Source organism: Peromyscus eremicus, chromosome 9 (assembly GCF_949786415.1).
Source record: "Peromyscus eremicus chromosome 9, PerEre_H2_v1, whole genome shotgun sequence".
In the NCBI taxonomy this organism is placed as follows: domain Eukaryota; kingdom Metazoa; phylum Chordata; class Mammalia; order Rodentia; family Cricetidae; genus Peromyscus; species Peromyscus eremicus.
In genome coordinates this window covers 64,161,487-64,305,665 of record NC_081425.1, presented here as the reverse complement: position 1 = coordinate 64,305,665, position 144,179 = coordinate 64,161,487, and the positions used below count along the sequence as shown (strand labels likewise).

At 43.2% G+C, this 144,179-nt stretch overlaps 4 protein-coding genes and 1 non-coding gene across 7 annotated transcripts; 2 read left to right on the top strand and 3 right to left on the bottom strand.

Moving 5' to 3' along the window:
- Nucleotides 1–46,071: 46,071 nt before the first annotated feature.
- On the top strand, nucleotides 46,072–52,638 carry Sap18 (Sin3A associated protein 18). The gene is made up of 4 exons (XM_059273560.1): nucleotides 46,072–46,233; nucleotides 46,370–46,479; nucleotides 51,437–51,559; nucleotides 52,235–52,638. Exons 1-4 carry the CDS (start codon nucleotides 46,105–46,107, stop codon nucleotides 52,386–52,388), a joined length of 516 nt encoding a protein of 171 aa, XP_059129543.1. The 5' UTR covers nucleotides 46,072–46,104; the 3' UTR covers nucleotides 52,389–52,638.
- Nucleotides 52,639–57,588: 4,950 nt separating this feature from the next.
- On the bottom strand, nucleotides 57,589–73,358 carry Ska3 (spindle and kinetochore associated complex subunit 3). The gene is made up of 9 exons (XM_059273557.1): nucleotides 73,153–73,358; nucleotides 70,291–70,352; nucleotides 69,520–69,685; nucleotides 67,688–68,099; nucleotides 66,518–66,624; nucleotides 62,337–62,422; nucleotides 60,469–60,660; nucleotides 58,162–58,338; nucleotides 57,589–57,732 (listed from the first exon to the last, which is right to left on the bottom strand). The coding sequence occupies exons 1-8, from the start codon at nucleotides 73,253–73,255 to the stop codon at nucleotides 58,213–58,215; spliced, it is 1,254 nt and encodes a 417-aa protein (XP_059129540.1). The 5' UTR covers nucleotides 73,256–73,358; the 3' UTR covers nucleotides 57,589–57,732; nucleotides 58,162–58,212.
- A 3-nt stretch (nucleotides 73,359–73,361) lies between these two features.
- Mrpl57 (mitochondrial ribosomal protein L57) lies at nucleotides 73,362–74,184 on the top strand. The gene is made up of 2 exons (XM_059273559.1): nucleotides 73,362–73,495; nucleotides 73,737–74,184. Exon 2 carries the CDS (start codon nucleotides 73,745–73,747, stop codon nucleotides 74,051–74,053), a length of 309 nt encoding a protein of 102 aa, XP_059129542.1. The 5' UTR covers nucleotides 73,362–73,495; nucleotides 73,737–73,744; the 3' UTR covers nucleotides 74,054–74,184.
- A 2,944-nt stretch (nucleotides 74,185–77,128) lies between these two features.
- LOC131920223 (U1 spliceosomal RNA) lies at nucleotides 77,129–77,294 on the bottom strand. Its single transcript, XR_009381570.1, has one exon. It is a non-coding gene; the product is annotated as a U1 spliceosomal RNA (small nuclear RNA).
- A 1,707-nt stretch (nucleotides 77,295–79,001) lies between these two features.
- On the bottom strand, nucleotides 79,002–143,075 carry Zdhhc20 (zinc finger DHHC-type palmitoyltransferase 20). Of its 3 annotated transcripts, XM_059273554.1 has the most exons (14): nucleotides 142,795–143,075; nucleotides 123,413–123,439; nucleotides 118,701–118,727; nucleotides 114,789–114,892; nucleotides 111,533–111,653; nucleotides 106,132–106,201; nucleotides 104,966–104,998; nucleotides 104,111–104,231; nucleotides 96,087–96,219; nucleotides 90,701–90,827; nucleotides 86,641–86,730; nucleotides 85,130–85,245; nucleotides 83,787–83,865; nucleotides 79,002–82,667 (listed from the first exon to the last, which is right to left on the bottom strand). In XM_059273554.1, the coding sequence occupies exons 1-13, from the start codon at nucleotides 142,910–142,912 to the stop codon at nucleotides 83,825–83,827; spliced, it is 1,128 nt and encodes a 375-aa protein (XP_059129537.1). In that variant the 5' UTR covers nucleotides 142,913–143,075; the 3' UTR covers nucleotides 79,002–82,667; nucleotides 83,787–83,824. The 3 variants fall into 3 exon arrangements, with proteins under 3 accessions (XP_059129537.1, XP_059129538.1, XP_059129539.1); XM_059273555.1 differs by lacking the exon at nucleotides 83,787–83,865; XM_059273556.1 differs by lacking the exons at nucleotides 79,002–82,667; nucleotides 83,787–83,865 and adding an exon at nucleotides 85,592–85,636 and having other exon boundaries at nucleotides 85,135–85,245.
- Between the last annotated feature and the right edge of the window lie 1,104 nt (nucleotides 143,076–144,179).

Below are 144,179 nucleotides of genomic sequence, written 5' to 3'. Positions count from 1 at the left end.
GAAGTTGGTTTGAATGCATTATTGTATTATGATATGGCTAAAAGCCTTTGAGGGCCAGGGAGTGGAATGTGATGGTTTGAAAGAAAATGTCCCCTAAAGGGAGTGGCACAATTAGGAGGTGTGGCCTTATTGAAGTAGGTGTGGTCTTGTTGGAGGAAGTGTGTCCCTGTAGAGGCAGGCTTTGAGGTCTCAAATATGCTCAAGCCACAACTAGTGAGACAGATCAGTTCCTGTTGCCTGCAAGACAAGATGGAGGACACTCGGTTACTTCTCCAGCATCATGTCTGCCTGCACGCCACCATGTTGCACCATGATGATAATGGACTGAACCTCTGGGACTGTGAGCAAGCCACTCCAATGAAATTTTTTTTTTTTTTAATTTATTAGGTATACAGCATGTATGACTGCAGGCCAGAAGAGGGCACCAGATCTCATTACAGATGGTTGTGAGCCACCATGTGGTTGCTGGGAATTGAACTCAGGACCTCTGGAAGAGCAGTCAGTGCTCTTAACCTCTGAGCCATCTCTCCAGCCCCCAATGAAATATTTTTCCTTTGTAAGAGTTGCCATGTCATAGTGTCTCTTCACAGCAACAGAAACCCTAACTTAGACAGTGGCACTATTGAGGAATGGTGGACTCTGTAGGAGGTAGAGACTAATAGAGATCCCTGAGATTGTGGGACCCTGACCTTTTTCTCTTTGCTTCCTGGCCCACAAGGTGTGAAGTTTTGCTGGCCACGGGCCTCTGGTCATCTCCATCCAGCACTCCCACCAGAGGCATGTGTTTTTCTGGTCTTGATTGGAACCCAACTGTGAGCCACACAAACCTTTTATCTAAGTTAATGACACCAATTTCATTATGTTGTTGGAAAACTGGCTGAGACCCCTAAGAATCAATTCTCTTCATCTTCTTCCCTTTTTTTTTTTTTTTCCTTCGAGACAGGGTTTCTCTGTGTAGCTTTGCGCCTTTCCTGGAACTCACTTAGTAGCCCAGGCTGGCCTTGAACTCACAGAGATCCGCCTGCCTCTGCCTCCCGAGTGCTGGGATTAAAGACGTGCGCCACCACCACCCGACCATCTTCTTCCTTAATAGGTTCAGGAGTCCAGGTGGCAGGAGAGACTTAATGAACTGAAACCTTTATGTTTAATAATTCCGTGAATGAATTAAGTAACTATTACCCTTGGTTGCTTTGTGGTGGTTTGGGGGGTTTTATTTTATTTTTTTAAATTAGATTTATTAATTTTACTTTATGTGAATGTTTTGCCTACCTGTATGTATGCATACCACATGTGCTTGTCACCCTCGAAGGTCAGAAGAGCGTATCAAAACCTCTGGAAATGGAGTTGTGGATGGATACAAGCCACCATGTGGGGACTGCGAACTGAACCTGGGTGTTTTGTAAGAGCAAAGAGTGCTCTTAAGTCCTGAGCCGTTTTTCCCACTCTTGTTTGTTCTTGTTGAGACAAGAGTCTCACTTTGTCACCCTGGATAACTAACTTGTAATTCCCTATGTCGACAAGACTGGCCTTGAACTTGTGGCAATCCTCCTGCCTCTGCCTCTTGAGTGCTGAGATTACTGGGGTGCACCAGAGTACCCAGTTTGACTGTGATTTTGAAATTTTTTATTTAATGTGTGTATGTGTGTGTCTGCAGAGGCCTGAAAAGGGCATCCGAATTGGAGTCACAGGTGAGCCATCATGTGGGTGCTGGGAACCAAATCCGGCTACCCTGCAAGAATGGTCAGTGTTTTTAACTACTGAGCCATCTCTCCAGTCCCTTGACTGTTTTTGAAATACCAGTGCTGGGGCTTCCTCCAAAGAAGCCCTAATTAAGTGGATCTGGGGTGAGGCCTAGACATTATTTGAGAGTTTCTCAGGTGAAAGTTATTGTTTAATGAGTTTCTGTTTATGATAATAAAAATTCCTGGAGAAGTACAGTAATGGTGATGACATAATATTGTCAATATACATGAGGCCACTGAACTGAAATAGCTAGATTGTCATCTTAATAGCTATACAGTACCACAACAAGACAGACCCTCCCCGTCCCAGGCAGCCACTCTCTACAAGCACAGGGGGGACCTGGTTGAGGTATATGCTCAGGATGCATGAAGTCCTGGGGTAAATTCCCTAAAGGGTTTTTCTCATAGCTTCAGTGACATCTTATGAAATGGCCCAGCTGTCATAAGGTATTTATTACTGTGATGAACACCAGGACCCAAAGCAACCTGTGAAGGAAAGGCTTTATTTCAGTTTATGCTTCCAGGTAACAGCTCATCACTGAGGGAAGTCAGGACAGGACCTGGAGGCAGGAGCTGATGCAGAGGTCATGGTAGAGACTGCTTTCTGGTTGGCTTCTCATGGCTTGCTCAGCCTGCTTTCTTATAATTCCTGGGACTACCAGCTCAGGGCGGGGGAGGGGGGGCCACCTACAATGGACTGGGCCATTCCATATCATTCACTAAATGTGAAAATGTACCACGGGCTTTCCTGTAGGCCAGTCTGGTGGGGACATCTTCTCAGTTGAGATTTCTTCTTCCCAAATGACTCTAGTTTGTGTTAATTTGACATAAAAGTAACCAGCACACTATCTGATATAAATTAAAATTAAATACAAAGTTGTTTTTTTTTTTAATTTTTTTTCTCGAGACAGGGTTTCTCTGTGTAACAGCCCTGTCTGTCCTGGAACTCTCTTTGTAATGGCTGACCTTGCAGTCACAATGATCCTCCTGCCTCTCAAAGCTATTTTTAAAGATTTATTTTTGTGCATGAATGTTTGCCTGCATATATGTATGTATGCCATGGGTGGGCCTGGTACCTTCAGAAGCCAAGGGGGGGCTTTGGATCTTCTGGAACTGGAGTTATAGATAGTTGTAAACTTTCATGTGGGTGCTGGGAACTGAACCCAGATCCTCTACAAGAGCAGTAACTACTCAAGGTATGACTCTAGCTCCAAGCACAAAGTGTTTGATTTGCCTAACGTCTCACAGGGAGTAAGTGGCAAAACCAGGTCCCAAACTCATATCTGACCCTCTTTCCCAGGTCATTACATTGAAATTAATCAGAACAACGATGTCAGCAAGATGGTGGAAAAGAAAGACCAGAACCCTTTCTCTCTGTGGACACACACATCCAATAACACTTAATACACATTTTCTCTTTGTGAGAAATTCAGAGACTGAGGTGAGAGACGCCTGCATCCTGAACAAGCACAGAACCACACATATCAAAAGTAGTAGGAAAAGTCAAGATATTCTGTGACCATAATCACCACCCTCAGTACAGCTCCGAAAAGCCAGAGACAGCAGTCCACAGATTCTTCCTGGGAAAGGAGGGAGTTGGACTTAATATTGATAACACGTCCATAGTCCCAATGGAATCAACGCAATCCATGTTAATGCCCCAATGGTAACTTTCAGTTATAAAAAGAACAACATCGAGATTCATTTGACATCATAAAGGGTCCCAAATAGACACAGGAATCTTGAAGAATTACAAATCTGGAGGCAGCGCAGTTGCTGGTTTCAACATCTATTTCAAAGCTCTGGTTATTAAAATCACAGGGCACTCTTATACTGCTATTGTTACTGATGTATAGATAAATGGGGCAGACTAGGGAGCCCAGAAACAAACTCATGCATATGTGATCAATCAGTTTCTAAAGAGAGCACCAAGAATGCACAATGGGGAAAGAATAGTTTTCAACAAATGATGCTGTGAGAACTTGCAGAACAATGGAGTTGATGCTGACATCCTTTACTTCTCTGTTACTGTAATAAACACTGACCAGTACCAACTTGGGGGAGAAGGGGCTTTATTTGGCTCACAGGTTACAGTTCACCTTTGAGGGAAGCTGAGGCAGGAACTGAAGCAGAGACCATGGAGGAATGATGCTTACTGACTTGCTTCCCTGGCTTGTTCAGTGACCTTACACAGCCCAGGATCACCTCCCCCATTAGGCTTGGCCCTTGTGCATCAATTAGCAATGAATACAATGACCCAAAGGAGGTGGAAAGATTTTAAGAGCCAGAGGCAGTGGATGACTCCAAAGAAACAGGATCTTCCAAACACAACAGGACTGATGAACATATGAACTCACAGAGAGGGAGAATACCCATCAGACCTGCACAGGGCAAACCAGACAAAATTCCAGCACTGAGAAGGAGAAGTGAACACAAAGTCCCACTCCTAACCAAGAAGCTATTGGCAAATTGATACCTGATGGGAGTAGGAACCAATCCAGTGGAGGGTCACTGGTCTATCAACCACCATCCAGGGCAGGCCTATGCTCAGGGGAAGCTGGCCAACACAAAGTAGATTCTGGTGGGTTTTTGTGGGCTTTTGTTTTATTTTGTTTTGGCACTTCCCTTATTGTTTTTTTTTTTAAATTTTGTCTTGCTTTTGTTGTTGTTGTTGATGTTTTGCTTTTTTTTAGAGAGACAAAGAAAGAGAATATGAAGTTGGATGGATAGAGAGGTGGAGAGGATCTGGAAGTTGGGGAAGGAAAAAGGATATTATCAAAATATGCTGTATAAAAAAACTAAACAAAAATAAAATTATTAACAGAGAGCAAGAAGAAAAACCTCACAAACAAGGTCACAGGTCAACCCAATGAGGGTGGTTCCTCAGCTGGGAGTCGTCATCCTAGATGTGTCAAGTGGATGACCGAAGCTAACTATGACAATCGCTTATCTTCCATCATACGGAAAAACTGACTCCAGGTAGATTCCAGACTTATACATGAGACCGGAAACTATAAAACCTGTAGAAGAAGATGCAGCAGGAAAGCTTCAAACATGGGTCCTGGTGATGCACAAAATACCTTCTACAAGTTCAATATCCCTTCATGATCAAAGCCCCGAAGAAATGAGGAGAAGGCGCATGACTCAGTGTAACAGAGGGCATATGTGAGGGACACGCAACTAATGGTGTTCGAATGGGGAAACATTTCCTCTAAAATATTGTATGAGTCATGGGTGCCCAATCTCCGCTCTTACTAATACAGTGTCCAAAGTCTTAGAGCAATTAGACAAGAGAAAGAATCAAAGGGATAGATTTAGGAAAGGGAGAAGTGAAATTATCCCTATTTGAAAATGACATGATCCTATACTTTAAAAACTCTACTGGAATACTCTTAGACCCAATGAACACTTCATCAAAGTGGCAGTGTGAAAAATAAACACACAACAGCTAGAGCCTTTCCTATACACCAGTAACAGACTCACCAAGAAGCCGGAGGAACAATCCCACCCACAACAGCTTCAAGAAAAAAGAGGAGAAGGAAAAGAATACTGTGAAAATATTATACTGCTGAAAGAGATTCCCATCATCAACCCAAATCCCACCAGAGTCCAATGACATTCTTTACAAAAACCATAAAAAAAAACCAACCACTGAAATTCATATAAAAGTACAAAGGCCCCAAAATAGCGAAAGCAATCATCCATAGGAAGATCAACGCTGGGCATGCCACAATACCTATCTCAATGTCTATTAAAGAGCTGTGGTACTGGAAGAAAAATACCCATAGATCAAAGAAATCTACCCAGCTACCAGCACCCGATGGTTGAAGAAAGTGTAAAAATATTTACTGGAGAAAGAGCTTCTGTAACAAGTGGTACTTGGGGAACTGGGACTCCAGCTGTAGACTCATGAGACTAGATCAGTGGTTCTCAACCTTCCTAATGCTGTGACCTTTTAATACAGGTCTTCATGTTGTGGTGACCCCAACCATAATCATAATGTAAATATCTGTGTTTTCCGATGGTCTTAGGCAAAACCCTGTGAAAGGGCCATTCAACCCCCAAGGGGCCACAACCCACAGGTTGAGAACCACTCAACTAGATCCATACTGCTTACGCTTACTCTTCATACAGATCAATTTAAAGTAGAGCAAAGACCTTGATATATGGTCTGAAACTTTGAAACTGCTGGAAGGAAACAGGGAAGACGTTTCAAGGTATGGGCATAAACAAAGCTTTTGAACAGGAAGTCAATAGCACAGTAAACAATCAGGAGAATTGACGTGGGGTCACAGGAAATGTAAAGGCTTCTGTAAAGTGAAGGAAGCGATCAGCAGGGTGAAGAGACAGCCTATAGAACAAGGGAAACTTTGCCCACTACACGTCAGATAGGGATAAATATGCAGGTTATATAAAGAAGTGCAAATATAAAACCAGTAGACAAGGTCCCCCAGTCAATAAATGGATAATGTAACGGCTTTAATTGCTTGCTATGTGTCACAAGTCTGAAAATGGAAAGGGGTTGAAAAATACTGAAAGCCGGGCGGTGGTGGCACATGCCATCCCAGCACTCGGGAGGCATAGGCAGGTGGATCTCTGTGAGTTTGAGGCCAGCCTGATTTACAAAGCAAGTTCCAGGACAGTCAGGGCTGTTACACAGAGAAACCCTGTCAAAAAAACAAAGAATTGACAAAAAAAAAAAAAGTATTGAAAATGTGGAATAGTAAATGACCAAGGTAAAGAAAGGGGACACGGACCAGGAATTAAAAAGAGGAGTGAGTGTAAACAGGTGAAAGGGGAAGATTTGGACAGGAGAAACCCTGGAAGAGAGCAGGAGAAAGCAGGAGAGTGGGGGAAATTCTCAGGAAAATGAAGCATTTCCAAACAGTTAAAAAAGTTATATTAAACCGGGCAGTGGTGGCGCACGCCTTTAATCCCAGCACTCGGGAGGCAGAGCCAGGCGGATCTCTGTGAGTTCGAGGCCAGCCTGGGCTACCAAGTGAGTTCCAGGAAAAGGCGCAAAGCTACACAGAGAAACCCTGTCTCGAAAAACAACAAACAAACAAACAAACAAAAAAGTTATATTAGCGGGCCAGTGGTGGCACACGCCTTTAATCTCAGCACTCAGGAGGCAGAGACAGGCTTTGAATTTGAGGTTAGCCTGGTCTACAGAGCAAGTTCCAGGACAATCCGGGCTACGAAGAGAAATCCTGTCTCAAACAAACAAACAAACAAAACAAAAAATGTTTTTAAAGCGTGAAAGAGAGCAAAAAATACAAATTGAAGGCTTTTTTTTTTTTTAACCCAATAAAGGAAACTCAAAATACTACTAAATTCATTTGGTGCCCACAGGAGAAAAAAAGAAAAAGTGAAAAACAGGGAAAATAAAAACCATTGGTTTAAAAAAAGCATTTAAATTAGGTGAATATATGGAAGAGAATAACAAATAAAGATATTTAAAAATGTTTAAAAAATACAACGTGGTAAAAATCCTGCTGAACGGTTGCAGGGGAGGAACCACAAAAAGAAGCCGCTTTGGATCCTCAAAACCTGGGGACGGGCCCCAAAAGGCCAGGCATAGTGACCGCACCCCTTCAATCGCAGCTCCTGCCGCCTAGGTTCCTTCCAACCCCTCCTGCTTTCCACAGCCACCTCTCTGGGCCTTGCCTCGCCCGTGGGCAACAACAGGTCAAGCTGAGGCTTTCTGATCTGTAGATACTTCCTGTGCTGAGGTGGCACGGTTTTTAACAACGGTCTCTCTCAGGATGGTGCCTGGCCACTGCCCTCAGACTCATCATATAACACGGCTGAATGGGATTTTTCTTCTCGGCAGAGCGGTCTGCTGGAGGAATCATTCATTGTCCTGCCAAAACCCCACCACAGGACTTGAGGTTTTTGAGGGCTGTGGGCTCTTCCAGAAGGCAGGACTGTCCCGGTTTCGGAAATGACTGCGGAGTCCCCTTCCCCACGTGGGGAACTGAGCGACTGAGGCTGAGTTCTGCTTGCTTCTCTGCATGGCGCGTCTTGGTTTCTGAACCCTTTCCTGGCACCTTTACTTTCTTTGTGGATTTCTTAATCTTTTCTCTACTTCTCTGGGATAAAGTCCTTTTTTTTTTTTTTTTTTTTTTTTCTGATTCAGATCCTTTCCTTCACCAGCTCTCACAGAGGAAGCCTCTAGTCTGCCATCTTATCTGGAAGCTGGGTCTTTTTAACAACTTATTCAGTTATACAAAGCAACTGGTACATGTGCTTTGTATTGCACTTACTCCTCTCCCTCTGCTAGTCCCTTCCCCTAGCCTAACAGTCACCTTCCTACTTTCATTGTTTTTTAAATCTACACTCTCCATATGAGTGTAGATATGGGTCTGGCTTATGTGACCAGAATTTTTTGTCTTTTTTTTTTTTTTTTTTTTTTTTTCCAGAGCTGAGGACCGAACCCAGGGCCTTGCGCTTGCTATGCAAGCGCTCTACCACTGAGCTAAATCCCCAACCCCCAGAATTTTTAAAAATCCCAATTCTTTAAAATTAGCATGTAAAGGGTTGGGGATTTAGCTCAGTGGTAGAGCGCTTGCCTAGCAAGTGCAAGGCCCCGGGTTCGGTCCTCAGCTCTAGAAAAAAAATTTAGCATGTAAAGTAATGGCTCTCATTATGACATTTTCATAAACTTTCGTTTCACTGATTCTCCCTCCTGCTTCTCTCCTCCTTCCCCTTAGTAGCCCTCTTTCCCTTCTCTGTGTCTGTAAGACCGCCTTCTCTCCCTCTCGTGTTCCCACTTTTAATTCCACAGTCTACAGCTCTGCAGTGGTTTGAATGAAAATGGCCCATACAGGCTCCTATGTTTGAATGCTTGGTCCTCAGTTAGTGGAACTGTTTGGGAAGGATTAGGGGTGGATCTCATCTTGTTGGAGTGGGTGTGTCATTGGGGTGGGCTTTTGATAAACCAGCCTGCCTCCATCTTGGGCTTGAAAGCTATCTTATAGTAAAGCCAAATTAGGTTTGTTCTTGTTTAGGATTAAATCTTTTTCTGCAGGATTGGGTTATGGCCACCTGTAACCTTAACTACAAATGGTTCTGTTCCGCCTTTCCCAGGAAATGACAACCAGGCCTTTGTTTCAAAAAGTTGTTATGACCACCTTGCAACCATGCCTTTGTTTTAGGAGGTTGATATAACCAACTTGTTAGGCTTATGTTCTACTTCTGTAACCCCTTCTATTTGCCTGCCAAACCCCCCATTTGGAAACCCCCTACTCTTGATCTCTAAAAACCTTTGTCTTCCTCCATGCCCAGTGCTTATCCCTTGAACCCTGCTCTAGCCCATGTACATTAATAAAAAAGCTTGCTTTAATTAATTTGGCCATGATTTGAGTGAGTGGTCTTTCTTCTCAAATCTACAGGATTAACACCTGTAGGCCCCAGCAAGATCAAGACCCCAAGCCAAATTCAGAAGCTGGACCCTTCCCTCCAACCCTCCAGGACTGGAGAGCTGTTCCCCAGGGGATGCCCACCTTGGAGACATTCCAAGGCCTGAGGGCATGCCTTCAGTTCAGTGGACTACCTAAGCAAATGGCCACTTCAAAAGAAAACAAGCAGCAAGCACCATTTACGGAACCCTCCTCTGGTAAGTCATAGATACTCTCTGTGACATCTGGTTCTGTGAGATCCTGATCTGGGGATGTGGGGGCATCTGATGAGATCCAGTATTTCCCTATCCAGGGCGACAAATGAGATATTGTATCGCCCACTGGTTGCTTGGGAGTTTGGCCAGAACCACCAATTCTTTTTCTGACCCACCTTAGGACCCCAGGGATGCTCTGGTGAGTCTGGGAGCTGAGCTGGAAATCAGAGGGGCCCAGCACTTGACTCCCACTGGCAGAGTTTCAATGCCTAGGTTGTGCAACAAAGCTGTGGAACCCCAAAGGCATTTGGCAATACTGGGAGCCAAGAGCTTCAACAGGCCCAGCTCAGGACATCAGGCATCACCTGGAACTGAGATAGAAATATCAGAGAGGCCTGCCCTAACTGACCAGGGAACTCCAACACTTAGGAAGCCTCTGGTTGCAGAGTGCCTGGGTTGTGGAGAGAGGCAGTTGAGAAAAAGCCTCCTAATTCTTTTCTTTCTTTCTTTCTTTCTTTCTTTTTTTTTTTTTTTTTTAACTTCTTTGGTCAAACTGGTGAGTCTCTGAATGACCCCAATTCTTGTTGTCATGGTCCCTGGTGTTAATTTCGCCCCATGTCTTGTCTTGTGTTTTACCTGTCTTTGTGTGTTCAGACTGAGGGTGACTGAAACAGATGAATGATATGGGTTATACTGCCGGTAAGCTGGCCAGTCCTCTAGCCTGTCTTCTGTGTTTCGTTTTTGCTGTCTCCATCCCTTGGATGTGTTTCTGTGCTCCATTAATCTTTTCCAGTCACAGGCAGACATGGGAGCTGGACTAAGCTCTAGCTGCTGCTACTCCCATGCCCTGGGCTGGGGCAATATGGACCCCCTCCTCCACAGCATGCCACTTGGGACAGCTTTGTGTACACTTGCCATGGCTACTTTGGTAACCAGGGCTCAAAATTTCTTTCTGATGGCCGGATTCAGTCTAACAGGGATTCAAATGTCTTTTGGGCATTGATAATTTTGAAATATTATTTTATGTTGTAAGTCTTTACTGAAAGGCTGGCTCCGGGATTGGAAAGTTTCTGTCCTATGTTAGAAGAGTCACATGACTGTGATGAAAGAGAGAGAGAGAGAGAGAGAGAGAGAGAGAGAGAGAGAGAGAGAGAGAGAGAGAGAGAAAACCCAAGGCAGAATGGCTAAAAAATTAAACTAATGGTTAAATGGTTTCATTTAACTGCCTAAAACTTTTGCTAAGTTATAAACCTTACCTCAAGATTTATACAACTATTATATGAACTTTCTATATCTCAGGATTTGCACATTTATTGGATATGGTTAAAAGTCTATAAAATGTGTAAAAAAAGTTTATTTAAAACTTATAACACAGGGTTAACAATTAGAAATTTATACGTAAGTAATATTACCATTCAAGCTGTAAAGCTCAGCATATAGACACCACCAGCCAAAATGAAATCAAAGACCTAATGCATCAAAGTCCATAGTTCTGGGAAAGTATCCAAATGCACTAATCTTGCTTTTTAATTCCTGAAGTTCTGCTAACTGTTCTTGTTAACTGAAATATGTCAACCTCCAACATGGTTTTTATGCTTAAAGGCTCACCCTGAGAAAGGCTCAAGGCTACACTAGAATCTCAAATACCCAGTGCAGTTACCAGCCAACTAAAGTTATGGTCACAACTACTAAACACCAGAAACTGGGATATTCCTATCTTATGATGCCTCAAGACATAAGCCATCTGAAAAAGAGCCTACAGAATGTCTCTCCTTACCTAGGGTCTACTCAGGCTAACAGAGACTGACTTAGGAATGTACGTCTAGCCTCCTTGTCTTTGCTAACCTTGTTAAGCTTTAGCTATTTAGATAAGCTGAGTCATATGAGAAATTGTGATATTCTGCAATGGTGCACTGTAAAAGGACCAGGAAAGTAAAGTTGCCAGTCTCCCTGTGGACTGTACTTATGGTTTCAAGTTTTTATTTTAATACTAAAAAACCTTCAATTCAAGAATTATAATTTTTTTAAGGCTAAACTTAACAGGGATAAAACTGTAGAATCCGGCTGGGCGGTGGTGGTGGTGGTGGTGGTGGTGGCGCACGCCTTTAATCCCAGCACTCGGGAGACAGAGGCAGGTGGATCTCTGTGAGTTCGAGGCCAGCCTGGTCTACAGAGCGAGATCCAGGAAAGGCACAAAACTACACAGAGAAACCCTGTCTCAAAAAAACAAAAACAAAAACAAAACACACACACACACACACACACAAAAACAAACAAACAAACAAACAAAAACCTGTAGAATCCTAGTCTGAAGCCTTAACTAATTATTATTTATTAATGAAAAATCAGGAGTCAGATATTGGTGTAAGAACCTGAAAGATCAGAGAAGCAGGTGAGCAGCCATCTGTGACTTCCTAATACTTCCTTCTTCCAAAAGGGCTAAGAGCCTCTCTCAGCCCCACCTTACTACTTCCTGTCTGTCTACAGTCCTCCAAACCTCTATGGTTAAATTTGGACAGCTTGTGGCTAGCTCTGCCCTTGACTCCAAACAAGCTTTATTTGTCAGAACACAATCAAAATATCGCACACCACTCATCTCATACAAGCTTGTGGTGGTGGTGGGGGAATCCCAGAGAGCATCGCATCTGGCTTGAATTCTGGAGTGTTAGCACCTGGGCTTTGAGCTGCCTTTTGTGATGCTACCTTTCGTTACTGATATCTTTTGTTATTGGTACCTTTTGTTTGTAGTATTTCATTATTATCTGAGTTCTTCCTGAAGGGTTCAAGGCCTTTGCAAAACTTGGTTATGAAAAGACTTGGAAAACCAAGAGGTCTTTTGACGGAATTGCTTTGGCATTTGGTTCCTTCAAATGACTCTAGATAAGAGGTTTTGGTATGTGGAAATTGACCTGCTAAGAGGTGTAAGTTGTATAACAATCTTTTTTTTTTTTTTTAAGGGCCTTTTGCGAAGCAAGGGGCAGTCAGTTCGCCAGAAGCTAGCTGCCCCGCTGCTCTGCTAAGCCAAACTTCATCCTAGAGTGACCCTAATTCTTCCAAGGACCCATGTAAAACACAAGACTGACAAAAGCTACTCACTTGTTGTAAACTGTTAAAGACATGCAAGTTAAGAGTCACTTATAAATGATCAAATTCCTTAATGTCTTCAAAACTATACTTGTGCCATGCTAAGTACAAACGTAATTTATTTACAGAAATAAGCTTTATTTAGCCTCTTGTATATGTTTTCAAGGTTGAACCTAGAACAAGTAACTAAAAACAAGTAAAGTTCATTTAAAATCAGGTATACTTAATAGATGACCTTCAAAATTTTTCAGAGAGATCTGATAAATGTGGCATTTAAAATTTTAAGTGGAAAAGGCTTCCTGTGGTAGACAAAAATACCAGATCCTTTAGGCAACCCTAAGGTCTCCAAAGAAGATGATGGGCACAGACAACTCTGTCTGGACTATGGTAATGCTAACCACTGGGGAAAAGTGTCCCGTGTCTCACCTGCTGCCAGGGCTCTTCTCATACTGAGGACACTGTTGGGGTGACTTCCTTACTCTGCCTTGTCACAGAAGGTCAGTTTTCCCAGGATCCTCCTCCACGGAAAAATTTCTCACACCTTCTGGGTCTCACAGCCAAAGGCCTATGCTGTCCTATGCATAGATTTTAAATTTCTTCTGGTTGTCTTATAAGTATAGACTTAAAGATGTTTCTCATCATGCTAAAAACATCTCTATCTAATTTATATATCTAGCCCTCTTGCTTTTTAACTCAAAGGCATAGCTTTTACTATGATGCAAAGGCATGAGTCTATTACAGCTATGTTACAAGATACCAGTTAGCTGCTTTTTCTACAATATGGATTTAAATACAGATTACAAACAATGGTAATAGACTAGAAGAACAGCTGAACATTTTAAGTGGGGTTTAATGGGCCACCCCTGTAGGGAGTTGGAAGACAGTAGTACTAAGAGCAATGTGGGACTATAGCTGTCCAGCTCAGAGGTTTCAGAGGGGAACAGTAGCAGCTGGGGTAGAGCCCATTCTTGGAACATTTTGGTAAAGAATGTGGCTCCTTTCTGTCCTTGTCCAAAAAGTCTGCCATAGGCTCAGTTGAAGAGTCTTGGACTAATACCACTGGCAGATTTTAAGACAACCTAGTATTGACTATGTCCCGTGGTTACTAGTGATCACTCTTATGCAGATTGACACAAAATGAAAAGGTACAAGCAAGGCAAAGAGAAATACAAAATGCAGAGTTTGAGGAGAAAAAGAGCACCTGGAAGTGTAATGGAGCTAAGTCCTGTATTCAAGGAGACCAGAAGCTAAAAACAAACAAACAAACAAACAAAAAAACCTGATGCTAAATGGAATAATGGGAGTGGTAAACTCAAGGCAAGACTCTCCTCAGCTAATCCTGCAACCTATAAAAGGAAAAGGCTGAAGGAATTTCCTAGGCCTAAACAACAACAGGAAGTTTACACAAATATAATTCAAGGAGCAGGCCAGGTTCTGGCCCTAGCAGAAAGCAAATGTTGGTGGCTTTGACCACAGGGTTCTGGTTTTATCAAGAAGGATACCAGAGTAAAAAGGTTGTAGAATCTTCCTCTGTGTTAAGGAAAGCTGCTGAGGCCAGGCACGTGTCAGGGGTGTCCTTCCTTGAAGTCTCAGAGAGGCCATTGTGTGACTCCATGAAGATGAATCCTGGATTGACTTGGAGACCTCCAGATATTGGAGAAGCCAGAGCCATGGATATTTGCCAAGGAGAGCAGCATATAGGGTATGGAACCACCATGCACACACGCGAGTGAGTGAGAGAGAGAGAAAGAGAGAGAGAGAGAGAGAGAGAGAGAGAGAGAGAGAGAGAGAGAGAGAGAGAAATGTGTTGCAGTCAGCAAAGCTGAAGGAGTTTGAGAAATGAAGAACCATCTAATAAGCCTTTTGACATCAGGCATAGAGATGTAGAATTTGGAATCTGCCCAGCTGGGTTTCAGTCTTGCTTTGGTCCAATATTTCCTCACTATGCTCCCTTTCCTCCCTTTTGAAATGGTAATGTATATTCTCTGCCATGGTATGGTGATGTGATCTGCTTTTCTAATTTTGTTTTTACAGGAGGTTACAATAAAAAGATTAGCTTGAGTCTCAGAAGAGACTTTGGACTTTAAGCAGTCTTGAGATTGTGAAAGATTATGGAGACTTTTGAAGTTGAACTGAATATATTTTGCATTATGACATTGTTACAAGACTATGGGGGCCATGTAGCTCGAGTTTTCCTGCCTGGCCCACAGTCAGGGCAAATCTCTCTCACCTGCCAGTCCCACAGCTGCTCAAACCCGACCAAGTAAACACAGAGACTTATATTGGTTACAAACTGTATGGCCGTGGCAGGCTTCTTGCTAACTGTTCTTACAGCTTAAATTAATCCATTTCTATAAATCTATACCTTGCCACGTGGCTCGTGGCTTACCGGCATCTTCACATGCTGTTTGTCATCATGGCTGCTGGCAGTGTCTCTGACTCAGCCTTCCACTTCCCAGGTTTATTCTCCTCCTTGTCGCGCCTATACTTCCTGCCTGGCCACTGGCCAATCAGTGATTGATTTGTTGACCAATCAGCAACACACTTGACATACAGACCATCCCACAGCAGGGCTAGGATGAAATGTGGTGGTTTGAATGACAATGGCCCCCATAGGCTTATATATTTGAATGCTTGGTTTGTTTGGAAGGGATTAGGAGGTATGGCCTTGTTGGAGAAGGTATGGTCTAGTTGGAGGAAGTGTGTCACTGGTGTTAGAGGTGGGCTTTGGGGTTTCAAAAGCCCACACTAGGCCCTGTCTCACTCTCTCAAACTGCAGCATACAGATCAGATGTAAGCTCCCAGCCATTGCCCCAGCACCACGCCTGCCTGCCTACCGCCATGCTCCCCATGATGATGTTCATGGACTAACCCTCTAAAACTGTGAACAAGCTCCCAATTGAATGCTTTATTTTTTAAGTTGCCTTGGTCATAGTGTCTATCTTACAGTGATAGTAACCATAACTATGACACCCTCACACATACAAATGCATATATACACACATATATAAAGTAAAACCCAAAATCCACACATGAGAGAGAACATGTGTTTGTTTTTCTGAGTCCATGTTTATTTTTTACACAATATAATAGTTTACAGAGCCATCCATTGAAACCAGGATCTTGAAGAAACATTTGTATTCCTATTTTAATTGCAGGAGTATTTACACAAGTCAAGTAAGGAAAGAACCAAAATATCCATTAATAAATCCATAAAGAGCCGGGGCGGTGGTGGCGCACGCCTTTAATCCCAGCACTCGGGAGGCAGAGGCAGGTGGATCTCTGTGAGTTCGAGGCCAGCCTGGGCTACCAAGTGAGTTCCAGGAAAGGCGCAAAGCTACACAGAGAAACCCTGTCTCGAAAAACCAAAAAAAAAAAAAAAAATCCATAAAGATAATGTGTAAGCTGAGCATGGTGGTGCACACCTTTAATCCTAGCAGAAGCAGGAGGATCTCTATGAGTACAAGGCCAGCCTCATCAATATAGTGAGCTCCAGGAGAGCCAGGAATACATAGAGAGACTCTATTCTTTTGCCCAGATCGCAGGGATGCACAAAAGACCACCACAGAGACTGAATCCCATATGTAAAAGCAAAGAGCCTTTATTTCAAGCTTGGAGCTTAGACTCTCTGTCCAATGCAGCAGTGAGAACAGAGAGTCCCGAGCCCAGGCAGGGTGGGGTTTTTATCATAGCAGAGGTTGAGGTGAGGGGATTTCCAGGGTTCAGGACCCTGATTGGCTGACATTTGTCTATGGGTGCTGGGAATGTTTGCAATGTCAGGTATTTCCCCTTAGATGCAGGCCCTTCCTGGGTGGGGTCAGCACATGGCTTCTTCTGGATCCAGGTGTTGCCTGCCAGTAGGCCTGTCACAGAAGCTGTGTCTGGGCCTCTAAGCCTGTCATTGCAGCTGTGTGGTCAAGCTGTTTTGGGACTCCCCACATTCACCCCACTTCACAAGTACCCATGATAGGACTCAATCATGAGTTCTATCTGCCCAGGGGTTCAAGGGTATTGGGACCTAAGAACCATTAGCTAACAGATTTTTCTAGGTCAGCGACATCTGTATCTATTGCCATTCTTAAGGCCCTGTAGTTCTGATCTTTGAGTAGAGCCAGATTATAATCTTGAATAATAATTTTTAAAGAACATATAGTATCTCTTTGGTTCTGCACAAAGAAGGTCAAATGTCTTATCTTATTGTAGAACCATTTTAGTTAATAAATTTATCAATTGACAAATCTGAACCTATTTTTCTGGTATGTCAATGGGCATTTTAGTTAGCCATTTTGTCCCCTATGCCAGGGAGTTTCCTTTTGACCCAGCATTTCAGCCTATTCTGGGCAGGGAGCATGGGATGATGTATTCTCTTCTGGAACTGCTTCAAGCTGACATTGGGGCATTGTTGTCAGGGTCCCAAAAAACATAAAAGGCTAGTCAAAGGTTGGGCAATGGGGCATCTGTCAGAAGCATGTGGCTATCGGACCCAGCTGTAGAGACAGGGAACAATCACATTGGCTGGGCTGGTCCATGTCAGTTTTTAGCAAGTCTAAAGTGCATAGTCATCTGAAGCAGTGTAGTCAGCAACTGAAGCTTTGAGGTGTCTGTTAGCCAAGTGGAAACCTGTTGAGACAAATTTAAACTAGGAACAGAAGTTAAAATTTATGAACTTGCCGGGCGGTGGTGGCGCACGCCTTTAATCTCAGCACTCGGGAGGCAGAGGCAGGCGGATCTCTGTGAGTTCGAGGCCAGCCTGGGCTACCAAGTGAGTCCCAGGAAAGGCGCAAAGCTACACAGAGAAACCCTGTCTCGAAAAACCAAAAAAAAAAAAAAAAAAAATTTATGAACTTACTTGGAACTTTTAGGCCCATAATCTTAGTAATTGGGAAGGGCAGGAGTCCCAAGACCAGGAGAGAGAAAAATACCATCCTTAGGAATAGACAAATTGGGAAAATTTAAACTGTACTTATATGGAGTCCTTCCAACCTCTGTGAAGTGGATCCAAGTTTTATGACTCTTTTAATCCTCTGAGGCCTATATGAATTATCTTAAAAATGACATAAAAGTTTTAGATACATTAGTAATACCAATCTGTACTGAAATTCATGTCATAGACAAAGCAGGTGATGGGTATATGTAAACCAGCAGAAATGGACTCAACACCTTGGAGTCCTAGTAAGAACTACAGATTTAGGTTAAAAGCATGTTCATTTTCCTTCTGTCTAGAGATTGAGGTATAAATTGGACAGAGATTTTTTTTTTGGCCTGATGAGAAGCATTTTTAAGTTTATACTTAGATGACAACTAAAATAAAACTACAATGTTGAGCCTGTGACTGTACAGTAAGTAGTCATTGTTCTACCAGCTTATCAGAATGCTATTAAATGTTAAACTCTAAACTGTTATATCATAGAATGGGAGAGCAATTTGAAACATTTTTTATAATTTATATCATTCATTTATATCTTCATAACTTTCTATTATGAATATGTTCAAGGAAATTAACGAGGAGATAAATAAACCCCTTATTAAAGTCTATGAAAATACAAACAGTGCAATGTAATAATGAAAATAGTACAAAATATTAAAGTAGAAATAGAATCACTAAAGAAAATCCAAACCAAGATAAAAACCAGAAATAAAAAATCTAGGAAGTCAAACAAAAACTTCAGAAGTAAGCTGTGGTGATATTTTGTGGATGCTGTAACAAATAAAGCTTGCCTGAAGATCAGAGGGCAAAGCCAGCCACTGGTTAGCCACAGAAGCCAGGCAGTGGTGGCACCCACCTTTAACCCAGCACTTGGGATCTCATGCCTTTGCTCCCAGCACTTGGGAGGCACACATGCCTTTAATACCAGCACTAGGGAGGTTGAGACAGGAAGTGATATAAATTGGCAGAGAAAAGGAATATAAGGTGGGAGGAGACAGGAGCATGCTCTCTTTCAGGCTGAGGAGCTGGCAAGTAAGAGGTGGTGGTTGTGGTTTGCTCTTTTTTCTCTCTGATCTTTCAGCATTTACCCCTATATCTGATTCTGGGTTTTTATTATTAAGACCAATTAGGATTTGTGATACAGTAAGCCTCACCAACAAAGCACAAGACATGGAGGTGAGAATCTCAGGCATTGAGGACAAGGTAGAAGAAATGGATATCTCAGTTAAATAAATTGTTAATTCTAAAAAAGTCCAGGCACAAAAACATCCAGGAAATCTGGGACACTCTAAAAGGACCAAATGTATGAATAAGAGGAATAGAAGAAGGAGAAACCCAGATCAAAGGCTCAGAAATTTTTTTTCAGCAAAATTATAGAAGAAAATTCCCCTAACCTAAAGAAGGGGGTGTCTATCAAGGTAAAAGAGGCATACAGAACATCAAATAGACTGGTTCAGAAAAGAAATTCCCCATGATGCATAATAAACAAAATATTAAATGTGCAGATCAGAGAAAGAATATTAAAAGCTGCAAGGAAAAAGGCCAAGTAATATATAGAAGCAGACCCATTAGAATAATGCCCAATTCCCAAGTGGAGATTCTAAAAGTCAGAAGGACCTGGAAATATGTTCTACAAATTCTAGGAGACCACAGATGCCAGCCCAGACTACTCTATCTAGCAAAACTATCAATCACAGTAGATGGAGAAAGAAAAACATTCTGCACTAAAACCAAGTTTACACAGCATTTATCTACAAATCAAGATCTATAGAAATCACAAGAAGGAAAATTACAATCTGAAGAGGTTAGCCATACCCTCCCCCAAAACAAGGAATAAATAATCCTAGACTAGTAAATCAAAAGAGAGTGAAAAAAACCCACACAATAACAACAAAATAACAGGAATAAAAAAAACCACTGCTCATGGATGAATCTCAATATTAATGGTCTCAATTCCCAATAAAAAGACACAGACTAACATACTGGATTAGAAGACTGGATTCATCTTTCTGCTGCATCCATGTAGCCATCAAAGATAAACATCAAAAAGATAGAAGAAGATATTCCAAGAAAACGGACCAAAGAAGAAGCTGGTGTAGCCTTTTTTTTTTTTTTTAAACTTCAAGACAGGGTTTCTCTGTGTAGCTCTGGCTGTCCTGGAACTTGCTCTGTGACCAGGCTTGAATTCACAGACATCCTCTTACCTCTGCTTCCCAAGTGCTGGGATTAAAGGCGTACACCACCACCTGACTTGTTGTAGCTATTTTGATATATGACAAAATAGACCTCGAACCAAAAGTAATCAGAAGAGATAGGAAGGATACTACATACCCACTGAAACTATATACTTGTTAACGAAAAATTCCACCAGGAGGATATTACAGTTCTAAACATTCATGGGCCCAAACACAAGGGCACCCAAGTTCATGACAGAAACACCATTACAGTTAAAATTACTTGTCAACTCTCACACGGTGATAGCGGGAGACTTTAATATCCTACTCTTACCAGTAGATGGGTCATCCAGGCAAAACTAAACAGAGAAATGCTGGAATTAAATAACATCATAAATTGAATGGATCTAGCAGATATTTACAGAATACATCACCCAAACACAAAGGTGTTTCTGCTGCTTCTCAGCAGCTCCTGAAACTTCCTTCAAAAATACTGGGATACAAAGTCCCAACAGATATAAGAAAATTGAAACAACACCCTGAATCATATCTGAATTAAAGTTGGATATCAACAAAAACAGAATGTATAAAACTCATGAAAATTGAACAACTTTCTACTGAGTAAAAAACGGATCAAGAAAGAAATTAAAAACTTTTTAGAATTGAATGAAAATGAAAGCACAATATACCCAAGCCTATGGGACACAATGAAAACCATCTAAGAAGCAAGTAGCACTAAATGCCTACATAAAAAACTTGGAGGGAGCTCGTATTAGCAATTTAGTGGTGCACCTGAAAGCTATAGAACAAAAAGAAGTAACACTGAAAAAGAGGAGATAGCATGAAATAATCAAACCTGGGGTTGAAATCAATAAAACAGAAACCAAGAAGTTTCAAAACTCAGTGAAACAAAGAGTTAGTTCTTTGAGAAAATCAGTAAGATTGATAAGCCCTTGGCCAAATTAACTAAAAGATGGAAGGGAAGATCCAAATTAATAAAAGTAGAGGCAAAAAGAAGGACACCACAACAAACACCAAGGAAATCCAGGGAATCATAAGGATATACTTTAAAACTGTGTATTCTACCAAACTGGAAAAACCTAAAAGAAATGGACAAATTTTTGATATATACGACCTTCCAAAGTTATATCAAGATCAGATGAGCAATTTAAACAGAACCATAACCTCTAGGGAAATAGAAGCAGTAACTAAATTTGTTCCAACCAAAAAAAGCCCAGGGCCGAATGGATTCAGAATTCTACGGGACCTTCAAAGAAGAATTGACACTAGTACTCCTCAAATTATTCTGCAAAATAGAAACAGAAGGAGCATTACCTATTTATTTTAACGAGGTTTGTCTTCTAAAGAGAAGAAAGCATGGAGTTAGATGGGTGGGGAGGTGGGGAGGACCTGGGAGGAAATAGGGGAGGGGAAACTGGGATCCAAATTTTTGGTATGAAAAACATTTATTTGCAATAAAAAAGGGGAAAAAAACAAGTTAACAACAAATTAAACAATTTTAACACTTTTTTAAGTAAAGGAAGAAAAACAAATAAACCATAGTCAGGACATGGCAACCGGAAATCACCTTTAATATAGTGCCAGTGACTTGAATGAGGTCATCAAGGATCCTACTTCCTCCTCCTCTTCCTCCTCTTCCTCCTCCTCTTCCTCCTCTTCCTCCTCCTCCTTTTGTTCCTCTTCCTTTCCCTCCTCCTCTCCTTCCTCCTTCTCTCCCTCCTCCTCCTCTTCCTCCTCTCTCTCCTCTTCCTCTTCCTCCTCTTTGTCCTCTTTCTCCTTCTCCTCCTCCTCCTCCTCCTCCTCCTCCTCCTCCTTCTTAAATTAAACACACTGCTCATCTTGAGCTTGGAACAGCTTCTACTTGGCTTTTCAGCAGCCAAACCAAGAGACATTTACCGTGACTTTCTATACAATGGGCCAAGATTGAGCTTCACTGAAAACTATGTAATACATTTGCAATAAATCTACTTTTGTTTTTATACCACTGAAAACACTGAGACTCATCTCAAAACCAAGGAATTTGAAGATTGTTTTTCATAGCAAAACATGTCAATGAAATATTAACAAGTCACCAGACCCAGATGGGAAGTTTGGGGGACACAGAGGAGGTGACAGAAGAGGACTGGGCCAGATGCCTCCTCTTCTGGCCTGACCTCCTCCAAGCTGTTCTCAGCAACCCCCTCCCCTCAGCCCCTTGACTTCAGAATAATGCAAAGTCTGACCGGCCAGGACCCAGGAGTGGCTTTCAGCATGTCCCTGCTCCTGACGAAACCTTAGGGGAGTCTCAGTCTGGACCCTTTTTTGCGCCATGAGCTCCTTTAACAGCCTGCAGAGCCTGGGGACTCTCCTCTCAGTGCTTTCCAAACGACACAGAATAGCAGTAGAGTGCTTGCCATGTGTGAAGTTGTAGGTTCAACCCCCAGCACTGAATAACAATAACATAGAACTAATAATAATAATAACATGAGAAAAGTTTTAGCCAGTGTGATGACACATACCTGTAATTTCAGCACTTGGGAAGCTGAGGCAAGAGAATGGCCACAAAAGGCCTGCCTGGGCTGCATATATTCCAATACTAGCCTAGGCTCTTATCAAAAAAAAAAGAAAGAAAGAAAGAAAAAAGGGAGAAAAGAAAAATTTAAATTAAATGAAAAAGGAGCCAGTTTTACTGAAAGACCATATGATCTGGTTATGCGAATGTGCGTGCACACAGGTACATGTACATGTATCAGGCTCTGAGGGCAGGCATGACATGTCTGGTGTTCTGCAGTAGCAACAGTTATCCATGGCATTCTAGGAATGATGGTGAGAGTTGTAATGTCATGTGAGACTCCCTAGAATTCCTATAGGCAGTACAGTCATTGGAACTGCCAGGGTTACCAAGATACACTCTATATTTACACCAGAAAGAAAGTCAATTTTAATGAGAAGTTAAGATAAAGTAAAGATGTAATTTTCACCAATTTGCAAACCCACTTGGGTTCTATCCACTTGAGAGGAAGACTCTCTCAGCTGGGCCTCTGTGTCTCCAGTGACTGAGAAAGAGTGTCTCTAGAGCCCAGAATTCAGAATCAGCTTCAGTAACACAATGAGACTTCCACATCAAAAGAGAATAAATAAATAAATAAATAAATAAATAAATAAATAAATAAATAAATAAATAAATAAATAATAAGGGGTGGAAGGGAGAAAAAAGACAAGGAAAGAAGGAAGGAAAGAAGGAAGAAAGGAAGGGAGGGAGGGAGGAAGGAAGGAAGGAAGGAAGGAAGGCTGGCAGAGTGGATGGGCAGTAGGGCAGGCAATAAAACAAATAACCTGGACTCGTGTTGACACTGTTTTAGTTTCTTTCCCTGTTGTGGTAAAATCCTCTGGCCAAAGCAACTTCAAGTCAGAAGGGTTTATTTTAGCTCACAGTTCCGGTTTACTGTCCACCACTGCAAGAAAGCAAAGACAGCAGCTTGAAGCAGCGGGCACACGATGTGAAATGTAAATCATTTGGTAGTGCTTGGCTAACGCTCTCTCTCTCTCTCTCTCTCTCTCTCTCTCTCTCTCTCTCTCTCTCTCTCTCTCTCTCTCCTCTTCCCTCTTTCAGGGTCTTACTATGTAGCTCTGGCTGGCCTGAAATCTGCTACGTAAAGCCAGCTGGTCTTGAACTCACAGAGGTCTGCCTACCTCAACCTCCCAAGAGCTCAGTGCTTGCTCCACTCTGATACAGTCCACAATCCCCTGCCCAGGGAATGAATGATTCTACCCACAGTGTATGAGTTGTTCCACTTCAATGAATGTTATCAAGATAATGACCCTTAGGCAAGTCCAGAGGCTCATCTCCTGGGTGATTGTAACCTCTGTCAAGTTGATAGTTAACAGCAACCTTGGCAGTTCCACACAGGGATAGCCTGGGCTAAGACAGTGTAGGGTCAGTACTTGTCAGGAGCACTCGCAATATGCACTAGGATGCTCCCTTTCCTTCCACAGGGAATGAACTTCTACCATAATCTGTAAACACTTTTCATAATCCAGTGAAAAGGAGATGCCTTGTGTGGTGGTATGAATGAGAACGGCCCCCACGGGCTTGTGTGTTTGAATGCTTGGCATCCCCAGTCAGTGGGGATGTTTGGGAAGGATTGGGAGGTGTGGCCTTTTTGGAGATGTTGTGCCACTGGGCTTTGGAGTTTCAAAATACCCTTAGCAATCCCAGTGTTCTCTCTCTGCCTCCTGCTTGTCAATCAAGATGGGATCTCTCCACTGTTCACTCTAAACCTCTGAAGCTCTAAGCTAGTGAAATACTTTCTTTTAGAAGTTGCCTTGGTCACCATGTTTTGTCACAGTGGAAAAGTGACTAAGGTAACAAAATCATCTATAAGGAATCCTAACCCGAAACCACAGGCCAAAAGCCTTGTGCTGCTCCAGAAAACACTTACCTAGGAATTTTGAAAGTAGAATTTTTGGTCAAATAACCACATGAATGTTCAAAAAATATCTGGGTGTGAAATAATCTGTTGCCCTGATGTTATGATTGACTGCAGAGAACTTGATCCATTCCATTCCCGGTTCATATTGGCAGGTAACGGGAGCTCCCAAAGAAAGAGTTTTGAAGTGTACATAATAAAAGGCCATCTTAGCACAACTTCAGATTCACACTGAGACTGAGATATTAAGTCTGTGTGTGTGTGTGTGTGTGTGTGTGTGTGTGTGTGTGTGTGCGCGCGCGCGCGTGCGCGCGCGCACGCTAGGAATGGAACCAAGAGTCTTGTGTATGTTAAGCATACACTCTACCATCAAGCTCCAAGCCCAGGCTTTATCAGTGGCTCTCAACCTTCCTAATGCTGTGAGCCTTTAATACACTTACGTTGTGGTGATCCCCAACCATAAAATTATTTTTGTTGCTACTTCATAACTGTAATTTTGCTACTATTATGAATAATACTGTGAATATCTGATATTCAGGATATCTGATATACATCCATGTGAAAGGATCATTTGACCCCCAGAGGGGTTGAGACCCACTGCTTTAGACAGATCTCTATTAGCAAAGCAAGCACAAATCAGTTGGTAAAGCCCGTTTTGTAGATCAGAGAAGTTCTAGCTCCCTGTCCTTAGAGTTGTTGTTCCCGTAACTTTGTGGCAGACACAACATTCCAGCAGATTTACCTCTGGACCAAGTGATCCTCCAGCCTCAAGCCAGACTCTAAATGCAAAGGCTGCAGGCTTCTGAAGTCTTGTTCTTGCAAACAAGGAAAATTTCTCATTGCTTTTGGAAAATTTCTCATTGCTTTTAGTCAGTTAATACTTAGAGATCTTTAATTTCCAGTGGGATCCCATTTCTGCAGTTTGTACCACCAAATAACGAGCTGCTATTCTACCAGATAAAAGCCCATTTGTGAAATTCTGTATGCTTATCAGAAACGTCTAGTTGCTCACAAGGACAGGGGCAATAGAAGGCCAGGCCATCATCACCCGTGGAAGGTTCTACTTCCTGACAGTGCCAGCTGACCACTCCTGGACTCGGTTCTCTGTGTGCCAGCATCTTAAGACAGTCAATCATCACAAGTTGGAAACATGAAACAATTGTATGATGAACACCCCTATGCCAGCAGACAACTGTTCAGTGCTGTCCATCATGAAAGTATGACAGTAGTTCTTTAATCTCGGCTAGAAACAGAATCACCCAGAGAAACTATTAAAACACAGGCTGTGCTGCTGCCCCAGAACGTCTGCCTCAAGGCTTCTAGCTGACAACAGACATCTGGAGGAGTTTCCAGTGATGCAGGCGTCACTCTGTGCCCACACATCAATTGGAGACAGTCACAGGCCACCTCACTGTGGGGACAAATTCCGAGAAATGCAGTATTGGATGAATTCCTCATTGTGCGAACTTCCTGGAGTCCCCTTGCACAAACCTAGAAGCACAGGCCAGCCACATCCGCCCCTAGATGTGACAGGAGATAGTAAATAAACACAAGACATCAAAAGTGCTGCTGGGGACATACTGTGTACAGGGACATGTGAGGGCCATGGCATTAACCAGCTACATTGTCACAAGTTGTCAGAAGTTCTTCAGTTCCCTTATAATGTCGTGGTCTCCCATTGTGTATATGGGCCATTGTTGTCTAAAATGTCATTATGTGGTACACAAATACTTATTTTATCACACACATCTATCTACTTAACCTTCCATCTGTCCATCCACCCATTTTATTAATGTTTGGATGTATTTTAAGTTGATTTGCAGACACCCTACTGTTGCCCCTGAATATTCCAATGTGCAAGCCATTAACTACTCACCAATATCTGTAGATGGATCCTTAAAGGTTAGTTTTAAAGAAAAGTGCCATTTGAAAAACTTTTCTAGATGGGCAGTGGTGGCGCACGCCTTTAATCCCAGCACTTAGGAGGCAAGGCACTCGGATCTCTGTGAGTTTGAGACCAGCCTGGTCTACAGAGTGAGATTCAGGACAGGCACCAAAACTACACAGAGACACCCTGTCTCGAAAAAAAGAAAAAGAAAGAAAGAAAGAAAGGAAGGAAGAAAGAAAGAAAGAAAGAAAGAAAGAAAGAGAGAAAGAAAGAAAGAAAAAGAAAAACTTTTCTAACTGGGAGGCTACTAGCCAGGCAGGCTCTCCTTAAGTTTACATGTAGGCAAACTGATGCCTAATGAAGAGAGAGAGAGAAACCTAAACATTCACTTAGTCAGAACCACCAGCTGAACTCTGTGTAGGGACTTCCCACTCTAACCAACCAGACTGATTTTTATTTTTCTCCACTTTCTGGAATCATATTAAGATTCCTCCCCTCACCCTCTCTGTGGAGTGCTAAGTGGCTTCATAAATCTTTCTATGTAATTCTTTCTTTTTGTTGTCCTTTTGTTTTTCAAAACAGGGTTTCTCTGTGTAACCCTAGCTGTCCTGGAACTTGCTCTGTTGACCAGGCTGGCCTCGAACTCACAGATATCCACTTGCCTCTGCCTCAGTGCTGGAATTAAAGGTGTGCGTCATCACCTCAGAGCTTTGGTTCTTTTTTCCTGTTTCCTTCCTTCCTTCCTTCCTTCTTTCCTTCCTTCCTTCCTTCCTCTCTTTCTTTCTTCAGTAAGATTTATTTCACTTTTACGTGTGTGTGTGTGTGTGTGTGTGTGTGTGTGTGTGTGTGTGTGTGTGCTGCCTGTGTGTGCCCTCTTTGGCCCGAGGCTGTGTGGAATCCGCTGGAACTGGAGTTACAGGAGGTTGTGACATGGATGCTGAAAACCAAACTCAGCTCCTCTGCAAACTGTTCCTAACCAGTGAGCTCTTACATCGCAGCCTTCCTGACTCCTAAGCCACACAGTGTCCAAACAAGCCCCGGTGTCTAAATAACTCCCATTTACCTCACAGTGGATTGTGTGCAGGAATGAGTTTTTAAAGGTTTTGAAAGATAATTTGCATATGGCAAAATTCACTCTTTTTAAGGTATAGTTCTGAGTTTTGACAAAAACTCATAGAGCTTGGGCCCACAGTGATGGTTACGCATCCCTCACCTTCCAGCTCCTGGCAATCACTGGCCCATCTTCCAACCCCACAGCTTTGCCTTTCCCAGGATGTCACAGGAATGAAATCACACCACCTTAGGGAGCTTTTCCACTCCTCCTCCTTTTCCTTAGCAGAATGGCATTTGAAACATGTAATTGTGAGGAACTGTAATTCATTCCTTTCATGCTGCAGACATGCTGGTAGCCAGACATTCTTAGAATTCACTTTGAAATTGATTGGCACACTTGCAGCATCATGCAAGCTGACTGCAGATTAAAAGTCAGTTACAGACATTTTTACATCTGCCCTTATGAGACGCCCATGTGTCCTCCTCTTCACCTCCCCGTGTCTCAGTATGTGTGTGACGAAATGGTACCCGGCACTTTGTCTCTTGGCTCTCCTGGTGGCTCTTGGGACAGTCATTCTCTGTGGTTTTGTGGTCAGCCCGTGGCTGGATCATTGGCATTCAGAAACACTCCTTACATGATAATGTTCTTCTCTCACACCAATTTCTCATTGTGGTCACTACATTCTTCTTTTTAACTCATGAAATTTGAATGCAAGTGTTTACCGGAAGGGTTTCAGGATGTGAAAGCCCTACCCAACAAATAGATGTATGAGGCAAATCAAACACCAGATTAAAGATTTCCATGCACCCATGTATTTTATCTTAATTTAGTTTTGGATGTTTTTCCATGGTAATTTCCAGAAAGCTCTAAACATTTGAATGTGCATATCGTTAATTAGCCAGCTTCCATCCAAGCCCTCCAAGGTCCTTATTTTTATCCTCATGGCTTTGAACGGAGAAAATCAAGGTGTTCTGCAGCATCAAAGTGCTTTGTGCAAAGATACTCAAGAGTGGGTGATACCTTCTGGCTCTCCCTGCCCTCGCTCCCATTAAGTAGAGACCTTATAATTGAGGTGTCAGTGAGGAGCACAGAAATCAGGGGTTTACCCCTCAGTCCTTTCCTAAAATGGCACCTCAGAGAGGAAATTCTTACCTGAGTTTGGTCCCCAGCAACCACGTGAGGCAGCCCACATAGCCTGTCATTCCAGCTCCAGGGGATCCAGTGCCTCTGTGATCCTCAGCACGTGCACTCATGGGCACACACCCACACACAGACACATATACGCATTAAAAAAAATTGCCAAGCAAGGCAGGCAGTCTGCAGCACAAGCCTGACAACCTGGGTTTGATCCCCAAAATCACAGTGGATGGAGAAAACTGGCTTTCATAAGTTACCTTTTGACCTCTCCATGAACTGTGGTATGTGTACACTTGTGCTCACACAATAACATACATACAACACAATAATAGTAATAATGATATATGTTAAAATTACCATGCAAATGTTGAAACATCAATCTATATTTACACAGCAATTATACAGCTATAAGTATATAGCCAAGCATGGTGACTCATGCATGTAATCCCAGCACCCAGGAGGCTGAGGCAGGAAGATTATTGTAAGTATGAGGCAAACCGAGATAGTGAGTTCCAGGCCAGCCTGGGTTACAGAGTAAGACCCTGTCTCAAAAAATCAATTAACCAGGCTGGGTGGTGGTGGCACACGCCTTTAATCCCAGAACTTGGGAGGCAGAGTCAGGCGGATCTCTGTGAGTTGGAGGCCAGCCTGGTCTACAGAGTGAGTTCTAGGACAGGCTCCAAAACTACACAAAGAAACCCTGTCTCAAACAAACAAACAAACAAACAAAAACAAAAACAACAACAACAACAAAAAACCATCCAACCAACCAACCAAACAACCAAACAAAACAACCCCCCCCCCCCAAAAAAAAACAAAAAAACAACCAACTAACCTAGCCAACTACCGAGGGCTAGTGAGGTCATAGATCTTGAAGGATCTTTATTAAGTTCACTAACCCAGCATAATTCCTAAGTGCATCTTAAATATCTATCCTTATACCCTCAGGTAAGTGTAGCTCTCAGCCCTCGCCAAAGAAACTTCTCTCTGCAACAGAGACCATGACAGGAAACTGTAACTGATCAAAATGCAGAGAACAAGTGACCATGGGGTTCCTGGCCCTAACTGATACATTTCCAACGAAACTACTGCACCAGACCCTCAAGGAACATCGAGGAAGAGGAAGCAGAAAGATTGTAAGAGCCAGAAAAACAGGACGTCTGCTGTGAGATTGCATCTCCTAGAAATGCTATGGAAGCTACAACCACGGAGTCTCCAAACCAGGATGACACCAGGAGACATGCTATTATGAAAGGGGGAAATCTCAGTGTCCCAGCCTTAGACAAAGAGTTACAAGCAAGTAAGGAATTCTGAGACTGGAAGAAATAGCCTTCCTGAGGGAAGGACCCTCCTATTTGTTATCGACTACATGTAGTCAGCCCTTGAAATCATACACCTACAAGTAACATTGTACAGACTACTCAGGTTACATTTATATATTTATGCATTAGCAATTAAAACAATAACAATGAAAGAAAAAGAGGCCATGGATTTGAGATAGAGCAAGGGGATATACATGGGAGGGGCGGGAGGGAGGAAAGGGAAGGAGAGAAATGATATAATTATAGTTTAACTTCAAAAAGTAAAAAAAAAATTTTTTTAAAACCATCAATTAATTGGATTTTAATTAACTGAAATGAAAAAATAAACATGAATTTATTTATATTTTTGTGTATCTATCAATCTTCATAAAATGAATGAAAAACACCAAAATGTTCTCAGTAGCTATAACAACCTAAAAATGTTGTGAACAACTTAAATTTTAATTCTATTATCTTGATTTTCTCACAGAATTTTGTATAGTAAATGTGCTCTTTTAATAAAAATGCAGGGAAAATTAATCTTATTTAACATAAGTACTATTATAAAATAATAATTGTCTGTTTAATAAGTAGGTGATAATAGGCTTTCTGCCCAACCCCATTAATAGGTTTTTCTGCTGACACAGTAAGCCAGAACAAGCTGAACTGAAAAAGTATGAAAATAGGTTTATTTGAGCAAAGCAAATCCTGGGTGGATTCTCCAGTCCCAGAGACAGAGGCCAGAGAAGCCACACGCCTGAACTAAAGCAGGGAGATTTTATACCCTGTAGGCGAAGGGTGATGATGTGTCCACCACAAACTGGGTTTGTGCCCAAGTAAGGTCAAAAGCTGAATGCTTAGGCGGGGACTTGGGCTGCTGCTGGCAACAGGGGAGGAAGCTGCAGTAGTCACCAGGAATTTGGAACTGGGCTTTTTGGTGCCTTTTCTTTGTTGGAGGCTCCCTGAGAGGGCAGGGTTTGAGGAGAGAGAGACAGGAATGGGGCTTTCCAGATCATGCAGGGTGAGCTGGAGGTTCCAACAAAACAGGTGAGTGCACCCTACAATTTTCTGTATGATGGATATGTTACTAAATGTATTATGTTAATATGCATATACTGACAATTTAAAGGTGGATATTTCAGTCTGTGTGATTATGGTGTGTGTGTGTGTGTGTGTGTGTGTGTGTCTGTGTGTGTCTGTGTGTGTCTGTGTCTGTGTGTCTGTGTGTCTATGTGTGTGTACATGGAAGTCTCTCCAATAGCCACAATTTCACCTACTGAAGCTTCAGTGACCCATTATTTACCATGGTCCAAAGATATTAAAGGGGCAATTTCAGGACTAACCACATTAACACAACTACAGCATGGGCCATCCATTTGGCAATCATATCCACACTGTATACACTACCTATCTGTTAATCCCTCAGGAGTCATCTGTTTTATCAGATTGATTGTGATAGAGTCATGGTGCTAGTATTCAAATGGCCTTTTTATTATTTAATAATGTATCCAATCATCATAGTAGTAATAATGACAATTATGATATAAGAAATAAATCTTAAGGCCAGGTGGTGGTGGTGGTGCATGCCTTTAATCCCAGCACTTGGGAGGCAGAAGTAAGTGATTCTCTCTGTGAGTTTGAGGCCAGCCTCATCTACACAGTGAATTCTAGGACAGCCAGAGGTATTACACAGGGAAACCTTGTCTCAAAAAAAAAAAAAAAAAAAAAAAAAAAGGAGAGAGAGAGAGAGAGAGAGAGAAATTTTATAGGAGTTGAGGGGGAAAGAATATGGTAAATATACTATATGAAATTCTTAAAGACTAAAACCTAATTTCCTTCCTTTCTTGTTCTCTGGACATCTTGGCAGCTGCTCTTGGTTGGGGCAGGAAGATTGTGGCTGCAAAGAGGATGGAAAAATCTCCGGAGTTATGAAAAATGCAAAGTACATGCTGCGGTATGAACGGACTTGAAGATGATCAGACAGGGCCAAGCCAAGCTGGTCATCCTCACTAACAACTGCCCAGCTTTGAGGAAATGTGAACTAGGACATTAGCCAAAATGCTGTCCGTCACTACAGTGACAATCATACTGAACTGGGTGCAGCAGGCAGAAGCACTACAGATTGCATGCTGGCCCTCACTGGCCCTCGCTGGCCCTCGCTGGCCCTGGGATGCTGGCGTTAATACACACATGCCGGGACAGACTGGTGCCAAGTAAACCAGAAAAGCTTTTCTTTAATAAAACATGCCAGAGCTTGTTTAAAAACAAATACATTTATATATTTGTAATTGACTCTGTTTTGTGATTGTATCGTCCATCTCTTTTGGAACCTAACATAAAATAAGCACTCACAGAGGGATAAGAGAAAACAGGGTTCCATGCTACCCGTGTCTTCAGGCATCTGCTGGAGTTTCAGGCTGTACTGCTGTTGACAGAGGGGACTCCTGTAGATATTTTCTTGAAAACGAAAGGCTTTTAAAGGCAAAGCATAGCTTTTAAAGGGCAACCCATCTGACTTCTATCAAGTTCAAACAACTTCAGCCAGGCAACTCTTCCCTCCAGAGCCTCCCTGGCCACCTGCTGGACCAACCCTCCTAAAATACCAGGAGGAGGCTGTGTTAGGAGTGTGTTTCAGTTCGGCTGTGTTTGAATTTGTGATCTTTAAAACTTATTTGTGTGCTGTGGGATGTCTTTCTGTACACTGTGAATATGTTTTGCTCGGATTGGTTGATAAATAAAATGCTGATTGGCCAGTAGCCAGGCAGGAAGTATAGGCAGGCGAGCAGATGAGGAGAATTCTGGGAAGAGGAAGGACAGAATCAGGAGTCACCACCCAGACACAGAGGAAGCAAGATGACAAGGCAGAACTGAGAAAAGGTACCAATCCATGTGGCTAAACACAGATAAGAATTATGGTTTAATTTAAATGTAAGAGCTAATCAGTAATAAGCCTAAGGTAATGACTGAGCAGTTATAATTAATATAAGCCTCTGTGTGCTTACTTGGGGGACTCAAGTGGGAGAGATTTGTCCTGACTGCCAGCTGGGTGGGACACAGGAAAACTTCCAACTACATTTTTGTTTTGTTTTGTTTTTTTGTTTTGTTTTGTGTGTGTGTGTGTGTGTGTGTGTGTGTGTGTGTGTGTGTGTGCTTGCCATGGTACTGTGGCCTCCCACACAATTCCCTACTTAACCTCCCTGCTCCCTTCTCTCAACGAAACCTTGTGTGTTTATTTTGTGACTTCCCAGCAGGTTTTCCCTTCTACTCCCAATTTTAGATCTTTCTCTATATATTTTTCCATCACCTCCCACCTCCTTGACAAGAGTCTCTTAAAACTGTATTGTTGAAACTATACCCCTGTTGGTAAGTAGTGTGGAAATGTCCACAGTGTGTGAATGGCAAAGACTGTGGAGAACCGCAGCCTGTGATCAACCTTAGAGAGCCCTGGGAATCCAGGTATGGAATTCCTCAGGACAAACAATGTGAAACACATTTAAAAATAATGGTGAGGAGGCTCTGTCAGTGGTTGCATAATAGTCAGAAACATTCTAGATTTTCTGATGAAAAATAAAATAATTATCCCTTCCATTCTTCACAGAGGAAATGTGGTAGTTTGAATGTAATTGGCTCCCATAATCTTGTAAGAAGTGGTACTATAAGGAGGTGTGGCTTTGTTGGAGTGGGTATGGCCTTGTTGGAGGAAGTGTGTCACTGTGGAGGTGGGCTTTGAGGTTTCCTGTGCTCAGGATACTACCCAATGTCTCAGATGACTTCCTGTTGCCTATAAAATGTAGGACTCTCAGCTACTTTTCTAGCACCAAGTCTGCCTGCATGCCACCATGCTCCCCATCATGATGATAATGGACTGAACCTTTGAAGCTGTAAGCAAGCCACCCCAATCAAATGCTTTCTTTATAACGTAAATGGTCATGGTAGACAATAGAAACCCTAACCAAGACAGGAAGGCTGTTTTGTTTAACAACAGTAGACAAAAATAATCTCTAAGAAGGCTGGCAAGACAGCTGAGCAGGTAAAGAGTCACTTGCCTCTAAGCCTGGTGTGGTGGCTTCAATGAGATGTCTCCCAGTGTCTTGCATATTTAAATACTTGAGCCAAAGTTGATGGTAATGTGTGTGAAGGCTTAGGAGATGTCTTGTTGGAGGAAGTGTGTCATTGCAGCTAAGCTTTGAGAGTTTGAGGACTCAAGGTCATTTTGAGTTCCTTCTTTCTGCTTCTTTCTTGTGGTTCAAGATGTGAGCCCTCAGCTGCTTCTCCTGCCTCCATGCTACCATGTTTCCCTGCCATGATGGGAACCCTGGAACCTGTCTGGAACCATAACCCCAAATCAACTCTTTCTTCTAGAAGTTGCCTTGGTTATGGTGTTTTATCACAGTAATAGAAAAGTAATACACCTGTTGATTTGAGTTTGACCCCCAGAACTGATAGAAGGCAAAAACTCTAACTCTCTCTCTCTCTCTCTCTCTCTCTCTCTCTCTCTCTCTCTCTTTCTCTGTCTTTCTCCGTAAAGCTGTTCTCTGACTTCCACGTGCACACCACGGCACACACAAGCATGCACTGATGCACACATGGACATAAATAAATACGGGGGGGGGGGCATTAACAACAACAAAATACTCTGGGAAAAACAAAAGCAAAACAATAATGTGGGCCAGCAGACCTTCCAGAGGCAGCCTCTGAGTATGATGGTAAAGGGCGAAGGTGGCTGCTGAGCTTTTCCAGCTCCTCAGAGGTGTCAATGTCCCCTTCCATGGCAGAGGAGGGCCCCCACGGGAGGTGAGCTGCTGGCTGGGCTCCTCTTGGGGAAAGAGACTGTGTCTCTAGTACCAGGGAGCTTCCATGGAGGATAACTAAGGTGAACAGAGATGTTCTCTGTCAGCACGCTGTCCTCAGTTTGTGACCCAAATCTTCTCAGGCAGCCTAGAGGTTAATGAAAGTTTTGCTGTTCTGAGAGCAAGGTGAGGAACGGCAGCACACATCTGGAACCCCAGCATCTGGGAGGTGAGGCTGAAGCTACACAGCAAGACCTGTCTCAAAAACAACAGAACCTAAAGCGTTCATGTGCCCAGGCAAGGTGGAGGCAAAGGCAAGAAAATCTGTGTAAATTCCTGGCCAGCCAGGAATACATAGTGAGAAGCTGTCTCAAAAAAAAAAAAAAAAAAAAAAAAAAAAAGAAAAGAAAAAAACAACACAAAATTAAAAGAAAACCTAAATGACAGCAAAAACTCAAAAAAAAAAAAAAAAAACCTCATGAATTGTTTCAGATGATGCAATGACATTTCAATATTGTTTTATCTAGAACAATGGTATAGAAGTAATTTGGGAGCAGTTGATAGCATGTGGACCCATGGAAGTTCACTGTCAATTCTGGGTACTCTATACTTTTATGTAGTGTAAATACTTTTCTTCTGGAGCCAAAAGCAGAAAAGCATTTCTAAAAATGTCCTAAGACAGTTTTCAATCCTTTTTCCTGATTGTCAAGTGAAGCCTTAGACAAAATAACTGCCAAGGAACAAGACCAGGCCTGGGTTGTGTACCCTGGATGGTACGCATTCTTCTCATGGTTTGTCCTGGTGTGTGTGTAACTGTGTGTTTGGTCATATATATGTCATTCATTAAATGAAAAATTTAAAAAAAATCTAACTTCTTAATTTCTAAATTAGATTTTAGAAATTTAGAAATTCTCAATTTGTAAACAGTCCCTCAAGTGCTAGAATTGTAGGCAGGCGCCACTTGTCCAGCCAAAGCTCATGCTTTTGGCTTTAAATTAAACTTTCATCATTGCCCTGTACAACCTGCTTCTGATAGATGTGTTGGTACTGCAGATTATTTTTCTTTTAATAATGAAAGTATAAATTTATTAAGCGTGAGAATAAAAGTCTAGCATATACTAAGTAGAGTGGGAGTGGATTCCAGCAAACATGCAGCTTAACACAGCAAATTCTTGAGAAAGGAGTGTCTTTTTAAGGGATATTTTTTAGTTATTTTCAATGATTTACATTTTACCTTATGTGTATGCTGAATGTATATGGGTGACTTTAAGGCTAGAAGAGAATGTTCAATTCTCTCAAACTAGAGCGACAAGTAGGTGTGAGCTACCTGATGTGGGTGCTGGGTACCAGGCCCTCTGCAAGAGCAGCAAGTGTTCTTAACCTCTGTGCTTTTGTTCCAGCCCCCAGGAGTGTAAAACTGAATCAACCAAATGCTTAAAGGTGGGGAGGGAGTGAGAGACTTCCGATTCTTTGAACAGGCTTTATTCTGTTCCTTTAGGTTAACATCTACTGCAAAAGAGATTGTTACCGGACACATTGTTGCAAAAGGATCTCACAACAACCTGAGAAGCTGTGTGGAGAAATGGGTTTCCAAAGTCCACGCCCAAACGGGCAGAGGCAGGAGGATCTGCAGTTCAAGGACAGCTTCACTGAGTTTGAAGCAGCCTGAGGAGCCTTTGAAACTGTGGCTCAAAAAAGAATCTAGGAAGTGCTCTTCAGAGGACATGACTTTTGTCCCAGGGTGAATGCAGGCTGTAGATGGGGCAGGAACCTGGGGGAGACTGCTTCAGACTGAGGAGGCAGCAGGGGTGATTGTCTTGGACTGAGGGGAAGACCTAGGGGGATGGCAGGGGCAGTAGGACCTTAGCATGGAAACTGGCTCTTTATTCTAAATTGCAATAGTGTATTACCCAGGGTTCTCTGGAGTAACAGAACTTATAGGATGAATAGCTCTATAAATACATACAGAAAGGGGGTTTATTAGAGTGGCTTGCAGGCTGTGGTCCAGCTAATCCAACAACGGCTGCCTATGAATGGGAATGGGAGGTCCAAGGATCCAGCAGTCGTTCAGTCCAGGAGGACAGATATCTCAGCTGGTCTTCAGCATGACAGAACCCTGAAGAAAGAGGCTCTAATGCCAGTGAAGAAATAGACTGGATAGCCAGGCGAGAGCAAGCAGGCAAAGAGAGCAAGCTTCCTTCTTCCATGTCCTGATACAGGCTTCCAGCAGAAGGTGTGGCCCAGAACAGAGGTGGATCTTCCCACCTCAAAGATCTGGATTAGAAATGGATGATCCTACTTCAAAAGATTAAGCAAAAATTCCTCACAGAGCTGGGCAGTGGTGGCCCATGACTTTAGTCCCAGCACTTGGAAGGCAGAAGCAGGTGGATCTCTGTAGTTCAAGGTCAGCCTGGTCTACAAGTTCCAGGACAGCCAAGGAAGGAAAAAAAGCCCCTCACGGTTGTGCCTATCTGCTTTTGGGTTTTAGATAATTCCAAATGTGGTCAAGCTGACAACCAAGAGTAGTCACCACAAATGGAATGCTTCAAAGTTTTTTGATGGAGGACTTTGGATTTAAAAACCCTACCTTTCTATTGTAGGGCCTGTGAGAGTAGCTCGGCAAGGCCATTAGGAGCATCAGGATGGGTTGTGGCAGCATCACTCACAGATCTAATGCGGCGACCATTTAATACAGTTTCTCATGTTGTGCTGACTATAAACCATAAAATTATTATTATTATTATTATTTGGTTTTTTTGAGACAGGGTTTCTCTGTGTAGTTTTGGTGCCTGTCCTGGATCTCGCTCCATAGATCAGGCTGGCCTTGAACTCACAGAGATGCGCCTGGCTCTGCCTCCCCGAGCGCTGGGATTAAAGGTGTGCACCACCACCATTGCCTGGCTCATAAAATTATTTTTGTTGCTACTTAATAACTACAAGTTTGCTACCGTCATAAATCATAATGTAAATATTTGATATGCAGAATATATGACGTGTGATCCCTGTGAAAAGGTCTTTCAACCCCAAAGGGTCATGACCCACAGGTTGAGAACCAATGCTCTGGAGGAAAGAAATGTGCTTTTTTTCCCCTCTTGGCAACAGGCAGGTGCTCTGCTGAAGTTGCTCACCTGTGCCTCTTTGAGACGGAATCCCACAACGCTGTGCTTTTATGAACTCTGCACATTCTGTCCCCCACATTTGTACCTGGAAGAGTGTCATTTTTAGAACTTGAGAAGCTTCCAATAATCCCCCAGGGAGATGCAAAGGCATAACCCCAAACTTTTCTAAATCAGAACCTCTATGGATAATGCATTTCATTCATCTCTACAGAAACACGTTCTGCCTCGTGTTCATAGAGCCTTGCTCTCTGTTATCAGAAAACATCCATTCTTTTAAATCTTAACAGTATGAAACTGCAGTGGCTGGCTGTGGGGTACTGGAGAAACCTCCCACTGTGCATGCTGATTTTAATTAGGATAATCTGCCTTTTCCTCATTCATGCTACTGAGGGCATGTAAAAAAAGGGGTGGGGCGCAAAAAGGAAGTACAGAGTTTGATGAGTTATATTCATGTAACTCTGATGTTCCCTTTCTAAGTTAAAAATTATGATAAAGTTTCTATAAAATTCACTTTATTATTTTAACCCTTTTGAGGTATGTCATTCAGTGTCATCAAGTAGATTCACAGTGTGGTACATCCAATACTACAATCCATATCCAGAGGTTTTCGTCATCTCAAACGCAAACTCTGTACTCATTAAGCAATAATGCCCCACTGGACCCAACCCTAGCCCTTGTAACCTTTATTCTACTCTCTGTATTATGAATCTGACTATTCTAAGTGCCTATGTGAGTAAAATCCTGTTTATCCTATGTCCTGCTTGCTTCACTTACCATGTTTTCAGAGCTCATCAGTGATAGCAAGTACCAGGATACTGTTCCCTTTAAAAACTAAATACCCTGCAGTGTGTCTTTTCTTCCTTCCTTTTTATTATTTATTTCTTTGGGCAGGGTTTCTCTGTGTAGTCCTGGGTGTCCTGTAACTAGCTCTGTAGACCAGGTTGGCCACAAACTGAGAGATCTTCCTGCCTCTGCTTCCTGGGATTAAAGTGCCACCATGCCCAGCCTGTGTGTCTTTTCCTCTGTGAATGTGCCTTATTGGGACTTTCCAGATTGACTCTTGTGGCCAACGCTGCTGTGCACACTGATGAAGTGTCTGTTGGAGCCCCTGCTTTAGTTCTTTTGAATACATATCCAGGAGCATTAATACTTGCTTGTATAAACTCTAAATAAACAAATAATACAGAGAAAGCATGCATCACCTAAAGATTTTTGTGTTTAGAGCTGCTCCTACAAGGCTGAGGAGTGGATTGGAGGATGCTGACAAGTGATCCTAGTTTTCTTTAAAGTAGTTTGTTGTATGTGCGCATGCTCACATGTGTGTGGAGGTCAGGGGACAACTTGGGGCGTTCCATCCTCTTTTTTTCCACTGTGGGTCTCAGGTATTGAATTCAAGTCACCAAGCTTGCTCAGCAGCACCTTTACAGACTGATCCCAATTTCCTGAAGAACAGCTGCAGATTTACTGCCTCATGGTATTAGGAAATGCCATTTTGGTGAGCACTGGGTTATTTGGAAAAGTACCCCAAAGAAAACTGGCGTCTAGGAAGTGAACTCTCCCCCATATCACCACCAAAGGCTTTGAGTGTCTTCATGTCCATAGCTACAGAGTTTTCCTTTTTAACTGATTGGTAACAGTGCCCTCGTGTGTCTGCAGGTTTCCATTATGAACATTTCAGAAAAGACTTATTATTAGAATCATATGACAGGGGAGGGAATTCAAATACCATTCTAAAAATCAACACTGCCTGCCTGCTGGATCTTACTTTAAGCACATTTAAAAAACAAAACAAAACAAAATTCTGACAGTGATCCGAATCACAGAGACTGATGGAAACCCACACCCTTGTCTAACATGCAGAGCACATTCTAGCACTGTGGAAGCCCAGCCGGCCCGCACAAGCGGTACAGTTGAACTCACCCCCAGACAACACTACTCTGAACACCATCGTTTTCTTGCTTTCCCCAAGCAATGTCAGATGAGATCTCCTAGTCTGGAGATCTACATAAGTTGACCCTCCTCTATCTATCCCATACTTGCTTTCCTCTATCTCTTGAAAGAGTAAAGTGTTTCTCATTTACTTTCATCTTTGATGTTATTCCAGTTTAAGAATATTTTCCTAAACCGGGCGGTGGGTGGCGCACACCTTTAATCCCAGTGGCTTTGGGGGCAGAGGCATGCAGATCTCTGAGAGTTTGAGGCCAGCCTGGTCTACAGAGCGAGTCCCAGTGTCACGAGCCACAAGGATATGAAATAGAAAGTCCAGCTGTATATAATAAGCTATACTTTGACCGGCCAAGGGTCTGTCAAATGGGAAGCCATTTATCACGGAATATTTGGTGTTATACAGTTTTAATATTCAGCTGTGTCTTGCTATGAATTCCTTGTGCTCATAATTCTCTGTCCGTCTGTGTGTGTGTGTGTGTGTGTGTGTGTGTGTGTGTGTGTGTGTGTGTACCTCCCTCTCGGGCACAGACACTCAAAGTATTCGGATAAAGTCACATAGGTAGAACTTTCTGGCTCTGAGCTCTTGACTCCTTTTTTAGCGTGTGAATTGGGTATCTGCCTTTTGCAAATATTTCCTTTAAGCCACATCCAAAGATAGGGCCAAGCCCAAACAAAGCATTAAAAGACAAGAGGGGAACAGAACAGCTACCAGACCACCTGCTAGGCGCCGGAAGGCCCTGAACCTGGCTCCCAGGCCCAGTGCCTGGCCCCCTAGATGCATAGCTTTGCTTCTTGTACAAATCAAGTTCATATCTGCCCCCTTTTTCCACTGCCCCAGAGCAACTTCTTAGATCAAAGGGGTTTCCTCTCACCAGGTACTTCAAGCTCTGAGGCTGATTGATTAGCTATCAGTACTCCTCCCCTGCCCTGTCAGGAAACTGGAGAAAAACAGTGGCAGTTTTATTTTTAGTGACTTACAGATTTCTTTACCCTATCATCGTAAGTCTGTAGTTTGAGCACATTATGACAGACTCGTAATGTTTTCACCTCACCACAGTAGGGATATACTCCTAGCACGTAAATTCCTTCTCCCATTTATTCCAGCGACTATCTGACTCCACCCTTATTCTCTCCCCTCTTTGGGGGCTGCAAATGAAGTTGCCAGGAAGCTTCTGGTGGGGACCTTGCAATTCTTATGTTGTATTGTAAACATGAAGGTGCTGCTGTCTTGGGAAAGATACAGACGGGTCTGAGAGAACCGGGCAGAATGATGGTGGCAGACGATTAAACGGGCTGGACGAAAGAGCTCCGTGTATCTCCATTCATTTCTGCGCCCTTGGTAGCGTCTCTTCTGGGCACCCTGGGAAGAATGTTATTAAGGCTGGTCCTATAATAATATACGAAATCCCAGTGCAGCCAAGGGTACACCGAGAAACCCTGTCTCCAAAAAAACAAAAAGGAAAAAAGAATATACTCCTAAAACAGCTTCCAATTATCACACAAGAGATGTTAGAACACTAGCCAAGATGCCACCCTAAATTCATGGTGAGTTTCTTCTGGGGTAAACATAAGGATGGAATAGTGGGGTCTTAGGGTGTATATATGACTAGTTTTTCTACAGTCAACTTTCCAAATTGGATGAGCACTGTCTGTAAGAACCCCCTTGTCCGTAGCCTTGACACAGGGCCTGCCCATCAGACGTTCACATTCTGGCCAGCCTAGCAGGGCGAAATGTGACCTTGTGGTGGTTTGAGCTTGCATAGCTGCTGCATGGTGGTGTGCACCTGCAGACTTTCAGATGGTCACTCAGATGGTGGTTCTAGGCCACCTGGGGTTGGGGATTTAGCTCAGTGGTAGAACGCTTGCCTAGCAAGCACAAGGCCCTGGGTTCGGTCCTCTGCTCTGAAAAAAAAAAAAAAAAAGTTCTAGGCCACCTGAGGTGACATGGAAACACCTTGTTTCAAAACATACAAAAGTCCCCCGGGGCAGTGGTGGCGCATACTTTTAATCCCAGTGCTGGGGAAGCAGAGCCAGGTTGATCTCTGTGAGTTCGAGGCCAGCCTGGTCTACAGAGTGAGTTCCAGGACAGCCAAGGAAGGGCTAAGCCGTTGGGTGTCTTCACCTGTTGTTCACATTTAGTAAGGTCATTTGGCTGTTGTCCCTTGGAACAGTCAGTCCTTCCTCCCTTCTGTATTCTGAGGCAGTGGCTCATGTATCCCAGGCTAGCCTCAAATTCACCATGTAGTCCAAGATGACTTGAACTCTCGATCTTCCTCCTCCACTTCCCAGTGCTGAGAATGAAAGCAGCAAAGCACACGCCGCTCTGTCCAGGGCCTTGAGCATGCTCCGTGAGCACTCGACAACTGAGCAAGGCACACGCAGCTGTGTCCAGGGCCTTGCGCATGCTCCGTGAGCACTCGACAACTGAGCAAGGCACAGGCAGCTCTGTCCAGGGCCTTGCGCATGCTCCGTGAGCACTCGACAACTGAGCAAGGCACAGGCAGCTCTGTCCAGGGCCTTGAGCATGCTCCGTGAGCACTCGACAACGGAGCGGTATCCTAGCCTTTGGCTGCTTTTTTCTTTCGATCAATTCACAGGTGTGTTGTTGTTGTTGTTGGGTTTTTTTTTCAGTGTTTTTCATTTTCATTCACTCTTTCCCCACCTCCACCCCCGCAAGACAGGGTTTCTCTGTGTAGCCCTGGCTGTCTTGGAACTCACTCTGTAGACCAGGCTGGCCTCAAACTCAGAGAGACCCTCCTGCCTCTGCCTCCTGAGTGCTGGGATTAAAGGCGTGTGCCACCCCACCATGCCCTGCTTTCATAGGTCTTTTCTATTGTTTGTGAACTATTTTGTTAATAGCATAGTGTTTGATACAGAAAGGTGTAAACAATACAAACATGCTTTTATTCCCTTTTTTTTCCAATTACATTTATTGTCTGTGTGTGTGTGTGTGTGTGTGTGTGTGTGTGTGTGTGTGTACAACTTGTGGGAGCTAATTCTCTTGGGGGATGATTTTGAACTTAGGTTGGCAGACTTGCTTGCAGGTGCCTTCACTCACTGAGCTGGCCACCACTCCTCCTCCTCTTTGGACAGGGTCACTCTTAGCTCAGGCTGGCCTTAAACTCACTATGTAGTCTAGGCTGGCCTTAAACTCATAGCAATCTTTCTTCATTAGCCTCCTAACTGCTGGTATTATAGGTGTGTGCCACTACTCACAGCTTAAATATACCGTTAAAACAATAATCTTAAATCATACATGGTGGTGCACACCTTAATCTTGGCACTTGGGAGGTAGAGGCAGGTGGATCTCTGTGAGTTCAAGGCTAACCTGGTCTACACAGTGAGTTCCAGGACAGCCAGGGCTACATAGAGAAACCCTATCTCAAATAAGCAAGCAAGCAAACAAATAAACAAACAAAAACAACAAACAAAACAAAAACAAACAAACAAAAGAAATAAACTTTCATCAAATGAAAAAATGTTACAAAATAAGTGGTGTTGTGGTTTAGATTGTAAATGTCCCTCAAAAAGTACAAGTATTCAGTCAGGTGGTGGTGGCACACACCTTTAATCCCAGCATTTGGGAGGCAGAGAGAGAGAGATTGATTGACTGATTGACTGATTGATTCATTTATTCAATCTATAAGTTCTGTGACTCCAGAGAGCCCTGACTAGTACAGTGCTGGTGCTGGGTTTGAACTCAGGGCCTCCTAGGTGCTAGAGGTGCTTGGTGAGCACTCTGCCACTACACTACCTCCCAGTCCAGTGGTTTTTATTTTTGAGACAGTATCCCTGTGTATAGTTTGGCCTGGCTTTGACCTGGCTGTGTAGCTCAGGCTAGCTCTGAATTTACAATCCTCCTGCTTCAGACTTTTAGTGCTGGCATTACGGGCTTGTTCCCCTATGCTTTGTTTAAACATTTTTTTATAGAATATGGTGTACGGTAGTCGTGGCCGAGTGGTTAAGATGATGGACTAGAATATAGTGTGTAATAATTCAATGAATTACTATCCTATAGATAGACATAGACTGTTCCTGCTGGTTTTATGTAGTCCAGGCTGGCCTCAAACTCACTAAGCTAAAGACAACGTTGAACTCCTAATTATCCTTCAGTCTCTGTCTCCCAAGTGCTGGAATTACAGGCAGTGCCACCGTGTGTGTGTGTGTGTGTGTGTGTGTGTGTGTGTGTGTGTATCTCATTTAGTTCAGTGTGGCCTTGAATTTTCAAAGGTGTCCTTGAACTCCTGATCTTCCTGTCTCTACTTCTCAAGAGAACTGGGAGTACCTCATAAAGTGCTGGGGATGTCTTTCTGTATGCTGTAAATGTGTTGCTCTGATTGATTGATAAATAAAATGCTGATTGGCTAGTAGCCAGGCAGGAAATATAGTATAGGTGGGATAAGAAGAGAGGAGAATTCTGGGAAGTGGAAGGCTGAGTGAGGAGACGCTGCCAGGCGCTGCCATGAGAAGCAAGGTGTAAAGTATCAGTAAGCCATGAGCCACACGGCAACTTATAGATTAATAAAAATGGGTCAATTTAAGATATAAAAACTAGATAACAACAAGCCTGAGCCATTAGTCCAAACAGTTTAAATAATATAAGCATCTGTATGTTTATTTGGGTCTGAGTGGCTGTGGCCCGGCGGGACTGGAAATAACTCAAGCTATACTCCTGATCTTCCTGCCTCTACTTCCCAAGAGAACTGGGACTACCTCATAAAGCTGCTTTTCATTAAGTCATCTGGTGTATCAGAGGTAGCAGTTCTCTGTGTATTTCAGGGCCAGCCTGGTCTACATAGTGATATATTATCAAAAATAAGCAAACAAAAACAAAAAACCCAATCCCTCACACAAAGCCCCCTATGGCTAACGTTTTACATAATGAAAACTGTTTCCAGATTTGATGGAGAGACGAGGCGTCCTGAGATGGATTTTAGGTGATCATGTCCTTTCATAAAACTGGCCACTCACAGCGGAGGAAGCTGGAATATGGTGGGGATCCTGCAATCAACCCAGAACCAAGGAAAGTTCTTCTATTAGAGATGTCTCTACGAGGGGAATGGTCTCTGAATTTAGCAGATTAGTGAAGGTACTAGATGGGGAAATTAGGCTGAGATTTAGCAAGTTAATCCTATTGTCCCACTCTGCCTTGGGTCTGTTAACCGCTAGGAACTCATCAGATTGGGAAGGAGGTCCTACATAGAGATGTAATACCTGGCTGATGCTCTCTACTGGAGCAGTGTCTGCCTGAAGTTAAGAACATTCTACATCCTTTTTAAAGATGTATTTTTATTTTATGTGTATGGGCGTTTTGACGGCCTGTATGTCTGTGTACCACATGCATGTAGTGCCTGAGGAAGCCAGCAGAGGGTATCAGATCCTCTGGAACTGGAGTTACAGATGGCCATGTGGGTGCTGGGAACCTATCTGCTCCTCTGTAAGAACAGCAAGTGAAGAGCACTCTTACAATGTCTCTGGATACACTCAGGCAAATATTTTCTCTAGAGTCTGAACCAAGAAGGGTTTGTTAGGACGAATGATGACCACCAAATAACCCTGACTAATCCAAACCAGCTGCCTTCCCACCTCAGTGTAGAAGTGCCCAGTCCAACAGCTCTATTGTTAGTTTCTAACTTTTGCCAATATAGCACATCCAATTTGTTTTAAAAGCCAGTCTATTAAAAGCGGCCGCTACAGCTTTAACAAACGCTCTGGATTAATAATGAGCTTCAGAACCGAATATGCTTGCTGTCACATTAGATTTCATTTTCAAAGCAACTGCCCAGCTTTTTCTAAAACTCATTTTTCAGTGGGGTTCAGTTTGTTCGGCTCCTTCATACTCACGATAGTGGCTGTCACGATCATATAGCTCACAAATAACCTCTGGTGCTATGTGGTTTGTATTTTTCTCTGTATAGCATATCGTGAAGTTTTTATCAATTCATCTTTCCCGGCCGGTCACAGATCCAGAAGATAGTCTAGGTTATCCCCCACAAAAGCTCCTGGTTTTGCACTTCATTTAAGTCTTTGATTCACTGTTTTGTTTTTGGGTTTTTTTGTTTTGTTGTCTTGAGACATGGTCTCTCTACAGAGCTGTCCTGGTGCTCACTGTACAGGTCAGGCTGACCTCGAACCCACAGAGATTCACCTGCCTCTGCCTCTCGTGTGCTGGGGTTAAAGGCGACCCCTGGGCATGCGCCACCACCCCCGACCCGGTCTGGTTCACTTGAATTCTATGTGACATGAGAAGAGCCCAATTCGTTCACTTCCCTAGTACAGAGAGTTTCACCACCTCCTACAGAAAAGGCGTCATATTCGGCTGGCTTTGCAGTACCTGTCTACTTTAGGGGTCCCTTCCCCCTTTATCACCAATATCACTACCTCGCTCATATTCTTTATATATCACCTGAAAGTTCTTAAGCTTCTCGTGTTCGCTACACATTTTCATCATTACGTATGAAAACGCCACGTGAAGCTTCCCTGGGCTGCCGGGCTGGGGTGGTGCACGCCTTTAATCCCAGCACTCGGGAGGCAGAGGCAGGTGGATCTTTGTGAGTTCGAGGCCAGCCTGGTCTACAGAGCGAGCTCCAGGACAGGCTCCAAAACTACACAGAGAAACCCTGTCTCGAAAAAACAAAAACAAAACAAAACAAAAAAGCTACCTGGGCTGTGAACCTACACGTAAAGAAAACAGCTAATACACAATCAACTTTTCCAGAGACCGTGCGTAGTCCACCGCGCATGCGTGTGCCCTGCGCCCTCCCCAGAGCACCACGCAGGCGCGCCCAGGCTCCCCCCCCACACACAGGGAAGTGCGCCTGCGCCGACCGACGCCCCGCCCCGCCACTCGCCCGCTATAAAACCTCGTGCCTTTCCTCGCGAGAGACGACTAGCTCATGCTCGCCGCAGGGGTCGGAGGTCAGGGCGAGCGTCTCCCGGGCCGAAGGAGGAAGATGGCGGTGGAATCGCGCGTTACCCAGGAGGAGATTAAGAAGGAACCCGAGAAGCCGATCGACCGCGAGAAGGTGCGGGCCGCGGGCCGCTGCGGGGCAGAGGCGGCGGGCGGGCGGGCAGGCAGGCAGGCGGTCGGGCGCGGCCTGCGGACGGGTGGGCGGGAAGGCCGAGTGGCGCGGCCGCGGCTGACTCCCCGCCTCTCCGCAGACCTGCCCGCTCCTGCTGCGGGTCTTCACCACCAACAACGGCCGCCACCACCGAATGGACGAGTTCTCCCGCGGGAACGTGCCCTCGAGCGAGCTGCAGATCTACACCTGGTGAGCCGCGCGGGGCTGGGGCCTGGCGGGCTGCGCCCTCGGGGGGCCGGGCTCTGCTGCGGGAGGGAAGCGGGCTTACCCGCCCCGGAACGCTTTTAGGAGCCGTGGTGAAATGTTAGGTTGGAAGGAACTGACCGGCGTTGCTCTCAGCATATGGCCACCGGGTACAAAAACACGTAGGTAGTTTAAAATGCGGTAGTGGGACGGTAGATGGTCGGGGGTTGGCTGTTGCGTGGCGTTATCAGAGCATCGGCAATATGACGCCTCCAAGTATCGCAGCACCAGAAATTAAAAAGCACCAGCAAACCCGAGTCCTTTCTGCACTGGCACTTGGTGTAAAAGCATTTGGTGGTTGTTCAAAGGTTTTGTCAAATGTTTTAACTCTGCGTTACTGCCTTGCTGCCCGCTCAGCTAGGACCACACGAGCTTGTCCTTCGTATTGTGTCGGATTAACATCGTAATGGCTTTTGAAAAGCAGTAAAAGCTAATTTTAATATATTTTTGTCGTAAAATGTAACACGACATTTGCCACTTTAACTTTTGAAAGTTGCGCAACGTCTACTTCTAAAATCTTTTCACACACTTCACATCTGGAAACTCTGCACCTGTTAATCAAGCAGTAATTTCTTAGTACAGGTGGATCTGAGTTCGAGGACAGCCAGGGCTACACAGAGACTGTCTCAAACAAACACCCCCCAAAAACAATGGGTAGTGATTGGACTTATAGGGAAGAACTATTCAGTAATGGCTTAATGTCAACCACTTTTCAAATATTAAAATTCCATGTGTCTCCCAACAAAGAAGATTTCCAATTTGCTAGTACTTTCCTTACATTCTCAGGATATAATGTACTGCTTTTCTATACAGTGAGCTCAGCTTTTCAGAGAGGGTTACCTCTGTATCTGTAGAGATTGTTCTAGAACCACATGGATAGCAAAATCTTGGAATACTCATGTTTTTTATTTTAAAGAATGAAGGTAGTGTTTACTTAGAACCTGTGCACATCCTGCAGTGTATCCTTTTAGGACTTTCGGGTGATAAATTCAGGCCTACATAGATTGTTAAAGCTTATTTAATTTTTTTTTTTTAAATCGCCTCAAAACAAAAGAAAGTTGTCTCACCTCAGAGTTTATGCCAGCATTGAAGGTCACTGGAGGCAAAATTTAAATTTTCAGAGTTAACTGTGGAATAGGATATGAATTCTGACAGAGTAAAATTCCGCTGCAAAATTATGTAAGAAGGTAACAGCGTGAGTCTTTTTTTTTTTTTTTTTTTGGTTTTTCGAGACAGGGTTTCTCTGTGTAGCTTTGCGCCTTTCCTGGAACTCACTTGGTAGCCCAGGCTGGCCTCGAACTCACAGAGATCCGCCTGGCTCTGCCTCCCGAGTGCTGGGATTAAAGGCGTGCGCCACCACCGCCCGGCAGCGTGAGTCTTTTTATCTAAAGTTTTACAACTCATTTGACTACACAGTGAACTACATTTCTTCTGAGAAAATAAGATTTTATTTGAAATATACTTAGCATGAACTATATGTTTTTATGTCATAGTTTCAGTATGATATCTTTCAATTTTTTATTTTTTTATGTGTATGGCTGTTTTGCCTGCATGTATGTGTGTGCACCACATGAATGCCTGGTGCCCACTGAGGTCAGAAGTGGGTGTTGGATCCCTGGACTGGAGTTACAGATGGTTGTAAGCTGCCATGTCAGTGCTGGGAATTGAAACAGGGTCTTTGCAAGAGCATCGAGTGCTCTCAACTGCCGAGCCAGCTCTTCAGTACCCCTCCTCCCAACCCCCACAATACCTTTTAAAAATTTTTTTTAGTTTTAGGCCGAGTGGTGGTGGCACGCACCTTTAATCCCAGCACTTGAGAGGCAGAGGCAGGCGGATCTCTGACTTTGAGGCTAGCCTGATCTACAGAGTAAGTTCCAGGACAGCAGGACAGCCAGGGCTGTTACACAGAGAAACCCTGTCTTGAAACCTTCCCCACCCCCCAAAAAAAGAAGAAAAGAAAAAAGGTTTTTAGGCCCTTGAAAGAGAGCTGAGGATAATAGTTCTTACAGGGGGCCAGAGTTCAGCTCCCAGCACACATGTTGGCGAGCTCATAATAGCCTGTAACTCCAGCTACAGGGTCATCCAGTGCACTCATCTGGCCCACGTAGATAGACACTCCAGCTGCAGGGTCATCCAGTGCACTCATCTGGCCCACATAGACAGACACTCCGGGTACAGGGTCATCCAGTGCACTCATCTGGCCCACGTAGACAGACACTCCGGGTACAGGGTCATCCAGTGCACTCATCTGGCCACTAGGCACACACATGGTGCATATAACATATATGCAAGTTGAATACTCATACACCTAAAACAAAAAGTCAATCTTTTCCAAAATCCCTCTTTCTGTATTGCAGACATGCTTAGAGAGGCCCACAGTAATGTTAATAGCACTGATTATTTTTTAATTGGTAAGAATTGGGCTATAATTCATTACATTCTAGAAAAGTAATGCATATACATTCTTTCTGCAATTCATAAAATGGCCTTTGGTCTGGAACATTCCCATGGCAAAAGACAGGGGAGACCTTCCAGCCTGTTTGTAGAAATATCTTTCCCTGTGGTTCTGGGCTTGTATACTTACTTGTTCTGCTTAAGTGTGTTTGTACCACTGCTTTGTCTGTTCCCAGTGGGCAGGAAACAGGTGGGCCATGCCTGGAGTGAGGGAGGGATGCCAGCTTGTGGGAGCCTTTGCTGATCTAACGTGTATCTCTATGATAATACAAGGAATGTCTTTCTTGGTGACTATGATAAGTGACTAATAAGTCACTTATTAGCCTGACAGGCTGGGACTTAGCAGGTGCCAGGCATTGGCATGCTGTGCTGTACTGAGCATGCAGAGACCGTCCCCTAGAGGTGACAACAGGTGCCACTCCACAGCAGTTTATAGATTGGAGCTGAGGGAGTAGCTCAATGGTAAGTTGCTTGGCTCTGTGCATGACGGCCTGGTCAGAAAACCACAAAGACAAAAAAGCCTGGAAACTTTAGAAAAGAACTGAGCACAGCTGAACGAGGAGGGAAATGGGTTTTTATCTGTGTTTAAGAGCTAGAGATAACCAGAATGTGTGTAACAAGATGAAGAAGGGAAGAAGACTTGGAAAGGCTTAAACTAGGACGATTGATTGGGCAGCTAAATGAGTGGTGGTAATTTTTTTTTAAATCGGGCTAGCAGAAGGCATGTTCTGAAAGACTGAATTCTAGTACGGGAATATTGAGAATGTGGTCATCCTGGGTATTTACACCCCAAGTACTTTATGGTGGTGTGGATTTGTAAAGTTCACAGTGAAAATGCAATGGGCTCTGTGGTTCTCTTCCTTGGTACTATTACATCAGTGTTCTCATTCTCAAGTGTCTAATGTTCTGCCTGCTTTTGTTGTTGTTGTTGTTTGTTTTTTTAGGACTTTGCACAAAATGCTGTTTTAAGTTTAGACTTGCATTTCACTTTTCTCGTTATGGGCAGAAACAATATAAATGGGAACTAGATTGTTAAAAGTTGCTAAGGTGTGCCGGGCGGTGGTGGCGCACGCCTTTAATCCCAGCACTCGGGAGGCAGAGCCAGGCGGATCTCTGTGAGTTCGAGGCCAGCCTGGGCTACCAAGTGAGTCCCAGGAAAGGCGCAAAGCTACACAGAGAAACCCTGTCTCGAAAAACCAAAAAAAAAAAAAAAAAAAAAAAAAAAAGTTGCTAAGGTGTTCACGTTTTCAGTTATTTTGTTCTAGATTGTGTATATTAGCCCAAAGGACTATCTTTAGTTCTGAGTTCAGATAAGTGTATTTAATTAAATTTAATTATTTTACATTCTAACCAGCTTCCCCGCCCTCCTCCCATTCCCTCCCCCATCTATTCCTCTTTTTTTTGCTCAGATAAATATTTTTAAGTTAATAATGGCTTATGTTGTAAAAGGAGCCCATAGTTTGTCTTAAAATTTCATGTCCTTGGCTTTAGGATTCCATCATTAAAAAATGACTTTTTATTATTTTGTGTTGTGTTGTGTACTATGCAAGTATGATAGCACTTGTAGAGGTCTGAGGGCATCTTTTGGAATGTTTTCTCCACATTTACTTGAGAATTCTGGGGCTTGAACTCAGGACAACAGGCTTGTGCAGCAAGTGCCTTTACCTGCTGAACCATCTCACTGGCAGGAACTTTTCATTACACTTGTGTGTGTACATGTGGCGTATGGGAGTGTCATGGTACATGTGTAGAGGTCAGAGGACAGGTGGTGGGAGTTACTTCCCTCTTTCCATCCTGTGGGTTCCATGGATCGAATTCAGGTCATCGGGTTTGGCAGCAAGCCCCTTTCTTTACCTGCTAAGCCATCTTGCCTACCTCCATCATTAAGGTTCTGTGAGAGAACAAGAAATTGCATATCCTTATGAAGATGCTATCTTAGCACATTGATTCTAAGGTGCATTCCAATTTCAGGGGCTATAATGTATGAGAGATTATGTATTTTAGAAATTAAAACAGTTTGTGTAGTTGAATAACTTGGACTGGTTTCTTGTAGGTAAGTACATCACTGACTAGATGATATTATGTAGCTTTAGAAGAGGTTATGTGGGACTTTCCTTAAACTTGTAACAAGATTAATTTATTGATATTTTTAGCATTGAAGCCACCACAGGAAATATTCAGAGGCAAATATTTTTTTAAATTATTGTGTTTGCTCACATTCCATGAAATGCTAGAAGAGGTCAGAGCACAATTGTGGAGTTGGTTCTCTCCTTCTGACCTTTGCTTGGGTTGACACAGGTTGCCAGGATTGTGTGACAAATGTCCTTTTCCCTGCTAGGCCATTTTGCCAGTAAATCATATAGTGTGAGGCCCTGGAATACAACTTGTTGTTTTTATGTCTTTGCTATACTAATGTTTATTAATCATATTATCCTTTCAAAAAATTTAGGATGGATGCAACCTTGAAAGAACTGACTAGTTTAGTAAAGGAAGTCTACCCAGAAGCCAGAAAGAAGGGCACACACTTCAATTTTGCAATTGTTTTTATGGATCTTAAAAGACCTGGATATCGGTAGGTGACTTGTTACTTTAATTTCTGATATCTTTGTAGTTTGCAAAGCCATGCCTCTCCCCCCCCCCCCCCCCCCATAAAAGCTATCAGTCTGTTTCAGGCTTCAGTGTTGGAATTACAGGAATATGCCGATCCCTTTAGTGGCCCTCTTGAGTGGCAGTGGTGGTGTCTATAGCCTTTGTAGCTGGAGAGTTTTCTCTCCAGGTCCCGCCAAGCCCCGGCAGTCCCTTCGCCCACTTATAAAATAAACATACAGACGCTTATATTATTTAAACTGCTTGGCCATTAGCTCAGGCCTATAATTGTCTAGCTCTTACTCTTATATTTAGCCCATTTCTATTAATCTATACTTTGCCACGTGGCTCGTGGCTTACTGGTACCTTACATCTTCCTTGTCCCGGCAGCGGCTGCAGGCAGTCTCTCCCTCCGCTTTCCTGTTCCCTCCATTCTCCTCTCTGTTAGTCCCGCCTATACTTCCTGTCTGGCTACTGGCCAATCAGTGTTTTATTTATACAGAGCGATATCCACAGCAGCCTTACAGTCAGATCTGGCTTAGCTTGAATGTAGTACTTTAATTCTGTAAATTTGTTGTGTGGAGATCATTTCATGTTCTCTAGTCCATCTGTTCCCTTGATGTATTTCTAGTCTATTAACAGTTGACTTCCTTTCCTGCAGAGTTAAGGAGATTGGCAGCACCATGTCTGGCAGGAAGGGCACTGATGACTCCATGACCCTGCAGTCACAGAAGTTCCAAATAGGGGATTATCTGGACATAGCCATCACGCCTCCAAATCGGGCACCTCCTTCAGGACGGATGAGACCGTATTGAATTCTATTGACTTTCTTGAAGTTATTTTTCAGCCAGTTTGTAAAATAAACTTACTTAATCTTTTCCTCCCTTGAACCTTGCCATTAAGCCTTTAAATTTTAAGCAAATTGTAACACATTTATTTAGGAATTAGAGTTGGATGTACTTTGGTATATTAAAGTCTGTATGTTTTAAGCCCTTCTGTAAAATATGAAGAAAAGTGCTCTTAGCATTCTATATAAAACTATTGTGAAATACATGTATGCAATTAGCCCAGGTGTGAAAGTTAATGGAGACCTGGGAACAGAGTCTCACCACGTATGGATTTCTACTAAGCAGCAGAGGGCATTTTAAGCCCTAAAGAGGCAGAACAAGAAAGCCATGGGGTTGTATAAAAAGGTGCAGTATATGTTTGTGGCATTAGACTGTAGGCCTGTGTGAGTAAGACAAGTTGAAGAAACCATCTTATTTATGTTGGAAAAGTTTGACTCACTTTGGTAACCCAAGATAAAATACGTGGTAAGAGCTGGAGAGACGCTCAGGTTAAGAGCACTTGCTGCTCTTGCAGAGGACCCAGGTCCTAGTCCCATGATGGCTCACAACTCTGTTACTTTAGTCCTAGGGTTCTGACCCTCCTCTCCTGACCTCGGCACCAAGCATGCACGTAGTCAAGAGAGGAAATGAGCCAGAGCCTAGGCTCCAGTGAGGCTTACCTGGGAGAGCTGAGAATGGAGGGAGAGCTGAAAGGAAGCGTGTCCTGTGCAGTGCTGGAGAACTGTGGAAGCTTTAGATGAGTGCCTGTAGAGCAGCAGGTGAGATGGCTGAGTGGGTAAGTCACTGACTAGGTACATTTGTTTCAGTATCAGATGTGTAAATGTGCATGCTGGCACGTGTGTGAAGGGCGAGTGAGGAGGGGGAGAGTTAAATAGTGACTGACATGAAGAACTGGACTTGTCCTACCGATTTCTAGCTTATGTGGGACGGCTTAGCTGTCCCAGATACTGCACAGAACGTACTGCCAAGCACCATCCCAAACCTCCATAGCTGAGGTGCGGTGACTGACTTCTCTCCACTTGGTAAGGCTGTGCCTCTTGAGTTCAAGACAGGCATTTGGATTAACTGACCCTGACCCTGCTTTATTGAATTCATACACAGTTGCAAACTCCAATCTTAAAATACATGGCTGTAGTTTTCACCTACAGCTACAGTTAAGAGTAGCAGAATGACGGCCTGTCTGGTTTGTTGCCTTAAACACTTGCCAATGGCTATGATTTCCTATGGCTGGCAATCAAATAAGCTTCTAAAAGTATTTATCCTATTAGGATTAATCTTGACCAGGTAGCCATTCTTGGAAGACAAAAATTAGATTGTTTTTTCCCCCCAAATAAGGAAATTCCTAGGGGCAGTAAGCTAAAACCTAAGATCAAGATGAATTACATTTATGTATTTGTTTGTTTGGAGGAAGGGGAGTGTGAGTCAGGACAACTCTTGGGAATTGGTTCTCTGCTTCCACCATTGAGTCTCACAGATCAAACTCAGGGTGTCAGCCTTGGTAGCAGGCACCTTTACCCACTGAACCATCTCACTAGCCCACAGAGCATCTGAACACACAATTTTTATTTGATGTGTATAAGTGTTTGCCTGCATATGTCTATCATGTGGATGCATGGTCAGACGGTAGTGTCAGACCCCCAGAACTGGCACTACAGACAACTAGCTGTGAGTCTGCATGTGGATGCTGGGAACCAAACTCCTCTGAAAAAATAACAAGTACTCTCTGTAGCCCTTGTTTTTGAGATAAGGTCTCACTATGTAGACCAGGCTGGCCTAGAATTCAGAGATCTGACCTGCCTCTGCTTTCTATCCTGGGATCAAAGGCATGGGGGAACTATACCCAGCACAAAGTATTATTAATACTAAACACAAGTCATTTTAATAAGCAGTTCATCTGGGAATGTTACAGTCATTACCCTGGAAAGGTGCTGTGGTGAGACATTTTGGGTTTGGTTTCTCAAGACAGGGTTTCTCTGCATAGCCCTGGCTATCCTGGAACTTGCCCTGTAGACCAGGATAGCCTGTAGACTGGCTCTGAACTCATGGATCTGCCTCTGCCTCCTGAGTGCTGGGATCAAAAGCATGCGCCACCACTGCCTGGCATGCCTAGCCAGGTGACTGAGAACTTGGTACACAGCCCAGTGTCAGCTGTTTCCATAGAGGGAAACGTGCCTGCCCCTCTGCTCTGCACCTTAAGCTGTTCTGATGTCCTAACCCTACTCAGCTGCTTTAACCACTTCCAAGGAAACTTCATGTACAGTAACTTAAATAAAAACATTTTTTGAGATGGTGTCTTGCTGTAGTCCTGGTGAACTCTATGTAGATCGGGATGGCTTTGAACTTCTCACCATCCTGCTATTGGGCTTATAGGTCTGGTTGTACCCAACTAAAATTCGAATGTGAATGAGGTAAACTTTCAGATAGTAATCAGAAACCGACAGGAAACTTACACTGTTTCTTGTTTCTGATTCACTGCAGTCAGACTTTCCAGCAGTGACAACAGGTGACTTAAAGATCAGAGACAGAACCTCAAAACATGTAAGGATGAAAAGAGTGTCATGAAAAGGTAACTGCTGAAACCACGTGGTACAATTCTGGAGATGGTGTGAGCCTGTCCATCTCCCAAAAATGTGAGGTGATACTTCTACTCCAGATAAAGGACTCAGTAAACAGAAGAGCCACATGCACCTTTTGTGGTGCTGGGAATCAAATGCAGGGTCCTTCACATGTTAGGCAAGCACAGCCACTGATCCACACACCCCAGGGTTCGCATCAACTTTTTATGTAGTGTTGGCAATAATCGAAGGAGGTAGAAATACCAGATTATGCAGCTAAGGTGAGAACTGAGTTAGAGAACATACCAGATTTTAGAGACCATCGGAGCTTTGCAAAAACGGTGTAAAATAGGACATGAGGAAAATGCTTGTTTCCTCTTCTGAAATGCCACTTGCCTACCTCCAATGTAAGAATTACATAAACAGCATTTAGAATCAAAATGACAATAAAATCTCAGTAACTGATAACGATCACTAGTTAAGCAAGCATGAGACAAGGGCAAAAGCCACAGAAAGCAAGGGTCCAGCAGGCAGCCTGTGGGAGGTGAATATGAGTTTACACTCAGATGAACAGTACAAGTTCTACTTAGTGTGACAGACAATACAGGATTCAAGAGCTGGACTGGGATCTGGAACCAACCCTTCATTGTTTACAACCAACTCCAAGTAGCGTAAAGCACAGCTGTTTATGATCATTTATATGGGAAGTCCCCAGCATAGCTGGCCTCCAGCTCACAATGGAGGAGTCTTCCCTGTCTAGCTAGGGCCTGTGTGGGCTGTGTCCAGGTAGACTCACTCCACATGGCTCCAGGTGTGCCTCTGCACATATCCCTCAGCACTGTGCCAGAGTTTGCTATGCTGTTTGGTTCTTTTCCTGGGTTTTCGAGGCAGGATTTCTCTGTGTAGCCCTGGCTGTCCTGGAACTCACTCTGTAGACCAGGTTGGCCCTGGACTCAGAGATCCATCTGCCTCTGCCTCTGCCTCCTGAGTGCTGGAACTAAAGGTGTGTGCCACCACCGCCCAGTGAGCCTTAAGTGTAGAGGAGGCAAACAATGTCAACTGAAGACAGAAGAGAATGAAGAGTCGGCAGAAAAGTGTAAGACCCAAGGCAGGAAGCTGAAAACTGGTGTGGCTAAGGCACCCATTGCGGAGAGCAATCACCTAGGCCACAGTGAAGATCTCGGATCTCATTTAAAAAGGAAAGACCATAGCGTGTGCAGCCTGAGAACTAGAAGCATCATCCAAGTAACAAGCTATGGAGAGTAGGGAAGTGCTGAGGATGAAGCTCAGGGGAACAAATTTATATAATCTGAGGGGCCAAGGTCTACCACTAACCTTGAAAAAAACCTGTCTTGTCTTTCCCTTCTAGCCCCATCCATTTATTAACTGTTTAGCCAAACTCCTGAGTTCTCAAACCTCTCTTTCCCCGACCCCCCAACCCGTTTTCATCAGTCCATCCCAAACTTCACGTCAAAAATTAACATCAACTTTGACAAACCTAACCCCAAAACTCAAGCCTCCGTAGTCTCGGCAGCACTGAAACAAATGATTGCTCTGCCTAAAATACTTCTTCCTGCGTCACTAGCCTCTTTCAACCTTTGCTATAACACTCTGCTCTTCCCACTTTTCTTTAAAAATTTTATTAGATTTACTCATTGTATTTTATATGTTTGGCTTGCATGTAGTATGTGTACCGCATCTGTGTGTGCCTGGTGCCCATGAAGTCAGAAGAGGGCATCAGATGCCCTGGAACTGGAGTTATAGATGGTTGTGAACCACCACATGGGTACCTGGAAGCAACAAGCACTCGTAGCCACGGAGCCTTCTCCCCAGGCACTCTTCAGCCCTCAGCAGTCTCTCAGTTATGTGGACTCAGGGCCACAAATGCCATGTAGTGAAAAGGGCTGAAAAAAATTTCAGAGTCAGCAGCACACAAAAGGTGGGCTAGAGTTTTACTTTGAAAATCGTTTTATTATGTAACAAATTTATACAAATACTTAGAATTACCCTGGAATTCTTCCACTTAATTTTCAATGCATAATTAGAATAATCCTTATGCCACACAAAATTTCCTAAAGCCGCTGGGCGGTGGTGGCACATTCCTTTAATCGCAGCACTTGGGAGGCAGAGGCAGATGGATCTCTGAGTTCAAGGCCAGCCTGGTCTATAGAGTGAGTTCCAGGACACAGGACGGCCAGGGCTACACAGAGAAACCCTGTCTTGGGGGTTAGGAAAATTCCCTAAGCCCATTAAGTACCTGATGGTATTTGCCGATTATTTCTTCTCAGAATTCTAGCTGGTCTCTAGAACACCAGCTCCTCATTCCCCTACTGGCGGCAGTACAAGACTTTCCCAAAGCACTGTCATGAACTTAAGAGAACCACTTTCTAGCTGTTCTTGGATCAGAAGGATCTTGGGCCTAGAAGGCTATTAGATAGTTCTAGAATCAAGATGTTCCCAAGGCTCCTGACTCAGGGTAGGTGTCCAGAATCTTCCAGAAAGAATGAAGTTCGGATCTGCTGGGTGGCCAAGCTAGAGAGGCCAACACAGTGTGGCGGAACAGAAACATTAATACAAGAATGAAATAAAACTGAAAAACTGGGAGAAAAGACACAGCTGTGAGCCCTCCTTCCATCTCACTGGTCTCTGTGTTAACCAGCTAAAATTTCTAATAGAAGATTCGAGAAAACTTAAGTCCAGCTTGCTTTCCCCGTTGCTGTCCAGCTTCTTTATTGGATGTATCCACACTAGAATTCCTACAAATAGAAACAAATAAACCCAAGTAAGGACAGTTAACAGACATCAGGACAGAAGGCAATATGGTAGCTAAGTATTTTACACTCACACACCCACACACGTGCACGCACGCACACACAAGGAATCTTTAAAAGAAGAGAGGCTGGTGGCATGTGCCAGGCAGGCAGGCAGATGTGTGATTTGAGGCCAGCCTGGTCTATGTAGCAAGTTCCAGGCCAGCCAAGGTTATACAGTTAAGACCCTGTTTCAAGAATAACAAACATTTTTTAAAAAGGGAAGTCAGGAACAGATTCATTACCACACCAGCAGCAGACTTGCTAACTTGGGCACGTGAGATTCAAGGGCCAGCTCCATGCTCAGGTGGAGCCAGGCTGTTAACCCACACTGGCAAGGCAAATGAAAAGGGAAACAAGCACTAACGTTCTCACCCTAGTTTTCAAATGCCTCGGGTAGTAACACAGGCACGTTCTGCAGTAGCGTCACCAGTTTTCCTTGTTGGCAGCACCTCGGATGCTCTGCCCCCCGTACTTGAGGAAGCCTTTCCTGGATGGCATTGCTTTAACCTCCAATGGAGTAGCTAGGTTTGAGTTGTGCTTTGTTAACATCTAAAACAAAAACAATGAACAATCTGGAAGGTGTTCTAAACATTGCAGAAGAGCCATGAACAATAGGTAAAGGTTATTTAAAATACTTAAAAATATCAGCAGTCCATACAGACACTGAACAGCAAAGAAAGCAACATGAACTTCGCATGAAGTAGGATGTCTAAACTCTAAACTCACGTGTACTAGAGTCAATGCCTGAGAGCCGTGTTGAGTCTTGATGGTGTAGACAGGAAGTCTACACTCTGAAGAGAAGGGACACAATGGCTATAAGCATGTGCACTGTGTCTCCACAAGACTGAGCAAACGAGCACCCATCATGGAGGGGGAGGCTCACAGGCCCTCCCTACCTCTCCCCTCTATGTGTCTAGACATTTAGGGAGGAGGGTGAGACAGTCTTCAGTGGCACAGCCACTCCTAAACAGCCCTAAGGAAACTTATTTGAGGACACACTCGCCCTCATCTCTCTTAACAGAGAAGGTAACGGATGTTTGTGCATCTGTGACATAAACAGGTTATGTACATGTATGAAAATGTTATCATGTAAGCCGGGCGGTGGTGGCACACGCCTTTAATTCCAGCACTCAGGAGGCATAAGCAGGCGGATCTCTGTGAGTCGAGGCCAGCCTGGTCTACAGAGCGAGATCCAGGACAGCCAGGACTACACAGAGAAACCCTGTCTCAAAAAGCAAAAAGGGGAAGAAAAAAAAATCATGAAATCCATTACTTTATATAATTAACACATGCTAATTAAAACATTAAAAGAGCCGGGCGGTGGTGGTGCACGCCTTTAATCCCAGCACTCGGGAGGCAGAGCCAGGAGGATCTCTGTGAGTTCGAGGCCAGCCTGGGCTACCAAGTGAGTTCCAGGAGAGGCGCAAAGCTACACAGAGAAACCCTGTCTCGAAAAACCAAAAAAAAAAAAAAAACATTAAAAGAAAGAAACTAGAAGCAGCATATTGACTGTAAGGTATCCCTGGGAATGTAATAAAAGGTAGAGTGCGTCTGTATCATACCACAGTCCCAGTGTTTTGCCCCCAGCACTGTAAGAAAAGCAAACCACCACCAAACAAAGATGAGGTCTCCTTACCTTCTCATAAAGAAACCCACAACAGGAAATGCTAACCCTCCACATACGCCCTCACAAAGACAGACATTCTGTTTAGTTTATCTCCTAAGAAAGCAGGCAGTCAGGAGGAGGGACTGGAGACAGCAGTAAGAGCATGCACTGCTCTTACAAAGGACCAGAGTTTGGTTCCCAGCTCCCACTTTGGGCAGCTCACAATTGCCTGTAACTCTGCATCTGACACCCTCTTCTGACTACTCAGGCACCTGCACTCATAGGTATGTGTGTGTGTGTGTGTATATATATATATATATATGCATATATATGCATATATATGCATATATATGCATATATGTATATATATGCATACACACACACACACACACACACACACACACACACACACACACACACACCCCACAGACACACATATATTATACACATAATTAAAAGTGCAATAAATATTTAAAAAAAAACACAAAAATTTAACAGATCCTTTGTTGATCTTGCAGGGTGAGTCAGTTCTACTGGCATTAGGTATTTTCTCAGTTTACTGTTCTCATGGCTCCCCACAAGGCAGGACAGTTCTGGAAGAGTCACTTAGATTCTTTACACTAAGTACTGATGGCCAACACTATAACTGGATTAGTCAGGGTCAGAGCGGTCAGTAGTATCTACTAGTTGTTGATGCCATACTACAGAGTCAGCTATTTTAATATCACGTCAATCAGTTTGAGTTATTAATGACACCCTGAGGCTATGGTGAATAGGGGGAAGGGCACTCACTTTCAGTGGAACAATGAATAACCAGAGTGGCAACCACAAACAAAAACTAACAGAAACCACACAGTGTAGAACACACATTTAGAGAGAAAACACCTCCTGCGTAACATCACTAAAACCAACTTAGGAACTGGTATCTGGTGCAGGAAAACCTTAAGGATTTTCTCAATACCCAAAGTCACATATTGGCTTGATGGTAAATATGACAGTTTATATGCAATTTCAGTTCTCTAACACAAATATATAATTTTGAAAATATTAGAAGAAAACAGCCTGGCAATAACCTGGAGAATATCTTCTGGAATTGCAGTGACTTCTGGAGGAGAAGGTGTTCTGATATTTTCACAAGAAGTAATTGTAGAAGGGGGGTCTGCAAAATTCTCATAGCATTCATCTGAATTTAAAATTAATGGATCACACTCTTTAACTTCCAAATCACTTGATGAACTATTTGGTTTTGGATAATTTTTATATACCTGCAGAATAAAAATAAATCATTGAATTATGGTAAGTAAATAGTGTTGTACATAAATTTTTACTTAATTAGTTCTATTGGAGTCCACTAAAGCAGGCCCAAATGATCCCACTTTCCTGACTGAGTTCTACCCAAATCAAGAAACTCGTACATAGAAGACAGAGTCCCACCTTCACTACTAATACAGGCTTCGGGGAGAACTCAAAAGAACAGTGGCTGAACCCCAGATCCCATCCCATCCCATCCCATTTCAGGCCGTACCAAACTGAGCCCGTTGTGAGCTCAAGTGGGTAGCGGTGTCTGAGTCCTAAGGAGGAAGATTAGAGCTTTAACTTATGAAACTTCACCAAAGCTGTGAGTGCAGAATTTAGGTGCTAAGGGTAGAGAAGAGAACAAAAGGAGGAGAGGCTAGTCTGGGCCAGACGTCAAAGCCCAGCTCAGAAGAATAGGATCTTCCTATACGCTGTCTGCGTACATGCATCTAAGAGATGCTCAGCATACACTTGTCTCACATTAAGAAAGAAAGTGGTGAGAAATCCCGCAGCAATAGTGTGCCTTCCACAGGGACAGAAACACAGTGGGCGTGGGGTGCAGGCAAGCGCATGAGAGGAGGGCACACTCAATTCTCAACCATAAAGCAAGGTCAAGGCCACTCTGAGTTACAAGACACCCTTGTTCTTAAACAGAGCAAACACACACACAACAAGGGATGTAAATGAACCGAAGCGGCAAGTACCTGCAGGCAGCCAGCCTGTTAAAGAAACTATCTACAGATGCCCTGTCTCGTATTACTAGTCATAGCTCGGGTGCACCAAGCTACAGTGCAGGTGCTTCAACACTGCCTGAGTAGTGGCTGCCACACTGAACACTAAAAATGACAGCAGGCCGACCATCAACAGTCTTGTTGGGTACCTCAGCTGTCCTACTTGACTAAGGAAGCTGTCTCACCAGGAATTATGTTTTGATTATGTTAAATAAGTTAACAGGGAAAACTGAGCCAGGGAGACATTAAATTACCTAAAAATCTGTTACCTAGGGAGAACCACTCTGATCTGTTTCTACTCATTCTTTTTTCTTTCTTTTTTTTGGGGTTGGGGGTAGAGGAGGGGGAGGATGTTTCAAAACAGGGTTTCTCTGTGTAGGTTTGGAGCCTGTCCTGAAACTTGCTCTGTAGACCAGGTTGGCCTCAAACTCAACAGAGATCCGCCTGCCTCTGCCTCCTGAGTGCTGGGATTAAAGGTGTGCACCACCTGCACCACCACCACTACCCGGTCCATTCTTTTTTCTTAAAATATATGTGTGTGTATAATCATTTATCTTCAAGGACATCGAATTTCTTGTAAATGTTCTTTTTGCTTGGTCATCCAGTATTTAGACCGTGACAGACCCTTGGCATCAGCTCTTAGATGTGCTCACTTTCTCACTAGCTGTTACATTCTGTACTCCTGTCTATATTGTTATTCTACAAATCTGTCTCAATTCCCCTTGAACAGATTTTGACATGATAGGGAAAAATCTATGGGTCCTCATCGATGGTGCCTAACTACTCCCCAGAATGCACTGCACATGTATTCCTAAGAGCTTCACTGATCTCGTCTGTTATGGACACCGAGTCCAGAAGTCATGTCTGAGTCCTAAGGAGAAAGATGACAGTTTTTAACTTTAGTAGAACTTTACCAAAGCTCCACTGTCCACTGTAGACGGAATTTTCAAACCAGGAGTGCAGAATTTAGGTGGCAATGGTGAATTTGTGTATTCAGCATCTAGAAGACATAAAATAGGCATGAAAATTAAGTTGAAGTAAGTATCCAACTTTTTAAATTTGTGTGTGTGTGTGTGTGTGTGTGTGTGTGTGTGTGTGTGTGTGTGTACACTTGAGTACAGGTGCCAAAGCAGTCAGCTATCCCTGGAGCTGGAGGTAGAGGTGGTTGTGAGTGCCTGATGTGGGTGCTAGGAATTGCATCCAGGTACTCTAGAAGAGTAGTATGTGCTCCTAACCACTGAACCATGTTAATTTAAAAAGCATTGTCAATTTAGCCTGTATATTTTGTTACTATTGTTCTAAAAATCTAAGTATGGTGTGTGGTTTGGCTGGACAAGAAAAACCAAAACTGTTAAATTCATATATATACTTATCATTAATATTAATAAAAGTTGCATGGTATAAGAACAGTACAAAGTAATGAATTCTGTAATAGGTAACATATAATAGCGACCAAATATTGGGGATCTAACTCGGTTGTCCGAATGTTTGCTAAGGCCCTGGGTTCAGTCCCTACTATCAAAATAATTTAAAAAAAATAATGAAATTAGCTACAAAGATAACTATAAATAAATCTATTAAAAACTATGTAAACAGGCCATTGAAATGGCTCAGCAGGTAAAAATCACTTGTCACACCAACCTTATGATTAGTGCTCAATGCCCATATGACACAGTGACTCTCAAAAGTTTTCCTTGGACTTCCATACACACTATGACAAGCACAAACCCATACTCATATACAAACATCATACATACACACACACACAAATAATAAAAATTTAAAAAAAGATACACACACACACACACACACACAAACAAGCGCCAGGCGGTGCACACCTTTAATCCCAGCATTTGGGAGGCAGAGGCAGGCAGATCTCTTTGAGTTCAAGGCCACCCTGGTCTACAGAGTGAGATCCAGGATAGCCAAGGCTATACAGAGAAACCTTGCCTTGAAAAACCAAAACCAAAAAAAAAAAAAACACCCCCAAAACAAAAACAATTTCAATCCCCACTACTACAGAAACTAGGTGGAGGAGGACCAGAAAGGGTGAAGTCAGGGCTGAAGAGGTGGCTAGGTGGTTAAGAGCAGTTGCTGCTCTTGTAGAGGTCCTAGGTTAGTTTCCGAGCACTCACATGCAGCTCACAACAACCTCTAGCGTGAGTTCCAAGATTCCAGTCCTTCTTCTGCCCTTTGTGGGCACTACACACATGGTGCACAGATACTCAAGCAGGCAAAACACTCATAGACATAAAATGAAAATAAATAAATCGTTACAAAAAGGTATTTTAACTGGACATGGTGGTTCAAACCTATAATCCCAGAACTCAGAGGTTGAGGCAGAGGACTGCTGTGAGTTCAAGACTGAAGGTGAGACACTGTCTTAAAATATATATTCATTCTCCTTTCTCTTTTGTGGGCGAGTGGTATGGTGTGTGCACAAGTGTGCTTCGTTGGGTATACCTGACTGCGGCTAGAGGCAGACACTAAGTGTCTTTCTCAGTTGTACCCCATCTTTTTGTTTGTTTGGCTTCCAGACAGGCTTTCTCTGTGTCCCACAGCTGTCCTGGGATGCATCTGGAGACCAGGCTAGCCTTAAATGCAGAGCTCCACCTGTCTGTCTCCCAAGTGCTGAGATTAAAGATATGTGCCATCAGTCCCAGCTTCAACCTTACTTTTTTTTTGAGATGTCTCTCACCAAGCCTGAGGGGTTCACCTGTCTCTACCTCCCCCAGGGCTGGCGTCAACATGCACGGATCACTGTGTCTGGACTTTTATACAAGTTCTGGGAACCCAAACCTAAGTCAGTCTTCATGTCTGTGTGGCAAACACTTTACTATTTGAACTATCTCCTCAGCCATACTTTTAAAAAAGCTCACACTCTATTGATTTATTCACTTTTATGTATATGGTCATTTTGTCTGCATGAATGTGCATATTTGTGCCTGTGGAGGTCAGAAAAGGACACTGGAGACCCTGGAATTGGAGTCACAGATGGTTGTGAGCTAGGAATCATGGTTGCCAGAAAATCAAACCAGGTCCCTGCAAGAGCAGCTAATGCTCTTCCCTGCTGAGTCACCTCTCCAGACCTAATTTCATTAAAAAAAAAAAAAAAAAAAAAAAAAAAAAAAAAATTAATCAATTAAAAAAAAAAAGAGAGAGATTCTTGGGAGCTGAAGAGAAAGCTCAGTGGTTGGGACACTGGTTTCTCTCCAAGAGAACTAATGTTCAATTTCCAACGCCTACATGGCAGCTTACAACCATCTGTAACTCCAGTCCCGAGGGATCCGACATCCTCTCCTAGCTAGCCTCTGAAGGTACCAGACATGTATGTACATGACACACAGACACACATACAGACAAAATACCCATCCACATTTAAAAAGAATAAAGCAGTATCTTGGCAGGCGGCTCTTCACTCCTTCCCCGCCCAGTGCTTTCCTGTGATACAGACATGAGCTGTTGTCTTTCTCTAAACATTTCTTTAATACAGTCCTGCTCTTCCTTATAGAGTGGGCTGTAAGTTACCATGAGTACAAGCCAGTTACATTTTTAAACTTGCTTGTACCAACAGTGCTTATTAATAACATGTCATGAAATTAGCATATTTTTTCTAAAACTAAGTGCAAAACTTTGGAAAGATAAAGACAGTCTTAAACATTTGCCAATTCGGTGAAAAGAACTCACAGATTTGCAAAAATTAAAGAATAAAGAACGGCTGGAGAGATGGTTCCATGTCTGAGAGTACTGGCTGCTCCTCCAGAGGACTTGAATTTATCATCATGGTGGGGGGCAGGGCAGCGTGCAGGGAGACAAGGTGCTGGAGGAGGAGCTGCTGCTACATGTTGCTATGCAGGCAACAGGAAGTAGACGGTCTCATTGGCCTGGGCTTGAGCATATGAGACCTCGAAGCCCGCCTCCACAGTGACACACTTTCTCCAACAAGGCCACACCTCTAATAGTGCCCCTCCTTTGGGGGCCATGGCACTATGTAGTAGTAACTCCAGTGATGGGGAATGGCAGGCTCACCTCTGAAGCTCACTGGCCAGTCAGCACAGTCAAATCAATGTGGGCTCCAGCTTCAATAAGAGAACCCATCTCAAAAGCTAAGGTGGTAAACAATCAGGGAGACACTCTATTCAACCTCTGGCCTCCACACAACCCACATGGACACTTCCAACCAGAGTAGGTTAAACTGTGGAGAACAAAAACCTGACACATACTGCACATAACTAGAAATAATGCTGAAAACTTATTGGGGCTGGACAGAAAACTTATTATTGCTGGGCTCAGCAATTAAGAGCACTGGCTGCTCCTGTGGAAGAACCAGGTCTAGTTGCCAGCATCCATATGGTGGCTCACAACTTCCTGTAACTCCAGTTCCAGCAGCTCCAATGCCTCTTCTGGACTCCAAGGGTACTAGGAACACACGTGTGGGGCACAGACATATGTGAAGGCAATCAAACATACACATGAAATAAAGATAGTTGAAAGAAAAAAAATTATCAGAAAAATGTATCTCTCTCCCCCATGAAATCAAGCTGAACTTAAGTGGAATGGTACTGAATAAGACCCAGTACCACCAATTAAAAAGATGCAGTAAGGGGGGATGGAGAGAGGGCTCAGCAATTAAGAGCACTGGCTGCTCTTTCAGAGGACCCAGGTTCAATTCCCAGCACCCACATGGCAACTCACAACTGTCTGTAACTCCAGTTCCAAGGAATCCAATACCCTCACACAGACAAATGTGCACATTTAAAAACAAACAAACAGCCGGGCGGTGGTGGCGCACGCCTTTAATCCCAGCACTTGGGAGGCAGAGCCAGGCGGATCTCTGTGAGTTCAAGGCCAGCCTGGGCTACCAAGTGAGTTCCAGGAGAGGCGCAAAGCTACACAGAGAAACCCTGTCTCAAAAAACAAAACAAAAAAACAAAAAAACAAAAAAACAAAAAAAAAAAAAAACCAACCAACCAAACAAACAAACAAAAAAAGATGTAGTAAACTACCTAAGGTTAATAATCTAAAATTAGAGAATCATTTTGTACAAAGTTAGCCAGGAAAGAGTAAAAAGGAAAAGCTAATTTTTTAAACTCACCAGTTTTTTCCAGCTGCTCGATTATGGAACCAGGAATGGCTAAAGAATTCTCACTGGTCACAGGCCCTGTCCCTACGGCCTCTCCACTGGCACTATTCAGAGGGGAACTGTAAAGTCACAAGAGTTAACATTCAACCTTTGAAGAAAAACTTCAATTTACAATATTTCAGTCTGGGGTAGTTCATTTTTGGTCAATGAAATAAAGACCAATGGAAGAAATCATTAAAATAATTGAAAAATATATTTGATATACTTATCTTTTACTTTAAATATTTAAGTAGTATACGTATTTATTTTAAATATACAAATCTGTAAAGCAAAGTGTGGCTCAGCCCTAAATGGGATCATCTTAGCAGAAGAGGTGGCAAGACTCTAAGAGCCAGAGGCAGTAGATGACTGCATTCAAACAGTGTTCTCCTGGCAAGGCAGGCAGCTGCACAGGGGAACTCACAACAGTTCTGACAGAATGCACAAGGTTAAACTACAAAATCCCAACATGGAGGAGGAGGAAGGTCATCAAGTCCCACCCTTAGCATAGGAGCTACAGGCAACTATCGTCTGCTGGGAGAGGGGGAGTCTGTCTCCTTTAAGGGTCTGGTCCCTGGAAGGTAGACTATGCTCCAGCAGTATATGGGCAGCACAAATCAGACTCCATGGGTTATTTTAAAAAAAAAAAAAGACATGAATTGGGGGACGGTAGATGCTAAAGGAATTAGGGGGAGTATAATCAAAAACACTGTATAAAGTTTTCAAAGAATTAAAAATATTTTCAAGGGGCTCAGCAGTTAGTATCACGTATGGTTCTTCTAGGACCGGAGTTCGGTTCCCAGCACCCACACCAGACAGCTCACAACTGCATGTACCTCCAGTTCCGAGGGAGATCCAACATCTCTGGCCTCTGAGGGCACCTGCACTCACCAGCACATAGCCACACATGTAATTAAAAATAACAAAAATAAATCTTTAAAGAATTTCAAGTTGCTAGCCGGGCAGTGGTGGCGCATGTCTTTAATTCCAGAACTAAGGGAGATGGAGGCAGGTGGATCTCTGTGAGTTAGAGGCCAGCTTGGTCTACAGAGTAAGTTCCAGGACAGCCAGAGATACACAGAGAAACCCTGCCTCGAAAAAACAAAAACAAAAAAATTAATAAAAAAATTTCAAGTTGCTTACCTTTTTATGTTCTTCATATTTCTAAGTCCCATGGTATAATCTTCATTTAAACACATAGTGTATTCAGATATACCAAAGTGTTCTAATTTAGGAGTTACACACTCAAAATCATCCATCTTCAGAGCACACCGGGGAGTCTTTAGCACTGTGACAGAAGATTCTTTGGCAGGAGGGGTTTCAGACATGCATTCTTCTTTAAGGCTGTCAGCTGTCTGGGGAGGGTTTGGTGGGACTCGGGAGACTATGTACCGCTCCAGTCCAAAGTCTGAAAGCTGTGGGCTGCGTAGGGGCTTTTCAGAGACAGAAGTGCTCGGAACACATGGATCAGACGGCTCGTCCTCCAGAGCAGGCTTCTGAACGTCTTCACACACAGCCAACTCTGAGGCCGAGGCACTGACTTTGTGCTCACATACTGGGAGGAAGAGTCAAAGAGGTAAATTCTGGTCAGACATTAAGACAGGAAATCTCTTGATCATTAAAAGAACACAGAATAGCCCACCCTAAATGTTCCATGATGGTGAAATCTTAACCCTTTGAAGCTTTCATTTCAACCGTCTCTTCTGTAAGTGTGATATATACAACCTACCTACTTGTATTCCATCTAGACACTTTAGGGAAATGGAACTGCTCTGAAAAACCAACACTCACAAACAAAATCCAACTTCCTACTTCTTTAATAGATTATTGATTGATTGATCAGTCTTAGTGTTTTCTAAAAGAATTATTAGGGAATTAGTGTATAATCAACTTTGTTCTAGATTTAACACAAACTGAAACAATATGATTTTATACTTTTAATTTTGTAAAAATTTTCAATTACATTTTGTTCATTTTGTGTGTGTGCCACAGGGTACATGTGACAATGATTATTCTCTCCTTGTGGGTCCTGGAGACCAAATGCAGGCTGTCAGGTTAGGTGACAAGTGCCTTTACCCAGAGCCGTCTTGCCAACCATACACTTGACTTGTAGGTGCCCAAGTACAAAAGAAAAGGAGAAGAGTATTTGAATCTATGATTATTTTAGGAGGAAAGCAAATTATATCGCACACTTTCTAACTTCGAAAGTAAACTGAATTCTAGTACAGCATGTTGACTAATATACTTACCACACATATATTACTAGTTTGATTTCATTAATGCTTTCCGTACATACAAAGACCATCTTCATAAAAGATCAAGACATTGAAGCATACTAGAGATATGGGCAGAATGGCAGCAGCATTAACAGTGGGCAAGGACACAGCAGCTGGCTCCATCTGGCGATCTGTGTGCCTTGGCCTCCAAAGGGCTGCATGACGCTCACTCTGAACTGGTCTTTATGCACCCTCAGGAAGTACACACACTAAATGTACTTACACTAAGAAGCAAGGGCAGTTATTAGGCTCTGAGCAATAACATGTTTTCAACTGGTGACCCTTTTCTTTCCCTTGGCTCCTAGGATTACAGGCGTTTGCAACTAAAAGAGTTGTCAATTTATATAGCTCAAGCACCTTGTTCTGCAGAGGAGGAATCTAAAGGAGTACCCAGTGGTTCTCCAGCTGCTTACTGGCAGAGCTAACTAGGTACCCTTTCTTATTTAAACAGCTCAAAGACACTTCCATCCAGCACTGTGGAACAGAGAGCAAGGGCAGTTTTACATCTTGCTGCAAGTCTTACTATGTAGCCCAGACTTGCTATTGTCCAAGAGGTTCCTCAGACTCAAGACCCACAAGGACCACTTTCCGGCGGACCACTGACCGGCACGAAGTGCTGAATGCTCATTCAATGACCTGACAGACAGAGCACAAGGCCGTCTTCCCTATGGAGACCTGAGAAATGCAAGTCAATCTAACCTGACTCTTCCTTGTCACGTGCTTGATAGCCATACTTCTGGAAAAACTCTCTCAGTTTCATGATGTCTGCTGAATTTTTTTTCATCAGTACTTTTGTTGCCTTTATGAAACGTGTGCTTTCTTGACTTTCCAATCTTGCTTCACCAAGAAGAGTGTTAACATCATCCTTTCAGGAGGAAAGCAAATATAGTACACATGATCTAAGTGACTTTGTGATGGTTATCATTATGTTTAAAGTTTAGACTTACTATGCTTGAGAGACCAAACAACAAAACAGCCTCTAACACGGAAGCCCCCAGACTCTACAGGCTGTACCCTAATTGCCCACCTCCCTCTTTCCCCAGACACTGAAGATTACTCTTAAAATTGACTGATCTCATAAAATCTGCCTTTCCTGCGAGACAGTAGGTCACAAGACTGATTGCCATTTCTGCTTTTGTAATCAAGCTTGCTTACTCTGCTCAAAAAGATGACTAGGACACCCGCAAGGCAAATATGTTAAAGTAAGCCCCTGCCTACACGCAGGCAGGATGCCTGTCATCTTTGGTTTGTGCCTTGATAAGCCCTGGGTTGCTATGGCTAAATGCTGCAGCTTGGGAGCGCTCTCAGGAGCAGTCCTGGGGCCAAGCAGTCAGGTGCCAGTAAATAAAACGCCTCTTATGAAAATCTTAGTCGTTGTCTGACTGGTGGATCTCTGAGTGACCCAGACCCATAACAACTTAAGCTACAGAAAAATTACCCACCATGGAAAAATGATAAATAAATAAGTACCTTTAGAGTCTGAACTTCTGAGTGAAGGTCATATAAAATTCTCATTGGCGAATCTTCCAAGTCTTAAAGGGAGGAAAAAAGTTCAGTAAGTGAGAAAGACCTGCTCCCTCTTTTCCCCTCAAGGTAGAGAAGTGAGAAATTTGTAGATAGAAGGGGACACACACACACACACACACACACACACACACACACACACAGAGTTAGAAACATAGGACAGTTCGGGAGGGCCTGGATCCTAATCCACCGACCCCTTCTGTCTCTACTAAAGTGCTTTCTAAAGGAATGTCAAGAGGTGAGGCAAAAGACCTCCCCCAGCACAGCCATCCCAAACACCTGGTGACCATGCACGTGGTCAGCCATCCCCTAATGCAGCCCTGTTGTGTAAAGCAAGCTCAGATCTCACTAGAAAACCTTTGTGGACTCCCACAAATAAGCATGAGGAAAATGAAAAATTTATTCCTTAGACATAAAAATCCTGCTGGGAGCAGGGCAGCAGTGGCACATGCCTTTAATCCCAGGACTCAGGAGGCAGAGCCAGGAGGATCTCTGTGAGTTTAAGGCCAGCCTGGTCTACAGAGCGAGATCCAGGACAGGTATCAAAACTACACCCTGTCTCAAAAAAAGAAAGAAAGAAAGAAAGAAAGAAAGAAAGAAAGAAAGAAAGAAAGAAAGAAAGAAAGAAAGAAAGAAAGAAAATAGCTATCATGCCAGTAAACAGTTGTTCCCCGTAATCCTATCACTGTCCATCACACTGGCTCCAGGCAACCTTATGTCTACTTTCTGTGTGAGTGGACCTGCCTACTCCTGCCTATTCCTGTAAAAGGAACCTATAGTATGTAGTCCCCATCGTTAGCATCATTCCCCATGTTCATCCACACTGTAGAGTGGGTCTTATTCAATTGTATCAGCTGAAGGACATTTGTCGGTTAGGTGTACTTTATTTGGTGAGATAAGGTCTCACTGCATAGCCCTTGCTGTGTTGATCAGAGCCTGATCTGGCCTTGAACTCACAGATCCATCTGCTTTTGCCTCTCAGGTCTGAATCAAAGACATGGGCTGCCATGCCTGGAGATTTATATACTTTGTGTATGCTGTAGTTCATTAAAGGTTTTTCATTTATTTATGTATTTATGTTGTTGTTGTTTTTCAAGACAGGGTTTCTCTGTAGCCCTGGCCATCCTGGAACTCACTCTGTAGACCATGCTATGTCTAAGGAATTACACTAAATTTTTCTTGTGCCACCACCGCCCGGCCAGCTATTTTAATGAATCAGTTTGGGTTTGGGGTTCACTGGAGCAAAAAAAAAAACACCTGTAAAACCAGAAGCAAGGCTTCTATAACAAAGTTTCAGAAAGTTATCAAAATCTAAACCTTCTGTACTAACAGTTGCAGAACTGACTATACTAAGAACCAATGAAATGCATTCTTATGAGTTTTACTGTATGCAAATTATCTCAAAGATAATTTATAAGTCCATTCAATCACCCATCACTATAGTCATTATCTTAGTTAGGGTTTCTATTGCTGCAATGGAACACCATGACTAAAAGGAACTTGGGGAGGAAAGGGTTTATTTGGCTTATACTTTCACATCATAGTTCGTCACTGAAGGGAGTGGAAGGAACTCAAATGGCCTAGGAGCCTGGATGTATGAGCTGACCCAGAGGCCATGGAGGGGAGCTGCTTACTGGCTTGCTTCACATGGCTTGCTCAGCCTGCTTTATTACAGAACCCAGGACCACCAACCCGGGGATGGCACTACCCACAATAGGCTGGGCCCTCCCCCATCAATCACTAATTAAGAAAATGCCCTACAGCCCAGTCTATAAAGGCATTTTCTCAACTGGGGTTCCCTCCTCTCAGATGACTCTAGCCTGTGTCATGCTGACATAAAATTAGCCTGCACAGTTATCAAAAGTGAAACTGCTGGCAATCATCTTTTGCATAATTTTTACATAATAATTAAAGAATTATTACAAGTTTTTAATTGTAAAAAACAAATGAAGCTTATGCAGAGGCAATGTTTTGGTAAGAATATTGACTAGCAAACTGTGAAAAGCAATTTTCATATAGTCGAAAATACTAATGCATTTTAGTCTATTATGCAGCATTAGCTCAAAAACATAAACAAATAAAGCACATTTTAACCCCCTAAAATAAAAATGGTAGAAACATTGCTAAAACAGTAAGTGATGTTTCTTTTGAGTTAAATAGAAAATACGTATTCTTGTTACTGTTCTGTATCCGAAATTTCCTACCGTGCATGTTACTTTTATAGTCACAAAAACATTTCCAAATGGAGAGTTAGTCATAAGTAAGAGGAATCTGTGTCTACAGGGTGCAATATTACTTAAGGTACATTATAATTATGACATTTTAAGTAAATAATCTCAAAATCTGAACCACTTTTGCAACGATTAAAAAAAAAGACCGGATCTCACTATGAGCATAGTCGGTCTGGAGCTCCCTATGGGGAGCAGGCTGGCCTAAAACTCACAGAAATCCACCTGTTTCTACCTCTTGAGTGCTGGCTGGGATTCAAGGTGCGTGCCACTACTCCCGGCCATGCAATTATTATTTTTTAATCTCTAATACAAGTAAGAATGGTGGTGAATTTTATTTGTTTAAAAAACAAAACACAGCAGTACTGAGTTTTTGTCCAGGAAATACGATATTACTGAAGAAAATGCAGATGTCTGCTTCAACTCACACATACAGAGAACAGGGCTTAGCGCATTTTTCGATCAGCCGAATGTGGACGCTGTGGACGAGCACCCAACGCACACAGGACGCCTGGAAAGCACAGTCAGCCTCGCCCACCCTCGCGGGTACCCCCGCCCACGGAGAGCCGCGCCCACTCACCGCCGTCCTCGCCGTCCAGCGCTCGCAGCAGCCGGGCCGTCTCGCCGTCCAGCACGGCGGCCAGACCCCGCAGCTTACAGTGGAAACTCTGGATAGGGTTCATGCTGAGAGACGCCGAGCCGACCGCCGACCTCCACGCTCACCCTCGAGCGCGCCACTCCTTTGAATCCTACCGTCCAGTACGAGTCGCCCGCTCCGCGCAGGCGCAGAAGACTTCTCTCGCGAGAGCGGAAGTCTCGCACCGGGGCCCCAGCAAGCCCCGGAGGAAATGCGCGCGTGCGTCCTCGCGTGGCTCGGTGTCTGAGGGAGTGTGAGGTGAGATCGTCGTGAGTTCGTGGGCCAGGTGGGTTCTCTGGGAGGCCCATCGTCCCCTGCAGTGTGGTCGGCCCCCGGCCCCCCACTTCCGGTGAGGGGCTGAGCGTGCTCTGGCAGCGGCCCGGCACCCGGTCCCCCACTTCCGGCGGGGGCAGAGCGTGCTCTGGCAGCGGCCCGGTGGGCGCGGGACGTGGGAGGCAGCGTGCACGCTTGCTGCTCGCTTCCTGCTCCGGGTCTCAGCGACCTCGGCTTTCGTGTGCTTTGCTCAGGAGACGCCATGTTCTTCACCGCTGTCCTCCTGCGCGGCCGCATTCCGGGCCATCAGTGGATCGGGAAGCACCGGCGGCCGCGGAAAGTGTCTTTCCGGATGAAGGAGAACATGATCCGTCGCCTGGAGGTGGAGGCCGAGAACCACTACTGGCTGAGCATGCCCTACATGACGGTGGAGCAGGAGTACCGCCACGCCGCGGAGCGCAGGGCCCAGGCCTTTGAGGCCATCAAGGCGGCCGCCACTTCCAAGTTCCCCGAGCACAGATACGTTGCTGACCAGCTAGACCATCTCAACGTCACGAAGAAATGGTCCTAACCTGGAGCCATCACCTTTACGTTTATGGATACCAGACTGCTCTGTCCTTACCTGGTCCTGGAACTGGAAAAATGTAATTTATATAAGTGTGATCCCTTCGACCAGAATCTTATTAAAACAAGCATGATTAATAGTTGTTTCATATAGACTATTTGGGGCTCTGCCTAGGCATTTGGCTCATGCCTGTATTCCTCACACTCAGGAGGGAGAGGGAGAAAAATCTTTGCTGGTGTATTCAGTAAAACCCAACCTCAGGAAGCCAAAAGAATATTTGGGGCTTGCTACAGGTGCATAATTTCGGATCTATTGCCTTTTTTTGCTGACCTCAAATTTGCAGTAGGCCTGCCTATCTCCAAGTACTAGAATTACAGGCATTGGCTCACTGCCCTACTATAAAAGGGGGGAGGGTTGTTTTAGAGATGGGTCTCCCTATATAGACTGGCCTTGAACTCTAGAGATCTACTGGCCTCTGGGATTAAAGGCACGTGCCTAAACATGTAGCAAAACTAGATCTTTAAACAAAGGGCCTAGAGTTAATCACAGGGTAACACACATGAAGCAACAGTTCTAATACACAGATTTTATAAGGAGTCATTCCACTTCACTACTTTCTGCCCTCCTCTCCACCCTGTGAGATGAAACTGGTATTAATGAGTCTAAGAAGTGATGTGAGATCACATTTACAAACTTTCCATCTCTCTAGAGTACAAAACTTGATTGTGCTGGTGACTGAATTTGGGGTGTCAGGTGTTATGCAAGGACTCTACCAACTGAGCTCCATACCCCGCCTAAAAGTGGGGGATTCTGTTGGCTGTGGTGGTGGATTCCTTTAACCAGCACTCAGGAGCCAGAGCAGGCAGATGACTGAGTGCCAGCTCCAACCCAGCCAGAGCTACATCGTGGACCCTCTCAAAAGCAACAAAACCCTGCGCGGTGTGGTCCACAGGATTTACACAAGGGCTTGTTGAGGTAGCCACTAGAGAAGACAACTCAGACACAGATTCAAGCCAATAGAAACTTTATTAGCCAGCTGGTGACTACACTGGGTGTCTCCCCCCCCCCCCCCCAACCACACCTGGGTTGACACACTTCAGTTAACAAGAACAGTTAGCCAGAAGCAGAACTACAGAAGCCAAAAAACAAGCATAGTACATTTAGGGACTTGCCCAGAACTCTGGACTTCGACGGATTAGGTCTTTGTTTTCATTTTTGGCAAGTGCTGCCTCTGCTGGGTTCCAAGGCCTGTCATGGTGTATGTTGTGCTGAGGTCTGGGGACCTGTTACAGGTTCATCATGTAGCCCAGGCTGATGTACAAATTATCTTCCCGCAGTGCTGGGATTATAGGAAGTAAGTTTTTCAAACTACTTCCAGCACACTTCAACATCTCTACACTTTGGAAGGGCTACATGATGCAGGCACCGAATTCATTTGAAAAGACTGAACCTGGAAGGTGGTGATGCACACCTTTGATCCCAGCACTCAGGAGGCAGAGGCAGAGGCAGGCAGATCTCTGAGTTCAAGCCCAGCCTGGTTTATAGTGAGTTCCAGAACAGCCAGGACTACATACACAGAGAAACCCTGTCTTGAAAAGCCAAAAACGAGAAAGATTGAGGGATGGGGCTGCAGGTGCGGCTCAGAGGTAGCATTTGCTTGCTTACCAGGTTCTAGGCCCAGAATAGACACAAAAAACCAAACCAAAAAGGCTGAGGGAAAGCTGCTAGTAGCTAGTTCACTCTAAATCCAGGTTCACTCAGTTGATAATCTTCCATATACATGGCCATTACTTATAGTGACCAAATGAAGTCAGCCTAAAGCCAATTTTTTGGTGGTGGTGGTGTGTGTATTTTCTGACAAGCCATTTCTTACTCTGCCAATGACCTTCCAGAGCCCACTGCAGTCTTCGATTCTCTCACTGGATACCCACCATCTCACATCTTAGACCTACCTTTGCCAGAGAACCCAGGTCCTTATAGGTGCCCACGTCTATACCCACTGCCTGGAAGACAGCTGCTGGGGTTTCTAATCCCACCACTCACCCTCCTTCAGGTGCTCAACAAACAGATGGCAAGGAGCCTATAAATCCTGCCATTGGGTGATCATGTATGACAACTTCTTTAAATTTTTATTTTCACTTCATCTTCAAGATCTTTCCCATGAACGTACTTGAATTCTTGTTTTTTGAGACAGGGTCTATGAAGTCCTGTACTGGAACTATGTAGACCAGCCTGGCCTCAAGCTCATAGGTATCCTCCAGTATCTACATCCAGAATGCTGGAATTAAAGGCTTACCCAGCATGCTCACACATAATTTGGGGTGCTCCAAATTTTATGACTAGTTATAGGAAACCTTTACCTGGTTTCATGGTGTCTCTGGAAGTGCAATGGAATAGACACAGGTCTCCCTCATTTACTGCTTTGTAAAAAGCCCTCCAAACAACTAGTTTTCTGTGCTCATTCCTGTATCAAATCCAGGCTGCATCTCAGGCCTCCATTTAATCAGTGCTATTTCTTAAGTATTCACGCAAACTCAATGTTTTCCTTTGATTACTAGCATGACAATTTAGCTGTTTTCTTGGAATAGTTTTAACTTTTATTACAGTCGTGTGTGCACACGTACATGCACTGGCTACTTTGCACACTGGCTTCCTGGAACCAAACCCAGGACTTCAGGTTGAAAGTAACAGCCTTTATCTGCAGAGCTAGCTCACTGGCCCAGTAGTTTTAAAATAACTGCAAGCCCTGTAGAATCCATGTGCTATGTGAAAGAGGCAGACCACCCTCACGTGGGTACACAGTGGTCTAGCATCCAACATCTTTTCATCATTGATGCGGACTATCTACAGCAACTTTTCTGTTTGAAAACCAATGTAGGCACATGGTAGGAAAGTAGAAAAAGATAAACACTGAAGTGGCGGCTACCAACTCCAAGCTCCCCTCTCTGGAAGCAGCTCTCTTGAGGGTTGGGCATGCATGTCTTTGGAAGCTCCACTGCACATGGAAACAGGAGTGGAGTCAGACACAGGGTACCTCAGTCTTCTGTTGCCTCAAACAGTACTGGAATGGATACTTTTTCTTTTGAGAGAGCAGGAATACAGTCCCCCACTACCACAAATTATGCAGCTGAGTTTTCTACATTTGGGGGGAAATCGAAGGGGTCAGTATATCCGGAGTACAAAAGATAAGCCTCGCCCTGGGAAAACCATCTTTGTGATTATGGTAAATCCACTGCCATATATATAACGAATATTCTTACACAAAGTACAACCCCTAAAGGTAAAATGAGTCAAAGAATGTGAGCACTGAAAAATTTGATGGCCACTGCCAAACCAAACTGGTCTCCTGAAACTAAGGTCAATAAAACACTACACTCTGATCCTTTTAGAAGATATTTAGTTATGTGTATGTGTGTGCCTGTATGTAGGTATATGCACATGAGTATAGGTGCCCGACAAGGCCAGGTGTTAGATCCCCCAGAGCTGGAATTAGTCACCCTTACAGGTGCTGGGAACTGAATGCTGGTCCCCTGGAAAAGTAGTAGATGCTCTTAACCACTGAGCTCTCTCTCTAGCCCTCTGGTTAATCTAGAGAAATTGAGGAACCACCACAGGAAAAAAAAAAATAGTAGATATGAAATTCATTACAGTTCCTATCTGATTTTTAGTGTTTATTTTGTGGGAAGCTATTAGATGAAAATAAAACTTCAAGAATTTACAGTTGATTGGAGCCATGTAATCAGCACAGCAAAATAACAACAGTAATAGAAACTAGGTGCTGAGGTGGTACCAAGGGTGTCAGCCTGTGATGGAGGCCAGGCACTTGGAAAGGTAATGGAGTTGAAATGCAGCCTGGGGTAAAATATCACTCAGAAGCTATTAGGGAGCTGGACAGTTGGCTCCGTGCTTAGAAGTGCTTCCCACTCTTCAGGGGGATGTTGGGTGGCTCACAACTGCGTTTAACTCTAGCTCCACAGAATCCAGGCACCAACAGCCCCTTTCCTGTAAGACACCCCCCCCCCAAAAAAAAAGCTTAAAAAACAAAACAAAACACCCTATTAGTCATGGACACAAGGTCAAAGACAGTTAACACCATGGAAGTTAACATCACAGAACTGCTGAATACCCACAAAAGCCTGTGGCCTCGGAGCTATTAGTTGCTATCCTTGTATATTTTGGAACACCACCTAATGGTGTTGTTCTGTTGTACTGAGACAGTCTCAACTATGTATCCCTGGCTTGCCTGGAACTTTATGTAGACCAGACTAGCTTCAACTCACAGACATCCTCCTGCCTCTGCCTCCTATGTTGGGATTATAGGTGCATACCACCAAGACTGGCCTCAAACTGTGTACTTACTCAACCTGAGGAAAAAGTGCTCATCTCTGTGAGCCTCTCTATTGGCTCTTACACATGCTCTTGAGATTTTAATGGTCAAGATAACATCTATTACCCGTAATTTAACAACCACAGTTCAACCATTTTACACATCTGGCAGTGGCAGATCCTAAAGTGCCTTGTGAAACAAACTGTCTGTCCTGAAAAGCTTAATTAAACTTGTAAGGTTCTGAATAAACTAAACCACAGTTTAATTTGCCTGTCTTAGAGGCTGTTTTCAGAAATTACTAAGCTCTTAAACCAGTGGTCCTCAACTCATGGGTCGTGACCCCTTTGGGGATCAAATGACCCTTTCATAAGGGTCACAAATCAGATATCCTGCATCTCAGATATTTACATTATGATTCATAACAACAAAGTTACAGTTACGAAGTAGCAACAAAACTAATTTCATGATTGGGGTCACCAAAACATGAGGAACTGAATTAAAGGGCTGAAGCATCAGGAAAGTTGAGAACCACTAAACTAAACAATACTTTTAACAGATTTTCACACTGATCAAAATGAAATTATTTCCTCATTTGGCAAATATCACTTTATAATGGCAACAAACCATTCCCAAACAAGGCAATATCTTTATTTGTTTATTAATAAAGTAATTATGATTTCTGAAAAAAAGTTGTAAAATGTGCACATATTAATGTAGGTTAGGCCATTCAAAATACAGAGCAAAGAGTCATGGTCCAGGTTCACACAAATGAGAAATAAATACAAGGCTAAGCTACTTGATAGGTAAAGACAACTAAGGTAAACTATATTTCAAACTTGTTTATAGAAAAGCATATTAAATACCACCTTAAATAGTATCCATCTTTTCTTTTAAATGGGCATAGGCTTGTCTATAATCATGTACAAATATAATAAACTAACAGCTTTCTTAGCCCCTTAATACAAATACGATTCCTTGCTTTACATAACCCAAGAAAATAACAGAGTGAAGTCATTAGAAAAATATGGACCTTTCTGAATCTCTATTGAACTTTAAATTTAAAAATACAGCTTAGATCATATGAAATATGAATTTCAGATTTATATCTTATCTGTACTTTTATATATGTTCTTATTAGTTTGACTGAAATGCAAAAATATGATTTAATATCAGATTAGTTAAAAATACTTATCCACAGCTAGAAGTACTAGTTTGTAGAACGAGATGTAAGCTAAGCATATTTTTGAGTTACTGCCTATTCAATGCCCCAAATACACAGGCTCTAACACTAAGCCCTTAATATAAATTTGATTCAGAGAGAACGGGAGATCTCATGACTCATCTCAAGCATTCTTGTAAACAGTCAAAATCTGCTTTCTGTTAAGAATTAAAATTCAAGTAAACACCATATGTTTAAGCTAACCAGTTATGCTCATAACACATTGAATCATAACCACTATGTAAAAAGTTTTTAAAAAAGCATTCTTATGTGAAGAGAAAACTCAACTTTGTAAACATGTTCATTTCAATAGCTGGTATACTGCAGCTGCTTTGGTTGGCACAGTGACAATGGTCAGGTGCCACAGGTACTGAACAGGCCAGTACCCCTGTACCCAGATGAACCAAGTCTCCTGTCTAATGTTTTTAATGGCAAGGGCAAGACCTGAAATTCAACCTCATTTTCTTCACGAATGTTCAAGTGTTTGAAATTTTGGCAAAGCTTAATCTTGACCTGGTCTCCCCAGCTGACAGCAGACTCAATGCCAGTTGAAGTACTGAAGAGCCAGCCTTCCCCGATTCCCATACCACTTGCTACCCCCTAATAAATAGCCACTGTTATGTATGAACAGATTCAGCCTGGACCAGTGGTAGAGGACTTTCCTAGTATGCACAAGGCCCTGGGTTTGATTCCCCAGCATTAAAACAAAACAAAAAAACAGCAACAAAAGCCAGGTAAATATTTTAGATTGTGGCAAAATGTTGGCTATAAAGGCTACAAAACCAAAAACTAAAAATAGTTTACTATGCTAATAATCAAATGAAAAGAACTCAGAAAGATTATACCTCTACATAATAGTATGTGCCAGGTGCATGCAAATCCTCTGATCTAAACGCAGAGACAGAAGGATCAGGATTCTGCTGAAAGCAGCATGCGAACTACCAGACTGAGGTTGTAGTTTTGGTTGGGAGTTGATCTTCTCTCCTGACTTTTTTGACACAGGATCTCATGTAGCACAGGCTACTTCTGAACTCACTACAAAGCTGAGAAGGAACTTGACTTTTTTGCCTCAGGCTCCCAAGTGTTGAGACTGGAGCGTGGAGCAGCATGCCTAGCAGTAATTTGTATCTCTTAATTCACTCTGTTTTTTGAGAATCAAAAATATTAACAATAAAGAGTTGACACAAAGAGGAATTCATACTACATATCATTTTAAACCACGGTTCCAAAGCTAACTTACTCCTCTGGTCCAAAGGGGAAGTTACTTGAGATTCAGAATTAGTGCAGTCAATGAGAATTCAATCAATTCCCCAAACTGCAAAGTTGGAACAGCAGGTGTCTTGATTTACGCAGGATCAGGGAATCACAGCACTATCTTTAGTATAATGTTTGATAGACAGGGGAGTCCAGAGATACTTGGTGGGAAAAGGAAAAGCAAGGTTATTTGCAAACTTCAACATTGAGGAATCCTGGGAGTCCTGTAATTCAATTCCCTCAGGATGCCCTTTCCGCTGCAATCCCACTGTGTGTACAGACACCGTACAGCCCCAATACCTGCACATCTGAGTGAGGCTTCTCTCTGCTGTCTACTGCAAGCTATCATGTTAGGTATATTTCTCTGATAAACAGTGTAAACTGAGAACAGCATTTCCACATTGTCTTTCTATAGAACATGGACTAGTCTCCTAGGTACAACCGTTCCTGCTAGGTACAACCGTCAGGTGGCTGCTAGGGAGTCAGGCTTAAGATTTCACATAGGAATCAGAGACTGAGAATTTAAAACATAGTGTCTGTGTGCACCACAGTGCACATGTGAATGTCAGAAGACATGTGGGAGTTGGTTCTCTCCTCCCAGCAGGTGGCTGATCTCAGGTTGTAGGTTTGGGAGCAAGTGCCTTTATCTACTGAAACATTTCTCCAGCCCAAGACTGGAATCTGTTTTATTTATTTTGTTTCATCTGGAGTGCATTTTCAGTTGCTGTTTAAGCTGTTAAAAGGTTACTGGAAAGTACCACAGTGATTTTTAGACATCATCTAAACTGAAAATCTATTCATAGCATTTTGTAGCATACATACTTTTAGGGCTAAGAATCTGTTTCACTGTTAAAAATATTCCTTTTACCATTCTCTCTTTTCTTTAGCTACTTCTACCTATTCAGACTGTGTTGGATCTGTGCATAGCACATGAACCTCTGTGCTTCCATGCCATATAAATTCCCCTGAAAATTCAACAAACAGTAATTAAAAAGCAGAGAGTACAAAACATTTCTTTTACTACCATGTGTCCTTTGAGCCTTGGGCACATACTATACCACATGGCTGTACTAATGCTCCTTTTCCTCTGCTCTTTGGATACGGTCTCTATGAAACCTGCAAGACTCAAATTCACCGCAATCCTGCCTCAGACTCCTGAGGCTGGGATTACAGGCGTGTGCCACTTGGCTTGTATTATAATGCTTCTAACTAAACCTTTGAATTATATCAACATCTTCAATGTTCTAAATGATTATATTTAGGTATCTGAATCCTTCTGAGTGCTATTTCATAGCCAATAATAAAAAAATCTTTATTAAAATGTTGAAAAGTATAAAACAGTAATTATAAATTAGTAAACATCTAATTAAAAAAGCAGTATTTCCTTTCCCTTATACAGCACAAGAATCAATGATTTGGATATCATTTTTAGCCACCATTTGCCCCAGATTGACTTCACTGAAGACAACTTTTTAGTTTGTTTTTGGAGTGAAAATCTAAGTGGATATTAAGGAATAACTCTATTGTTTTAACTAAGGTGTTAAGAAATACAAATGCCAAGTTAACATGTGAGGATAGCATCTCAAGACAGGTGTTATTTCCAAAGGAAAACTAGTCACTTTTGAGCTGAGGCAATGCTGCACGAATGGACACTGGAAATTAAGGCATCTTTCTGCTCTGTAGTGCTTCTGTGGAGCCAGCACACTGTACAAATGCTTCCTTTTAAAAATATATCTTCTGTTATACTTCCATTACTTCATTCCATCCATCATTTTCTTGCAAATAAAACTGAAAATAGTCCAAAATGTGTTTTTATATACCTACAAAAACAGAAATAATTGAATTATTAGGTGGAAGCCAATTTTTCTATTTCCTTAGCTTTTTAGTAAATGGCCCTAAGGACTAACAAGTTAGGAACCAAACTCTTGAACTCTACAATATCTCAGACTTTTGCAAAGAGTGAAGGAGGGATCACTGAGCTTTCAGCCTGCACTCAGGGTACCGTCTGCCCACTTGGACACCATCCGAGAGTCAGCCTCTCGCATCCACCTACTGCTACAGAAACTTCAGCTGGGGACTCTCCGACTACATGAGAAGCACCGAGTGGTTGAACGGGGCAGTGTCCACAGAAGCAGACCCTGTAGCGAGCTCTTCACAGTGCGGCCTACTCAGCCCGATGGAGGCTTAGAACCGCCGCCTCTGGAGCCTGGAACTCATTTTGTCCAGGTCTTGGGCCCTGCCTCTAACTGCTTAGGCTCCAGGTCCTCTGCAAAGACCTGACCTCATGATAAGCCTGGAGTGGAGGATGTAGGTGCTCCACTTGGCAAGACCCCAGATGAGATCTTCTGAGAAAATAACAGTAGCCAGGAAGGAAAGGGGATACTAGGTCATAGGTTAGAGACAATACTTTGTTACTGTGTCTACAAAACTAACATGAATGAACCTGGAAGCCCTTTGTCTGCCTTTAGTCAATCTTCACTTGATCAAACTTCAATAACAGACACCCTTTGCTCGTTAAACTAACCAGTAAGGTACTGCTCCCATGCTTCCATGTACATCTTTGTTTGTTTGTTTGTTTGAGACAGGGTTTCTCTGTGTAGCTTTGGAGCTTGTCCTGGAACTCGCTCTGGAGTTCCTGGAACAAACTCACAGAGATCCACCTGCCTCTGCCTCCCGAGTGCTGGGATTAAAGGTGTGTGCCACCACTGCGCGGCCTCACATGTACATCTTAAACATTTTCAATTAGTTTCTTCATTAATCTACCAGAAAATGGTTAGTAACATTGTGTTAGAAGTAGTAAGGAAAACGAGATTCGGGCAGAAGTCATATTGCAGTTGTAGGGCAGAACTGCTTAATTTGGGTACATAGTTGAAAAAAATGAGATGAAATACGCAAATAAACTACATTTTGCTGAAGGAAATGCCTTTGTGTTGTCTTACCTTGCACTCATCAATCGTTAGTTAGTAACAAGTAGTACTCAATTACTTTCTATTGCCACTGTAACATGGTTATTTGTACCTGTGAACATACAATTAATTAGAAGACACAAGAAGAAGTAAGTTTCTGGCTAAAGGGAGAAGTTAATTACACTAAAAACAAGTTATGTGAATATTATAGGTTTAAAATGACAACAATTTGCCTCCGTGTAGAAGGTAGGCATGAGCAGAGCGCGTTAGAGAGCGTGTTAGGTTTGTCAGGTTCATCTGTGGACATGGCCACTGGGCTTAGAAGTTAAGCAGCAGTAATTAACAAGTGCATGAAACACATCCTTACCAGGAGCCAAATAATCTTAAAGACCTGAAGACACTTATTAACAGATTCCCTTCACTTACTTATGATTTTTTTTGACACAAAGTCTTACTCTATGGCCCAGGATGGCCCCAGATTCATAGAAATCTTTCAGCCTCAGCTCCCAAGTACTGGAATATAAGGTGTGCTACCATGACTGGTACGGGAAAATCAGCTCAAAACGCCTCTCAAAGCTCAAGCCCCCACCCCACCCACCCACCCCCGCCATCCCCCGGGATCAGAGCTACTCAGACAGTTCCCGGGGCACTTCCTGGAGCTACTATGAACTGATCTGTTTTCCTATAGTCAAGCAGATTCCTGACAGTCATCTTACTGTTAGAATCGAGAAGCACCTGAGAGAGCAGAGAAAGGATTTGGGCTGGTGACGCTGATTAAGTGGTCAGATGACACTGTGAACCCAGTTCTGCAGAAATCCCACTTCACCTCAGCAGCTGTTCTAACTGCATCCACAGTTCACAGACTGGTCATTTAGAAAGGCAAAGGCCTCGTCCATGCCACCCTTTAAAGAGTATGAAGTCACTACACACCCAAGGGAGGTTTCACAAGATGCCTAGACTCGCATAGTACTTGTTGATCCTCCTGCCTCAGCTTCCCAAGAGCTAGAATTACAGGTGTGTGCCACCATACCCAGTTGAGTACAATGCTTTCAAAAATTGTTTTCAATTAAATATATACCAGAACACTAAAAAATGTTCTTAAAATATTATTCGGATTAGCCAATGCCAAACTATCCATTCGTGGGTGAAGAAACTTGTGACTGGGAAACAGCCCAGCTGAACAGAGGGCAGAGTACAACCTGGCCACTGTGCCTTGTCCCTTTCCTCACAGGTCCATCCACAAGCATGGACACCTCCTATGTAGGACTTTTACAGACTGTCTTCTGTATTTATTGTCTGAAATATCACACCATTTTGGCTTTATACAGTTCTGTTGAATCTGGAGACTGTCATCCGCAGGGGATGAGAATCATTACCTGGTCTGGTGACTCCTTCTTCAGCTCCATTCTCTAGCCACTGAGACTCACTGTCCAACAAACGGTTTTTTGACTCACTAAGTGGTTTGATAGGAAAAGGTTGATTTGAGCTAATACTGAAAAAAGGAGCAGACAGTTCAGTGTATACTTTAATGCTCAATTAAGGATACTTAATAATTAATAAGCAGCCAATTAGTATTCCTTCTCTGAAATACGCGAGGACACTCATGAGATCTTAGCACTCTGGAAAGGCTAGCTCCAAGAAAAAAGATGCCCACGACCCCCGCCCCCAGTCAAATGACTCTCTGGGCCCAAAGAGTGTATTCCAATACTGCCAAAGAAACCAGTTAGACTAAGAAACAGCTTGAGGGCAGTGGGAAAGGGCTTTTAACACTTGTTAATCGGGAGCTGTAGTAGCATAAGGCCAGGTGAAGAGCTGTCTGTGGCCAGTACAAAAGTTACCTGTCATCTCCCAAGTTCTCTGCTCTCTACCTCTGCAGTTTAGATCTAAGGGGAAAAAATGATTCAGTAATTTATCGTAGACTTATTTTTCTAACTAAGAGAGCCAGGGAGGAAGGGAATGGAGGAGGAAAGGAGGAAAAGGGAGAGAGGTTTGCCAGGTATTTCTTATGGGCCAGCCACTACGCTGGTGCCACACACGCTCTCCACCCTCTAGGGAAAGGAAACAGATTTGCCTGAATGACTTGTTTAGAAGCAGAGTGAACGCTAAGGCTGAAGGGTTGGAGGCCTTCGGTGTGGCGCTGAGGCTTGCCCCACCTTTCTTTATTTTTAACTTTATTACTTTTTCCCAAGACAGGGTTGCTCTGTAACAGCCCTGGCTGTCCTGGAACTTACTTTGTAGACTAAGCTGGTCTCAAATGCACAGAGATCCGCCTGCCTCTGTCTCCCGAGTGTTGGCATTAAAGGCATGCACCACCACACCTGGCTACCTTTCATTTTTTTGTGTTGACAGAAATATGAATTTATGCATCAGTTTTCCTGGTGTGCAACTATGTTAAGAAATTTCCTTTAAGATGAATAAGAAAATATTTGTACTTTCAAATTATCATTAACTATTCTGACACTGTAATCAAAACCTAGTTATTGAAATTAATGGTTATTAGAATAAGAACTGGCTTTTAAATTTTCTTTAAAAAATACAACTTGGTATAAGCCAATATGAAGTACTGAAAGGGAATTTTACTTTCTAGAAGATGAAGACAGCATATTTACTTGCTCGATAGTTTCCTTAGACATGAAGCTGCATGTACCTGTCCTGATCTAACTACTGATTCGCTCTGCTACTCTGGTTTTCTAGTTTACATGTAAAAAGTGTGTAAGATTAGGCCCCTAACACCGATCGGTCCTCCATTAAAAGAGAATGTAAATACAATTTTCCTTTTTCTGTCTGTTTCCGGGGGTGCTACTGTTTGTGTATGAATCATTCATGTAGAACAGGCATCAGACTGTTTTACAAAGACTACTGAAAAACTGAGGAACGAGAAACATACCTTCTGGCATAGTCACTCTGGTTTGCAACAGAAGCTTGTTCGGGATCCATTCCCACAAGGCGAGTTGGAAAACTGCAGCCATCACCCAAGCTGTATGATGAGAAACAGTAATTATTTGCATACTAATTTAATAACAATGGTCAAGTTTAACATTTGTCTTTCAGAGGCCTGGTAGAACTAAATTACTAAAATTTATCAAGTCAGATATCAACTCTAATTTTGGAAGTTACTGTCTCCACTGAAGACAGCCTTTTCTCTCTCCTAACTCACATGTACTTAGAAACAATGTCCTCTATGCTGATTAAGATCACAATGTCGCCGGGGAGTGGGTGGGTGGGGGTGGGGTGGGGGTGTGGTGGTGCATGCCTTTAAGCCTTTAATCCCAGCACTCGGGAGGCAGAGCCAGGCGGATCTCTGTGAGTTCGAGGCCAGCCTGGTCTACAAAGAGAGTTCCAGGAAAGGCACAAAGCTACACAGAGAAACCCTGTCTCAAAAAACAAAACAAAACAACAACAAAAAAAAATCACAATGCCCTGTTAGCCCTTATCACAGACAGCTATTCAGTTATCTGGGTACCTGACAGCATCATGATCACTGAAAACAACATCCACACTCAAACTGAAATTGCAAAGTAAGTTCCATGTATTCAGTCAACACCACTGCCAGAACAGCTGGTACTACAGGTGCAGCTCAGTGCTGAGCTCACAAGTAGCCTCTCACAGAAGGCCCTCCAAAGGTTCTCAGGTACTACAAAACCAATCAGCCAACCAAAGCGCTCCGAACACTTGGTAAGAAGTACAGACTACCAGCGACAAAAAGGCAAGCTCCACCTTCGAGCTTATGGCTGTCCAAGGAACCACAGCACGTCCGGCTGGTCTCACACTCTTGACCCATCACAACTGTGCACAGCAGAGGCACCTCTGGCCAAGACAGAGTGGCTGTATCTGACATGTCACCATAAACAATCAGAAACAGACCAGCACACAAACGACTGACTACAAAACAGACAGTACAGGACAGTGTAATAGTCAAACAAGTATTAAGGGGCTAGAGAGTTGGCCCAGCAGGTAAGAACACTTGCTGCTCTTGTAGAGGACCCAGGCTTCTTTCCCAACATCCACATGGTGGCTCATAACCACCTATAATTCCAGTCTCAGGGGACTTGAAGCCCACTTTTGATCTTCCCTGGCACCAGGCATACACGTAGTGCACATATATACATGCAGGCAAAACTCGCATATGCATAAATTTAAGACAATTCTTTTTAAAGTACAACAAGCCCCAGACATCCGCTAGGGCCTAGGGATGGGGGGACACAAGCAAAGCAGTCTCACTGCATCGAGGTAACAGCGAGGGAGGAAGCTTTGGGAAGCTGAGATGGCTTGAACCTAAAAGACAGAGGAGAAATCACTATGGAACTATGCACAGAACTGTTCCCACAGCTTCTGACAGATACTATCCTGACAGGCAAAGTGGGAAAAATACAGCTAGAAAGCTTGCAGTGAACAAGTCCAAGCCCTGCGACACTGGACAGCATTCACATCTGACCGGCAGCCAGCAGGGAAACCTCTCTCCATTGAGACTCCACCTTCAGTAGTGCTAGGCTTAGCCTTCAAGAAAATGCTACTATTGGGCCAACCTTACAAGGCTTAAAACAAACCTCAAAAAGACTATTGTGAAGTCGAAAGAAACTGACAGTGTGCCCAAACCAAACTCACCAGCTACAAAGAGACAATAAAATCTAGACACTGATAAAACCACCATGTTTAATCAGAAGTTACTGACAAGGAAAGTAACAGACAATGTGATCAGAACTAAGAACAAAAAACAACCAACAGCAAACAAAGTGAAAACTAGCAGCTTCAAAACTGCGATTATATATTAAACATATCCATGAATTTGAAAGACAGATGGATATAACAAAAACAGAAAGAACCAAACAAATCTAACTTAGAGCTGAGACACATCCTCTCAAATTAAACCACTAGATGGGGCTCACCAGCAGATGAGATACCCCAAAAGGGCTGACTGACTGCACTTGTAAGAATTAAGGACAAGAGGAAAGGATGAGAGGGACCACACACAGCACAACCACAGTATTAAAGCTAAAAACAGAAACGTTTCTGGAGAGCCAGAAATGCTGGTGGGGAGAGGTGGGAGAAGGGGAATGGTAAGAGCCCCAAACAAACAAAACCCAACAAATAAGCTGTAACCAAATAACTAAAGCTACCTCGGGTGAAAACTATTCCGATCTGATGGGAACAGCACATTCAGAGATCCAAGAAGCCTGGTAAGCACCAGGTGAGAGAAAAGCCAGGAAGCAGCACTGTTCACCTCTCAACATCAGACAGAAGATCTGAAAACCGGGCTGTGAGGGTGACTCCCAGTTAGGAGCATCAGGGTCTACAGAAAATGGCTTGCACAGACAACAGCCAACCATCACAAAGCTGTGGGAAGCAAGTGCCCCATGCAGGCACAGGGGGAGTCCCCCGGGGGAGGACACAGAAGAGGTGATGCTTAGTAGTTCCCAACTGATGAGAAGACACAGACAGACTCAGCCAGCTGGGTGTGCTGGTGCACATCTGTGATCCCAAGGCTCAGGAGTTCAAGGCCTGGGCTATGAGACCTTGCCTCAAAAACACAAAACACAAACCAAAAGAAAAACCAACAATAAAAAACCCTAACTTCCACTAATCCCAAACAAAAGAAACCTGAAAAAAGCTACACTAAATTTTATCACAATAAATTTTGTGAAAGGAATGATGAACACTCTTAAAATTATCCAGGGAAGCTGGGCGGTGGTGGCGCACACCTTTAATCCTAGCACTCGGGAGGCAGAGGCAGGCGGATCTCTGTGAGTTCGAGGACCAGCCTGGTCTACAAAGAGAGTTCCAGGAAAGGCGCAAAACTACACAGAGAGACCCTGTCTCGAAACCTCCTGCCCCCCAAATTATCCAGGGAAGACATCTGGAGTGGAAAAAATAAGATGACTATACCCTGGTCAGCAGAAAATAAGGCAAGCTGGGAGACAGTGCAGCAAAAATAGATAGATGATAGAGAGATGATTGATAGAGAGATAAGATAGATAGGTGATAGATATAGATGGATGATAGATGATAGATAGATGGTAGATAGATAAGATAGATGATAAATAGATGAGATAGATAGGTGATAGATAGATGGATGATAGACAGACAGATAAAAGAAATGAAAGCAAGCCATTTTAGACAGAAAATGGCAATTTCATTAAGGAAAAAGCCCTACAATTCCAATAACCCCTTTAGAGACAGGTTCTGACTATATGACTATACAACCTAGACTGACTTCAAACTCATGATGATCCTCCTGCCTCAGCTCTCTAAATCCTGGGATTCTAGTGTGAGCCTCCACCCAGCACACCTACAGATTTGACAAACTTGGCGATCCACTTCCCAACTGTTTTCCTCTTCTGTGGTGACTGCTGTAGAGATGGCCAGACTCGCTGGGTCAGGGAGACGTGAATGTATGAATTATCTAGCATGTGTATTATTTATACCTGAGGTAGAACTGCATCAGCATCCAGCCTTCTTTAGAAGATAAAGACAAACTGGATGTGGTGGCACAAACCTTTAGTGCCAGCCCTCTGGAGGAGAGACAGGTGGATCTCTGCGAGTTCAAGGCCAGTCTGGTCTACACTGTAAGTTCTATGCTGGCCAGGGCTACACAGTGAGACTCTGTCTTTAAAAAACAGAAAAAGAAAGAAAGGGGGGAGGGGACAACACACGTACAACACTTCTGTGTCATGATCTATGAAATATTTTTTATGTTCCCAAAAGCAATTGATTTTCATTTTGAAGAGCTTTTGAGCCATTTGTATTTTTCTACTTCCCATTCAAATGTGTACTCTTGCTGTATAGATATTCTTACTGTATCCAATTTTTAAAAGAGAATATATGTTTTTAATGTATGTACAAGATATTTTGAGTTTTCATTTTAAAGCCCTTAAAAAAACAATCTCTGAGTCTTAAGTTATTTAGCCAGAGGCAGAAGCTACCACTGATTCCTACATTCTGCAACTTACCTTGAAAATACTGGAACTAGCCAGTATTTCTTTTCATCACCAAAGACTTGTCTCCAATTTTTACTACACCCAAGAGAAAAACCATTTCCATCTATTCCATAAGAAAACATAGGTGCACGGAAAGACTCTGTTTAAAAAGGAAACAAACACAAGTATGTATACACACATGAATAAATCTTATCTATTTAAAAATCATAAAGGGGATGGAAAATATTCATTTTCTTGCTTATGGTTCCGACATAGACAGCTGTGAGCATAACATAATTGTAATAAAAGGTAACAAGGAATAATAATCATCTGAGATGACAGATGTTCTAATTATCCTGATTTGACTTACATTGTAGACGTGTACTAAAATGTCACCTCAGCATATACATAATTATGTCAATTAAACTCTACTTTAAAAAATACAAATTTCTGACTCATTGGAGAAAGTGTATTTTTATTTCAACCCTCTAAAATGACAGGCCCAAATAATTATCTAATATTACTTTTATTTACTTATTTTGAGACAGGGTTTCTCTGTCTTTGACTGTCCTAGAACTCACTATGTAGACCAGGCTAGCCTTGAACTCACAGAGATCCACCTGCCTCTGCCTCCCAGGCAGTGAGATTAAAGGTGTGGGCTACAATGCAAAACCATATACTGCTTTTTGGAAACAAAGTTGAACATTACACTTCTGATTTATTCCATTTTTGTGGTGCTAGGTATTGACCCCTGCACATACTATCAAGTGCTCTCCCACTGAGCTAAGTCCCCGGTCTTTACTAAAAATATTCTACTTCATTTATTGTATTTTAGTTCATTTTTAAGATACTGGAACTTGTTTACTCTTTCTTGATGAACTTCCTATATATTCCTAACAATGTAGGTACTGTCACCCAAAAAAAAAATTAGAATGTCTACTAATCTACAGTCTAGAAAACCTACATGTGCTAAGTACTAAAAGTCCTGTGCCCTAGGAGTACAGAAGGAGAGCTAATTTTGTAGGACAGACTGTGTCCTGGGGGGTGGGAGTTGGGGAGATGAAGATGTCAGGAGTGGCTGGCATTCCACATGCTTGTATAGTGAGGCAGCGCAGGGAGATTACAGACCAGCTTCAAGCTTCCGTGTGAAGTGACAGAGTGAGGTCCAGGCAGACAAGTGTCACAACAGGAGTTGTACTCCTTTGTTTTTAAATACAAAGCACTTCAGCATCTTATAAGCTGAAAGGATGGGGCCAGACAGACAACATGAGAAAGCAAAAAAAAAACTAAGGCAACTTAGAGCAAAAGAGTCTCAAGAGTTCTCAGATGAGTCTTGCAGAGCAAAGTTACACCCTTCCTCAGAAGCTGGAGGAAGGCCACCACTCACAGGTGGGAAAGGAGATGTGCACAGAAGCCTAGAAAGGTGAGAAGATGGGAACTTGCTTGTGGCCCCTGAATATTTTCCTCTGAAGCACTCACAAATCGGAAGAATAGAATGGTGACAATCAGGGCCAGGAGAGGCCAGCCTGGGCTACAAAGCGAGTTCCATGACAGCCAGGGGCTACAAACTAACCTGGCTGTCTCAAAAACCAACCCCTAACTCCCCCTCCCCCTGAAAAGACCTAGATTAATAAGGAAAGAAGCTGAGGAAACCGACCTTACCACCACTGTTTCCACCCTTTGTGAGATATGGGATCGTCTTATCCTTTTGTTTCTAACACAGACTTGAACTCACTGTGTAGATGAGGCTGGCCTTAAACTCACAGAGATCCACTACCTCTGCCTTAGTGCCAGGGTTAAAGGCGTGCGCGTTAACTGGCTGGGGTCTAGGATCTTCAATCTGAAGTGTGACACTCTAGGGAGTTATGGTTTCCTCCAGATGTAAGCAGTCACAAGACACAGCAGGCATGGACAGCTGAAAAGCCCAGCCCGTGGATTAGTGAAGAAATCATGGGAGACACCGGGGGGGGGGGGGCACGAGAGGGGAGAGCACCCTGAAGACAGAGGCTCTAGAACGGACTGGTGTGTGTAATCGAAGCAGAAGAGAAGCCCTGTGAGGAGGACTCTAAGACAGGAGCGCAGGGAGTAGAAGGACTGGGGAGAGGCAGAACACTCCAGTTAAAACCCAGCATTCAGAGGGCAGATAGTCAGAAAACTCTGTTTTCCTCACAGAGTCTCCCTAAGGAGACCAGCCTGGCCTTGAACTCAGAGATCTGCCACAGTCTACCTGAATGCTGGGATTAAAGGTGTGCACCACCACTGCCAGCTCTAGATATAGAAGAATCTGAGACCAGCCTATGCTATATAAAACCCCGTCACAGAGAGACAGAGAAATGAAGAGGACATTAAAATTTCATTTTCAGAGGCTTTTCAGTTTCATGTGATTGAAGGTCTTGTGTGAATATGAAAAAGACTGACCAAAACCAAAGGGACAGGGACGAACTTCCATGTTTAAAGATAATGGTTTAGCTGGGACACTGGAACTCAGTGAAATCCGGGTAGGTGAGTTAGGGAGACAGGCAGAGGTGGTCCAGCAGAATCCAGTGCCCCCACAGGAAAGAACAACAGGCTGGCAGAAGTAGTGGAGAACTAGCTGGGGGCCAGGGTGTGGGGGCTGAGGCAGTAAAGGAAGTGGTATGCAAAGATGCAAAGGCAACGTGTTTTTCAAAGCATGGCCACAGAATCGTCTAACTGGCTGAACTATACGGTACAAAATATCAGACTACATTACACAGGATTGGAATTAATGATACTCTCTGAAATCTTGCTTATTTGTGTAATTTTGTAAGTATATGTGCACATGACAAGTCATGACATAAACTGGTTTCACTGGGTAAAATAATGTGAGGAAATGATTTAAGGATGACAGCAGGGCACCTAGAAACATGGTCTATGTCTGGGTCTGGCCTGTGCTGACGGGCTGGTCACTAGAAACACGGTCTATGTCTGGGTCTGGCCTGTGCTCACAGCCCAGAGCACAGGAGGTGAACATGGACTAAGACCTCTGAAGACACAATGCAAATCAAATCCTGACTCTGCTTCCTTTAGGCCGATCCAGCTGAGGTACTCCATCGTTCTCTTGCACACAGGCTCGGACTCCACACACAAGAAAAAAGCTATGTGAGAAACAGACTAAGGTGTCCGCATCCTATCTAAGGTTGCTCCTTAGACCTAGGTGGTCAGTACCAGCTGGGAAAATGGACCTACCACTACCAGAGTTATCAATTTTGAAATGAATTCTTTAATTTTATTATTTAATATGAATGAGTGTTTTGTCTGAATGTATGTATGCACACCACATGTGTGCCTAGTGCTCAGAGGCTAGAGAAGGCCCTGGACCCCTGAAACAGTTGTGAATTCTGGTTTTCTGTGTAAAGTCTGTTTTTCTGGTAAGAGGTCTTTAGGGTAGGGCTTTGCAAACAAGTCAGGTTGTTGTCAGTTCTAGGGTAAGAGCACTTCTGTAAAGAGAATAAATTACTTAATAGACATAAAGAATTTTATTTATATGGAAAAGTAAAGCATAATGGACCTGAAGTGCTAAACAGTGGAGGGTGAGCTGGGCAAGGAAACAGAGAAATCCTTATACTGGAAGCCACATAATTCACACAGCCCAATAATAAATAAGACGATACAATTCAAATATAGTAACTAAAATGTGCCCTCAAATCTCTTAATGTTTCTATATTAAAAATTGTTTCCTTCCAGTTCTGGAAAATACACAGGCTGTGGATAGCAGGTGGACTTCAAGCTTCTAGAGAAGAATTAACAAGGCTGTGAGGCTGGCACGAGAGCAGCTTGGGGTGAGCAGGGCCTCAAGAGTGTCCTGCTAGGCCCCCCTAAGTTAGCCTCACATTTGTAACCCTGCCTTAGCCTCCTGAGTGCTGGGAAAAAGGGCATATGCCACAATACCCAGTCCTACTACCCTTGAACAACTTTGCTGTGGAGTATTATTTTAAGATGTGTTACATTTGTTCATGCTGTGGAACATTTGTTTAATGATGCGAAGATGTATTGTATTCTTTTATGTTACATTTGTTTAACTCTGTGAAGCTGTGTTACTGTGCCTGTCTAATAAAGAGCTGAACGGAAGCCAGGCGGTGGTGGCGCACGCCTTTAATCCCAGCACTTGGGAGGCAGAGGCAGGCGGATCTCTGTGAGTTCGAGGCCAGCCTGGTCTACAGAGTGAGATCCAGGAAAGGCGCAAAGCTACACAGAGAAACCCTGTCTCGAAAAACCAAAAAGAGCTGAATGGTCAATAGCAAGACAGGAGAAAGGATAGGTGGGGCTGGCAGGAAGAGAGAATAAATAGGAGGAGAGATCTAGGAGAAGATGAAAGAGCAAGAAAAGGAGGAAAAGAGGACATCAGGGGCCACCCACCCACATAACACAGCCAGCCACAAAGAAAGAAAGAAAGAAATATAGGAATAGAAAAAGGTAAAAGCCCAGAGGCAAAAGACAGATGGGTTAACTTACGAAAAGTTGGCTAGAAACAAGCCAAGCTAAGGCTGGGTATTCATAAGAAGGAAAAAGTCTCCGTGTGTGACTTATTTGGGAGCTGGGTGGTGGGCCCCCCAAAGAGTAAAAGACTAAAGAGTAGAAACAACCAACGACGACATATCTTACTTCATTATTCCTCTCTATTTGCTTTTGTTTTTTATGTTTACTTCTTTTGCATTTATCTACTTATTCAGTGTGTCTATATATCCACACGGCTGAACACATGTGGCAGTCAGAGGACAATGTGGAAGAAGGGTCTCTCTCCTCCCACCATGTGGGTTCAGGAGACTGAGCTGAGCTCACCAGGCTTGGTAGCAAGCACCCTTACCTACCTATCAAGCCACCCCTCCAGCCCTGCATTTTCATTTTAAATTAGAAAAAAGGGAAAAGAAAAAAGCTGGTAACAATTATACTATGCACTAAAATTCACTGACAACGAACACAAAAATGGAAATAAAAAGGCATCTCATAAGCATTAACCCTTAGAACATATGCCTATCAAATTGTGTAGGGGTGTGGGTGTATGTGCATGTGTGTGTGTGTATGTCAAGAATACATATGAAGTATGCCTTGTCTTAGCAAGAAGGTAAACTGAAGGATTTAAAATGGTTTGAGTCTGAGCATCAACTTTATGAAAATCTATCATTCAGAGATTAGTTTTCGAAAGATATTGTATAAACACAGGTAATAGCTCTTATTTATAAGTTTATAAACTATAAATTTTGTTATACATTACTGAAATCATCCTACATATAATCACTCCCACAATCCTCTTCAACAGGAGTCTATCTTACACACCCACTGTATCCAAAACAGTGAAGTTTAAATACACAATCACTTTTTCATTTTTTCACTGCCTACCAGTCTTTCTACACATTCACGTTCATTGGTGGTCATCTTGAAAAGACTTAGACTCATTTACCTATTGTTGTTCTGTTTTTCCCAACTAGCCAGCAATGGTAGCTGAACAATGAGAGCACACTCACGAAGAACATCGCAGACACAAAGAAAAGGAAAAGTACGTGGAACTTTGCACGTGACTCTCTCAGTTCATTCTGAGGAAAGAGGAAAGAAGGGTTAATTAGGAGGATACTCAACCTCTAAAATGCAACTTGTAATCTGGTTCTTCCTAAGGACTGAATGCACCAAAAACAAAACAAAAAAAGTCATATATGAAGAGTAATGAACAAATGAGACCATGTATTCTGAAGCCACAATCTCACAGCAGGCTGAACCCATAAACAGTCCCAAGTCATTTAAAATTGTCCTTAGGAGCTGGAGAGATGGCTCAGGGGTTAAGAGCACTGACTGTTCTTCCCAGCACCCACAAGGCAGCCTACCACTGTCTGCGACTCCAGTCGTAAGGGATCCAACACCCTCTTCTGACTTGTGGGTACCAGCCAGGCATGTGGTGCACAGATATAATGCAAGCACACACTCACCCATCCACATAAGAGAATAATAAATAATACAAACTTTTTAAAGTTTTCCTTAAACATCTAACAATCTTAGCAATTCAGCCATAAAATGAAAAGGTGGACTATTCTCCCTAGCAATTTCCTTTCATACCTTATGTATATATTCAGATTTTCCTCAACATCCAGAGGAACAAGGGCACTTCCATTTGTATAAAAACAGCCACTTAACTACACAGGCTCTACAAACAAGTGGAATGTGATGTAGTTCACTTTTACTTCGGTGCATCTTTCCTCCAAGGTATCCATGTCCTCAGATGCTGATGCCCACCTCCTCCTCATCCTTGTTTCTTTTCCTTAGAAATCTGTGTAAGCAACTGCCATTTGATAAAAGATGCCATAGGTATTAAAGAATGAACAGTTTCCGTCATTCCTTCTTACAGAAATATGGCTATTAATAGGGGGAAGCCTTTAAACACTTGCTCTTAAAATAAAACCCGGAAGGGGCTGGAGATGTAGTTCAGTCAGAAAAATGCCTGCCTAGTATGCATGAAGTCCTAGGTTCAGTCCCTAGCATGACGAAAAACTGAGCATGGTAGTACATCTTGTAATTTCAGGACTCGAAGTAGAGGCAGGAGAATCAGGAGTTCAAGGTCATCTTTAACTGCACAGTAAGTTGAAGGTCATCTTGGATCACATGAAACTGTCTCAAAAACTATACAGCCAAGTCTCCTAGTTTTCCAAAACAGGCTGCCCTATTTAATTTTAAAAAATATTTAATGGGCCAGGCATGGTGACATGTACCTTTAATCCCAGCACTTGGGAGGCAGCTACGTCTACAGAGTGAGTTCCAGAACGGCCAGGATTACACAGAAAGACTCTGTCTCAAAGGAGGTGGGGGACCCGCACACAACAGACTGGAGAGATCCTTGTTTACGAACACCACCTCAGGTGGCTCACAACTACTTACAACTCCAGCTCAAGGGGATCTGATGCCTCTGTGCGAACACACGAGAGCGAGAGCATGCATGAGCACACCCGTACTGTACACACACGTACACATGCACACACACACACCCCTATTTTTTTTAAGTTTCTAACCAAAGGCCCAGCAAGATGGCTCCGAGGGACAACAGTGCTTGTTGCTCAAGCCCAACAACCCGAGTTCCATCCCTAGAGCCATGGCAGAAGGAGAACCGGCTTCCAAATTAACCTCTCACCTCCACGTGTGCCCGAATGCGTGCGTGCGCGTGTATCAGACATACAACTATAATTTAAGTTTTTAAATTTAAAACAAAAAGAGTTTCACAGGGGTTAGGAAGACGGCTTAGTGGATAAAGGCATTTGCTCTGGAAGCCCAAAGGCCCGAGTTGAAATCTCCAGCACTCACATAAACAGTGGGAATGGCTACATATCCCTGTAAGGGGTGGAGCTAGGCAGAGCAGGAAAGCTTGCTGGCCAGTGAGAGGCCCTGACTTCAGGCACTAAGGTGATGTGGCAGAGGAAGACACCCAACATCCTGCTATGGCCTCCTACATCCGTGAACACCCACACTCATGTACATACACCACACACATATAATTCCACACACTACACACCGGCTTTGACAGACTAACTGAAAGGCTGCTAGCGTGTGTGTGTGTGTGTGTGTGTGTGTGTGTGTGTGTGTGTGTGCTGGAGACTGAACCAAGGGACTCTGAAACTTACCACTGAACACTTCCCCACCAGCCCAGCATTATTCCAGTATTTATTTTTTTCCTCACAGTGACCACTGTACTTTTGAAACACAGTGACTATTCCATCTTGCCAACTTGTAAAGAGATATTAATTACACACATTCACTCTATAAAGAGATGATGAGAATGTCATGGCAATGATGTGTTTTTACCTTCGGGCAATTCTCTGTAGATTTCCTGCGGCAAAGCTTGTGCAAACAGAGACAATGCATTAAGAAAACAACTTTTATACAAAGTTATCCTGAAAACCAGGCTTTATCAGTTATGTGCACTTGGAAGGAATACAAGAAGCTGTCCTCTAATGGTCTACATTTTTCCAAAAAGTTAAAAAAAAAAAAAACCCCAAAACATAACAGGCAAAACCCTCTCTCTCTTCAAGCACATCTCAGAGACCCTCTAAACATGCACTTTCGCATCCCTATACAAGACACTTGTGTCTAAAAGAACAAAATAAACCCTTCAGCATGAACATCTGCAATCCTTTAACCTTCTGGTTGGTTAGTAGTTGCAGAAATGAGACCCAATGACTCAGCACCTCACTGTAACTACCTGTTTCATCGGGAAAACAATGGTAACCTCTGACGCCACAGATTGCTGATTCTGCCTGGGTCTCAGCTCAGCAATCAAAACCTTTTACGAGTCACATCATTTCACCCTTTTGTTCCCATTTTACTGAAGACAGATGGACAGAGACATTGGCACCTTCTAACACTAGAGATCTCTAAAGTCCCTTTGTTACTTAGCCCTACCAGGATCCTGGGCTTCCCCTTAGTATCCGCTCTTAGTCTAATCTAGCTATAAAAAATTCCCTTGGAGCTGGGTGATGGTGGTGCATGCCTTTAATCTTAGCTTTTGAGAGACAGACAGATAGATCTCTAAGTTCAAGGCCAGCCTGGTCTACAGATTGAGTTCCAGGACAGCCAGGGCTACGCAGAGGAAAGTTCCCTTAGTATAGCACAAAAACTCCAGTGATGCCTACAGATTCCTCTGGCTTAAGTGCTCTTCCCTCAGACACCCATCAATTCCCTTCTGTCTTGGTTCACATTTTCCACTCATAGTAAGGCCATCTTGTCCACTCACTTCAATATGCAACCTACTCCATTTCAAGCATCCCAGATATGTGAGGGTAAACCAGCTGCTTAATCCTGGGGTCCACTTTGCATCTTTTACTGGCTGAGGATGCAGAAACTTAATACAACACTACCTACAGACAATGCTTGTCTTTCTAAAGACATCGCAAACAAAGATGTTAAAAACTATGCATATTCAGGACACAAGGTTTGTGACCTTGAATTGAAGTGTTTTAGCACTCTCCTGTCAGCCCTAAGTTAAAAACATACACCTGAAAAACCCCTTTCAAATTTCAGTTTGGCTTCAGGGGCAGGGTCTTACTGTGTAGCATTGACTAGAACTTGCTATGGAGACCATATTCTTTAAAATAAGAGAAATAAATAAAACTAGTTCAGTTTTGTTTTGCTTTACTAATTAAACTCTTTTTTAAACTTTGTTTCATTTTTTTTTTATTTCTTTTTAAGACAGGGTTTCTCTGTGTAGCTCTGGCTGTCCTGGAACTCACTCTGTAGACCAGGGTGGCCTCAAACTCACAGAGATCCACCTGCCTCTGCCTCCCGAGTGCTGGGATTAAAGGCGTGCGCCACTACGCCTGACAACTTTGTTCACCTTTAACTCTTGTAGATTACATCTTTCAAACAATGTAACTTAGCCACAAAATCACACACATAATCACTAAAAGAGTATCTTAATTGTGACTGCAGAGTGTGCCTGCCCTTTCCTGCACCTCGCCTCTTCCTCTCCACGCCAGGACTTAACTCTAGAGCAGTGGTTCTCCACCTTCCTAATGCCGTGACCCTTTAATACAGCTCCTCATGTTGTGGTGATGCCCAACCATAAGATTATTTCGTTGCTACTTCATAACTGTAATTTTGCTACTGTTCCGAAGTGTAATGTAAATATCTGATATGTGACCCCTACGAAAGGGGTCACGATCCCAGGTTGAGAACCGCTGCTCTGAAGCATGTACTGTATCTTGTTTCTACTCAATAAACTCACTAACTCTGACTTGTGGACACTAAAGCCCATTTCTGTGGAAGTGCTTATGTAGGCACCTTCTCAGGACAGTGGGCAGTGCTGGGCTGCATCTCCCAGCTGATGCTGCTGAGGGACCATGGCCCTTAAGCTCACACTATCACTGAGCAGAAATTTTATTTAGCTTTTTGTTTGTTTTTATTTTGTTTTGCTTTTTGAGACTAGGCCTCACTATGTAGTTCCATCTGTCCTGAAACTCTGTAGACCAGACTTTCAGACTCAGAGATCACCTGCCTCTGCTTCCTGAGTGCTGGGATTAAGGAGTGCACCACCATGCCCAACATGCATAAAGTTTAAAATCATACATTTTTAAGGATTTTATTTTATACCAGTGGGTTTTTGTGTACATGTATACCACATACATGACTATAAATGGCTGTGAGCCAGCATGTAGATATTGGGGATCAAACCTGGGTCCTCTGCAAGAGCAACATGTGATCCAAACCAACGAACCATCCTCTCTCCAGTCCCCCAAATTACAATGCTTCGTAAAATACAAAGGTATTTCCTGGAAATAACTGTGCTCTGTCACTTGGTGCTGTACACAGCTGTTAAGTAACAAGTGACCTTGGAAAGTACCTGGACCCTGGGATAGCCAGGTCTGACTTTAATTCTAGTTTTCTATACTATGAAACACATGACCCTGGGCAGCTACCTAACTTCTCCAATCTCAGCTGTCACTCTGATAACTGCAGTCACAACAACCCTCTGTACAAAACTATGGTTACCTACATTCCCGTATAAACACCTTGGGATCTTGGGGCTTCACTGACTTGGGGAGGTAATACACTTCCCAAGTTCACCAGTACATAGAAAAGCACTCCCCTGTAGGAGAGCAATTTTCACATGCTAACCAATCCAGAGCCCAGACTCCAAGCCTGCCATTCAGGTACCACCCCCACAAGGAAGCAGCATGACTCTAGTCATCCCAGAATCCACTGGGATGATTCAAACTGGTTAATCCTAAAGCAGTGTATCCTGTTTTAGACCCCCGCAGCTCTTGACCTCACTGAGCCTTCCTTACACTGTGTCTGTTTTCTCTGGGGCCTCTGAGTAATTCTCAGTCATAATGGGCTCTAGCTCTGTGGCCTCCCCAGACCTGGATAACAAAACACACACTCTTTAAACATTTTTCCAGGTGTTAAAAAGAGTAAATGTGGACTTATTTTTATACCACAATTATCTCCTCCTCCAAACCACAATTTAAAAGAGAAAATGAAGACAGTAACAGTGTCAGAAGACAATGGGTGACCATTTCTACCACCGTATACCAGACACCAGACAGTAGACAGAGAAATGAAAAAGAGCTGGTTAAAAAACAGAAAACGTCGACAACAACCAAACCCGTTTAGAAGATACAAACTAGACGGGAAGGAAAGTCTGCAGCCAGAGTCATGGAAAGACGGCACAAGGCCAGTGCCCTGAAGACAAGCATACTGGCCTGGGCACTGCGGCTGCCTTTCCACGTGGAAACTTTGCTGTCCTGTGTGGCCGAGGCTGGGCTCTCCAGACAAATCTGTCTCAGTCAACGGAGGACTGGACCATGGCTGCACAGTGGCTCCGGGTAGGAGAAACTGTGCATTTCAGTGCTGCCTAAATTGTGAACTTGGCTTTTGTAGCTGGTGATTTCTGTCTTTCATTGAAGAAAGGCTCATCGATAGATACCAAGGTCATGAATAAAGATCAGTATCTTTTATCAGAAAAAGTGGACATGGAATAAACCAGGGCGCTCATAAAGACGTGGTAACGGTTAGTAAAGAGTCTCGCACATGCAGAGTGAAGCGAGGGACCGTGTTTTTAGTCAATGGGCACTGCATGTAAGAAAGCAGAGTAGAAAAGGCATCAGGAGACAGACATGGTTACGACAGGAATGGTTTGACACATACAGTGACATCGTAAAAGGCTGAGGCAGGAGGACTGCCATGAGCTTAGGCTACACAGTGAGTCCTAGACTAGACTGGTTAATTCAAGACCCTGTCTCAAACACAGGCGAATAGACAGACATCTGGGTGCTTTTTATATACCAGGTTTACATTAATTTAATCTATCAATTCTGTGCAGTATGACTGCAAAGTTCACAAATGAAAGAGCAATCTAAGCCAACGTCACTTTGGTTATTTTACCATTCAGCAGACATTTACTAAATACTTACTAAATTGTATTTAGTAAATACATGAAGGCAAGACATTTTGTACTTACAAAATGTCTTGCCTTCATGGAGTTTAAATTATAGCAAATATATAAGCAAAGCCCATGCCCTTTCCCTTGGGATCCCTGCGATTCTAGATCTAGGTAAAATGATAGGATGAACAAGGACCCGGAGATGACATCACTATTCTAGCTTGGCAACCAATGGACTGCTGTAGACTTTGTTCTCATTACAGCAGATAAGCAATGAAAAACAATGGAAAGGGAACGGGAAGCAGACGTGAAACATGTCCACTTCTATGATGGCTCAGTGATAATTATCAACTGAGGCCTGGGTATTAGGTTCAGCAATGTGACAATCAAGACTGAGCCTACATTTAATGGGACACACGACACTGGAGGGGAAGACTAGAGAAGAAGAATATCCAGACAGTTAAAGACTTTAATGAAGGGAAAGTTTCAACACATTTTAAAGTTATTTCTAAATTATATCAACAGAACATGCACATAAAAAAATCAAACACTGTGAAAACGTTATAATGAAAAACAGCAGTTCTCCACAGCACTTCTAAGATGGAGTTCTTTCCATGTTTTGGGTAGTTATTTTCCCCTCAAGTATATACACTTCCACATTAAAAAGGTTTCAACTTGATTATGTGTTCTGAACAGATGAGCATCTGTTATGGTAGCCAACATCCCCAGGAAAATGGGAGCAAGCATGTCTCCCTGACGGCTCTCACATCCAGCAGTGAGAAGCCAGGACACCCTAGAAGGTCATTTCCCCTTAGACACCCACCACATACTATATGCACTGACATGAGCTCTGTTCTTCACACGTACTACAGCTCAGAGATCACTCAGTCATCTGTCACACTGAGCTGCTCGTTTCTACACGACTTCCTCTCAGGTAAATCATACTTTGGTCCCTTGTTGATAAAAACATTTGACTATTTTTAACTATTTGTTGTTTTTTAAAAAATCTGACAAGATGGGGGCTGGAGAGACACCTCAACTGTGAAGAGGACTGGTTGCTCTTCCAGAGGACTCAGGTTCAATGCCCAGCACCCACCCACATGTCATGTCGGCTCACAATCTTCTGTAACTCTAGTTCCCAGGGATCTGACACCATCTTCTGGTCTCCGCAGGAACCAGGCACACTAGAGTACATGGTAAAACATCCATATTCATAAAATAAAAATAAATCTTTTTTTTTTTAATTCTCAAAGAGTGTATGCAGACAGGAAGCAAGTGCTTGTCTGGGCCTAAGACGTCACTCTGACCGCAAAGCGCAGCGAGTCTCACTCATCAAGGCAAGTGGAGCACTAACTCTTCAGGGCAGCTCTTCTAATAGTGTGCCTGTCATTAGAGCCTGTGTACTGCACGCTGACTTACAGTACACATGCAACCTATATGGAGGAAAGTGTAGTCCTGTCTGAGCCATTATAAAGCTAATCAGATCTACTTAAAGCTTGAAGAAATTCTTTTCAAGTACACATCTTTAAACATCTTTTATATGTGTTTAAGACAGAAAAAAGACTTACCGTCCAAAATTTTATAAAATACTCTAAAACTGTTGCAGCCACAAAAAGGCAATATAGTAGGGAATATAACAAGAACAGCATGAAGAATTTGTAATTAGTAAATCCCACACAGTTATTCACCCTAGAAGAATACAGAAAGTAACACTGTAAAATAAGACATACCACAATATACAGAAACAGAAAACAAAATAGGGTCTCAGGACTGGTGGGAGAGGGGTGTAGGGAGTGTCTCATGAAACAGCTCAGCTCTGTAAGATGTGAAAATCCTGGTGCTGGACCAAAATGGGAATTCAGCAAACATTACTGAGCTTACAGAGATGGTTAAGATAGTAAATTAATGTGTGACTTGGAGTCAAAAGAGGGGAAAAAGAGAGAGAGCTTATATCATCATTACTTGGAAATAGGTCCAGTGAGAAGTAGAAAACAAACAGTATCTTAACTATGGATGTTTTTAATTAATGTTATATAGATTTTTGCAACTCTAATGTTAATTTTTAACATACCACCATCCGGAGATTTATGAGAAAATATTTTTAAAGGAAAAAATAAAAATGTCCATATCTACACATATATGTGTGTGTGTGTGTGTGTGTGTGTGTGTGTGTGTGTGTGTGTGTATGTATGTATGTATGTATTAGTAATTTAATTGAGCTAAAAAATAGGAATATTAGAGCAAGGTATATGGTTTTAGTCATAGAGAGCACATGCTTAGAATGTATAGGGACCCTGGATTTAAACACCACCACCAATAGAAAAAAAAAGGATTACTAAAGAAAATAATTCTCAATTTCCTGCTTCTAACATCCAAGCCCCACCCCCTTGACTTAAGCAATCTCTACTAGTTTTCATACATACCACGGACAGTGATGATCCATCTTAAGAACACATCTAGGAAGCAAGCATAAGAAAATTCATATAGAAAAATCCTGACTCTAATTTCTCATTGTTTTACTGAACTTAAATTATCCTCTAAAAACTCAACCTTTGAGAACAACTGAGAAACAACAGGTAACTTCTGCTACTTCCTTGAGCACCTTCCCAGGTCAACAGTCACAGCTCTTACACTATGACCTCAGTTCATCACACCTAGCTCACTGCACCATACCAAATGGCATCTTATTACTCAGGTCGGGGAACTCTTGGTCCATTAGAAGGCCCAGCTTAGACATCAGCTAAGGAGATAAACAGACAACCTCTAGTACCGTGAGCATGTGCAGATCTAGAGTATCAGTCCTTAGAAGTGCACACACCACACACTACCACATGGCTTGAGATGGCTGCTTTCCTCCATTCTTTCACATCGAGCTTCCCCATGGTGACCACTACCAACTTTACCATAAGAACACCAAAACCAAACCAAGCCCTCCTCCCTCTAGAGTCCTATTTTATACATGGAGAAAGTGAGACTACACATCTCACAAGTAAAGGTGAGAAACCCAACACCCAGAAACTTACAGCTTGTCTAAGAGGCTTGGATTAGTCAAGAGTTTTAAACTAACAATCTGTCCTTTACCATCCCAGCTTCCCACATGAAAACAAGGATTAAAACGGAACAGATGACAACTGAAAACAATTATAGAATTTAATTCACTGACTTTTCTTGGTTTTAATATCAATATCGATAATAAAAACAAGAAAATATCATTATAGTCTCTTTATATTGGTTTTTCGAGACAAGGTTTCTCTGTGCAGCACTGCCTGTCCTGGAACTCACTCTGTAGACCAGGCTGGCCTCGAACTCAGAGATCCATGCAAATGCTGGGATTAAGGGCATGTGCCACCACACCTGTCTAAAACGCTTATTTAAAATTAAAATTCTACTCAATGAGCAGAGAAAAGGTTATCAAAGTCTTCTTCTAGCATATTCTAGCTTACGTAAGTATTTATATTAGTTCTATATCCACAGCAAATAATAGGAAAGGATGAAATGGTTTTGCTACATATGAAGAAGCATGTAAAATATTCCTCTGTTGCCAAATTCCAGGGTAGGGTTAAAGGAAAACAATCTGAGTAACGCTCACCTGTCACACGCAGAGCAGTGATGAGCCCGGTCAGGTTTAATCAACTGACACTTATCACAATATCGGATAGCTAGAAAGAAGGAGAAGACGACACTCAAAGGTGTGGAAGCTTCACTGATCTATTAAGCTTGACTTTTGGAATGTCCTCTGGAAACTGACAGTGATTCATTTAAAAATACCAAAATGCACCAAAGAGTGTCTCAAATAAAATGTCAAGAAAAAAGAGGCCTCATAATGTAGTGTCCCAGAAGTTTCCAAACTAAATAAAGCAGATCCCAAGTAAGTGCCTTGCAGAATGCCAAACACCAAGACGAACAGCAGAACTAGGCAGAACTCAGGCCCACTGAATCACAAACCCAGGGCTTGGCTGACTGTAGCATAATGCCTGTAACAGGTTATCACAATTCTTCAAGACATTCACCTTCTGTTTGCAGCCATCCCCACTCTAGACCAAGGACAATTCACATCTGGATCAACAAAAACATCCTTCCAACTAAAATTCTAGTGCATGCTTCGCTATTGCCTAGTTCACATTCAGTTGCTCAAAAGATACTGATCACCTACTATGTGCCAGGTAATCTCAACAAAATCCCTACTTTGGGAACCTTACATACTCTATGCTCTAGGGACTAAGAGAATCGATAAGATAAACAGTACATTAGACAGTGACAGTGGACAGTAAGGAGAGTGGGAGGAGTCGAACTTACAAACATCTGGGAAAGCAGAGCTAGAGGATAAGGGAGCTCAGACGGCAGAGTGCAGAGCCCTAGGTTTGGAGGCCACCACTGCATGTACAAGACGCAGTGGTGCGAGCCTATAGCCCCAGCACCTGGGAGGCTTGAGGCAGAAGGATCAGGAGTTCAAGGTCATTACCAACTACACTCTGGCAGTTTGAGGCCAATCTGGGATACATGAGATTTGAGAGACAAACAAACAAACAAATAAAAAACCCCACTACCTTGGAAAACAAAGACTTTAGTTAGAAGGAATAGACTCAGTGATAGAAAATTGCTTGGCTTGTTTGAACAGTAACAAATACCAGGACTGGAAAGATAGCTCAGTGGTTATAAACATTTGTACTTGCTCTTTCAGAGAGGATCACTTCCCAGCACTCACGGCAAGTGGCTCACAACCATCTATAACTCCAGCTCCAGACCTCTGGCTTCCCCAGTACACATATCTACATGCAGACACACACACACACCCTACACCGAGTTAAAAATAAATCTTTAAAAAGTAACAAATATGAATGCTCATTACAGCTATTTTAAATAGCAAAACACCAGAATAATCTCTTTTTTGTGAATGAATGCTTTGCATGAATGTATGTTCTGTGCAATTTGTTCATGCCTGGTAGCCTTGAAGTCCAGAAGAGGGCATCAGGTCCCTAAGAACTCGAATTATAGACAGTTGTGAGCTGCCATGTGGGTGCTAGGAAGTCCTGGGTCCTCTGGAAGAGCAGCTAGTGCTCTTAACTACTGAGCCAAGTCCCTAGGAATAATTTTATACATGAAAGGGCTAAATACTTCACGGTATGTCCGTATAGTGCACTATTCTGCAGAACAAGGATTTCCCACACGAAACACATATTCCGTCAAGGAAAAGACAGCAAGCTGAAGCTGGCACCACTAATGCAACACTACGTGGGAAGCAAGCTCAGGATCAGAAAGAAGCCAGCCACCTCATGTCCCCTGCCTCTCCATCCTCCCTCCACTCTGCCTGTGACAGCTGTGACATATGTAGGAACAGGGATGGGAATGAAATCAAACAGGCCCTACAAGAAAATGGGTTGGAGTTGGATGTGGTGTTGCAAGAACTTAACTCATCACTTGGAAGGCAGAGGCAGGTGGATTACTGTGAGTTCAAGGCTAGCATGATCTACACTTCGAGTTCTAGGGCTACATATTGAAATCCTGTCTAAAAGAGGGATGAAGGGAGAGAGGAAGAAAGAAAACTGCAGTTAACAAATGAGCAGATAAAGCTAAAAAAGGAGTTGCAATCAAAGGAAACTTCAGTTTCTTGTATAGAGAACCAGAAAAGGACAGTGCCGAAGACAGAAATAGAGCAGAGTGGGACGGGGTGTTCCTCCATTTGTTCAATGAACACTTGGGAGTTCCTACTATGATAAATACTGCCCATTTCTAGAAGTAAAAGTGAACACAGGTTGTCGTCTGCTTCCATGACAATAGACTTTAAATGGAAATCTGTTTCCTTTTTTTTTTTTTAAGTTTTTCGAGACAGGGTTTCTCTGTGTAGTTTTGGTGCCTGTCCTGGATCTCGCTCTCTAGACCAGGCTGGCCTCGAACTCACAGAGATCCGCCTGGTTCTGCCTCCTGAGTGCTGGGATTAAAGGCGTGCACCACCACCACCCAGCTTGTTTTTATCTTTTCAGTCTGAGATCTGTACAATGTACCTCATAAATTACACAATAGTCTCATTTATTTTTAAAAAAAGTATACCAAAACACCTTTACCTAATGTCTTAAAAGTTTTTAACAACGTAACTTCAAAACCCAGACAGAGAAAAGTAACTCCTTCCCAAGAAGTCCACACCCACTCCTGTGTGCACAGTAGTCTTTCTCCTAAGCCTGAACCCTCTCTAGTACTAGTGTGTATCTATAGCAAAAAACTTTTAAGGAGACTTTTTATTTTTAATTATGTGTATGTGTGTGTTTACATGAGTATGTGCATGGGGGCAGAGGTGCCTGTGGTGGCTGGGAGAGGGCATTGGTTTCCCCTGGAGCCACATGATGTGGAGACTGGGAACCAAACTCAGGGCCTCCACAGGAGCAGAAAGAACGCTTAACCTATCGCTCACTCATTTCTAAAGCCCCATAAAACTTTTTGTTAGTAAACATCCACTCTGCTTCATATGGACTCATCCTGAAACTCTGTGATGTAAGTCACAGATACCGGCTTGACCTTAAAGCCTCTGAAAGAACTTTGGAGAGTGCACTGCTGGCAGCATCAGGCCCTGGCTTCTGTTGCTACTGACGTAACTCAACTGTTTAAGTGACTTGCACAGCACTAGTAAAGAAAACAGGAGGGTTTAATCTACATTAGATGGTGTTTGTTTTGATTTTTTTGTTGTTCTTGTTGTTCTTGTTTTGTTTGAGAGAGGGTTTCTCTGTGTAGCCTTGACTGTCCTGGAACTCACTTTGTAGACCAGGCTGGTCTTGAACACAGAGATCCACCTGCCTGCCTCTGCCTCCTGAGTGCTGGGGTTAACAGTCTGTGCCTCCACACCCAGCTTATAATCGTGTACTTTAATATGCTAATTCGATCTCTTATCATGTGCTGTCTGTGTGTGGTGTGGTATATGTACAGTGTACACTCATGCAGAGACCAGTCTGTCTTCCATTGCCTTGACACAGGATCTACTGAGCAGGAAGCTGGCTGTTTTGGCTCGTGCTCTCAGGAAGTGCCTGTCCCCACCCTGCAGGGTTACAGACACTCACTGCAACACTGGGATTTTTACATAGATGTTAGGGAGTCAAACTCAGGTCTCATGCTAGCACAGCAATCATCTTACCCCCTGAGCCATCTCTCCAACCCACTGTCCTGTTTTAATCTTTAAAATCCCAATACCGCCCCATAATATTGCAGATAATTAAAACCTTATTATTATTATTAAAAGACAGAGTCTCATTATGTAACTGTGGTTAGCCTAGAACTCACTATGTAAGACCAGTCAAGATTTATACGCAGCCCCAAAAGTAAGCTCCCTTTATGTGTGCTCTGTCACTGAGAAGCCCACTGGGTTCTGAAATTAAGAGTACTTGGATTCAAATTCTGTTTTCTTCACATACAGCCTTATGTGATCACAGTAATTCAACCTGTGTCACTAGGGATTCAATTTGACAAACTACTGCCATCCTGAGTCATAGTACAGGAACTCTGAGTCATCACGGTTGGCTTTTCCTGCAGTCTGCTACCATGCTATAAATGGACTAATCATGTGGATCTTTATAATTGCATTCAAACGCCTGGACTGTACCTGACTCCATCCGAGCCCTGCAGAGGCCACAGCAGGGGGATCTAATCCAAGGCCAGTCTGAGCCACACATCTTAGGCTACGTCACCTTAGTCAATTTGGTGTTGCTACTGCGTAGGCCCATGCTTCCTTCAGAAAGTCCCTCAATAACCCCCAACCTGTGCTCTGATTTCTCTGCTGCTTTTCACTGGTCTCACAGCACCTTGGGCTAGTTCTCACTATTGGGACAAGATTATCCTAGGATACAGTATCTACCCCATGGGTTACTGTGAGTTTAAGTGAGTTTTTATGTGTAGAACTCAAACCATTAAGCTGCTATTATTTATAATTAAGACAATTTCCTATAGTAATGTGACCAGCTCAGCACCTCTGACTCCTCTCTATCAAAGAGGTAAATAAACCCAAAGACAGGAAGCTGCTGTCTCAGTTGACCCTTAGGAAGAGCAGAGTCTCAGAGGAAACAGGCAGGTTGGAACCAGGCAAATGAACTGTCCTAGTTAGGGTTGCTATTGCTGTGGTGAAACACCATGACCAAAAGTAAGTTGGGGAGGGAAGAGTTTATTTGGCTTACACTTCCACATCCAGTCTTAGCACTGAAGAAAGCCAGGACAGGAACTCAAACAGGGCAGGAACCTGGAGGCAGGAGCTAATGCAGAGGCCATGGAGGAGTGTTCCTTACTGGCTTGCTCAGCCTGTTTTCTTATAGAACCCAGGACTACCAGCCCAAGGTTGGCCCCACCCACAATGGGGTGGGCCCTCACCCATCAACCACTAATTAAGAAAACACTCAACAGGCTGGCCCACAGCCCCATCTTATGGAGACGTTTTCTCAACTGAAGCTCCCTCCTCTCTGATGATCCTAGCTTGTGCCATGTTGACGTAAGATGAGCCAGCACACAGTTCATAGTTCATGGCCTCACAAAGTCTTATTTTGGTCAATTTCTTCCCCGCTGTCTTTACTTCTTCCCATTTTTCATACATTCTTGACTTCTTTTTATTATTATTCAGGACACAGAATAGCTAAATTCAAACCAGAATTTTCAGATGATAGTGTATTAGGAACAATACCTGAAAGCTTTAGTCTAGAAGGCTAATTGTGAGGTGAAAACAGGCAACAAGACAAAGTAAACCCAGATTCACATTAGAGCGAACCCCTCTGAGAACCCGAATTAACACAGGTGACTATCCATTTACATCTGAAACACCACACGAGATACACTGAGCAGGAAGCCGTGTGCCTGGTGGGCCATTCAATGACTAGTCCAGCCAAGCAGATCTACCCTGACAGAGACACACCTTTAAACCCCTCTGCCAAGTCCACCCACCTCGCTTACCTTTGGAAGCTGATGTGGTGTAGACAGGCAGGTCTCTGGCGGCTCTTCTCAACATGTCCACCCACCTGGCTTACCTTTGGAAGCTGATGTGGTGTAGACAGGCAGGTCTCTGGCGGCTCTTCTCAACATGTCTTGCTGTCTCTCTTGGCTGAACTCTTTCTCATAACGTTCTTTCTCAGAGTTCGACAAGTAGAACTAGAGAGAGAGAGAGAGAGAGCAACTACGCAATTATAATCCTCCTCAGCCAGTGTGCCGAGAAAAAGTCTTATCTAAAAGAGGGGGAGGAACTCCAAATACTCTGCTTCATGGAAACAAAACTTGTTTCCAACTTATATACATGTATATACATTCCAACAAAACGGCACAGATTAAAAGTGTTAAGCTGGGCAGTGGTACAACAAGCCTTTAATCCCAGCCCTCAGGAGGCAGAGGCAGGGTGATCTCTGTGAGTTCAAGGCCAGCCTGGTCTATAGAGTGAGATCCAGGACAGCTGGGGCTATACAGAGAAACCCTGTCTTGGAAAAAAAAATAAAAGTGTTAGTACTTCCTATTAATGACAGGAAAGGGCAGAAATTCCATTATTTTTACACCTTTGCCTTTTACAGATAAAATTAAAATCCTTAATAAAAAATAGTTTAACACATCTTTTCATTCAGTAAAAAAATACTGGGGACTGGGGAATATGGCTTAGTGGTAGAATGACTGCCTAGTGACACCAAGTATTTTTTCTTTTTTTGTAAGTTACTATCAACTAGGTATGGTGGCTCATGTCCGTAATCCTAGTACTTGGAAGGCAGCCTTAAAGGGCTGTCATGAGTGAATTCCTGGGCTACAGAGTATCTCATCTGACAGAAGAAAATTATATAATGATATAGATAAAGTTAAAATAATCCAAGTGTTTTTCTTCTTCACTTACATATGTTTATGTATATGGTGGTATATATATGTGCTCATGGTGTGTATATGCACATATGTACTAATGCTGTGTACATGTGTGTGTGCGTGTGTGTAGAGGCCAGTGATCAGTGTTATGTGTTTTCTTCAATTTCTATTTTCTGAGCCAAAGTCTCTCTCTTTTTTGGGGGGGGCGGGGAACGGGACAGGACAGAGTTTCTCTGTGTAACTCACTTTGTAGACCAGGCTGCCAGGCTAGCCTCTGCCTGCAAGTGCTGGGATTAAAGGCATGAGCCACCACCATCTTCTCCCCAGACCCCCTTTCCTCCACTCTTTTTTTTTTTTTTTTGAGACAGGGTTTCTCTGTGTAGCTTTGGAGCCCTGGCTGTCCCGGAACTCTCTCTGTAGACCAGGCTGGCTTCGAACTCAGAGATCTGCCTGCCTCTGCCTCCCAAGTGCTGGGAATAAAGGCGTGTGCCACCACCGCCCTGCTCTCTCCACTCTGTCTTTTCACCTGTTCCCCCCAATGCTCCCTGGGCTTAGAGGTAGTGATTCAGACGCCCCATTTAGGGCTGAGCACTAGCAAATCATTTCTTCTCAGGGCTTCTCAGTTGTGTCTCTGCCGGAAATGCTGCCATCCTCTACAAAAAGAAGCTTCTCTAACCAGAGTTAAATTCTAGAGAAATTTTTAATTTTACAAGGATAGACAAAGGTTGATATGCTCCGGTGATAGTGAGATCCCTGGCAAGGAGTCCCAGGTTTTGTTTTTCTAAATGCCTCAATGAGATCAAAAAGTCATTTGCTCACACTTTTCGTTGTTTTAAATTTTATTTTTTTCTTTTAATTACATGTAGGTATATGCCTGCATGTGGGTATATGCATGTTAGTGTAGATGTTAGCAGAGGCCAGAGGTACTGAATCCCCTGGAGCTGGAATTATAGGCTTTTGGGCCACCATCTGTCATGGGTGCTGGGAATTGAACCCGGGTCCTCTGGAGAGCAGCCCCATGCTCTTACCTGCTGAGCTCTCTCTCTAGCCCCATCATTTTTCATTTTTAAAAAGCTAACCAACTGTGCTGTTCTCTCCAGAATTACCAGGGTTCATCACCTCACCTATAATCTCTTTTCCTCAACGAGATACTCCTTTCAGAGGTGTTTCTGGCTTTACGTTGTTTTTTTATTGGGGGGGCAGGGGCTCAAGAGTAGTTTTTCATATAATGTATCATATTCTTTCCCTTCCAAACTCCTAGATCCTCCTTACCTCCCTACTAACTTTATGTTCTTCCTTTCTCTCTTAAAACAAACAAATAAACAAAAAACCAAAGCCAAAAATCAAAACGACCAAAAATACCAAACCAAAGCAACAACAAAATACACAAAAAACATCATGGAGTCCTCTAGTTTATTTCTTTTTTGTTTGTTTTTTTTTTGAGACAGGGTTTCTCTGTGTAGTTCTGGAGCCTGTCCTGGAACTTGCTCCGTAGACCATGCTGGTCTCTGCCTCCCAAGTGCTGGCATTAAAGGCGTGTGCCACCAACACCCGACTTAGTTTATTTCTTTTGAGACAGGGTTGTGCTATGCAGCTCAGGCTGGCCTGGAACCAGCTATGTAGTCCAGGCTGGCCTTGAATGTACAATCCTCTTTTCTCCACATTCCCAGTGCTGGAATTATGGGCCACTAAGGCCAGCTGGGTTCATTTTAGAAACATTTTTCTACCAAGTACCAATTCAGCTGCTCTTCTTTCTATGTTCTCCCAGGGCCTCCCATCTTCCAGGTGTCTCTGCACAGCAATAGAAACTCTTAAGATAAGGGATAGGGTCTCACTGCGTCCAAGGCTGGCTTTGAATTTGCGATCTTTCTACTGAAAGCTACATTATTAGGAGTGTACCATACCCAGCTTAGAGAAGTGGCTTAATCACCTTGCTATTCTAAATTTCAGTGAAGGAAGAATTCATCTGTGTCAAGGCAAGAGAGACACCAGGTGCAAAACCTACTGCATTTAAATGTTTACCTGTACTATTTTCCAAATGCATCCTCAAGCAGAGACATGCAGTCATACCAAGATGAACCCTGAATAACTGTTTTCCATAGTCACATCTGATTTAGATATAGCATATTTTTTTCATGGCTGAGAAAATATGATAGAAGAGTTTCTAAAAACCAATCCTAATTCCCTAACTCAATTCTGACCCTCAACTTTTTACTCCAGTGTTTTAAAAAAATCCAGCATGCCAGAAAAGTGTTAGCACAATTAAACATTTACTACACTGTCAGTAAACTATGCTGAGAACAAGCCAATGACTCACATTCACATTACCAAGGGATTTTACAAATGGAAACAACAAATGTATCATGCAAGGTTTTAACATAGGCAACACAGGAAATATCATTCTGTAATCAGTTAAAACATTTGACAATTTGACAACATAAAATTTACCTCTTTGGAGGGGCTAGCGGGAGATGTGAATATTGTCATCCAATAGGACCATACAAACATAACAAAGAACAGATGGAAAGCCACAAGGTAAACAACGGTCTTTCCTGGTAAATAAAAACAAACAATATTTCATTGAGTCCAGGTAGAAACAAGAAAATGTACTACATTACAACAGTATGGTCACAAGACCTGATTTAATAAAAACTTTCATTTAAATACATAAACTCCTTTATCTATATGATACAGCAGTAGGAGACATTAAAAAATATTCTATTCTTGTATTTCAGGATGTAAAGTTATAAAATAAACTTTATTTATAAACCCTAAGTTCATGAATAAGGCTACATTTGGCGAGACTTGATTGCATTCATTGCTGAGGATCTGAGCTGAAAACACGTTTGAACACGTTTGCGCATTGGGTTTGGTTTCCTTCCTTCCTTTCTTGAGACAGTGTCTCTCTACACAGCCCAGGCTGTCCTGGCACTCACTGTGTAGCCCAGGCTGGCCTCCAACTCTACCTTCTGAGTGCTGGGGTTAAAAGTGTGTGCCATCACTCCCGACTGGGTTTGAATTTTTGTTCTGTTTGTTTTTTGAGGGTTTCTCTGTGTGGCAGCCCTGGCTGTCCTGGAATTTACTTTGTAGACCAGGCTGACCTTGAGCTCACAGAGATTCACCTGCCTCTGCCTCCAAAATGCTGGTATTAAAGTCATGCACCACCACTGCTGGCCTGAATTTTTGAAAGAGAGTTTTTGACAGGCTGGCCTTGAACTTACTATGTAGTCCAAGATGGCCTGGAACTCATGACTCTCCTGCTTCTGCTTCCCTCGTGCTAGGATGGTTAGAGAACTCGTGTAACAACGTGCACCCACAGCTGGCCACTCACTGTAACTTATAGTTTTCCTTAAATGTTAATTCTCAAGGACTTAAAAATTACTTAAAAGGACGCATCACTATGAACATTAAGTCAAGGGGAATTGGAAACAGAAAGTAAAAAAAGTTTTTACTATCACCAAAAATACTGAGTAAAATTGAGTAACTCAATTACTGTCTGGGTTAGAGCATTCTGAAATTTATCCTCTTGTTCAACACAGGCTAACAAGAAAAAGCTAGCCACTGTCAATTTCTACCATAGTCTTTTCCAAGTAGATTAGTGTCACATTTGACATCTGGGACTCCAACTATCACCTCACCGATGTAACGTTGAGCCTTTTGTTGTGTTCTGTAGTTTTTCTATTTGAAACAAGTAGGGTTAGGAGGGTTTTTGTTGTTGTTGTTTGTTTTGTTTTGTTTTTGTAGTTTTTCGAGACAGGGTTTCTCCGTGTAGTTTTGGTGCCTGTCCTGGAGCTCGCTCTGTAGACCAAGCTGGCCTCGAACTCACCGAGATCCGCCTGGCTCTGCCTGAGTGCTGGAATTAAAGGCGTGCGCCACCACCGCCCAGCACTAAACTCCCGTTTTTTTTTGGGTTTTTTTTTTTTTTTTTGGTGTGAAATGTTCCACATATACACTCTGAAGATAACAAGTTAGAACTCTACTCATTTCTAAAGTCAGATTAAATGTCATCTCCTCCTCAAAAGTTCTCTCCATTCTCAGAACTTCATTTCTAAAGTTCCTCACTTCTGTCACGGGCAATTGTTCTCCTCCACTTTCTCAGTCAGCATTTATTAGTCAGTTCTATTTCCCTGCCAGCATCAGAACTCAAAATGAAACCCTAATCACAACTTCCTTCTGTATCTAAGCACTCTTTCCAGTTCCACTAATATGTCGTCCACACTAAAAATGCCAGCTTCTCAGCGAGCTGCATTTCTCTGTTGTCTGTCCCCTCCAGGCCAAATGTCCTGGTCTATCCTGTAGACTCAGAAAACACTAATTCGTCGGTTTTCCTTTGGAAACACATTTGGGAGCTTAGCTCCCTTCTCTGACATCAGCTCTGAGGCTGTTCAATGACTGGCAAGTGGTACCATATAGGGTCTTGTGTGTGTGTGTGTGTGTGTGTGTTTATGTGCACGCCTGCCTTAGTTGCCTACTACTGAGCTGCCCTTCTGTACTCTCTCCCTCTTTTTTTTTTTTTTTTTTTTTTTTTTCTGAGACAGGGTTTCTCTGTGTAGCCTTGGCTGTCCTGGAACTCCCTCTGTAGACCAGGCTGGCCTCAAGCTCAGAGATCCACCTGCTTCTGCCTCCCAAGTGCTGGCATTAAAGGTGTGTGCCACCACTAGAGGCAATAGGGTCTTGATATATAGCTTGGGTTGGCCCTAAACTTACTGTGTAGACAAGGCTGGCCTGAAACTCATAATGCTCTTGGTCTCAGCCTCTCAAGTGCTGAGATTATGTGCCACCACACCCAGCTTATATGATGTTAAGAGGCAGACTTCTAGTCACGTATATAAAAGTGGGCTGGCAAGACGGCTCAGCAGGTGAAGGCACTTTAAACTGAGTTCGGCCCACAGAGGAGGAGAGCACCAACTCCAAAGTTGTCTTCTTCCGGTGATCTACTCATGTGCGTGTGCTCGTGTGTACACACATCCAATGTGAACAAATAAATATATAAAGTAAAAATATCTGCAAACAAATTAAAGCTCTAAGAAAAATCTAAATCTATAAATCAAAGTCTGTGTTCAAAAATCACCTGTGACTCAACGTTTCATAAAACTTCAAGATAGCCTTTAACAAGAGGAAAAAAGAAAATATTCTTTAAGACATGGTTTAAAAAAAAACCTCAAGACATACATAGTAGTACAAAAGAGAACTTTGAAAATATAATGTCAAGGCTGAGCAGATGGTATATGCCCGTGACACCGGTGTTTGGAGGCTGAGCATGTTTTATATATATCTGTAACTTCACCATTTGAAGACAAAGGCTGGGGAATCTGAAGTTTAAGATACAAAGCAAGTCCTGGCAAGCTGGAATTACATGAAAGACTCTGCCTCAAAATGAACAAAACGAAATCTTCAGAAATTCCCTGCATTTTGTGTCTATACTTTCAACATACGTAAAATAATTCTGCACTGAAGAAAGACAGGACTACCAACACTGAATCCGTTTCTTCTGTTACTGAAAATTAGACTTAAGGGCAACTTTAAATAATCAGGCATGATTATCTCCAGGAATAAGTCTAAATATTAAGCCAGGAGTGGTGGCACATGCCTTCAGTACCAGGACTTGGGAGGCAGAAGCAGGTGGATATCTGTGAGTCTGAGGTCAGCCTGGTCTACAAGGTGAGTCCAGGACAGCCAGAACTACATAGAGAAACCTCGTCTTGAAAAAACAAAAATAAGAGAAAATTAAAAATATTAATAACTGTTAATTGTTCGATTGTTTCAACTGTTTTAGAATCCTCTGGGATTCAGTATGTTAAAATCTAATTTTAGTTTTGAAGTTTTACTTCAATGGTACTACTAAAGTTTTCTTTAATTCTAATGAAATTCTTAGAAAAGATCTTTTCCCCTAGGCATTGTTTGACTGGTCATTATAAACTCTTATTCCCTTGACCTAATATTACAAATTTAAAGTCTGGTTATTTGATTAAATATCTGTGAGTAATAACGTGCTGTTTTGAACAAATACATGAACAATGGAACCATCCCTAGGATTTAGGCATTATGAAAGCAGATCTCCTCTCACTCCAGTGAAGACTGCTACTAGAATTGAAATAGACAGAGCTCTGAAAAACACACTCGGCAGCAATCACAAATTTACACAGAGTAGTCCTGGGAGCCTTACAAAAAACATGGCGAAGTTAATCATTTAAGATACTGTGTGCCTGGGAAGAAACCCAGCATTCTCTCCTTTTAGTTACTTAAAGTTAAAGATACACATTTTCTTTTAGGAAAACAAAAAACACATGCACTCACCACTAAATAAAAAGTACATGGTTACAAGAGACTCTACTTAAAATGAAACTAAAAGACTCTTACCTGTTTCTCCTTTTCCAGAAATAGTAACTAGAAGAAAAAATATGAATAAATATACTTTACACATGAATTTTATTTCAAGTTGAATATTTACCTTATTTCATTTTCATAAAACTTCAAAAACATTCTTTATCATTAACAATACAACTACTTAAAATTTTTAGACCTCTTTAAACTTCAAGTGTGTTGATGGAGCTCTTTAGTGCTTTCCTTAATCCCACAGCAAGGAAAGGACTGTTCTTTCATTAGAATACAGTACACCTTAACAACCTCCTTCTGAAAACTATACTCAAAAAATTCTTCTGGGCCTGGGAGATGGCTCCATGTGCTGTGGGATGTCTTTCTGTATGCTGTGAATATGTGCTGCTCTCACTGGTTGATAGGCTAATGGTGAGGCAGAATAAGGTTAGGCGGGACATTCAAACTGAGGATGGAGATAAACAAGCATCGATTGAGTTGGGGCAGAAGCTGCAAGACACCCAAGAAGCAAGATGTGAAAGAACCAGTAAGCCACAGGCCATGTGGCGATACATAAACAGAAATGGGTTAATTTAATTGTAAGAGCTAGCTAGTAATAAGCCTGAACCATTCAAATTAATATAACATTCATAATTAATATAAGCTTCTGTGTGTTAATTTGGGACCAGGTGAAGGGGACAGAAAGGCTCCACCTCCAGTTATACCATGTGCTGGAGGCAAGCATATATAATCCTAATTCTGGGATTAGTTACAGGCAGATCCCTGGCTGGCCAACCAACCCAGCCCAATCAGTGACATTCGGGATGGGGTGTAAGAGGAGACATCTGGACAAGGCTGGATGAAAAGAGAGAACATAATACAAACCAAGGTGGATAGTTCCTGAGGAAGACGTCCAAGACTGACCTCTGGCCTATACACATATTCCTATTTCCTTTTAACTGACACACAGTAAGCATACATTATTTAGGGGAAGAGTGTAATAATTCATGTATACATGTAAAGCTCTCAAATTGGGGTAGTCAACACAGAAAAGGTACTTCCTCTTCCATCTTTTTCCATTCTGTACTATTTTTAAAGTTTTTATTAGCCTGGTGTGGTGGCACACATCTTTAATCCCCAAACTCAGGAGGCAAAGGCAGGTGGATATCTGTGAGTTCAAGGCCAGCCTGGTCTATAAAGTGAGTTCCAGGAAAGCCAGAACTACACAGAGAAACCCTGTCTTTTAAAAATAAAACTAAAATGAAATAAATATTAGTAACTGTTAACTGTTCAATTGTTTTAGAATCCTCTGTATGTTAAAAATCCTTGTATGTTAAAATCTAATTTTATTTTTAAAGTTTTATTTCAATGGTATTACTAAAACTAAAGTTTTCTTTAATTCTAATGAAATTCTTAGAAAAGATCTTTCCCCCTAGGCATTGTTTGACTGGTCATTATAAACTCTTTTATTCCCTTGACCTAATATTACAAATTTAAAGTCTGGTTATTTGATTAAATATATGTGAGTAATAACGTGCTGTTTTGAACAAATACATGAACAATGGAACCATCCCTAGGATTTAGGGATTATGAAAGCAGATCTCCCCTCAGTCCAGTGAAGACTGCTATTGGGGAATATTATTTTAAGGTGTGTTACTTTTGTTTATATTGCATTTGTTTAACTCTGTGAAGCTGTGTTACTGTAATATTAAAACACCTGATGGTTTAATAAAGAGCTGAATGGCCAATGGCAAGGCAGGAGAAAGGATAGGTGGAGCTGGCAGGCAAAGAGAATATATAGGAAAAATCTGGGAGGAAAAAGCAGTAGCCAGAGAAGGAGGAGGACTCCAGGGGCCAGCCACTCAGCTACACAGCCAGCTACGGACTAAGAGTAAGATTTACAGAAGTAAGAGAATGGGAAAAGCCCAGAGGCAAAAGGTAGACAGGAGAATTTAAGCTAAGGAAAGCTAGCAAGCAACAAGCCAAGCTAAGGCCAGGCATTTATAATTAAGGATAAGCCTCTGTATGTAATTTATTTGAGAGCTGGATGGTGGCTACCCCTCAAGAACAAAAACAACTAACAAACAATTCCCATAGGGCCTGAGAAAGCTTGAAAAGTAAAAAAGAAAAAGAAAAAGGACATAGCTTCTTTAAGAGGTGCTGCTGTTCAGCCAGCAGGCAGTGGCTAAATGAAAATGGCAAGCTAAGTGAAAAACGCCTACAGGCAGGTCAGGTCCCAGCCCCCATAGCTAGGAAGGTATAACGCAGTCTTTGGTCACCTACCTCCAGACCAGGACATGCGTTTTAGGCTTGGCTTTCATGACCCCAGAATCAGGTAGAGCCAGCCGAGAGCCACACTCGGAGGATCCAGGTGTACCTTAGCAGTCTAAAGTTTGCTCGGGTGGTCAAAAAAGACTAGAGATATACAGTAAAAGTAAAAGAGATCCAGACAGAAAAACCTCTAAACAGGTTACAGTACGTTTAACAATGTACGTAAGCTTAAGAAAAGGAAAAGAAGCCATAGTGGTGGCACACACCTTTAATCCCAGCACTCAGGAGGCAGAGCCAGGCGGATCTCTGTGAGTTCCAGGCCAGCCTGGTCTACAGAGCAAGATCCAGGACAGGCACCAAACTACACAGAGAAACCCTGTCTCGAAAAACCAAAAAAAAAAAAAAAAAGTCAAAAATTTATTTGTCAAATGGAAATTAAAAATGCTTTGGAGTTTTGTTTCCACAGGAGGTGAGAGGCTGTGATTCAGCAATAATATGGATCAGGTGTGATCAGGTGAGACCTCCTGAAACTTGACAGGTGATATCTATCAGGAAAGGTTATTGCTGGTCTTCCCAGGACTTGGTCATCATCTCAAAATTTTCTCTCTGGGACGCTAAAGATACTTCATCCACAGCAGGAAGCAATATGGAAAAAACTAAGCCCACATTCCCAAGAGCTGGGAGGTATATGATGGTTATATAATGGGCTATGGATGTTTGTTATCATTTAGGAAAAAATAGTATATTAATACAAATTTAAAATTACTTTTATTATACTGTATATATGGTTCTATTCTTATTTAAGGAATTTTTATATATTAGCAACAATTTAAGGTTATTTTTGTTACAACATATTGTATATATGTTTCTACTCTTGTTTAAGAATATATGAAATTTGTTTAAAAAATTATAAGGTAAAATTCTAATTTTTGAAAGCTGTTATTAGAAACTATATAGAAAAATCAGGAAAATAGGTTAATGGTTAATCATTTATAACAGTCAAATTTGTAGATATGGTAGGTATGCTTTCCAGATCATATAGAGATATATTTTATATAGAAAGACGATCTTCAAACCTTTCAAAGACCTACAGAATATTGTATTTAAAATGTTTTGTTAACAAAGTTTTTCATGATAAAGAGACACGTCTGTTCCTGACAGCACCAATTTATTTCAGAGAAGATGATGGACACTGAAGAAACTCCTTATGGAGTTTGCTTTCATTGTGGCAAAGTAAGCCACCAGGCAAAGAACCTACTCTTGTCTTTGACTCTTGACAATGTGCTGCAGATTAGACATCCAGGACACACAGGAAAATGAATTGTTGAACTCTGCCAAACAAGGCAGGATAGTTCTTCAAAATTCCTGCTTCACTGAAATGTCTGCCAGATACTGTGGGCCTGTAGGCTGAAAACGGATGCCTCAACATTGCAGAGGAACTTTGGGTGACTGTCTAGGCAGTTAGATGTCTCTGTTGTTAGATAATATTACATCCTTCTGAGTCTTTGATGGAGTTGAAGACTAGATAGTTGTAGTTGCAATTTTCCTTAGCTATGATAGAAAGTGAATTATATATAAACCTTTGGAGTCACTAAGATGGATGAATGGTAGAATGCTTTCTCTGAATTTGCTGAATGTAAATGGACACAATATTGTAAACAACCTTACTTGTTGTTAACTGTTTTGTTGTATATAGTTTTACTACATTAAAATTAAACCTTTCTTTTTATTTAGACGAAAGAGGGAAATGTTGAGAAATGTTATTTTATGGTGTGTTACTTTTGTTTATGTTACATATATTTAACTCTGTGAAGTTGTGTTACTGTGCCTGTCAAAAACGCCTGATGGTCTAATAAAGAACTGAACAGCCAATAGTGAGGCAGGAGAAAGGATAGGTAGGGTTGGCAGGCAGAGAGAATATATAGAAGGAGAAATCTGGGAGGAGGAAAGAAGTAGCCAGAAGGAAGAGGACTCCAGGGGCCAGCCACCCAGCTACACATCCAGCCACAGAATAAGAGTAAGATTTACAGAAACAAGAAACGGGAAAAGCCCAGTGGCAAAAGATAGACAGGATAATTTAAGGAAAGTTGACAAGTAACAAGCCAAGTTAAGGCCGGGCATTTATAATTAAGGATAAGCCTCCATATAAGATTTATTTGGGAGCTGGGTGGTGGGTTCCCCAAAAGAACAAAAACAACCAAAACAACAACTGCTATTAGAACTGAAATAGAGCTCTGAAAAACACACAAGGCAGCAATGCACAAATTTACACAGAGTAGTCCTGGAAGCCTTACAAAACATGGCGAAGTTAATCATTTAAGATACTGTGTGCCTGGGAAGAAACCCAGCATTCTCTCCTTTTAGTTACTTAAAGTTAAAGATACACATTTTCTTTTAGGAAAACAAAAAACACATGCACTCACCACTAAATAAAAAGTACATGGTTACAAGTGACTCTACTTCAAGTGAGACTAAGAGACTCTTACCGTTTTCTCCTTTTCCAGAAATAGTAACTAGAAGAAAAAATATGAGTAAATATACTTTATACATGAATTTTATTTCATTTTCATAAAACTTCAAAAACATTCTTTATCATTAACAATACAACTACTTAAAATTTTTAGATCTCTTTAAACTTCAAGTGTGTTGATGGAGCTCTTTAGTGCTTTCCTTAATCCCACAGCAAGGAAAGGACTGTTCTTTCATTAGAATACAGTACACCTTAACAACCTCCTTCTGAAAACTATACTCAAAAAATTCTTCTGGGCCTGGGAGATGGCTCAGTCTGTAAAGTTCTGGCTGCGAAAACACAGGGCCATGTGCCTGTCCCTAGCCCCCACACAGATCCCTTAGAACTGGAGTTACAGATTGTTGTGAGCTGCAATATGGGTCCTGGGAAATGAACCCAGGTCCTCTGCAAGAGCAAGCCCACTGAGTTCTCTCTTCAGGCCCCATCTTCTATTACCCCTTTGAGTACACTGGAGGCATTGTACAATGCCTGAAAACGTGGGAATGATCCAAAAGCGTTTAGGTCGAGTTGAGTCCAAGTCTGTTTCCAAGCCGTCACTGCTCCAGTCCTCCTACCTCTTTCCTTGCCTCCCTCAAATGCAACACTTAAGGCACCTGCCCAGATCAGTTAACACACTCACCACCAGCAAATCTGACGGCTGAAAACTCTTCAGCAACTGTGTCACTTCCAGAATAAAGCCCAGGCCTTCAGGGTAGCCAGCACTAAAGGCCTACCATAATCCAGTCCTCTGTCTTGCTCATGCTTCTGGTCTAACTACTCTGAACAAATGTGTTACAGAACACAACTTCACAAGTCCTATGTTCCTTCCTATCCACCTTTCAGAGCTCAGTGTGAACGCTCCTTCCTCCCTAAAGCCTTCCTGAGCCCCACTTCCAGAATAAAAACCACACTTTTGTTACTGCTATTCACTCCCACATCTCATTCTCTCATGATCCTCCTCTTCTCCTATAGCATCTCTCATCTATTCCATATTTTAAGACTCAAAGAATAATATATACATCAGCAGGACTTAAGTAAAAATCAAATCTGAACTAAAATCTCTAGATAAAACAGGACTAGCCGAACAGTGGTGGTACACACCTTTAATCCCAGCACTTGGGAGGCAGAGGCATGCAGATCTCAGTGAGTTCAAGGCCAGCCTGGTCTTCAAAGCTACACAGAGAAACCCTGTCTTGGGGGTGGGGGGGAAATGGGACTATATGAATACTTTCTTAACAAACCAAAAATAAATTTACTTTACTCATCCACCAGCATAACACTAAAGAAATAGTCCAATTAACATCAGATTTAAGACAAATTTTTGATCATTACTTTTCTTTTAAATACACTTTACAGAAGCATAAGGTTTCTCAACCCATCTGAGATGTTTAGGTAAGGCCCAAACATCTCAGCCCCCTGGCCTCATCATCTCCCTTAGCTACATTAAAAAGATTATGTCCTGGATATACCATCACTTGTATGAAAATTCCTGAGTACTGTACCTGCCACACCAATTAAAAAATCAGATAAAAGTTTAAAAATTGAGGGCTGGTGAGGTGGCTCCACAGGTGAAGAGGCTTGCCTCCAAGCCTGGCTCTGCACAGTGAAAGAACCAACTCCTTCCAGATGTGTGCATGGCACACAAATCCAATCACCATCACCCACAAAAAAGGAAGTAAATGCCAGGGCTGGAGCAATGGCTCATTGGTTAAGAGCACTAGTGGTTCTTCAGGAGCCCCAGGATTGAGGCCCAGCACCCACAGTGGATCACAACCATCTGTAACTCTAGCTCCAGAGGATCCAATACCCTCTTCTGACCTCCAGGGGAACCAGGATTGAGTCCCAGCATTCACAGTGGATCACAACCATCTGTAACTCTAGCTCCAGAGGATCCAATACCCTCTTCTGACCTCCAGGGGGAACCAGGATTGAGTCCCAGCACCACCCACAGTGGATCACAACCATCTGTAATTCTAGCTCCAGAGGATCCAATGCCCTCTTCTAACCTCCAGGGGAACCAGGATTGAGTCCCAGCATCCACAGTGGATCACAACCATCTGTAACTCTAGCTCCAGAGGATCCAATACCCTCTTCTGACCTCCAGGGGAACCAGGAATGCACGTGGTGCACATACATGAAGGCAAAATACTCATACACATACAATCAATATATATGTATTTTTAAATTAAGTGAGCCAGGCATGGTGGTACACACCTTTAATCTCAGCACTCAGGTGTCAGAGGTAGGCAGATCTCTGTGAATTCCAGGCCAGCCTGGTCTACAGAGCAGGTTCCAGGACAGCCAGGAGTACACAGAGAGACCCTGTGACAAAAAGCCAAATAAATAAATAAATGCAAAATAATTTTAATGAAACTGAAAAGGAGAACTGAGATGTAACTCAGTTGGTACAGTGCTGGCCTACCAAGCATGAAACTGGGTTCCAAAGCCAGCAATGAAATGGAGGCAGGAGGATCACATGTTCAAAGTCACAGCAAGGTTCTGAGTTCCAAGGCCAGTCTGGACTATATCAGACTGTCTCAAAAACAAAAAGCAAACATGATCTACCTATAGGTTATATAATAAGTATGCATTCCTAGATATTCAAAGAAAAAAACTAAAAATAATATTGTTTTTAAAAAGGGTGTGGGGGGCTGGAGAGATGGCTCAGCAGTTAAAAGCACTGGGTCCTGCCAGAGGACCCAGGTTCAATTCCCAGCACCCATATGGCAGCTCAAAACTGTCTATAACTCCTGTTCCAGGGTATCTGCCATCCTCATACAGACATACATGCAGGCAAAACATCAATGCATATAAAATTTTTTAAAAAGGGAGTGTGTATGTAAAAACTGATATGCAGAAATCCGTATTTTTCCCTTTTGAAAGGTTATCTAGAAGTAGTAACTGAAGAAATGGGGTGCAGATGGCTGGGCAGTTAAGAGTACACACTGCTCTTGCAGAGGACCTGAAGTTCCTAGCATCCATGTCTAGCAGCTCACAACTGCCTGTAGTTCCATCTCTAGGGGACAGGACATCCCCTTCTGAACTCCGAGGGCATCTGCACTCATGTGCACACACACCCTTCCCCAACAGACACACAGGTACAAATATACAGAATTTAAAAACTTAAACCAGCAGATGGAAATTACAGAAAGCCACAATTGGTCAAAACGCAGAGAAGAACTGTGGGGTGCTCATCCCCAGGTAAAACACATACACCACAACCTCACACCTAAGGCTCAGGGGACATTTCAGAAGGAGAAAAGCACCTAAAAACAAACTCCTAGGAAGAAATGTAAGAAACACACAAGTAAAATCACTTTTTAAAAGATTTATTTTTAGTGTAAGAGTGTTCTGCTTGAATGTTATGAATGTGTACTGTATGTGTGCCTGGGGACCATGGAGACCAGAAAAGGGTTGGACTCCCTGGAACTGAAGTTACAGGTGGCTGTGAGCCACCATGAGGGTGCTGGGAACCAAACCCAGGTCCTATGGAAGAGCAGCAAGTGCTCCTAACTAGTGAGCCATCTCTCCAGCCCAAGTAAAAACATTTTAGTTGGTATGAGAACCACAAAAGCAGGTCTGAACAAATAGACTTCTACAGGGAATGAGTCATTATTCTCTATCATACAAGTAGTGTTTTCCCAATAATAAAGCAGTTTTTAATTTGACAGACTGCTGTGGGATGGTCTGTATGTCAAATTGCTCTGATTGGTCAATAAATAAAACACTGATTGGCCAGTGGCCAGGCAGGAAGTATAGGCAGGACTAACAGAGAGGAGAATTGAGAGAACAGGAAGGTGGTGGTGGTGGGGGGAGACTTCATGACAAGCAGCATGTGAAGATGCCGGTGAGCCACATGGCAAGGTATAGATTTATAGAAATGGGTTAATTTAAGATATAAGAACAGTTAGCAAGAAGCCTGCCACAGCCATACAGTTTGTAAGCAATATAAGTCTCTGTGTTTACTTGGTTGGGTCTGAGCAGCTGTGGGACTGGCGGGTGAGAGAGATTTGTCCTGACTGTGGGCCAGGCAGGAAAACTCTAGCTACAACAGACTGAGAGGTCCTTTATAGAAAATAAAGTCATGAAGTAGGGAAATGCTGAGTGAGAATGAAATGTGACTAGTCATCAAATACAGAAGCACATTCTCAAAGTTTTTACCATTCTGAGAAGTAGGCAATTCTAACCGCTGGAGGATAACCCATACTCAGACAAAAATAGGCAGTATGGATCAATCACTCAATGTGGCTTTTTTAATGCAATCACAAGTAGCACTAAAAATTGGGCATGGCAGCATGTTTCCATGTTCCAGAGGCTGGAAGGTTAATGAGGTCAAGGCCACCCTGGTATCCAAGTGAGACAGTCTCAGTACCCACCCACACATTCCAGAGACGGACCAGGAGTCCTAAGTAGTGGCACTCTACTGGAATCTTAACACTTGGGAGTTAAGGCTGGAGGATCAGGAGTTCAAAGCCAGACTTAGTCACAAAGATAGGAGGAAGGGGTGTGAAGGAAGGGGCTATAAACACAAGGCTGCTACTGACAAAACAACACACTCTTAGAGCAAATCAGACTTCACATCATCACTACGGCAGAGCAAAAAAATCTCTTGGGACAAATAGATATGTGCAGGCAAACAGACCATTTGGCCTAGGATTGCATTTGGTTTTGGTTATGCACACACATCTCTTATAATAATGCACTTGGCAGCCTAGCTCCTTCACCTGCACATCCCACGAGCACACACTTCTCTCCTAAAAATGCACCTAGCAACTGCTGAACCCCCCTGCATCAGGCTAAACATACTCAACTCTGAGCAACAGTAGGTTTCCTCCTTCCTAGTAACAACTGAACTTAGTTTCTATTCAAATGTACTCCTCATGTATGTGAGTATGAATAACTGAAGAGCCAGTCTGGTCTTAACTGGTTTTGGGTGCATGCTGTGACCCTAGAAGAATCCACTATTTACCATTTATGTTTACACAAGATTGAGTATGTGTACAATTAAAACCAGATGTATTATGAGACCAGGCATACATGTAGAAAACTGATTATATCACCCATCTATCAACACCCTCACTATGCTCCTTAGGAACCAAATTACTCTCAAGCCTCCTAAATAGAAGTCCCAAATAACTGGGCCCTTTAGTATTCACACGGCCTAGTGTCTGTCTTGACAGTGTAACACTCTGTAATAATATACACCGTTTTATTTTTATTTGAATAAAGTGATCCTGCTACTTTTGCAAATCTATGTGAGCCCGTTTTCAATTATTTAGATAAGAGGTGGTAAACGCCCAATCCAAATCACTGGTGACAATAACCAACTAGAAAAGCAATTATCATCAGTGTGTTCTCAGCATTCTGGCTGGGGACAGGTGTCAACTATCCAAGTCACTCTTCACAAAAGTCGTTTGGCTACTTTTGGGTACGCATTTCCATATACATTTTTGTTTCTTTAAAAAAACAAAAACAAGAAGCTTCCTTGGAGGCTGGAGATATGGCTCAGGTTAGAAGCTCGGACTGCTCTTCCAAAGCACCTAGGTTCCATTCCCAGCACCACAGGGCAGCTCACAACCACCCATAACTGCAGTTCCAGGGGATCTGCTGCCCTCTTCTGGCCTCCACAAGCACTGCATGCACATGGTGCACAAACATCCACGAAGACAAAACATCCACACACAAAAATAGTTTTTAAAGCCTCCTTGGCTTTGTCTAAGTTAATCTTATGGGTCAATTTGGGGAAAACAGATATCTTTATACTACTGTCGTACATTCCACGTACATTCCATTAATACACTATCTCCATTTTAGATTTTTTATCCCATCAGTACATAAAATGTGCATCTATTTGCTAGATTCACTCCTAAATTTTCATTTTTGATGTTATTAGAAATGATATTATTAAAAATACTAGTGAGTTTTACTAACCTTCTATCTTGTCATTTTGCTAAGTTCACTTTTCAGTTCTAGTGGCTTTTTTGAGGAGTTGTTGGGATTTTCTAGTAAATGATAGTCTAGTATATCAACAGGCCACACCCTTTTCTACCTGTGATGTATTTCTACAGTTTACGTACTCTTAAAAATTTTTTTTGTGGCCGGGCAGTGGTGGCACACACCTTTAATCCTAGCACTCGGGAGGCAGAGCCAGGCGGATCTCTGTGAGCTCGAGGCCAGCCTGGTCTACAGAGCGAGATCCAGGACAGGCACCAAAACTACACGGAGAAGAAACCCTGTCTCGGAAACAAACAAACAAAGACATTTATTTTGTGCCAGGCTGTGGTGGCACACGTGTTTAACCCCAGCACTCAGGAGGCAGAGGCAGACAGATCTCCATGAATTCTAGGCCAGCCTGGTCTACAGAGCAAATTCCAGGACAGGTTCCAAAGCTACACAGAAAAACCCTGTTTCGAAAAACAAAACATAATTCTGTGTGCATGAATATTTTGTCTGCACGTATGTCTATAGGCCACATGCATGCCTTGTACCTTTGGAGGTCAGAAGGAGGAGTCAAAAATCCTCTTGAGTTGGAAGTATGGATAGTTGTAAGCTCCATGTAGGTACTGCAAATTGAACCTGGGCCTTCTGAAGAACACCCAATACTCTTAGAGCTGAGCCATTTCTTCAGCCCTGTGTATGCCTTTTTTGTTGTGGTTTGAGACAGAGTCTATCTATCTAGTCTGGGCCTGACTGTCCTGGAACTCACTATGTAAACCAGGCTGGTCTTGAACTCAGAGATCATCCTGCCTCTGCCCCCCTGGTGTTGGGAGGTCTGCACCACAATGCCTGGCCTGTGCATGCACTTTTCAAGATAAACTATCTCCTAAGTTTTCACTGATATTTTCAGTTAAGACTCAGGCCTACCATTTTTGGTTTTTTTCAGACAAGGTTCTCCTGTGATCCAAGCTAGCTTTGAACACTCTATACAGCTGAGGATAGATACTGAAACTACGACACACATTCAGTTTATGGAGTCCTGGGGATCAAACCTAGGGTTTTATGCATGCTAGCAAGCACTCTCCAAACTGGGCTCAAATTGTCATAGATTTAGCCAAAAGGAGTCCCGCACACCAGCCCCAAGGTCTTAACAGTCTCTAAAGTTTTTTTTAAAATTTACTTTGTATGTAAGCTTGTGTACTATGTGTGCATGGGGAAGTAGAGGACAATTTGCTGGAGTCAGTTTTCTCCTTCCATCACGTGGGTCTCAAGAATTGAACTCAGATCAGCAGGTTAGGGACCAAGGGCCTTTACCTGCTGAACTATCAACAGCCTGGGAAATTTTTATTCTTGTTCCCCCCCAGCACTTGGGAGGCAGAGGCAGGTGGATCTCTTTGAGTTTAAGGCCAATCAGCCTATTCTAAATAGTGAATTACAGGAAAACTAGGACTATTTAAAGAGACCCTGTCCAAAAAAAATTACTTTTTAAACTATATGTATGCATATGTTGTATCTATATGGGTGTGTGTGCGTGTAGGTGACCTTCTGTAGAGCCTAGAAGATGACATCAGTTCCTCTTGAGCAGTTACAGGCACCTAAGAGCTACCCAATGTGACGCTAGGAACAGAATCCTCTGCAAGATCAGTATGTACTCTTAATCAATGAGCCATCTCTCTAGCCCACATTTATTTTAGTCCACAATCTTAAAAAAATATTTATTTTTATGTACATGAGTACTTTCCTGCACTTTGTATGTTCACCCCATTCACACCTCACACCAAGGAGGCAGGAAGGCATCAGATCCCCTAGAACTATTGTGACAGATGGTTGTGAGCTGCAATGTGGGTGCTAGGAAATGAACCCATGTCCTCTGCAAGAGCAGCAAGTATTCTTATTAACTACTATGCCATCTCTCCAGTCCCATAACTTTTTTCCTTAACAAATATTTGCTTTGACCTAGCATTTGTATGCTTTCTCCCTTGAGATTCTGGCTTCTTAAGGACTCAAAGCATGAATAAGTAGAATACCTAACCAATAATCTTAAGACAACCAGACCAGTAATACTGCCACTAACATCGAGATCGAACCTTTCCTTGTGGCTGCCCAGTGCAGGCTTGGCTGAGTTCAAGAGAGATTCAGCTTCATGAAAAACCCATGGCCGTGGCTTAGGAGACACTGCTGCGGGAGGTGTTAATGGACATGGACATTAATACACGTTAACACAAGAGCTGGCGAAGGGCTAGAGAGACAGATTGCTCATCCGCTACAAGCGCCTGCTGCCAAGCCTGACTACCTGAGTTCAATCACTGGGTCCACCATGCCGGAAGGAGACACCAACTCTACCATGTTGTCCTCTGACCTCTGCACACTTGCCATGGCACACACACAATAAGCAAATGTGAAAAAGAACCTCTTTTTTTTTTTTTGTTTTTTTTTTTTGTTTTTTTTCAAGACAGGGTTTCTCTGTGTAGTCCTGGCCATCCTTGGAACTCCCTCAGTAGACCAGGCTGGCCTCGAACTCACTGAGATCCGCTCACCTCTGCCTCTAGAGTGCTGGGATTAAAGGTGTATGCCGCCACCACCACCCGGCAAAAAAGAACTGTTTTATAGATTTAAAAAAAAAAAGTGTTGAAAATTCTCTTCATCTATGATGGTGTAGCAAGTATAATTCTTGAAGCTGCCAAGGCCTTGGACAAGTCCATGTTACAGTCTTGTCGTGTGGCCTGCTGTAGCTGGAAAACTGCCCACAAGGGAAGAGAGCAGGGAGTTCTCGGCATCAGCACACAAATTCTGAGTCGCATCCCTGGAACAGGAAGCGGAGGGAGGCTCCAAGCTTAGCCTCATGTGTATGCACGCCAATGTGACCCACTGGTGGAGACCCATGATGCCGACACACAGTCTGGCTGGTGACAGGAAGAAACTAGGGTGAAATGGTGGCTGTGAAACAGTTGTGGCTGCGTCACCGTGACTATGGCCAGGAGTCTCAGGCCAAGGGTGTCAGCAAAGAGTACTTCAGACGCAAAAGAGGAACAAAAAGGACCAGGGTGGCCCTCGTTTTCCTTCCCTGGTGTTACCGAAGTGTGGTTAGGAACTCACATCTGCTCGTCTTCACAAGACAGCCGCAGCTAGAGCGGGCTGCATGGGCCTGAACAAGGTAAACGGTGTCTCCCTGGAGTCCTGGAGATGACTGAACCTGATACAAATTACCGAAACCGGGCTGCTTCTAGGCAAACAGCACTTTGCTGGTCGGATATCTGGTTTCATGGCAAGGGTGGAGGTCACGTGGCCCAGATTAATGCTATTTGGCAGTCCAACTGGCCCTGATAGTAACCAAGCCTGTTGCTGTAAGTCAGAAGATTTGGAGGCCCTAGTGCCCATGCTCACCACCAGAAATCCTACTGAAAAGCCCATCAGGACGATCAGGGTTAACCTTTGTAATAAACACTGTGGAGTCTTAATGTTTCCAGACTTGGGGGGGGGGGGGGGGAGGCAAAAGCAAAAATGTTTACTTGTAAGAAAGAATTCAATCCAGATGTGGTGGTGCATTCCTTTAATCCTATAACTCGGGAGGCAGAGGCAGGCCAGCCAAGACTATAAAAAGGAAAACAAGAGTTCAAGTGTTCTGCACACATGTGCTCTCATTCTAACAGCTGTCAGTATCTGTCATCAGTCAGCATCTACTAAAAACTTCCCCTCACTTCCTGATAGCCCGCATTTAGTCTTAGATTTAGGAGAAAACAGCGAATGTCCCTATTAGTGCTTAGTTGTACATCTGTAGCCAGTTTGGCTATCTGAAGCTCATTCTCCAGCAAACTGGCTTCATTGTAGACACTCTCTAAGGGTCTCACTATGGCCTCGAACTCACAGAGCTCCACCTGCCTCTGCCTCCTGAGTGCTGGAATTAAAAGCATGTGCCAATACACCCAGCTAAGATGGTGATGGAGGCAGAGGAAGTCAGATCTCTGAGTTTGAGGCCAGCCTGGCCTACAAAGTGAGTTCCAGGAAAGTGAGAAGGTCTGTCTCCAAAAACAAAAAAATAGAAAAACAAAAAAAGGATGGTACTTTTTTTTGAGACCAGGTCAGGTGACTTATGAAATGTCTTAGATACTCTGATACTCTAGCAATCACTACACATTAGCACACAATCTTTTTTTTTTTTTAAAGCACTGCAGGCTTCCATCATGTGGGTGTTTTGTTTTACAATCAAGCTTCTATGAGTGGACGTCTGGGTTGCCTCCAATCTCTTGTTATTAAAACACACAATAAATAACCCTGCAAGTGTGCTATTTATTTATGGAAGCTTATGTTCTGTGTAGAATCCTCACAGCAGGATTTCTGAACTAAAAGTGCATGTCTGTTGTATTTTTAGCTTTTCCCAAAAACCTTTTAAGGATTTTACATTCCTTTAAGCAAAGCACGGCACCCTGTCTCTTTTCAGTCTGAGTGTTTTCAAACTCCTGGTATTACAGGGTAATTTTACAATCTGGATTTGTAAATGAGCATGAATTTCTTATGTTTACAAGGCGTTTTCATCTTTTCCTCTGAACTAGTTATGTCTATCTATTTCCATTTTTGCCTATCGGACTTGGCAATTCTAAGCTACAGTGTGAGGGGCTTTCACTGGTGTCTCCCTAGAGATTATCCACTTATAGTTTCTTTTAGGGCTTGAATATATATATATATATATATTTTTTTTTTTTTCCGAGACAGGGTTTCTCTGTAGCTTTGCACCTTTCCTGGAACTCACTTGGTAGTCCAGGCTGGCCTCGAACTCACAGAGATCCGCCTGGCTCTGCCTCATGAGTGCTGGGATTAAAGGCGTGCGCCACCACCGCCCGGCTATATATATTTTTTTAGGGCTTGAAAAAATATATATATTTTTAAATCAGATTAGGTCCACTTTGAAACAGCCAATTCCAATGGCAGGAAAAGTACCAAATGAACCTTAAAAAGCTATAGTGGCAGAAAGAAAGTATTCAAAACGAGGGTGGCTGCAGAAACCAGGGAATGGGGCTCCTACTGGCCAAATCTGGGACAATTTAGGCAACAAAATAAATACTAGACTCTAACTCCTGAAATGGGACTCAGGACTGTGCACTCATGGTAACAAACGAATCAACTCAACAGGGAGGCTAGACCAGCAAGTGGGTGTAATGAGTAAAGGAACTTGTGACCCAACATGGCAAAACCAGGACTGACTCCAGCAAGTCATCATCTGCCTTCTGACTGCGCACACTCGCATGTGCACACACAACAAATACATAGGAAGATAAGTCATTCCTACCAATAGAATTCTAGCTAATAAATGTAGACAAAATTATGGCATTCGAAAAATCACCGGCTGGGCGGTGGTGGCACACGCCTTTAATCCCAGCACTCATGAGGCAGAGCCAGGTGGATCTCTGTGAGTTCGAGGCCAGCCTGGTCTACAGAGCGAGTTCCAGGACACCCACCAAAACTACAGAGAAACCCTATCTCGAAAAACAAAACAAAAGGCTGGAGAGATGGCTCAGAGGTTAAGAGCACTGGCTGTTCTTCCAGAGGTCCTGAGTTCAATTCCCAGCAACCACATGGTGACTCACAACCATCTGTAATGAGATCTGGTGCCCACTTCTGCCATGCAGGCATACATGCAGACAGAGGACTGTATACATAATAAATAAATCTTAAAAAAAGAAAAAAGAAAAAAAGAAAAATCACCATTTGGTAAGCATTGTTTTTTCAAGCATATTGTCAAAGGATGCTACAAGGAGCCAATGAAAGCACCAAGAACAGAGGACTTAATTTCAGCGCTTCCATAAGATACCTGTCTTAGGTTGAGTTCTGTGGAATCAAATGGTGTGCTAGCTGTTTTTTTATTTGATTGTTATTATTATTTGCCAATCTGACATAAACTAGACTAATACGAGAAGAGGGAACCACAGCTGGGAAACTGCCTGTGTAAGACTGGCCTACAGTAAGTCTGTAGGACATTTTCTTAAGTTGTGACTGATGCAGGAGCTGAGTGAGGCAATCAAAGTGTTCCTCATTGGCCTCTGCTTCGGTTCCTGCCTCAGGAGTTCCTGCCCTGACTTCTCTCTATGGTGGATGTGTAAGTCAAATCAACCCTTTCCTCCCCAAGCTGCTTTTGGTCATGATGGTTACTTCACTGCAGCAATAGAAACCCTGACTCGGGTGCTGAGGCAGATCTGAGGTGCAGCACATTTTCTAGGGGAGACGTGACAGGACAGAAAGGGGAAGCAGAGTGGACCGGGCCCAGGGGGCAGCCTGAACTGCAGCACAGGCAGCAATGACGAGGCAAGGCTCTGCAGGGAGCAGCCCCGCCCCGCCTCCGCCTCTCTCAGGCACCTGGCAGGCGAGCAGGCTGGGCCAGGAAGGCTGTGACCTTGGGTGAGGCCAGTCACATGGAAAGAGTTGGCTGCTGCCTGCGGACAGCACTTGCCGTGGCTGCTGAGCAGCTGGTCCTTCCTCGAAGGCAAATCTGTGTAACTGGAACTCTGAGTCTACCAGAACACCAATTACAGAGGGAAACTGCACCTTTAATAGACAAAAACTCAGCAGATGTCATCTCTCAAGTGGTGACCGAAGTTACAAACAATGACACAGCATCACTTCTGCAGCTTTCCTGCTCAAGTGTGATCTAATCACGGAAAACTAAAGATAAACCCAAATGGAAGGACACCCTACATCATGCCTGGGTTTTTTAAAATGCCAGAGTCAGACACACAGACTGAGGAACACTTCAGGCCCTGGAGAGGAACAGCTGTAAAGCATGAGCCCTTCTATTTATCTGCACATGCTCACACCGACTCTGCTTCATGAGCTGCGGACCTGCTCTGCAGCAGACTGGCCTGTGCTCACGGCCTAACTCACAACTCAAACTGCTCTTGAAGCACTACCTGCAAGCTGGCCTTGAACTCACACCCCTGTCTCTGCCTGAGTGCTGAGACTGCAGGTAAGGACTGCCATGCTCATCTTTAATGTGCAACCTTGACTGGATGGTGGAGGAGGAGGAGGAGGAGGAGGAGGAAGGAAGCTCTGCTGTTTGGAGAAAAGGAGATAATCACATCATGCAAATTAAGCTAATGCAGAAAGACAAATGTTTTCTCTCATTGAAGGTTCAAACATAACAGCAGAAATAAACTCTCTCGGAGGGACAGGGGAATAAGTGTGAGAAAAAGGGACGCTAGGAGAATCATAAAGGAGAGTAACAGTGCTTGCAAAGCAAGCCACAGGCCCCAGCTTCAACTCCCAGCACCTCAGAAGACAAGACAGATCATCACTGAGGTAGACAGACAGACAGACAGACACACACACACACACACACACACACACACACACACACACACAGAAAGTGAGATCTTATCCATGTGTAATCAATCCTCAACAGTGAGGCTCGGGACTGATTTTCTTTCCAGATACTCAAACTCTTGTCCCATCCTTTCTTCCAGGATTTGAGGTGCTGCCTTCACTGTATTCTAGATGTGAAGTATTGTCTTTTTCGAAATACGGCATTCTGTTCCACTGCCAATATATCTGTCCATTCACTAGAATACATAATTTTTAAAACAGACCACTTGGAGCAGTTTTAGACGCTCAACAAAACTCAAAGGAAGCAAAGTTGTCATGTGCCCCTAATCACCTACTAGTAGTGATAGATACTGCTTTCAAATCTGGGGAAGATCAGGGTGTGCCCTTCACTTTAATCCCGCTGCTCAGGAGGTAGAGGCAGGTGATCTCTGTGCGCTGAAGGCCAGCTTGGTCTACACAGCGAGTTCCACGCTAGTCAGGCTCCACAGTAAGACCCTGTATTTGCTTCTTGAGGCTATGTTGTTAAGAATAGAAGAAACTCCCAAGGCAGAAGTAAGTGGAGTTTCCGGCCTGGGTGGAGACCTAACATTCAAGCTGGGCAGGTTCAGTCACTGGCTAAAGGACCACCCCGCTCACGTTAAGTCATGCGAAAGAGCAGGAGGAAGTAGTTCTTTAATGAGATACTCCATTATTCTTTGCCAGAATCCGGCCCCTAATTTAAGGGTGGCAGGCAGGCAGTAGGGTCCTAGGTTTTCTGAAGTCTCCAGAGAGGCGGAACTTTTCTTCTCTCTACCTCTTTCCTAAGCATGCTCTCCTTAAGTTTGGGCTTTCTGTCAACATCATGGTTTCCTGACCCTTTCTCAGGGTCATGCTGTGTGCCCTCCAGTTGCCTCCTCCAGGAGGCCACTGCAGTTTACAGCCTGCCTGCCCGCCCTGTAATTCTCTTGAAACATAATCAATTCTGTCATGTGCTTCTATCTGAGTTCATTCTTGAATTCTTTTATTGAAAAGACTAAGAACCCCAAAGAGGGAACCCCAATTTCCTCTGTCTCTGCATCAGTGTCTAAAAAAAAAGCCTGGTAGGCTGGAAGGCCTCCTCCCGGTCCTGCTTTATTTTTCCTCATTTAGGCTTGAGAGATACAGCATTAAGCAGTGCTCAGGTGAGCCGCACAACCGCCAGAGGGGCACGAGGCTAAAGAGTGGTGAAGGATGGAGTTTCTTCCATCTACGGTAGAGAGGGAAGTCAGAAATGCCCTCCTCAGGTGACTGAACAGAGCTGTAAACAGAGACCTCTCCACAGGGAGGGGCAGCATTCCAAGCAGGAAGAGGATGCAGAAGGGTCCTCGGATGACCACGCCTGGGCCGACAGGTAGTTTATTTGTCCGAAGCATAAGAAACAAAGTCAAGATAGTAGGCCATGGGAACGGCGGGATTCACTGAGCAAGCTGGAGAGCAGCTGGAGAGCAGGTGGAGATTGTGAAGCAGCCCCTAAATAATCCCGACTTTGGCTTTAAAAGATTCAATCTAGATACTGGGGGGGGGGGGGGGGGGGGGGGCGGCGGCGGCGGCAAAAGAATAACATTAGGGTAAGATATGAAAGGCTCCGACACATCTTTGATCTCAGCCCTAATGAGGTAGAGGCAGGTGGATCTCAGCCTGGTGTATACAAAGAGTTGCAGGCTAGCCAGAGCTAGGTAGTGAGAGCCTGCCTCAAAAAAAAAAAAAAAAAAAGGTACATTGAGTATACGTACCTGGTATTAATTATGGCCATTGTCTTAGTTAAGATTACTAAGATTGCTGTGATGAAACCCTGTGACGAAAAACGACTTGGGGAGGAAAGGGTTTATTTGCCTTACACTTTCACATCATAGTTCATCGCTGAAGGGAATCAGGACAAGAACTCAAACAGGGTAGGAGCTGAAGCTGATACAGAGGCCATGGAGGGGAGCTGCTTACTGGCTTGCTCCACATGACTTGCTCAGCCTGCTTTATTATAGAACCCAGGACCACCAACCCGGGGATGGCACTACCCACAATAGGCTGGGCCTTCCCCCATCAATCACTAATTAAGAACACCCCTCCAACAACACCCCACTCCCATCCCCTACCCCCACTCAAGGCCAGCATAGTCTACAGAGTGAGTTCCAGGACAGCCAGGGCTACACAGAGAAACCTTGTCTCAAAAAACCAAAAAAGGAAAGGAAAGAAAACTCCCTTCAGGCTTGCATGGGGTATGATCTTATAGAGGCATCTTAACTGAGGTTCCCTCCTCTCAGATGACTTTAGCTTGTGTCAAGCTGACATGAAACCATCCAGCACAATCATAACAACGATTTTTAAATACTTGCAGGAAATACACCAGTTATCTCTTGAAAGAACAAAATATAGGCTGAGCATGGGGACACAGCCTATGATCCCAGCACTCAGGGGGAAGCAGGAGGGCTACAGTGAGTCTGAGGCCACCCTGGACTACAAAGTCAAGCCTTTGTATCAAAATGAACACAATTTTAAAAAGGCCAACCACTAAAAATTGCTTTTTTGTTTTAAGATGCTAATTTTCAGGATCTGGATCTCTATTTTACAGAAACCTATCCTGAAATAGTTGCTTTTACTGCTGACCTCTTATTTCAGTATTTCAGAGGATGTGCTCCGACATCTAGGAACACCTAAATCTGCACTGCTTCTAAGCTTACAGGAGGAGCATGAGGAGTTAACCATCTACACTGCACGGGATGATGATGTGGGGCCTCCTTCTCTTAGACAGCACTTATAATCCTGACACTCAGCAGCATAACAGCAAAACTGGCACATAGCAATATCTTAAAAACGATCTAGCTAGGAAAACAACTAAAAACTGGATGAAGAGTGTTCCACATGGAAGGAAGGCTCTGGGTTTGGACTCCCAACACAGTAAGCAAGCAGACAGGCCATGTTATCTAAACTAGTATTCTCAAATACCAGCTTGGGGAAAGAAAAAGACAGAAAATCAAAAGGGAAACTAAAACTCGGTATTATTCCTGGTTCTCTACTTCTCCACTTATCCCACTCTGAAAGGCAGGAGCTTAGATGAATCACTTCACAGTCAATGTTGTTCTAAGTATGTCCTTCCACAGGGCTCAGTCTCCTTCATCTGTAGACACACCTATGCTCCGAGATACTGGGAGAAAGGAGTACAGGAAACGCTGCTCCCTCTATGCCGATTAACACACAGCATCCCTCTATTCACATTCATTCCCTTTGTTTGAAGAGGCAGAAGTGGGTCAAGGGGCTTGCTGCCAGCCTGATTCTCTGAGTTCAACCACCTCCAACCACAAGGTGGAAACTGAGAACCAATTCCTAAAAGTCGGATTACACACACACACACAAACACACACAGGACAGGCACCAAAAACTACACAAAGAAGAAACCCTGTCTCGAAAAAAAAACAAAAACCAACCAAAAAAAAAAAAAAAAACCCAAAACTATTTTCAAGTGAGGCTGTGCAACCTGAACCTAATTTATATTTTTAGTGTTCCTTCAGGAATTTTAACTAATAAGAGTGCCAGGGCTGGAGAGATGGCTCAGAGGTTAAGAGCACTGGCTGTTCTTCCAAAGGTCCTGAGCTCAATTCCCAGCAACCACATGGTGGCTCACAACCATACATAATTGAGATCTGGTGCCCTCTTCTGGCTTGCCCTGCAGGCATACATGCAGATAGAACACTTTATACATAATAAATAAATAAATCTTAAAAAAAAAAAGAGTGCTGGGTGGTGGTGGTGGTGGTGGTGGTGGTGGTGGTGGCGGCGGCAGCGGCGGCACCTTTGATCCCAGCAGAGGCAGGTGAATCTCTGAGTTCCAGGCCTACAGAGCAAGTTCCCGGGCAGCCAGAGCTACAGGAAGAAACCCCCTTCTAAAAAACAAAAGAAATATTTAAATCTAGTCAACTCTAATTGACTCAACGATTCTAGCGAACATTCTGGTATTCAAAAGGATGAGTCTAGGTCATTACACGCAACAAACGTAAAATTTGGAAAGGCATTCCATAATTTATTCTGAGCATAGCTACAGAGATAACTAAAAAATACTGTTTTGTTCGGGCCAGTGAGCCGGCTCAGCAGGTAAAGTGACTGACACGCAGGATAGACATCCTGAGCTCCACCTCAGGACTACACATAACCGTGGAAGGAGAAAACTGACTCCACAAAGTTGACCTCTGACCTCCACAAATGAACCTTGACCCATATGAACCCTCATACATAATACAAAAAATAAATTATTTTTGTGTTGTTGAGAGACAGGATTTCTACATAGCTCTGTCTGTCCTGGAACTCACTTTGTACACCAGGCTGGCCTCAATCTCACAAAGATATGCCTGTGCCTGCCTCATTAGAGCTGAAATTAAAGCCCCAGCTGTTTTATTCTAAGACAGGGCCTCACTATGTAGCCCAGGCTAGCCTGGACCTCAGTCTTCCGAGAGCTAAGATGGCAGGTACACGCTGTTTCTTCTAAATCAAACGTTCTGAGGGGCAGTCATTTTCTTAAGGATGTTGTCATTTAAAAACCTGGGTGGGGATGGGGTGGGGGTGAGGGTGAAGGGGGGGGTGATTAGGGTGAGGGGAAGGGGGAGGGTATGTCTCTTCTTTCAGCTGGATCTCTGTGAGTTCCAGGCCAGCCTGTCTACAGAGAGTTCCAGGATAGCCAGGGCACTTACACAGAGAAACCTTGTCTCAAAAAACCGAAAATAAATAAATACCTCAGGGCCTTTTTCTATGTACAGAACTCGGAGCTTTATTTATTTATTTATTTAAGATTTACTCATTATGTATACAGTGTTCTGCCTGCATTTATGCCTGCAATGCAGACCAGAAGAGGGCACCTGAATGCATTACAGAGGGATGCGAGCCACCAGGTGGTGGCTGGGAATTGAACTCAAGACCTCTGGAAGAGCAGCTGGTGCTCTTAACCTCTGAGCCACCTCCCCAACTCCCAGAATCCAAGCTTTAAACAAGTATTTGGTTCAGAACTGACCGAATCCAGAGCCACAATTGATGTCCCCAGTCTACCATCTTTGTTTTTTTTTTTTTTTTCCATTTTTTTAATTTACCCTGTATACCTTCCCCAAAAGAAATGGCTGTCCTTCAGATAAATGTGGGCTGTCTGAAAATGAAAACCACATCATTTTTGGGAACCAATGGACTGCTTTCTCTTGGATTTTCATTTGATAATGCTGATGTTTTGATAACAAAGAGTTTCTTTCCACCTTAAAGACAACCTATCTGAACCAATAGGTTAAGTCCTTTTAGTATAATGTGATGCTATTGCTTTATTCCAGGAAACCAGGTAAGTACTACATGGTAAAAATTAAATACGGGAAACAGGAAAAGTAAAAATAAAGCAAAGCCCTAAAACTAAAGGTATGAAAATACAAACCTTCAAAACAAACAGCCAAGAAAAAGCTAATTGTGCTGTGCACCTCTCGTTCAATTCTTCGTGCCTCAAAACAACATTTTGTATAAGGTCAGCCCTGACATTCGAAATGAACTTTAAAAAGGGTCAAATACAGCCCAAATGACAGGCTGGCTCTCCCTGTCCCCGGGCTGAGCCCTCACTGCAGACCTTGGAGACACACCTCCTTCTCCAGCCCGAAGGCCGCGCGCTGCTCGCGCAGTTTGGAGAGAAACAATCTGGGAGAAACAAGATTTCTTTGTCGTTTGTTGTTGTTTTTAAAGCCAAACTGACCCCACAAGCCACCTATGAAGGGCGATTTCTCCAGTTCCAAAGGAAAAGCCTTTGTGAACATTCCGTCATAGAAGGGCAGGAGCCCCAAGGCGACTGCAGCCACCCGGAAGCTGGGGACGTGGGCGGCGCGCAGGCCCGAATTCGGGACCCCCACGAGCAGCCAGCCGCGGGCCGGAACCCTCGGACGGGGAGCTCACCAGCGGGGAACCGCGGGCCGGAACCCACAGACAGGGAGCCCACCGGGCCAGAACCCTCGGACAGGGAGCCCACCGGCGGGGAAACGCAGGCCGGACCCCACGCCTGGCCCGCGGCGGGGTTAACACCGCGGCGCCGCAGCCTCGGCCTGCCTTACCGCCGCCCGGCCCGCCGCCCGCGCCTCCGGTACTCACACACGCACAGCTCCACCACGTACGCGTAGTAGGACCAGACGACCACAAAGGTGATGAAGAGCACCGGAACCCAGCCCACCACGCGCTGGCAGCAGCGCCAGAGTGTCCAGGGCGCCATGTTCCTCCGGTGACCTGGTCCCGCTCCCCACGATTCTGCACGGCGCCCAGACCCCCGCCGCGGTTCCAGCAGCTCCCCCTCCCCCGAGGCACCGCTGCTGCGAGCAGAGGCGTAGGGCGACGCCGCAACTCCGCCCCTCCGGGAGCCCGACCCGGACCCGCCCCCGCCCCGCATCCCGCCGCCCCGCCCCTAGCCCGGCGCCCGGCTCTCCCCGTAGGGGGGTGGGGTTTCCCGGCCGAAGGAGGCGGGGCCTGGGGCGGGGCTTCTGCTCGGGCCCGCCCACGGGATTTGGGGTGGGGTCTAGGTGGAAAAGAGCGGAGAGTGCTAGAGGTGTGGGAGGGGCCTCCAGGACTGGGTGATGTGAGGGATGGGGATGCGCATGGGGAGAGGCATGAATCCTTAGCCGCCCTGTGTGCCTTGGCTCGCTGTGTAAAACTCTTCCCCCTGGGGTCTTTAGGACCCAGACAAGTTGGGTTCTTTTTATATAATGCCATGCCCCACTCTAACGTGCAAGCGAGAAAAGCATTATAAATAATTAAAATACAAGACTCCTATGATTTTGATGTGTCTTCAATGAAGAATCCCCGAGACAATTTGGTCCTCATCCCGCCCTTCCCCCGTGTTTTGTTTGAACTGATGATAGGCGCCTGTGATTCAAGGTGGAAGCCATATGTTCAGCGATCAGTTTGATTTGGAACCCACATTTAAGGTTTCATTGTGAAAATGGAATATATAAACAGCCCGTTCTGGGCGCTGAAATTTTCAAATTTATTTACTGCTGGAGATTGCTAAGCAATGACTGTAATCTTGGTAGATTCTAGAAGCCTTGCTGTGAAGCGTCATAATGCGCAATCATTAGAAATAATACTAGACATTCTAGAAAAATAGTACATTCATTTATTTGCTTTGTATGTGGATGCCCATGAACCAGCTCAGGTGTGTGTGCGGGGTGGGGTGGGGAGGGCAGGTCTGAGGACATTTTACTGGAGTGGTTTTTCTCCTTCACCGTGTGGGTACTGGGATCAAACTGTCAGCTTTTCCCACACTGCGTCTCACTGGCTCCAGATAGCATGTTTTGTTTTAAGGTTTATTTATTATTTATTTATTTGGCACTGGGCATGGTGATCCATGCCTTTAATCCCAGTGCACTCAGGAGGAAGAGGCTGGTGGATCTCTGTGAGGAGGTTTGTTTGCGTTTGTTTTTCAAGACAAGGTGTGTAGCTTTGGAGCTGGTCCTGGAACTCGCTCTGTAGACCAGGCTGGCCTG

Excerpts from the sequence above, each read along its gene's own strand:
- Ska3 (XM_059273557.1), bottom strand. The coding sequence starts at position 73,255 with ATGAACCCTATCCAGAGTTTCCACTGTAAGCTGCGGGGTCTGGCCGCC. Across the intron at positions 66,625-67,687 it reads AATATGAAGAACATAAAAAG|TTCCCCTCTGAATAGTGCCA; the intron begins GTAAGCAACTTG and ends GTGACTTTACAG. Across the intron at positions 62,423-66,517 it reads CGAGCAGCTGGAAAAAACTG|ATGCTGAATACACAAATTCA; the intron begins GTGAGTTTAAAA and ends TATGTCTTCTAG.
- Sap18 (XM_059273560.1), top strand. The coding sequence starts at position 46,105 with ATGCTCGCCGCAGGGGTCGGAGGTCAGGGCGAGCGTCTCCCGGGCCGA. Across the intron at positions 46,234-46,369 it reads AGCCGATCGACCGCGAGAAG|ACCTGCCCGCTCCTGCTGCG; the intron begins GTGCGGGCCGCG and ends GCCTCTCCGCAG. Across the intron at positions 46,480-51,436 it reads GAGCTGCAGATCTACACCTG|GATGGATGCAACCTTGAAAG; the intron begins GTGAGCCGCGCG and ends CAAAAAATTTAG.
- Zdhhc20 (XM_059273554.1), bottom strand. The coding sequence starts at position 142,912 with ATGGCGCCCTGGACACTCTGGCGCTGCTGCCAGCGCGTGGTGGGCTGG. Across the intron at positions 104,999-106,131 it reads CACTGCTCTGCGTGTGACAG|ATGTGTTCTTAAGATGGATC; the intron begins GTGAGCGTTACT and ends CTTGCTTCCTAG. Across the intron at positions 104,232-104,965 it reads ATGGATCATCACTGTCCGTG|GGTGAATAACTGTGTGGGAT; the intron begins GTATGTATGAAA and ends GTATTCTTCTAG.
- Mrpl57 (XM_059273559.1), top strand. The coding sequence starts at position 73,745 with ATGTTCTTCACCGCTGTCCTCCTGCGCGGCCGCATTCCGGGCCATCAG.